Genomic DNA, 125496 nt, shown 5'->3' with positions numbered 1-125496 from the left:
AAACAATATATCGTGCACATGCAGACTACACTACAATACATGTAAAGGAATGTTGAAATGTGCCAAGAATTAAACCCTCAGAAGAGTTTCAGAAGTAGCAGAACAGACCAAGCAGCAGATGAATAATTATGATGTGGCAGTCCTCCAAAAATTCTATAGTAAATTCTAATTTTAAAAAATGACACAAGATGAGTACATTTGCATTGCCTGTGCGCAAGGTATAAATAATATATAAACAAAAGTGCAAAAATGTCTACTATCTTATATAGAATACACAAGCAGTCTATTTTCACACATAAATATCATTTGTTAAGACGACCAAACCAACCACTGCACTGCTGTGCCTTTCAGAGAACTGCAAGAAGATTTTATGTAATTGCTAAAGGGAAGTGTGATGCTTATAACATATGTTTAAAATGATTTTCCGGGTTAACAGACACAAAATCAGAGCAGTCAAGAGTTAGAGTAATTTTTTTAAAAAATATGAAACAGATTTTGGAGTGGTCTGTACTGTTACACTGCATGTCCATCAGAGTTGCAGAGTTGCAGGAAGAATTCACTCATAGCAGCTCAGCGTGGTAGAAAAGCAGACAGATTGGCTCCAATCCGGGGACAAGCAGTGAGCAGGTGGGTGTGGCGGCAAGGCACTCTCTTGATTGGCTGCTCTCAGAGCATCAGATGCCTGCGTTTTCTTGCAGAGGCTCACATGATCTCCAAGTACAGGCTTGCATGTGCGTTAGAGAAGTGCCTCGCCCAAATTTCAGCAAGGTTATTTGATCACGGATAGTGTGAGCCTTGACTTTTTCCATGATTGGCATTTCCGTTGTAACAGACTTAAAAAGCTTCAGGTTAAAAGATACTAAGCTTTGTATAAACGTTTAACAAACAAGTACTCTTATGGTAGGACATTTGCTCCTGTTATAAGCTTAAAACTGTAAGTAAAAAGTTAAATGGGCATACCTGAAGAAACGACCAGAAACTCCAGAACTCCACATGTAAGGAAGTTTCTTTCTTCCTTCCTTCCTTCCTTCCTTTCTTTCTTTCTTTCTTTTCTATCTTCTATCATTTAAATTGAGGGCCTGCTATTTGCACAGGCTGGGTGCTTTTCATCCCTTTTTGCATTTAATCATTTCAAAACTTAACGATATTCCCACTGTACAGATGAGGGAATATGAAACTCAAGGAAGATTAAACAACGGTAACTACAAATCATAAAGTATGGGTTTTTTTTTTTTTTTTTTTTGGAGATCCAAAGGAAGAACAAAAAATGTATTTGATGTGTGATATTTTAATGTTGCTGTAATTGCAAACCAGAAAAGGCTGGGAAGCAGATATTTTTTTCTACATGCATGGTTTAGTGCAGATTTTATTTTGTGGCTGTTTTGCTAAATTAGTATGATGAAATGTCTAAGTGGGCTCTAAAAGAGCATCAGTCCTGAAGTGAATATGGTCGCTATTGCAAAAATTATATTTAATGTAGAAAAAAGCATGGCTAATACAAATAAAATGTATAAATACAAAATCGTAATTATAAAAAATTTAAATCTATTGACCTTAATAAAAGCAACACCAAGATGTTTACTAAATATTGCCATAAAAGTCTTTTCTGCTGCTACCCACCTATATCCCAGCATTAAAAGGAGGGAGGAGCCCAATCTGAATCTGAGCAGAGATGATATGACAGAGGGTGAGGATGAGGTTGAGGCTGTAGCTCTGGAATCTGGGGACTGAGGCAGTTGATAAGGGGAGATGTTGGTCTTGCAGACCTCTTCTTTTACTCATTACCCAGCAAAGCTATGTTGAAGAAATTCCAAGTAGCAGTTCAAGGGAAGATTAAACTCAGACAGAATATAGTTCTCCACTGGTACATTTGGGTGTTACCTTCTACAGAAGTTAACGTACAAACAAATGTTATATTTTGCCAAATTGCTACTGTCTCCTTCCTCCACCAGGTCTAAATAAAGGGAGCAGGTTACTTTCTTTGCTTTGGTGGCAAAGAAATTGCGGGGTGTGGGGAGAACTGCTTCAGATGACAGAAGTATGGTGTGAAATAAGCCAGATACATTTTAAGGATGTTAGTTTTCTTGAGTTGGAGGTATTCGTCTCCTCCCCTCTTCCAAACACACAAGAAAACAAACCAAAAAAATGAAGAGAAAGAAAAACATCATGTGATAATATCAACATTAAAAGATTTGTCTAGGGACTTCCCTGGTGGCGCAGTGGTTAAGAATCCACCTGCCAATGCAGGGGACACGGGTTCGAACCCTGGTCCGGGAAGATCCCACATGCTGTGGAGCAACTAAGCCTGTGTGCCACAACTACTGAGCCTGTGCTCTAGATCCCACGAGCCACAACTAGTGAGCCTGTGTGCTACAACTACTGAAGCCCGATCGCCTAGAGCCCATGCTCCACAAGAGAAGCCACTGCAATGAGAAGCTTAGGCACCGCAACGAAGAGTAGCCCCTGCTCGCTGCAACTAGAGAAAGCCCATGCACAGCAAAGAAGACCCAATGCAGCCAAAAATAAATAAATAAATATAAATTTATTTTAAAAATAAATAAATAAAATAAGTTTTGTCTAAATAAAGTTAAGAAGAGAAATAAAAGATATGTAAGATAAATAAAAGATTGAATAATAAAGAAAATAAAGAGTACGTAAATTGTACATGAGGTGAAGGAAGGTACTACTCTTTTCACCTCTGTGGTCCTTTCCACAGCGTCAATTTTTTTAAAAAGAGAGACTAAATGAAAAAGAAAAAGACAATATATTGCAATGGCATGTCCTAGAGTAAGGCTTTACAGTGAGGGGGGCATATCAGAACATGCCAGAGAGACAAATTCTGTCACAGAGGAACTACAACAGGTCGGGGGAGTGCAGAGAAGGATATAGGCCTTTCCTAGAAGACAGCTCATGAAAACTAAAAAGAATCTCACATACGTAACCCACAGATTTATAATCCATATTTGTTTATAAGTAGTTTTTATTTTCCCTTTTCCGAAAAAAAAACAAAAAAAAACAAACTTAAAAACTTAAGTCCGTGTAGGAAATCAAAGGAGGCCTATGAGACTTGAATATGGAAGACCACAAATGTTTTATGCAGAAGACTTCACATTTACCTTCTGACAAAGCATCAAAGCCCTAGAAGGAAATGAGCTGAGCTTGACTTAGGGTAGACATGTTTGAAGTGCCCCCTGCTGACTTCCTGGTGATACTGTAATGTTTCAAAAAAGCCATTTTAAGAGGTTTGACTTGGAATTGACTTGAGTTAACTTTAAGCTCTTATATTGTTATTTGGGGTTTTCTTGTTTCTTTTGTTAAATTATATGTAAGGTGCAGGAAGTTATTGCTCTTTTCACCTCTGTGGTACTTGCCACAGCGTCACACTGTGCAGTGAAGTTAGGAAGTTCTTAGTCAATAGTTGTTGGGTGAATTAATAACACTGAGTAAAAGATTATCTAGTGCTAAATAGGGGAGAAAGCAGGATTTTTTTTATTTCAAATTTTCACTAGATTTAGTAAGTAGGAAACTTGACTGCGCACGTGCACACACACACATGCACACACACACATCCTCCTTGCTATAATCTGGTTAGGCCAAATCTATCTGGGTTAGAGAAATGGAGGATAACTTCATTTGACTGGAACTTTTTGCTGGCCTCACATATTTCTCTTCTTCCTTTTAATTAGCTCTTGAGTTAAAAATGTAATATACTCTTGATCAAAATAAAACCACAAAAGACAAAATTTCAAGCACTATGGAAGTGTGTGCAGTCAAACAAAAGTCTTTCTCTGACCTCAGACTTCCAAGCCTCTACTCTCTCTCCAAGAGCAACTAGTTTCCTTTTATGTGTATCTTTCTAGAAAAGGCTATGTATTTGCCTGCATAAATGTGTTTGTAAACCTGTGCACATGTATGTGTATATTCATCCACACATGCACAACTTGCCTTTTTGCAGTAATGTCAACACACTGTAAGCACTATTCTACAGTTTATTCTTTCACCTAATAATGTGACTTAGAGATGAAGGCCCCCCCTTTTTTTCTTTCTTTTTATGGCCGTGTAAGTTGTACCACCATTTATTAAACCAGACATCTATTAATAGTTATTTAGGTCTTTTGGTAATATAAACCAGGTTGTAATGAACAAAGACAAATTCTTTGAAAATATTGAGTCAAAAAGTATGGCTATTTATTATTTTAATAAGTAAAGATACTTGTTCTCTAATGAAATTGCACAAATTTACATTCCTACCTACAGTGTAGGAGAGTTGGGTGATTGTGGATATTCTGGCCGTTGCTGTGTATTACTGAACTATTTAATCTCTACCAACCACAAAGTGGAAAATGGTGTCTTATTTTAATTGTCATTTAAAATAATAATCGGGAATTCCCTGGCAGTCCAGTGATTAAGACTGCACTTCTACTGCAGGGGTCATGGGTTCCATCCCAGATCCCACAAGCCATGCTGCACGCCCAAAAATAAAAAATAAAATAATAATAATATCAGCTAACTCTCATATAGCACTTGCTGTGTGTAATAGTTAATATCGTATATTACAAATATAATATATTACAGTAGCTTTATTAAGATATGTCACATATCATATAATACATCCATTTAAGCTGTACAATTACATTGTGTTTAGTATGTTCAGAGTTGTGTAAACATAATCAATTTTAGAACATTTTAATCATGCTCAAAGAAGCTCTGTACCCATTAGCTGTCACTCCCCTCCCCACCCTCATGCAGAGCCAGCCCTAGATTACTTTCTGTCTCCATAGATTTACCTATTCTAAACATCTCATGTATATGGAATCATATAATATGTGGTTTTTGTGACCAGCTTTCTTCATTTAACATAATGTTTTCAAGGCTCAGCCATGTTGAAGCATGAATCAATATTTCATTCCTTTTTATTGCCAAATAATAAATGTATGTATGAATGTAATCCAGTTTATTTATCCATATATCAGTTGATGTATATTTGTGTTGTTCTCACTTTTTGCTTCTATGAATAATGCTGCTATGAACATTTGTGTACAAGTTTTTGTGTGAACAATATGTTTTTAATTCTCTTAGATATACCTGGAGGTGTAGGATTGCTGGGTCATATGGTAACTAACTCTGTGTTTAAGTCTCTGAGGAACTGCCAGATTATTATGTACCTCTTTCTTCATAGAGTTTCCAGATTTCTCTCTGAGGGTTTGTTGCCACTTCCTTGTGTTGCAAAATAGTGCTCATTTCTTGATTATTACATAATATATATATTTATATATATGTAATAGGATATTATTTACTGTCTGTCTATTGCATGAGATTGTGGTCTTGCATAGCTGGGGATGAAATCTTATTCATACCCTCTGTCTCCTAATACCAAGCATAGAACTGGGTACCAGAGTAGGTACTCAAACATTCATGTGAACAAATGATTGAATAGAAGAAGAAAGGAAAAGTTGAAAAGGTGAAAATTAGCATATACTGCAATGTGTTTACATTTATCTCAAAACTTATTTTCTATTTTCCTTGGCAAAATTGTTAAATAAAAGAGCCAGAATTAAAAGGATCAATTGAAACCTTAAGTCTTAAAGAAGTTTATGTATGAATTGAATATGGTGGTGTGGGATATTCACAAATGAAGTAAAGGTAAATGCAGGAAATCAGAACCAAATCAAGAGGATCCAGATCTCAGCTTGCATTGTCATAAACATTTGTGATTATATGGTCATGCTTTCTTACTATTATTATATGATTTAGATATGTCATAGAAACTTATATAATTTTATAGGTGATTTTTTTCTCCTACTTGAATGGATATTTTAGTGTAAAACTAATGGCCATTTTCATGAATATTTTGTCATCAATGATAAAGTTAGAGTACTATTTTATCAAAAAATATCTGTATGTTGTCCAATACCTTCCATTCAAGATATTTAAATAGGCTAATAATAATATAAAGTGTCACATATGAACAGTCTTCACAGTTGTAAAAGCTAAGGCATTATACTCAGAATTGAGAATTTGCCTGGATCTAGCCTGATTCTCAAAGAACCACCTGGGAAAACCAGCACACAAACTGATCTTCAAGATTATTTCTAAAAACTCTGCTCTCTGACTTCACACATCAATTACTATATTTCCTATCACTACACAGAAATTTGATTGAGCCTTGTGTAAATTTCTACACAGCCGTCTCAAGCCTACTGCACATACCCTACCCTAGATGCATTCTTTGGACCATTTCAGGCTATAGAAAGCCAACCCAGTTGACTTATTACCTAATAGTAATGCAATAAATCTGCCAAGACCTTGAGTCTACATTATTAACAGCTTTCTCTAGAGGTCTTGAAACCAATGTCTGCTTGACTGGCCAGGAAAAAATAAGCAGTCTCATCAGTTCAGTCTTGCCTGAATAAGGAAGGCTTTTCTACCTCAAACTTTAGCTCTGGCAGCTTCTCCAAGGAAAGTAAACCTCATTAGAATTTGATCCTAATCAAGATTAGAAGATTGAGAATAGGTGGCAAGATCCACACTGAAAGGGGAGGCGACCACAAAAGTTGGAGTTCTGGGCCTATTCCTGGTTGCTAGGACCCTGGCCCCAGGGATCTCATTGACATCAGCAGTTTCAGATACATAGAGATGGAATACTCTGTTCACTTAAGCACTATAAATCCTTATCTGTAACGTGCTAAAGCTGGCTTATATCAGCTCACTAAAGCTGATTATCTTTAGGAATTTTGCAAGCAGATTGATGACATTTGTAGCTTGAAATAAGCCGCTGAGGTAGTATTTACACCATGAAAATTGGCAAACAGTACAGACTAAGGCTTTTCCCTCAAGAGAGCTGGCTGTTAAATATTTACCAGTATACCATTTATCCCTACCCTATAACAAACTTCATATAAATCAGTGGTTCTCACCCGGGAGTGATTTTTGCCCACAGGTGACTTTGGCAATGTCTGGAGACAGTTTTGATTGTCATAAGTGGGAGCAGGGGAGAGTTGCTACTGTCATCTAGTGGGTAGAAGCCAGCAATGCAGCTAAACATCTTGATAGAACCCTACATAACAGAGAATTATCCAGCCCCAAATGTCAATAGTTTTGAGGCTGAGAAACCTTGGTGTAAACCTTGAGGAAGTAAAGCTTCCTGATAGCCAATATTCATTAAGACTAAAATGGATTTCTAGTAGCAGAACTGACCAGAATATCCCTATAAGTACTCTCTTTCCCCATTAAAATGCTCACGTGATCACCTTACAACCATTGCTAACGCTCATGTATTAAAAATTAATGTTACAGGCGCTTGACACCTGAACTGTTTTTGCCTCTATCTACTCATATTGGAGTCCTACACAGCTTCCAATGATTGCTCTTTCTACCTATCCCAGTGACATTCTGCTACATTCAACCAACCCCTACCCACCTATCCAACTACCTTCTTTTAAAAAAAAACTGCTTTATTGAGATATTATTCACATGTCATACAATTCGCCCATTTAAAGTGTACAATTGGCTTTTAGTATACTCACAGGGTTCTGCAACCATCACCACAATCAGTTTTAGAACATTTTCATTCCCTCAAAAACAAACCCTAAACCTATAACCAGTCGACCCCAATTTCCCCTAAGCTCCCCAGCCCTAGGCAGCCACTAATTTACTTTCTGTTTGTATAGATTTGCTGTTCTGAATATTTAATATAAATAGAATTATATAATATGTGGTCTTTTGTAATCATGTTGAATCATAGGTCAGTATTTCATTCCTTTTAATGACATAATATTCCATTGTGTGGATGTGCCACATTTTATTTATCTATTTATCAGTCGATGGACATTTGGGTTGTTCTCACTTTTGGGCTATTTTGGATAATTCTGCTATGAACATTCGTGGATACAGATTTTTGTGTGGGTATATGTTTTTACCTAGGAGTAGAATAACTGAGTCCTATGGTCGCCCTATGTCTAATCATTTGAGGAACTGCCAGGCTGTTTTCCAAGCTAGCTGCACAATTTTATATTCCAATCAATAATGTATGAGGATTCCAATTTCTCCACATACTCACAAACACTTTTTATTATCTCTTTTTCTGATTACAGGAATCCTATTTGGTGCAAAGTGATATCCCATTGTGCTTTTTTTGTTTTAACTTTTTTTTTTTTTTTTTGCTGTACGTGGGCCTCTCACCACCACGGCCTCTCCCGCTGCGGAGCGCAGGCTCCGGATGCGCAGGCTCAGCGGCCATGGCTCACGGGCCCAGCTGCTCTGCGGCATGTGGGATCTTCCCGGACCGGGACACGAACCCGTGTCCCCTGCGTCGGCAGGCGGCCTCTCAACCACTGCGCCACCACGGAAACCCCCCATTGTGCTTTTGATTTACATTTATAGCCTACTAGTCGATGATATTGAGCATCTTTTTGTGTGTGTGTATGGGCCATTTGTATATCTTCTTTGGAGAAATGTGTATTCAGATCTATTGTCCATTTTTTAGTTAGGTTATTTGTCTTTTATTATTGAGTTGTAAAAATTTTTTCTGTATTCTTTTACACACTTTTTTCCCAGTTCTATGGATTGTCTCCTCACATTCTTGATGGTGTTCTTTGATGCACAAAGCTTTTTAAAAATTTTTGTTGAAGTCCAATTTATGTATATTTTCTTTTATAATGTGTGCTTTTGGTAGCATATCTAAGACACCATTGCCTACTTCAAGGTCATTAAGCTTTACCCCTGTATCCTTTTAAGAGTTTTATAGTTTGTGTTTACATTTATTTTTTTTAATTTTTTTCTTAACATTCTTTTTTTTTTTTTTTTCCATTTTGGCTGCGCAGCATGACATGCAGGATCTTAGTTCCTCGACGAGAGATCGGACCCACGTCCCCTCAGTAGAAGCGTGGAGTCTTAACCACTGGACCACCAGGGAAGTACCAGAGCTTACATTTAGATCTGTAATCCATTTTGAATTTACTTTTAAGTATGCGGTGATACACAGGGGTCCAAGTTTATTCTTCTGCCCATGGATATCCAGTGTCCCAGCACCATTTGTTGAAAAGACTGGACTTTCCCCAACCTTGTCAAAAATCAATTGACCTTAATTGTGAAGATTTATTTCTGGATTATTGATTCTATTCCATCAATTATATCTCTATCCTTGTGCCTGTACCACATTGTCTTGATTACCATAATTTTGTAGTAAGTTTGAGATCAGGAAATGTGGGTTCTCTTTGTTCTTTTAACATTAGTTAAAAGAACATTCCAGTTCTTTTAACATTGGTTTGGTTATTCTGGATCCATTGAATCTCCATATGTTATTGATTTCTAATTTCATCCCATTGTGGTCAGAGTACATATTTTGTATACTTTAAATCCTTTTAAATTTACTGAGGCTTGTTTTATGGTCCAGCATATGGGCTACCTTGTAGTATCATCCATGTGCACTTAAGAAGAATGAATATTCTTATAATCATTGGGTGAAATGTTCAGGAGATGTCTGTATCATATATATTTTTAATTTTCTACATATTATGATATTTGACATCTGAAAAAACCTTTCTGGCTGGGAAGAGACTGAATAACTGCTTTTTGCAATGTTTTGTAGTGTATGTCTGCTAGCAACCAATTGTCTCTGTTCTTGTTTATCTTAAAAGGTCTTTATTTTGCCTTTATTTTAAAGGATATTTTTGTTGGATCCTAAGTTGATGATTTTCTTCCAAAATTTTCAAAATATTATTCCTCTTCCCCTCTCCTCATCTCCACTCTTTCTGATGAGAAACAAGCTGTCATTATTACGCTGTTCTTGCGCACATATCTTTTTTTTTTTTTTTAGTTTTCAGCAGTTTGAATATGATGTTCCAAGGTACAATTTCTTTGACAGTATTTATTCTTCTTGGGGTTTGTTGGAATTTCTGCATATGTGAGTTGCTCTATCAATCAAATTTAGAAAATTTTTGATTAATACTCAAATACATTTTTCTGTTCATTTTCACTCATGTTTCCTCTTTGACTCTATTTATACTTACTTTAGACTACTTGATACTATCCCCTGAGATATTTCAAATATTTTATTTATCTTTTTATTTTTTGGCTGCATGGCATGTGGGATCTTAGTTCCCTGACCAGGGGTTGAACCCTCACTCCCTGTGTTGGAAGCATGGAGCCTTAACCACTGGACCACCAAGGAAGTCCTCAAATAATGTAAATCACTTTTCTCCCTGTGCTTTATTTTGAATGATCTTGACTAATTCGTTTTCAAGTTCACTTATCCTTTCTTCTTTATGTAAAATATTTATTAATCTCATCCAATCAATTTTTTTATATAAGAGACTGGACTTTTCAGATCTAAAATTTTCATTTAGTTCTTTATTATAGTTATCCTGTCTCCCTGATACTCCTTACTCTTTTCTCATATATCCATCTTTCTCTGTAGATTCTTAAACATGTTTTTCATAGTTACTTGAAAGTCTTCATCGACTTATTCCAACATCTGGATTATCTGTGGGTCCATTTTTACATAGCTCTTTTATGCCTACCAGCTATTGTCTCTGGGTTGTTTAGAATCTTGGCTCATGCATGTGCAATTCAGAAATCAGCAAAGGATTCTGAAAGAGATTTATATATTTTATTGATCACATTTCATGAAAAATTTTCTGTGAAATACATATATTTTTTAAAATTAAGTTTTTCTTAACTTCTAGTGAAAATAAAACTCCACAGGATAAAGTTTTATTTTGAATTGAGGTATAATTATAATTACAGAGTTAAGCAAATATATTACAAATATTAATAAACAGTAAAATGTAAAAATAAAATTTCATTGGAAAAGCAGTTTTTAGTGGATGGATTGGTGTTTTAAAATTGAATCTACGTATGTATGTGTTAGTTATTGCTAGAGTGATTCAGGGTTCACCTTCAATTTTACTTTTATTTTTATTTTATATGTGTAAGCATTGGGAATCCTTTTTCATGTAAATAAATTGGTAGAAATGGAGAAAAATTTGTAATAATAATGTTACTCTGTTCTTAGAACTATTCTGTAGTTACATGCAAACATTATATACTGATCTACCATTAGAAATTTTTTTTTTTTTTTTTTTTTTTTTTTTTTTGTGGTACGCGGGCTTCTCACTGCTGTGGCCTCTCCCGTTGCAGAGCACAGGCTCCGGATGCGCAGGCTCAGCGGCCATGGTGCACGGACCCAGCCGCTCCACGGCATGTGGGATCTTCCCAAACCGGGGCACAAACCCGTGTCCCCTGCATCGGCAGGCGGACTCTCAACCACTGCGCCACCAGGGAAGCCCTAGAAATAATTTTTAAGAAACATTTGTTTACAACTGAATTTTGTCCTCCTACATTTTTTTTTTTTTTTAGAAAACAAAGAACTGTAATGATATTTTATGCAGAGTAGAGTCATTTGTTTTCTCAACAACAGATACCAATATTTTGAATTGTCCCATTGTTCATTGTTCCTCTCCCTCCCTCCCCTGTAAGATTTTATGTCCCAGGGAAAAGTTCTCAATAAATGGCACCTTTTATTTGCAATATCTATTGGTCCCAGATACCCCTCAAGGCACTGACTAAACCCCTATAACTGTTACATTCTTCATGTAACATTCCTTCACATTTCTAGCCCTCAATAAAACTCTTCAAGCATGACAAACTATTTAATATGACATTAGGGTAGACTACATACTATTCTATACCATATCATTTCTGTATATTAATCATGTGGCCAAAATCAGATTTTACCCTTTCTGAAGACAACAATTCTGATTTATAATTCTATTTACTTCACATCTACCTCACAGATGAACATTTAAATAGATTTTCAATAAAGTGTGGGAGAAAAAATATTTCCTCCACTCTTCTAGGGTCTTCTGGATGGTCTAAGAACTAAATTAATATGAGACACAGTAACAGGAAAAAATAAAATTTAATCATGTACATACAAAATCTCTATAACTATATGAGGTTTGATATAGACAAAGGACTGTTAAAAGTATTCAGACATAGGGTTTCCCTGGTGGCGCAGTGGTTGAGAGTCTGCCTGCCGATGCGGGGGACACAGGTTCATGCTCTGGTCCGGGAAGACCCCACATGCCACGAAGCGGCTAGGCCCGTGAGCCATGGCCACTGAGCCTGCACGTCTGGAGCCTGTGCTCCACAACGGGAGAGCCCACAACAGTGAGAGGCCTGCGTACCGCAAAAAAAAAAAAAAAAAAAAAAAAAAAAAGTATTCAGACATGTGTTAAAGAATGGTAAGATATACTTTATTCAGAGGGACTGTCATGATAGTGTGAATGAAAAATGTTTCCTGCCATATCAGTAAACAAAGGATGTTGCAACCATCAAGCCACTGCAGCCACCCCTGACAGTGAGCCCTGAGGGAACTAAGGATGGAGACAAAGGGCCTGCCCACTGCCAAGCCCTCAGCCACTATAGCCACCCCCACAGGGCATCCTGAGGGGACTAAGGATGGGAAGAACAGGATACTGGCCCTAGATAGCTGAGCTGTATATCAAAGGAATGATTTCAATGAGCCCAGACTCTTGCATCTTCCCATATATAGAAAAGTGCTAAATTTCTTAAGATATCTTGTTTTCTTTAATTAACAGTAATATTTTGATGTTCTGACTACCTGGTCTTTGTTGCAAAAACCCCTATATATCCTGGCTCCTCCCTTACTTCTTTGGAGCAGTCCCTCAGAGCTATCTGAGAAGCTGCCTCTGGGCTTAAGGTCCTCAGAAAGTCCACTGAATAAAACACAGTTCTCAACTTTTAGGTTGTGCACTTTTTAAAAAGTTGCCAATGGATATAGGGACTACTGTTGTGGAGTTTTGCATTAGGGAACAGAGATTGGGTTCAACTCAGAATATGACAAGGAACAGTGGGAATTTATAACCAAGAAGCAGAGTGCAGGGCCTCCCTGGTGGCGCAGTGGTTGAGAGTCCGCCTGCCGATGCAGGGGATACGGGTTCGTGCCCCGGTCTGGGAGGATCCCATATGCCGCGGAGCGGCTGGGCCCGTGAGCCATGGCCGCTGAGCCTGTGCGTCCGGAGCCTGTGCTCCGCAACGGGAGAGGCCACAACAGTGAGAGGCCCGCGTACAGCCAAAAAAAAAAAAAAAAAAGCAGAGTGCAAGTCAGTGGATGGAAAATTACTAAGAGGAAACATAAACTGACCTATTGAGATCTTTGCTGAAGGTAGGTCAGGGTAATCAAACATTACCTGAAGGATGGTAAGAGTGAAGAACCGGATTATATATTGAGCGTGATCAGATATTGAGGGTGATCAGATATTGAGGGTGGGGTATCCTGGATGAACTGACTTAGCAGGATTCTTGCTAAAATTGTGCTGTAGAGAACATGACCAATTGATAGGGACAGACTAGAATAATCAGATAGCTCAGAAATCCCATTAAGGAATTGTACATAGAGAGGGAATTTTAGGGGGTTTGGGGAGACCACAGTAAGTTAATAATCACTTAAGAAAGTAGGTTTGCTTAACCGCAAAAGCAAGCAGGCTTGCTTAGCAACAAAACCATGCAGAAGAAGCATGAGACATGCCTCAAAACAATCAAACAATGGTGACATGAGACCCACATCCTGCCCAGTGAGCTCAGTAAGTTAATGACCCCTAGTACATGCTCTCTGCACACATAAAAAACAATGATTTATGGAAAGGTGAATTTTCAAAGTGAAAGACCCTCATTGAACTGAGACCTGAAATAATTTTTCCATAGTGCCATGACAGTCCTGGCTTGACTAAGTAAGGACAAGAAAACTCCCCTGTCCAACCTGGAGGAGGAGTTGATGATGGAAGCATGATGTCTACTCAAGAATGAGGAAGAAGTTGATTTTTTCCCCTCCCCACTTTTCCTTTGATTATAAGCCTGTAGCTAAGTTCTCAGGGCATGGCATCTTCTCACCTGCCAGCTTGTAGGCCTCTCAAGCATCCTATTCTAATAAATCACTTCTTATCTATCACTTTGCCTCTCACTGAATTCTTTCTGCACTGAGACATAAAGGACCAGAGCTCCTCAGAGCCCTCCAAGACACCACCTAGTGCTTTCACAATGATGCTAAAAAAGAGCTCAGAGGAACCTGGCTAGAGTTTGGTCAAGGAGAAAATATTCATCAGGGTCTTTCTTGTGTGAAATAAAAGCCAAGAGAACTTTGGGTGGCTAGGGAGCTAGTGTGACAGACTAGAATCTCAAACTCAAGACCTCTTCTCCAAATGAGATATTTCATAAGAACTGGAGGGGTCAAGGAGGCTGAGGAGCTTGGGAAGCAAGCAGTATCTTCTGAAGTCTCATGGTGCTTAGGAGACAAATTCTTACTACAGAAAAACTTTCAACAGAACCCAAGAGGTCCTCACCTCAAGATATTTGCCATATTATGAATTTTTTGAGCTGAAAGACAAGAAAAGTAAGCACAAAACCCCTGATGAACAAAACTTAGGGAACTGAGGTTGTAAAAGATCTGTCAGATTCTCAGTCAAATGTGGAGGGGTGCCATGCTCTGGGAGAAGACTGAGGTGGAAAGGCAAGGTGAAATCCTCCATGGTCTACTAATATTTTGAAGACAATTTCTTGTCTTGTTCCAGTACTAGAGAGAAGGGTCTTGCATTACCCATGTGGCTACTCTCCCCCACGTGGCATCTGCTAGATTTTGAAGCTGCCTGGGTAGGATTTTAAAGAATTAAGCTTAAATCTCCAAAGGACAGAACAAGAATCACCTGCACTCTTCTGCAGAGACAGATATATGCCAGACTCTTAATTAAGAGCTTGAAAGAGCAATGTCTAAGGAGCATGCACAAAGTAGTGGACACTGCATCTAACATCTAAAAATGTACCCTATACCAACTCAACTCAATTCTTTATTAGGATCCATTTAACAGAGGAAAGGTAAACCCTCTCAGGGATGCTTAACATTATCTTCAGTTTCTATAGCTGTCTTGTAAGCATGTCCTGTACATAAAAACAATTTACGAGAATCCCAATGGCCAGCAAAATGTGACCAAGGAAGAAATAAAAACGTGCAATATAAGTACAGACTCAAAGATGATCCAGATGTTGGTGTTAGCAGATAAGGACTTTAACTTCCTTTATAAATAATGTTAAAGAGAACAGTGGGAAAAAATGGACATAATAAATGTAAAAAATGGAGAATTTTAACAGAGGACTGTAAACTATAAAAAAAGTCAAATGTACATTCTAGAACTTAAAATGTATGAAATTAAGTATTCATTGGATGGATTTAACAGCAGCTCAGATGAAGCAGATGACAGAATTAGTAAATTTGAAAAAAAAGAACAATAGAAAATATCAAAGCTGAAGCACACAGAGGAAAAAGAATAGGAACAACAGATCAGATTATAAAAGATAAGTTTTTGTATAGCCTGGTGAGTTAAGTATGATTTTTACATTAAAAAATACTAATGGCAAACTCATTATTATTTCCTTCCAGCTTTTTTAAGGTATAATTGACAAATAAAAATTATGTGTATTTAAGATATACAAAATGATGTTTTAATATATGTATACATTATGAAATGCTTACTACAATCAAACTAATTAAAATAACCATCCCTTTTAATAGTTACCATTGTGTGTGTGTGTGTGTGTGTGTGTGTGTTGAGAACATTTATGATCTATTCTCTGAGCAAACTCTAAGTATACAATGCAGTATTAACTATAGTTACCATGCTGTACATCAGATATCCAGAACTTATTTATCCTGAAACTTTGTCAGCTTTAAACTATAACTCCCCATTATCCCTACCCTCCAGCCCCTGGTAACCATCATTCTACTCTCTACTTTTATTTATGTGTTCAACTTTTTAAGATTCCATATGTAACTGAAGTCATACAGTATTTTTCTTTCTATGTTTAGCTTATTTCACTTAGCATAATATCTTATAAGTTTGTTCATGTTGCAAATGGCAAAATCTTCACTTTAAAGGCTGAATACTATTCCATTGTATATATAAACACCACATTTTCTTTACCTATTCATCCATCAATGGAACACTTAGGTTGTTTCCATATCTTGGCTATTATGAATAATGATGCAATAAACATAATAGTGCAGATACCTCTTTGAGGTAGAGCCCACTGAAATTATTTAAACCAGCTAGTCCTAATTCTTCTTACCCTACCTTGCCTATTCCTTCCTATGGAAATCACAATAAAAGCTCTTGTCCATATTTTTCCCTCATTTCATTTGCCTCCTGACCAACCCTGATGTTTTCCCATGTGACCCCTGCATGGCATGGCATGTCTCCTCCTCTTGGGAACTATGAGTAACAAACTGTCTTTTCAATGACAATCATTCCTTTATCTGTTGGGCTCAACATATCTGAATAATAAAATCTACATTTTAAAACACTACAGCTTCAAGAAGTTTGAGAATTCTGAGGTAGGTTAATATAAAGAAACTCACACGTAGCCATATCACAGTCCAATTGCTAAAAAATAACACAAAGAGGAAATCTTAAATGCAGCTAGAGGGGTAAGAAAAAGACACATTATCAGCAAAAAAAATCAACCATAGGACTAAAGGCTGAATTTTCAAAAGAAATTATGGAATACAGAAGAAAATTGAAAGATATATTTAAAGTGTTGAAAAACGAAGGAAGAAAGGAAAGAAGGAAGGAAGGAAGAAAGAGAAGAGGAAAGGCAAAACTGGAATACTGAGAAAAAAGAGCCTTTGAAAATGAGGATAAACTAAAGATATTTTCAAACTAACAAAAGTTGAGAGAATTTATATTAGTAGACCCATATTAACAAGAAATATTAAGGGAAATTCCTTAGGCTGAAAGAAATTGATCCTGGTTGGAACTACAGAACTGTAGGAAGAAAGGAAGGGCACAAGAAAAGGTAAATCTACGTGAGTAAATAGGAAAAAAAAATACTGACTGCTTAAAATAATAATAATAATAATATCTTTTAGAAATGACATATAATTTAATAGAAGTTTTTAAATGGCCAAAAACAGCATTAAAATTAGCACATTGTTCAAGAAGTTGTAAAAATACTAATTTAAGAGGGTGATAAAAAGTCAAGGATGCATACTGAAATTTATAAGAAAACCACTAAAAGAAAAACATTCAAATATATAGCTAAAAATATAAATAGAGGAGATAAAATAGAATGATAAAAAAAAATATTTGGGACTTCCCAAATGGTCCAGTGGCTAAGAGTCCACACTCCTGATGCAAGGGGCCCAAGTTCAGTCCCTGGTCAGGCAACTAGATCCCACATGCTGCAACTAAAAAGATGTGGCAATGAAGATCCCGTGTGCCACAGCTAAGACCTGAGGCAGTCAAATAAGTAAATAAATAAATATTTTTTTAAATATTCTATTAATGTAAAAGAAGTCAGGGAAGGAGGAATAAAGAAATAAAGAACAGATGAGTCAAATGGAAAATAAATATCAAACTAAAAGACTTAACCCTAATTATATTATATTAAATATTACTGGACTAAAAATTAGGGTTTGACAAACAATGTCCATTGGCCAAATGTGACCTGCAACCGATTATTGTACAACTTAGTGAGATAGAGGTTTTTTTATTTGTTTGTTTGTTTTTTACATTTTAAAGGGCTATAAGGAAACGCACCAATAAGAACATGTGATAGAGATTGTATGTGGTCTGAAAAGCCTAAAACATTTATTGTGTGCCCCTTTCAAAATGGGCTTGTCAATTTTGACCTGAAACCTCCACTTGTGGTACTTGATATGAAGGAAAAGTACAATGAATTATAAAAAAGGAGCTTTGAAGAACAAAATTCTTTAAGTTTTAGCTGATTTATTATATTCCATTTAATTATGGTGTTTTAAAATTTATCTCTTATCTTCTAATTCTACTCTGTATCTACTTGAATAATAGATTTCTGGAAGATAACAGCTCTCCTTCATCATTTTTCTAGTTAATTTCTTAGACTCTTCTTTATGTTTTACCATAAATATTTTTCTTAGTTGTAATAAATTTGATAGGACTCATTAATGTTCAGTCTTGGTAATAGTTTATTTTTTATTTTTTATTTTTTTGTGGTATGCGGGCCTCTCACTGTTGTGGCCTCTCCCGTTGCGGAGCACAGGCTTCGGACGCGCAGGCTCAGCAGCCATGGCTCACGGGCCCAGCCACTCCGTGGCATGTGGGATCTTCCCGGACTGGGGCACGAACCCATGTCCCCTGCATTAGCAGGCAGACTCTCAACCACTGCGCCACCAGGGAAGCCCTTGGTAATAGTTTAAACAGTCATTTCTTTCAAATAAACGCTGTGACAGTAGTCTTCACACAATTAGATAGTTTTGTCTTTTCTCTCACTCTTTCTTCCCCATTGAGCTTGTACACAGGATGAGTACAACAAAAGCCTATATAGTCACACGTTTTTGTAATCAATATGTGACTATGAAAATTAGTCACTATTTGTTGCCCATCTACTAGTGACTAGCAAGATACTTAAACTTTGAATAAACTTTTACACTTAGCAGAGTGTCATGTTGGAGGGGGCTGGGAGTGGGAACCACTGTAATCACTTATCACGCTGCTTACTGATTAAATGGAGATGTGAATAAATACTAGAAAGAAGGAGAAAGGAAGGGAGGTAGGGAGGAAGGGAGGAAGGAAGAAAGGGAGGAAGGAAGCAAGCAAGCAAGGAAGCAGGTATACATAGATGAATGAAAGAAAAAACAAAAGTAAGCTGGTTGACCCTTAGAGGATTGGGATGTACATTTTAAGTGTGGAAATATAGGTTAAATGTACTGAACCCAGCACATGTGCCACTCCAGATCCATTTTCTCAGGGTATATGCCCAGTCGTGGGATTGCTGGGTCATATGGTAGTTCTATTTCTAGTTTTTTTAAGGAACCTCCATACTGTTCACCATAGTGGTTGTATTGATTTACATCCCCACCAACAGTGCAGGAGGGTTCCCTTTTCACCACACCCTTTCCAACAATTATTTTTTCTAGATTTTTTGATAATTGGCATTCTGACTGGTGTGAGGTGGTATCTCATTGTACTTTTGATTTGCATTGCTCTAATAATTACTGATGTTGAGCATCTTTTCATGTGCCTCTTGGCCATCTGTATGTCTGCCTTAGTGAAATGTCTATTTGGGTCTTCTGCCCATTTTTTAACTGGATTGTTTGGGTTTTTTTGATATTGATCTCCCTGAGCTGTTTGTATATTTTGGAGATTAATTCTTTGTCTGTTGTTTCATTTGCAAATATTTTCTCCCATTCTGAGGGTTGTCTTTTCATCATGTTTATGGTTTCCTTTGCTGTGCAAAAGCTTTTAAGTTTTATTAAATCCCATTTGTTTATTTTTGTTTTTATTTCCATTACTCTAGGAGGTGGGTCTAAAAAGATCTTGCTGTGGTTTATGTCAAAGAGTATTTTTCCTATGTTTTTCTCTAAGAGTTTTATAGTGTTTGGTCTTACATTTAAGTCTTTAATCCATTTTGAGTTTATTTTTGTGTATGGTGTTAGGTAGTGATCTAATTTCATTCTTCTACATGTAGCTGTCCGGTTTTCCCAGCACCACTTATTGAAGAGGCTGTGTTTTCTCCATTGTATGTTCTTGCCTCCTTTGTCATAAATTAGGTGCCCATATGTGCGTGGGTTTATCTCTGGGTATTCTATACTATACCATTGATCTATATTACTGCTTTTGTGCCAGTACCATACTCTCTTGATTACTGTAGCTTTGTGGTATAGTTTGAGGTCGGGGAGCCTGATTCTACCAACTCCGTTTTTCTTTCTCAAGATTGCTTTAGCTATTTGGGGTCTTTTGTGTTTCCATATGAATTGTAATTTTTTTTGTTCTAATTCTGTAAAGAATGCCATTGGTAGTTTGATACAGTTTGCACTGAATCTGTAGATTGCTTTGGGTAGTATAGTTATTTTCACAATATTGATTCTTCCAATCCAAGAACATGGTATATTTCTCCATCTGTTTATGTCAACTTTGATTTCTTTCATCAGTGTTTTATAGTTTTCTGAGTACAAGTTTTCACCTCCTTAGGCAGGTTTATTCCTAGGTATTTTATTCTTTTTGTTCAGTGGTAAATGGGATTGTTTCATTAATTTTTATTTCTGATTTTTCATTGTTGGTGTATAGGAATGCCAGAGATTTCTGTGCATTAATTTTGTATCCTGAAACCTTACTAAATTCATTGATTAGTTCAAGTAATTTTGGGGTGGCATCTTTAGGATTTTCTATGTATAGTGTCATGTCATCTGCAAACGGTGACAGTTTTACTTCTTCTTTTCCAATTTGTATTCCTTTTATTTCTTTTTCCTCTCTTATTGCTATGGCTCGGACTTCCAAAACTATGTTGAACAAGAGTGGAGAGAATGGACGTCTTTGTCATGTTCCTGATCTTAATGGAAATGCTTTCAGGGTTTCAACATTGAGTATGATGCTTGCTGTGGGTTTGCCATATATGGCTTTTATTATGTTGAGGTATGTTCCCTCTATGCCCATTTTCTGGAGAGTTTTTATCATAAATCGGTGTTGAGTTTTGTCAAAAGCTTTTTCTGCATCTATTGAGAAGATCATATGCTTTTTATTCCTTAATTTGTTAATATGTATCACATTGATTTGTGTGTATTGAAGAATCCTTGCATCCCTGGGATAAATCCCACTTGATCATGGTGTAAGATCCTTTTAATGTGTTGATGGATTCTGTTTGCTAGTATTTTGCTTAGGATTTTTGCATCTATGTTCATCATGATATCAGTCTATAATTTTTTTATACGATATCTTTTTCTGGTTTGGGTATCAGGGTGATGGTGGCTTCGTAGAATTAATTTTGACGTGTTTCTCCCTCTGCAATTTTTGGAAGAGTTTGAGAAGGATTGGTGTTAGCTCTTCTCTAAATGTTTGATAGAATTTGCCTGTGAAGTCAGCTGGTCCTGGACTTTGGTTTGTTGGAAGATTTTTAATTACAGACTCAATTTCATTACTTGTGATAGGTCTGTTTGTATTTTCTAATTCTTCCTGGTTCAGTGTTGGAAAATTGGACCTTTCCAAGAATTTGTCCTTTTCTTCGTGGTTGTGCATTTTATTCACATATAGTTGCTTGTAGTAGTCTCTTATAATCCTTTCTTTTTCTGCAGTGTAAGTTGTGATTTCTCCTTTTTCATTTCTAATTTTATTGATTTGTGTCCTCTCCCTTTTTTTCTTGGTGAGTCTGGCTAATTGTTTATCAATTTTGTTTATCTTCTCAAAGAACCAGCTTTTACTTTTATTGACCTTTGCTATTGTTTTCTTCATTTCTATATCATTTATTTCTGCTCTGATCTTTATGATTTCTTTCCTCCTACTGACTGGGTTTTCTTTGTTCTTCTTTATCTAGTTGTTTTAAGTGTAGGGTTAGATTGTTTATTCGAGATTTTTCTTGTTTCTTGAGGTGAGATTGAAGTGTTATAAACTTCCCTCTTAGAACCTCCCATAGGTTTTGGGTCATCATGTTTTCATTGTCATTTTTTTCTATGTATTTTTTAATTTCTTCTTTGATTTCTTCAGTGATCTCTTGGTTATTTAGTAGTGCATTGTTTAGCCTCCATGTATTTGTGTTTTTTACCATTTTTTTCCTGTAATTGATTCCAATCTGATATGAATTCAGTTTTCTTAAGTTTTCTAAGGCTTGATTTGTGGCACAAGTTGCAACCTATCCTGGAGAATGTTCCATGTGCACTTGAGAAGAAACTGTATTCTGCCACTTTTGGGTGGAATGTTCCTTAAATATCAATTAGATCTATCTGGTCTATTGTGTCATTGAAAGCTTGTGTTTCCTTATTTTTTTTTCTGTTTGGATAATCTGTCCATTGGTGAAAGTGGGGTGTTAAAGTCCCCTACTATTATTGTGTTACTGACAATTTCTCCTTTCATGGTTGTTATTATTTGCCTTATGTAGTGAGGTGCTCCTATGTTGGGTGCACATACATTTATAATTGTTATATCTTCTTGGATTGATCCTTTGATCATTAGGTAGTGTCCCTCATTATCTCTTGTAACAGTCTTTATTTTAAAGTCTATTTTGTCTGATACAAGTATTGCTACTCCAGCTTTCTTTTGATGTCCATTTGCATGGAATATCTGTTTCCATCTTCTCACTTTCAATCTGTATGTGTCCGTAGGTCTGAAGTGGGTCTCTTGTAGACAGCATATAGATGGGTCTTGTTTTTGTATCCATTCAGCCAGTCTACGTCTTTTGGTTGGAGCATTTAATCTATTTACATTTAAGGTAATTATCAATATGTATGTTCGTATTACCATTTTCTTAATTGTTTTGGGTTTGTTTTTGTCGGTCATTTTCTTCTCTTGTGTTTCCCACTTAGAGAAGTTTCTTTAACATTTGTTGTAAAGCTGGTTTGGTGGTGCTGAATTCTCTTAGCTTTTGCCTGTCTGTAAAGGTTTTAATTTCTCTGTCGAATCTGAATGAGATCCTTGCTGGGTAGAGTAATCTTGGTTGTAGGTTTTTCTCTTTCATCACTTTAAGTGTATCCTGCCACTCCCTTCTGGCGTGTAGAGTGTCTGCTGAAAATCAGCTGATAACCTTATGGGAATTCCTATGTATATTGTTTTTTGTTTTTCCCTTACTGTTTTTAATATTTTTTCTTTGAATTTAATTTTCGTTAGTTTGATTAATATGTGTCTTTGTGTGTTTTTCCTAGGGTTGATCCTGTACAGGACTCTCTGTGCTTCCTGGACTTGGGTGACTATTTCCTTTCCATGTTAGGGAAGTTTTTGACTATAATTTCTTCAAATATTTTCTCAGACCCTTTCTTTTTCTCTTCTTCTTCTGGAACCCCTATAATTCAAATGTTGGTGAGTTCAGTTTTGTCCCAGAGGTCTCTGAGATTGCATTCAATTCTTTTCATTCTTTTTTCTTTATTCTGCTCTCTGGCACTTATTTCCACCATTTTGTCTTCCAGCTCACTTATTCATTCTTCTGCCTCAGTTACTGTGTTATTGATTCCTTCTAGTGTACTTTTCATGTCAGTTATTGTGTTGTTCATCTCTGTTTGTTTGTTCTTTAGTTCTCCTAGATCTTTGTTAAACACTTCTTGTATTTTCTCAATCCATGCATCCATTCTATTTCCGAGATTCTGGATCATCTTTACTATCATTACTTTGAATTATTTTTCAGGTAAATTGCCTATTTCCTCTTCATTTATTTGTTCTTGCAGGTTTTTACATTGCTCCTTCATCTGTGACATATTGTTTTGCTGTCTCTTTTTTTTTTTTTTTTTTTTATGAGTCAGATTGTGTTCCTGTCTTACTGGTTGTTTGACCTGAGGTTTCCAACACTGGAGTTTGTAGGGTATTTTGTAGAGCTGGGTCTTGGTGCTGAGATGAGGAACCCTGTGAGACCTCATTTCAATGAATATTCCCTGGGGTTTGAGGTTCTCTGTTAGTCCAGTGGTTCATATTTGAAGTTCCCACCGCAAGAGCTTCAGCCTGACCCAGGGCTCATGAACCAAGATCACGCAAGCCACATGGGTTGGCAATAAAAAAGAAAAAAAAAGATCAATAACAAATTAAAAACTAAAATTAGACTAGGAAACTAACAGATATGTTAGAAAGAATCTAAAAATAAAAATAAAGATGAATCAACAACTGTAAGGTACATCAGTACCACAATAGTAAAAAAGAGGAGGAGGGAAAAGAAAGAAAAAAAGTGTGGGGGGAAAGGCCTTGGCTGTGGAGGGCAGGGCCTACGCAAGGGTGAGGTTTGGGCAGTGGGTGGGGCCAATGCTCAGAACCCACAGGGCTGTCAAAGGCCCTGGGGACTGTGAGGGGTGGGGCTTAGGCTCAAGGAACAGAAGGGGCCCAGGCATGTGCCCCACCCCTGGTCTCAGAGGACAAGGGACCTCACTTGGGAGCCCAGCAGGTTTCCTGGGCTGAAGTGGGTAGGGCAAATGCCCTCCTCTTGTCTCCTGCTCCTCCTAGATGGCTCCTCCCACCAGCTGCTCCTGATCTCCCCTGCCTCCCTCCTATGCCCCCAAGGACCCATGCAGCCTCAAGACCCACTTAATATTATTTTTAAATTTTTCACTTGCAAATTTCCTCCATCTTCCAATTGACTTTTCACCATTAAAGCTTTCCTCATTTTAGTTTCTTTTTTTAAAGATCGTTGAGCCTATTTGTCCTTTGGATAAGAGCCCATATTTACTTTTACCAGGTTCAGAGGTTGAGGAACTAAATGAATCTCCTAAAAACATTTATTAGGGTGAATCTAATATAATTATATGTATCTCCTGCCTGGAAGTACAAAACTCTTTTTATTAAGCCAATGTTGCCCGTGGAAGAGTAGAGGATTCAGAGTAGCAGCTTTTTTCCTCCTAGTCTTTGATTTTTCTATGATAAAATGCCAAAATATTTAGATGAAAAGTGAAAAATGCAGTCATCAATGAATATAAATGTATATAAATGTATCAAACATATGCATATAAATGTATCAAACATTCTACACAGTTTGATATATATGAATATTCAGTGCTATGTAAGTAAAATTTAAATTTTCAGCTTATTGTCGTAAACACTGATGACATCACAAGCCTTCAATAAACATTTGTCGATAACATTTTTTCTGTGCGATATTAGAATAGAAATTAAAGAAAAATGTTATAATTTGCCTGTATGTAGATATACTTTGAAATTAGTTGTGGTTTGTGAGAACCAAAAGTCACCAGAGGTCAAGGATAGAAGTTTTGTTATTATTATTACTATTACTATTATTTTGTTAAGGAAGATGATATAGAGTGAACCATTACTATTCCATGCTGTTGTGCAGGTGAAGTTCAAGTCCTTGTTTTTCTATTTATAATGTGGGCTGGGGGTTGGCAATTTACCTAACCAGTCTGAGCTTCTTAGATACTTCACCTGTAAAAACGGGATAATAGTATTTGCCCTGGCTCCCTCATAGGAGGCATTTGAATTCAAATGAGGTCAATTTTCAAAGGACTTGGGAAAATGAAGAATGTTATACACATGCTGAGGTTTAGGGATTATTTGTAGCTTCTTGATATTGCTTCCTTCTAAGGTATGATATAGCAGCATTTTGAAATGTTATATTGCTCCCCAAAAGTAAACTTTCAAAGCTAATAATTAAAAATAACAACAAGAAATGTTTCACATTATGCTCACTCAACTTGATAGTGTTTCTGAAACTGTGCTGATGTCTGAGTGGAAAGTGAATTCCCCTTAGAATTGTTCTGGCTCGGTTTGTACCCTGGTAACAAGTAAAAGTTTTCCGTAATGCTTAGAATTTTACCCTTCAGAAGTCACAGTTCTAAGAAGTGTGCCAGGAAATGGCTTTGGAACCCAGAGTGCAGGGCCACTTCTCTGTATGGGGATTTACTAGTAAAAACATGGAAGACAATACTTCATGTGTGTTCAGCATCTATCACTCCATGGTCCTTGAATGGAGTGATTTCTGTGCTTGTGAATTTCCTGGAAACTGAAGGGGGTTTTTTTTGTTTTGTTTTTTTTAAAGAAGATGTTGGGGGTAGGAGTTTATTAATTAATTTATTTATTTATTTTTGCTGTGTTGGGTTTTTGTTTCTGTGCGAGGGCTATCTCTAGTTGTGGCAAGCGGGGGCCACTCTTCATCGCAGTGCGCGGGCCTCTCACTATCGCGGCCTCTCTTGTTGCGGAGCACAGGCTCCAGACGCGCAGGCTCAGCAGTTGTGGCTCACGGGCCTAGTTGCTCCGTGGCATGTGGGATCCTCCCAGACCAGGGCTTGAACCCGTGTCCCCTGCATTAGCAGGCAAATTCCCAACCACTGCACCACCAGGGAAGCCCTGGAACCTGAAGTTTTGTAGTGCTGTCTCTTATGCTCTGACACTGTGGTGTCATCTTAGAAGAGTTGATCAGGAGGCAAGCCCAACTGATGCCTTAGCTTCCCATTTATATTTTCTTTAAGTTGTTCTGAAGGCAGCTGCTTGGATGATATTTGAGAATGTGAAGACTTTGGAAGGATGTGGCAGCCAGTTGGTGACTACTCACCTTTGTCTCTTCACTTTTTCGGCAGCTCAACTTCCAATGCTCAGTGGTCTGGGTCTAAGTAAGACTGTCCTATACCAGGACACTGTAGGCATGAAGGCTGTGACTGGACATGTCCCAGAATTGCTCCTCCCTCCTCTTTTGCTTTCCCTTATAAACTAACTAGTGAATACAAATAATCCAAACCGTAAATTCCTAGAATTTGAATTCTCAACAAGGAGATCACAGCTGGGAGGTTTAGGTAGAGACCAGGACTATATTCTATTTCCAAATCTAATCTTTTATTTCTCAGTTTCATAGGTTCTTGTTGGGTGCTTGTTTATCTTCTAAAACTAAAAATCTCAGTCATCTTTTTTTGCTTTGTTTTGTTTTGTTTTTGGCCTCGCCATTCATCACACAGGATATTAGTTCCCAGACCAGGGATCAAACCTGTGCCCCCTGCAGTGGGAGCATCGACCCTTAACCACTGGACCACAAGGGAAGTTCCTCAGTTATCTTAAACAAGAGAGAGAACATGATTGGAGAGGAAGAATTTTTTTTCTATTTTAATGTTTTTCTCCATTATAAATATGGCTTTATCTTTAAGAAGTGAAAAATAACTGTATTAGATGGAAACAATGTATTTTCAAGTTTTTTTGTTTTGTTTTTATAAAACAGAGTTTGCACTGAATATAAATTTGTAGATTTGTTTAGAGAGGCAGTAAGAGTTTTTGGTTATTGTTTTGGGTTTTGGTTTTGATTTTCTGTTGTTTGAGTTTTTCAAAGAGCTCTATATTTGGTGCCTGTTTTTGCTATGCCTACAGAATCATTCTGTGTTTTGAAATATTTCATTGTAAAAATGTTTGCCCTTGGAGATTTAATCAAATAAGATTTATTTTCCTAAACGCTACAAGTTTGGGTTGATTTTTTTTAATGGTTGAAATTTTTCATCAAAAATCTGCTAGCAACATATCATGTGGTGACTTAAGATAGGGGATTGTATAAATGATCTTGTGTGGTCTCTATAATTTGCTACATCCCATTGAGGATCAGCCCCTGTTTTGCAAAGACGTGCTGTAGAAAGATGTAAAGAATACCTGCTCTTGTGTAATATATTTGACTGCTCAGTTATCAGTAAGTATAGATATTATTTTTGTGGTATTAGTTTGGTTTTGCAATTGGGATTAAAAGAATTCTGTAGTAGTGTAGCACTTTATGATTTCTAGTTTGTTTTTATTACATCAAGAGTATACAGAAGTTATTCAGATAGGTTGTTTATATGATAAGAAATATCTAGATATTTGAAAACCTACCAATAGCTTGGTAATTTTTTTCCAGTTTTCAGTGTAGACATGTAGTGCTGTGTATGAATCCAATATTAGAATCCTGCTGTATGATGTTGATTCATTGCATAACACAGACATGTCATCATACATCTTTAATTTTACATCACTTCAACCTTAGACACTATGTTTTCTTTATACACTTTGCCACTATTTGTATCATCATTACATAATTTCCACTGAAGTTTAAATATATGTATATGTATATATGAAGGAAATGTCAAAATAACCAGGAGGCAGTCAAGTAAATGCATCAATTCTGACTGAGCTCTAGGTTTATTTTTATGAGTAGTCAGTCCTCTTTATGCCATCCTAGAGATCCAATTACTTTACCAGGTGCTTATTTTACTGCCCTATTTGACTAAGAACATATGTGAGGAGACAGACACCATTTTTGAAGATTCAAAATCCTTTTGACCATTTGCTTATATTCCTGCTGCCTAACTGCAAATCTCCTTCATCCTGGTACCTAAAAGGAACAAAAAAGTTTGAACTAATGATGGAAAGTACACTTGATGGCTTCCTTTGCTCTTCTTTTTGTGATTTGTCATTTAAAAGGAGTAACTTTTTCCTAGGGTCATGCACGGAGAATATATTGGCACTTTGCTGAGAAGCCACGGAATTGAGACTGGTGAGGAAAATTAATAATGGATGGAATTAAGATGTGGAAATCATGAAGGGGCAGACTTGGGACTCCTTTCCACGTGTTTTCTTAGCACACACTTTTCACGTTGGAAGCACAGTTCGTGCTTCAGAAAAGAAAGGGAGCAGAGAAACAGAATAATGTAAAATAATCTTCTTTAGCCTTGATACTACAGTTATAAGTATGTACCCCTACTTTCTATAATGTACTAATTTAAAATTTCTGTGCAGAGGAACAGAGCCTGTTAAAGACATGATATAAAGGTGATCCATCATGCTTAACTCTCCTACTTGCCTGGGCAAAAGAGAGACGCATTGATGTAAATCATCCTAGAGTTAACACTATGAGAGACTGTCCCCTCTTAGAAGTCTCATGTGCTAAGCATTAAAGAATAAAGCTCATGGGCCTCCCTGGTGGCGCAGTGGTTGAGAGTCCGCCTGCCGATGCAGGGGATACGGGTTCGTGCCCCGGTCTGGGAGGATCCCATATGCCGCGGAGCGGCTGGGCCCGTGAGCCATGGCCGCTGGGCCTGTGCGTCCGGAGCCTGTGCTCCGCAACGGGAGAGGCCACAGCAGTGAGAGGCCCGCGTACAGCAAAAAAAAAAAAAAGAATAAAGCTCAGTATCCACATTCTTAAGTGGATTAGAGGATGCATGAGCCCTGACTTTTCCCTAACACCAGCTAGGGATAAATGATAATCTAGGAGAGCTGATAGCCACTGTCTAGGAGTGAGCAAGAGGCATTTGGTGGTGCAGATTCTTATCGCCTGCTCTCCTCTCACACTGACATTGGAATGGTGTTTCAGAGCCCATAAAACATTCCATATTTATCCTCTTTGATCTCACAATAGCCTCAAGAGGTAGGCAGCGCAAGTAGTCATACCTTCATCTTGCACAAGAGGAAAATGAAGCTCACTGATGCTCAGGGCCTGCTTGAGGGCTTGCTGGGCAGCAGGACTAGAACCCCATTCCTTCTTTCACTGTGGCTCCTTCTGTGCAATGCCCCCTATGGAAGTTCTGATAGGATTGAAGAGAAACTCTCATAGGGACACCCACCAAAGAACCCTAATGAGGGGAAGGGAACTATCCTCTTTTATGCTACTAAGGCTATGCTAGTGCGGTATATGCATTATCTCATTTAATCCTTCCAACACCCCGACAGGCACCATTAATCACAGTTTACTCTGAAGAAACTAGGGCTCAGAGAAGTTTAGTAACTTGTACAAAACCACACAACTAGGAAATGGTGGTTTATTCATGACAAAATGTCTCTGTTGATTGAAGTATACCATCCTGATGAAATCATAACTTATGTGGCCAGAGTGCCTCTTGAATACTGTCTGCTCCAAGTACCTCATTTTACACATCTGGAAATGGAGCCCCAGATATGATACACACTTGCCTAGGTAGTGACTGTATGGTGCTAGACATCGGGTCTTTTGACTCTCACTCTGCTACTCTTTTTGAGGCAGGAGATAGATGGGCCTCAGGCTGAGCAGCTGGAGTCTGTCGCTTGTGGGCAGATACTCCAAGATGAAGATAATAGCAGGAGGACAATAAGAGAGGCTGAGCCCTGAGATAGCGACCACATATTTCTCATTTTCAAGGTCAAGGAGACTTTCCCAACTATACATGCACAGAGAGGATTCTTGGAAGTCAAAAAGGGAGTGATGTCAACCTATCCATAGACCTCTTCACTAGACTCCACCTTGGCTGAGAGATGTGCACTCACACATGGGAGGACCAGGCAAAGCAAAATGATTGGCCAAAGGAAACCCAGAAGAGATTCCCCACATAAGTGATTCAAACTACCACAAGGGTGCGACTCTCTCTGAGCCCACCTGTGTGTCTATTCACAGGTACTATTTTTCCTTCTAATAAACACTCTACTTGTTTCACTACTTTCTGTCTCTTTGTGGAAATTTATTTCTACAAAGTTGATGGGCCAGGACCTTGTCACTGGCCACTGGTCCCTGGTGGTCTGGTGGCTAGAATTGAGTGTTTTCACTGCTGCAGCCTGACTTCAATCTCTGGCCGAGGAACCAAAATCCTCCTTCAAGTTGCTGCAGGCTGAGGTCACCTGAGATCATATCCACTATATCATAGCAGACTGTGGAGAAACTATAGAGGTACCTAATGCTATGACCAACTAAGTAAAGCAGCAGCTTCACAATCCAAGGTCTTGCCTGGAATCCAGAAATGCAGCAGTTACTCCTGTCATGGAAGGAAGCAGGCATTCCAGCTCTTTTATCTGGTTTAGCTCTTGTTTTACTGCTCCCACCTTTACAGCTAACTCTACATATCTTACCCCAACACCTTTCTCTTCTCTTCTTCCTTCCCCTTCACCCATTTCTACTTTCATGAATTTGTGAAGGTCTGATTGTGTATGATGAGTGTTGTGAAGACTTGACCTTCTGGAGGAAAATAAAGACCAGCTTTGTCTTCATTTCAGCATACCACATTTTCAACAAGTGTTTTGCTTCCCATGTTGTCATTTCAACTAAAGCCTGTGTGAAGAGCTGAGGAAATGGGGTTGTGGGTGGAGAGTAGCTGGCTTGGCTTCATTCCTTGGATCACAGAGAACCTTGCCCAAGCATTCACAGGACTGAAGTGTGAAAACACTTTGGCTGCACTTATATAAACGTCTCTCTTACATAACATGTTTGTAATCGTTAGTCCAATTCTGCAGACATTTTACACATAAAGTCCCACTTAGGACTCAAGGGGCCACTATATGCAGGAAGCTTAGCCAGGACCCCAAGATGGGAGCCTTTAGAAACCCACTTACTTTTTCATCACTTTTACGTTTGAATTAGGTCATCTTTCCCATCTCCTTTAAGTAAGTACAATTGTCCTTACAGTTCACAAAGCACTTTTCCTATTTTTCTTTCTGTTCTTCTAGACTACAAAGGTCTCTTCTTCTAGACTACAAACATATTCTTGTATTTACATTTAGTCCCAGGCCTATTTCTGCACACAGTAGGGTCTAAGTAAATTTGGTTTTTTAGTTTTTTTAAGACACATTTACTTTTATTATTTTTCAGTTTTATTGAGATATAATTGACATATACTATTATGTGAATTTAACATGTGCAGTGTGTTGACTTGATATACTTATATATTACAGAATGATTCCCAGCAGAGCCATAACTAATACCATTATCATGTCACATGATTATAATTTTTTTTTTGTGGTGAGAACATTTAAGATCTGCTCTCTTACCAACTTTCATATATATAATACACTATTATTAACTCTATTCACCAGAAGATTATACCTGGGGATATTTGATCCCCAGAATTTACTCATAACTGGAAGTTTACACACTTTGACAAATATTCTCCCATCCCCCAGCCCCTGGTAACCAACTTTATACTCTGTTTCTATGCTTTTGCTTTTGTAGATTCCACATATAAGTGATATAATACAATATTTGCCTTTTTGTTTGACTTATTTCACATAGCATAATGCCCTCAAGGTCAATCCATGTTGACCCAAATGACTGAATTTCCTTTTTGCTCACAGCTGAATAATTACATATATATATCTATAAAAAATATATATATATTTATGTATATTTATGTATTTGTATATTTTATATATATTTATATGTATAAAATATATATATGTATATTTACCACATCTCCTTTATCCCTTTATCCATCAATGGACACTTAGGTTGTTTCCAAATCTTGTCTATTGTGAATAGTGCTGCAATAAACATGGGAGTGCATATATCTCTCTGAACTCCTATTTGAAATTCCTTTGGGTATATACCCAGAAGAAGAATTACTGGATTGTACAGTAGTTCTATTTTTAATTTTTTAAGTAACCTCCATACTGTTTTCCATAGTGGCTGTACCAATTTATATTCCCACTAACAGTGTACAAGGGGTCTTTTTTTCACATCTTTACACTTGCTATCTCTTGTCTTCTTAATGATAGCCATTCTAACAGGTGTGAGGTGATATCCCATTGTGGTTTTATTTTTATTTCCCTAATGATTAGTGATGTAGAGCACTTTTTCATTGTACCGGTTGACCATTCAGATGTCTTCTTTGGAAAATTTGCTATTCAGTTTCTCTGCGCATTTTTTTCATTTTTTTTTTTTTTTTTGCTTTTTTGTTTGTTTGTTTGCAATTGAATTGTATGGGTTATCTACATATTTTGGGATATCAGCTCCTTAACAGATATATGATTTGAAAATATTTTCTTCCATTCCATAGGTTCCCTTTTCATTTTTGGAATGTTTCTTTTCCTGTGCAGAAGCTCTTTAGTTTGCTGTAGTCTCACTTGTTAATTTTTGTTTTTCTTGCTTGTACTTTTGATATCATATCCCTTCACCAAAAAAAATCATTGCCAAGACCAGTATTAGCAGCTTTTTCTCTATGTTTTCTTCTAGGAGTTTTGTGGTTTCAGGTCTTATGTTTAAGTCTTTAATCCAATTTGAGTTAGTTTTTGTGATTGGTGTATGATAAGGGTCCAATTTCTTTTCTTCTGCATGTGGCAATCTGGTTCTCTCAGCAACAGTAGTTTCAGAGACTGTCCTTTCCGTATTGTGTGCTCCTGTTCATAGTAGTCTCTCATTCTTTGTGTATCGGTGGTATTAGTTGTAATGTGTTCTCTTTCATTTACAATTTTATTTATTTTAGTCTTTGTGCTCACTACTTCTTTCTTCTGCTTAGTCAAGTCTGCTGTTGAAGTTTTCTACTGAATTCTTCAGTTCAGCCATTGTATTCTTCATTTCTAAAATTTGTTTGGTTCTTTTTTATGTTTTCTATCTCTTTTTTGAAATTCTTATATTGTTCTTATATTGCCTTCCTGATATTGTTAATTGTTTGTGTCCTCTTGTAGATCTCTGAGCATCTAGAGAATAATTATTTTGAATTGTTTGTCAGGTAATTCCTGTATCTCCATTTTTTGTGGCCAGTTACTGGAGGTTTACAGCATTCCTTTGGTGGAGTCAGTGTTTCCCTGATTTTCCCTGATCCCTGTAGTTTTGTGTAGGTGTCGGCACATTTAAAGAAGCAGTCACCTCTTTCAGACTTTATGAAATGATTTCAGTAAGAAAGATTTTCACCTGAAAGTGGGGGCACACTGGAGCATGCTGTGGCCCTGGGTCTAGTGTTGAAGGTGCCAAGTGAGAGGTGTGTGGTGGCACTGGGTCTCAGGAGGCATGATGTCTCTTAAACTCAGGCCATTGGGTCCATGGCATTGATAATTGTGTGGTTCTTGGTGAGTGTCACTGGGTGCCCATGGTGGCTGCAAAGGCTCTTGGGTTTCTCAGCTATGCTTCCAGTTCCAACAGTTAGGGACCACTGCAGACAATGGTGGTGACCAGAGCTGGTAGTAGTGTGCACACATTTGGCTCTGGAGGCCAACTGCAAGTGCCTATGTAGTGACAGGGGTCAGTTACAGGCACACATGTAGTTGTTGGGGTACGATAGGCAACTGCTGGTGCACTGATAGTTCAGAGGCCCTGGCTGTTGGCATGTACTACACTGGCTGCTGGGTCTTGCTCCAGGCACGTGACAGCACAGCATGGTGAAGTAGTTGGGCTGACAGCATGCAGGTGCTCAGCTATAGGGGCTGGCTGCAGGTGATCACAGTGGTGGAGGCCAGTGACAGAAGACAAGGTCTTGTCTGGGCCCATAAGCAGCTGTGGTGGCCATGGCTGCCAGATGTGTTTTCCTGATGGTCTTTCCTGGGTGTGCACACACAGTGGAGGTTGGTGATGGGTGTCAGGCAGCAGTGTGCAGGTGCACAACTAGAGGGGCTAGACACAAGCACATGCACAACTGATGGGGTGGGGAGCCACAGGGGTCTAGACTTGCATTTTACACCTGCAGAGGCCTGGGCTGGCTGCTGATGCAATTCCTGGACTCTGGGGGGTAAAGGAAGGGAAGAGGGAGGACTCAGGTGGCGGGAGTCAGTGAATGTAAAAACCTGTGGGAAAAGCTAGTGAAATCTGCCAGCTGTACTGGCCATTGTTTTTTGGTTCCCTCATTGTCAAAAGCTGCTGGTTTTGCCTGTAAAAGCAGGTTACTGTGAACATCAGTCACTTCCATGCATGGCTGCTATTAGTAGCCCCTGGTTTTCTTCATTGTTTCTAGCCAACTCTGTAAGTGTCAGCTTTGCTGGTCTGGGTAGGTGAAAATGAAGCTGGACCTTCATATGGTACCCAAAAGGCTGGGAAAGCTGGTCACTCATCTCACTCTTCCTTTCCTGTTGAGGGGAATGTTTTCTAGCTGTGGAGTTCCATTTTGGCAATGAGCAATGCCAGTTTGGGGGAGAGGGATGATTCAGGGAAAATTAAGCTGTCTTCTTTACTCTTCTTGTGCAGTTTCAGGTTTTTCTTTTTTATTCCACTGTGTTGCTAAAGTTTCTTAAATGGACACCAAGCTCTCCCAGAACTGTTTTTGTTCATGGATAGCTATCTAATTGTTGGTCTTTGTTGGGGGATAGAGGCTAGGGTCTCCTATGCTGCCATCTTGGTGATGTCACTCTGGCCTCAATAAATGTTGATTGAGTGAATAGATGCAGTTCTTACAACAACCCTTGGTGGTAGTATTATTACTACCAATATTTTACATAAGTGCATAGCCTCTAAATAGTAAGGATCTGCTATGTCCCAGGCTTAGAAGTGCAGCTTTCTGTTGATTGAGGCTTAGTTTTTGTATTTACCTGTAGTTATCTGCAAGTGACAGCTTTTGATTTGGAGACTGTGTGTTACTTCTTTCCAATCCAGGAATGCAAGTAAAAAATGTGGCCATCAGCATGTCTCACAATGTACATAAGGATACTTGAGCTCTAGGATCTGCTTTTTTTTTTTTTTTTTGCGGTATGCGGGCCTCCCACTGTTGTGGCCTCCCCCGTTGCGGAGCACAGGCTCCGGACGCGCAGGCCCAGCGGCCATGGCTCACGGGCCCAGCCGCTCCGCGGCATATGGGATCCTCCCAGACCGGGGCACGAACCCGTATCCCCTGCATCGGCAGGCGGACTCTCAACCACTGCGCCACCAGGGAGGCCCTAGGATCTGCTTTTTGATTTATGTAAGCCATTCCCTTTAGCACCTGGGCGGGAGGTAGGGACAGGTGTCGAAATGGGACTAGGCTACTCTATTTGCCTCAGAGTTTTGTTGAGTTTTGAATTAAGATAATGTGTGAAAACTATTTTTAAATTGAGATGATTATATGGTTTTTATTCTTCAATTTGTTAATATGGTGTATCACATAGATTGATTTGCCTATATTGAAGAATCCTTGCATCCCTGGAATAAACCCCACTTGATTGGGGTGTGTGATCGTTTTAATGTGTTGTTGGATTCAGTTTGCTAGTATTTTGTTGAGTATTTTATGTCTATGTTTATCAGTGATATTGACCTCTAATTTTCTTTTTATTGTGATATCTTTGTCTGGTTTTGGTATCAGGGTGATGGTGGCCTCATAGAATGAGCTTGGAAGTGTTCCTTCCTCTGCAATTTTTTGAAAGAGTTTCAGAAGTGTAGGTATTATCTCTTTTCTAAATGTTTGATAGAATTCACCTGTGATGCCATCTGGTCCTGGACCTTTGCATGTTGGAAGATTTTTAATCACAGCTTCAATTTCATTACTTGTGATTGGTCTGTTCATATTTTCTATTTCTTCCTGGTTCAGCCTTGGAAGGTTGTATCTCTCTAAGAATTTGTCCATTTCTTCTAGATTGTCCATCTTATTACTTACCCTAGAACTGTCTGACCTTTTTGGTAGGTGTTTATACTCCTTTCAGAAAACAGTCCATGTCATTATCATTATCATCATCATCAAAAGAGTGAATGTTTTTTAAGTACTTACTCTACATGTGTCACGCATGTTGCATAAAGTGTCTCACATATTCCTCCCAGCAGTCCATTTTACAGAATCGTTCACTGATCTTAGGTGAGAATCTTCTCCAAGGTCACAGAGTAAGTAAGTGGCAGAGCCAATGTCCAAACCCTTTAGACATGAAAAACCTTTCTTCAAACCACTCCACTCTACTTTCTCTCCAACCTCTTTTTCTTCAGTCCTGTGGGTCAATAACACCACATTTCTTAACCAGCTCATGCCTATGCTAGCACAGCTTTAAACTTTTTCATATGCTGCATAGACCTCTTCAGATTTCTGGTTGTCCTGAATGCCATCCCTAGAATGTGACTGTGAACTTTTAGTGGAATAAATTGCACTGTGAAGACATAAATAAATAAATAAATTGTAAAACATTATACAAAAAAAGCATATACATAAATATGCTAAATAAATTATTAGGTTAATTGATCCTTACGATCCCATGCTGTCACTATTCACATTGTGAATTAAGTATGTGCTATCAAACCTTGCTAACACTGGGTTACAAAAGTCTTTTATTTCCTTGTCTCCTATAGAATTTAATCTGCATATTTTCATGTTTTGTAGCATTTTTATTGCAGTAGACATTTACTTCTTTACTTTTCCATTTTAGGACTTCCTGGCTTTATATAGTTGCCTCATGTGGCTGCTAATTTTGTTTTATGGTTTGGAGAAAGAGTGCATATTGGGCAATTTGTCCCTTTTATATAACCTTTTCTAACACTGTTGAGCAACTACAAGAAATTGTTCTTCGATATTTCTCAGTGTTCATAGTGACACAAGTTCTATGGGGCAAGATTTTTCTATTCTAAAATAAATCTTCATCTTACTCAATTCACATGAGTTGTTGTTTGCCCTGATTGGCCAGACGTGGGAAAGTTGTAAAAGACATTTACACAATGGCTTGGCATTTCAAAATCCATACAAATATTGAAAACTAAGAATTTTCCAAGTGCTCCCAATGTCAGATAAGAATTTTATTTAAAATATTTACTACGTTAGCTATTGAGATGATAACAGTTTTGTCCTGAAATCTATGCAAACAATTGTGTACTCCTCATGTTGTAGGTGAAAAACAAAAGCCCAACATGTAGTGACTTGTTTAAGGTCATGCACTTAGGTAGGAGGAGAACACTGGGGCCCCGCTTGACCTTCCCTTTGTCATGTCAACTGCTTTGCACCCCTTTTGTTGCAGAGAGCTGCCAAGCTCATTTCCTATAGGACTCCATCCTCGAGTACGTATCTAATCAAGCTCTCTCTTAGGTGATTTAGTGCTGTGTGGATTTCAGCATCCTGCATTCATGGCCATGGTTAGTCTATTGTCATGTTGGTGTTACAAAATTTCAGAGACTAGTGTGGTGTTCACAGATCAGACATGGGTGTCTGAGATATATGTGAAGAAAACACAAATTATATTATTTGCTTTTCAAAAAAGTTTACAACTTAGGTGGATACAACAACTTATGAATTTTTCTTATTATTACTAAAAAAGGACACACATCACTTTAGATTATTTTGACTTGTAACAATTTTCAGTTACAATAAAATGAATGATCTGAAAAATACTTTTAGGCATAATAATTATAAAAATATTTTTCTTGACTCCCTCTTGTGAGAGCACCAGAATCACAACTAACCGCTGAACAATCATTGACAGGAAGACAATGGAACACACCAAAAAAGATACCCCACATCCAAAGACAAAGGAGAAGCCCCAATGAGATGGTAGGAGGGGCACAATCACAATAAAATCAAATTCTATAACCACTGGAAGGGTGACTCACAAACTGGAGAACAATTATACCACAGAAGCCCACGCACTGGAGTGAAGGTTCTGAGCCCTACGTCAGGCTTTCCAACCTGGGGGTCTGGAAATGGGAGGAGGAATTCCCAGAGAATCAGACTTTGAAGGCTAGTGGGATTTGATTGCAGAACTCTGACAGGACTGGGGGAAAGAGAGACTCCACTCTTGGAGGGCACACACAAAGCAGTGTGTGCACCAGGACCCAGGGAAGGAGCAGTGACCCCATAGGAGACTGAATCAGACCTGCCTGCTAGTGTTGAAGGGTCTCCTGCAGAGGCAGGGGGCTGTGGTTCACCATGCGGACAAAGACACTGGCAGCAGAAGTTCTGGGAAGTACTCCTTGGTGTGAGCCCTCCTGGAGTCCACCATTAACTGCATCAAAGAGCCTGTAGGCTCCAGTGCTGGGTCACTTCAGGCCAAACAATGAACAGGGAGGGAACGCAGCCCTACCCATCAGCAGACAACTGGATTGAAGTTTTACTTAGCTCTGCTCACCAGAGCAACACCCAGCTCTGCCCACCACCAGTCCCTATCATCAGGAAGCTTGCACAAGCCTCTTAGATAGCCTCACCCACCAGAGGGCAGACAGCAGAAGCAAGAAGAAATACAGTCCTGCAGCCTGTGGAACAAAAACCACATTCACAGAAAGATAGACAAAATGAAAAGGCAGAGGACTATGTGCCAGATGAAAGAACAAGATAAAACCCCAGAAAAACGACTAAATGAAGTGGAGATAGGTAACCTTCCAGAAAAAGAATCCAGAATAAAGATAGTGAAGATGATCCAGAGCCTCAGAAAAGGAATGGAGGCAAAGGTCGAGAAGATGCAAGAAATGTTTAACAAAGACCTAGAAGAATTAAAGAAGAAACACCTAAAAGAATTAAAGAACAAACAAACAGACATGAACAATACAATAACTGAAATGAAAAATACACTAGAAAGAATCAATAGCAGAATAACTGAGGCAGAAGAATGGATAAGTGATCTGGAAGACAGAATGGTGGAACTCATTATCACAGAACAGAATAAAGAAAAAAGTATGAAAAGAAATGAAAACAGCCTAAGAGACCTCTGAGACAACATTAAGCATTCGCATTATAGGGGTCCCAGAAGGAAAAGAGAGAAAGGACCCAAGAAAATATTTGAAGAAATTATAGTTGAAATCTTCCCTAATGTGGGAAAGGAAAGAGTCACCCAAGTCCAGGAAGTGCAGAGAGTCCCATAAGGATAAACCCAAGGAGAAACACATCAAGACACATAGTAATCAAATTGACAAAAATTAAAGACAAAGAAAAATTATTAAAAGCAACAAGGGAAAAATGACAAATAACATACAAGGGAACTCCCATAAGGTTAACAGCTGATTTCTCAGCAGAAACTCTACAAGCCAGAAGGGAGTGGCATGATATATTAAAAGGGATGAAAGGGAAAAACCTACAACCAAGATTACTCTACCCAGCAAGGATCTCATTCAGATTTGATGGAGAAATCAAAACTTTACAGAAAAGCAAAAGCTAAGAGAATTCAGCACCACCAAACCAGCTTTACAACAAATGCTAAAGGAACTTCTCTAAGTGGGAAACACAAGAGAAGGAAAGGACCTACGAAAACAAACGCCAAACAATTAAGAAAATGGTCATAGGAACATACATATCGATAATTACCTTAAATGTAAATAGGTTAAATGCTCCAACCAAAAGACATAGACTGGTTGAATGGATACAAAAACAAGACCCATACATATCATGTCTACAAGAGACCCACTTCAGGCCTAGGGACACATACAGACTGAAAGTGAGGGGATGGAAAAGGATATTCCATGTAAATGGAAATCAAAAGAAAGCTGCAGTAGCAATTCTCATATCAGAATAAATAGACTTTAAGACTATTGCAGGAGACAAGGACACTACATAATGATAAAGGGATCAAGCTAGGAAGAAGATATAACAGTTATAAATATATATGCACCCAACATAGGAGCACCTCAATACATAAGGCAAAAGCTAACAACTATAAAGGAGGAAATGGACAGTAACACAATAATAGTGAGGGACTTTAGCACCTCACTTACACCAGTGGACAGATCATCCAGTCAGAAAATTAATAACAAAACAACCTTTAAATGACCCAATAGACCAGATAGATTTAATTGATACTTATAGGATAGTCCATCTGAAAAGAGCAGATGACACTTTCTTCTCAAGTGCACACAGATCATTCTCCAGGACAGATCACATCTTGGGTCACAAATCAAGCCTTGGTAAATTTAAGAAAAGTGAAAGAGTATCAAGCATCTTTTCCAACCACAATGCTATGAGATTAGAAATAAAGTACAGGGGAAAAAAACCTTAAAAAACACAAACACATGGAGGCTAAACCATACGTTACTAAATAACCAAGAGATCACTGAAGAAATCAAGGAGGAAATAAAAAATACCTAGAGAAAAATGACAACGAAAACATGACGATCAAAAACCTATGGGATGCAGCAAAAGCAGCTCAAAGAGGGAAGTTTATAGCAATACAATCTCACCTAAAGAAACAAGAAAAATCTCAAATAAACATTCCAAACTTACACCTAAAGGAACTAGAGAAAGAAGAACAAACAAAACCCAGTGTTAGTAGAAGGAAAGAAATCATAAAGATCAGAGCAGAAATAAATGAAATAGAAACAAAGAAAACTATAGCAAAGATCAAAAAAACTAAAAGTTGGTTCTTTGAGAAGACAAACAAAAGATAAAACTGATCAACTTAAAGCCAGACTCATCTAGAGAGAGGACTCAAATCAATAAAATTAGAAACGAAAAAGGAGAAGTTACAACTGACATGGCAGAAATACAAAGGATCATGAGAGACTACTACAAGCAACTATATATCAATGAAATGGACAACCTGGAAGAAATGTACAAATTCTTAGAAAGATATAACCTTCCAAGACTGAATCAGGAAGAAATAGAAGACATGAACAGACCAATCACAAGTAATGAAATTGAAAATGTGAAAAAAAAATCTTCCAACAAACAAAAGTCCAGGACCAGCTGACTTCACAGGCAAATTCTATCAAACATTTAGAGAAGAGCTAACACCCATCCTTCTCAAACTCTTCCAAAAAATTGCAGAGGAAGGAACACTCCCAAACTGATTCTACGAGGCCACCATCACACTGATACCAAAACCAGACAAAGATACTACAAAAAAAAAGAATATTACTTACTGACCAATATCACTGATGAATTTACATGCAAAAATCCTCAACAAAATACTAGCAAACAGAATCCAGCAACAGATTAAAAGGATCAAACACCATAATCAAATGGGATGTATCCCGGATGCAAGGATTCTTCAATATATGCAATTGAATCAATGTGATACACCATATTAACAAATTGAAGAACAAAAACCATATAATCATCTCAATAGATGCAGAAAATCTTTTGACATAATTCAACACCTATTTATGATTAAAAACTCTCCAGAAAGTAGTCATAGAGGGAACTTACCTCAACATAATAAAGGCCATATATGACAAACCCACAGCCAACATCATTCTCAATGGTGAAAAACTGAAAACATTTCCTCTAAGATCAGGAACAAGACAAGGTTGCCCACTCTCACCACTATTATTCAACATAGTTTTGCAAGTCCTAGCCATGGCAATCGGAGAAGAAAAAGAAATAAAAGGAATTCAAATTGGAAAAGAAGAAGTAAAACTGTCACTGTTTGCAGATGACATGATACTATACATAGATAATCCTAAATATGTCACCAGAAAACTACTAGAGATAATCAATGAATTTGGTAAAGTTGCAGGATACAAAATTAATGCACAGAAATTTCTTGCATTCCTATACACTAACAATGAAAGATGAGAAAGAGAAATTAAGGAAACAATCCCATTCACCATTGCAACAAAAAGAATAAAACATCTCGAATAAACCTACCTAAGGAGGTAAAAGACCTGTGCTCAGAGAACTATAAGACACTGATGAAAGAAATCAAAGATGACACAGATGGAGAGATATTCCATGTTCTTGGATTGGAAGAATCAATACTGTGAAAATGACTACTACCCAAAGCAATCTACAGATTCAATGCAAACTCTATCAAATTGCCAATGGCATTTTTTATAGAACTAGAACAAAAAATCTTAAAATTTGTAGGGGGACAAAAAGACCCCAAATGGTGAAAGCAATCTTGAGGGAAAAAAAACAGAGCTGGAGGAATCAGAGTCCCTGACTTCAGACATTACTACAAATCTACAGTAATCAAGACAATATGGTACTGGCACAAAAACAGAAATATAGATTGATGGAAGAGGATAGGAAGCCCAGAGATAAACCCATGCACCTATGGTCAACTAATCTATGACAAAGGAGGCAAGGATATACAATGAAGAAAAGACAGCCTCTTCAATAAGTGGTGCTGGGAAAACTGGACAGCTACATGTAAAAGAATGAAATTAGAACACTCCCTAACACCATACACAAAAATAAACTCAAAATGGATTAGGGACCTAAATGTAAAACTGGACACTATAAAACTCTTAGAGGAAAACATAGGAAGAACCCTCTTTGACATAAATCACAGCAAGAGCTTTTTTGAGCCACCTCCTAGAGTAATGGAAATAAAAACAAAAATAAACAAAAGGGACCTAATGAAACTTAAAAGCTTTTGCAAAGCAAAAGAAACTACAAACAAGATGAAAAGACAACCTTCAAAATGGGAGAAAGTATTTGCAAGTGAATCAACGGACGAAGGATTAATCTCCAAAATATATAAACAGCTCATGCAGCTCCATATTAAAGAAACAAACAATGCAATCCAAAAATGGGCAAAAGACCTAAATAGACATTTCTCCAAAGAAGACATACAGATGGCCAAGTGGCACATGAAAAGCTGCTCAACATCATTAATTATTAGAGAAATGCAAATCAAAACTACAATGAAGTATCACCTCACACCAGTTAGATTGGGCATCATCAGAAAATCTACAAACAACAAATACTGGAGAGGGTGTGGAGGAAAGGGAACCCTCTTGCACTGTTGGTGGGAATGTAAATTGAGACAGCCACTATGGAGAACAGTATGGAGGTTCCTTAAAAAAGTAAAAATAGAATTACTATATGACCCAGCAATCCCGCTACTGGACATATACCCTGAGAAAACCATAATTCAAAAAGACACATGCACCCCAGTGTTCATTGCAGCACTATTTACAATAGCCAGATCATGGAAGCAACCTAAATGCCCACTGACAGACAAATGGATAAAGAAGATGTGGTACATATATAGAATGGAATGTTACTCAGCCATAAAAAAGACTGAAATTGGGTAATTTGTAGAGACATGGATGGACCTAGAGACTGTCCTACTGAGTGAAATGTCAGAAAGAGAAAAACGAATATCATATATTAACGCATATATGTGGACTCTAAAAAATGGTACAGATGAACCAGTTTGCAAGGCAGAAATAGAAATACAGATGTACAGAACAAACGTATGAACACCAAGGCGGGAAAGCAGAGAAGGGGTGGTGGTTATGGGATGAACTGGGAGATTTGGATAGACATATATACACTAATATGTATAAAATAAATAACTAATAAGAACCTGTTGTATAAATAAATAAAATTTTAAAAAACGTTTTTCTCTTATGAAATTGACTACTCATAGTGATTTCATTCATCAGTTGCCTCAAAATCTTGCCCTTAAGTTGCCCTCAGTAGGACACATGTTCTCAGACACAATCACACACACCCACACCCACACCCACACCCCCCCCCACACACACACACAAAGCAGGCACAGAAGGAAAGCTGAGCGGGAGTAGAACCAAAGCAAGGTTCTCCTCCTTTTATCTCTCATAATGTTCTGCACTTATAAATCTACAAAATCAATATTCCTCACGCCTTTAGAGAAATCACTGAGCATTTTTTATTTGTGAGCTTTGATAAATTCAGTTAAAGGTGATTTTAGAAATACTTTGTTCTCTGATGTAAGACACCCATGCCCTAGTGGGCACCTGGTCTGTCTCTGAGTAGCAGTGCCTATCTGAAATGTTTCCTCATGATGAACCCAAATTTCAGTATTCCCAGTGTTTTTTATTGGGGAAAATACTCTTTGTGTCTGAATACGGTACTGTGAAAGGTACTAGAATTTTAGAGACAATTATAGAGGTAAACAGACTGTCTCGTCTTTCAAGATAATCAGAATGTAGCACGTTTGGAAATCATGAATTGAGAAGTGAATTACAGAGGTGAATACAGTGACAAATATAGTTAAAAGGTGATAGAACTTACTAAGACATATGCATTCCCATAGGATACTATCCACATAGTCTTTGGGCCTAGCCCAAGCACCAAAGTTGCAAATGTGATGTGGCACCTTACCCAAATTAGAGACCTCAGCTGAGGAGCACAGAATAACCACAGAGTCCAAACTTATAACTACCCCAGCCCACAGAAGAGTACTAACCAACTGTACAATCAAAGGCAAGATTTTTAAAGTCAGGTTTATTAAGATATAGTTTATGTTGTAAAACTTACTCTCTTTCCTGTACAAGTCTATGAGTTTTGATGAATGCATTCAGCCATGTGATAACCACCATCATGATACAGAGCAATTCCACCACCTCCCCCAATTTTTTTGTGCTCTTTTGTAATCAACCTTTCCTCTCACTAATAGTCCTCAGCAACCACTGATATGTTCTCAGTCTCTATAGTTCAAAGACAGGATTCTCAATCTTTGTAAGCCTTGGTTTTCTCATTCATCAGAGGAAATATTAATAATATCACCTGTTTCCTGGGATTGTTAAAAGGATTAAATAAGATAATATGTATGAAATACTTGGCACAATGCCTGGTACATTCAGAGCACAAAATAAATGTTACTGATGACAATGATGATGGTGATGATGATTAAAATGTGGAGCATTAAGTTGTAATCCAGAAATCATAACAGTGTAGTAAGTAAAACTAAGTTAGAGTTTGTAAAACACAATGTTCCATGTAATATAGCAGGATTTTCTATAGTATCCTGATAATTGGTCATCAAGCCTCAATTAGAATGCTTCCACTAATGGGAAACTAAGGATTTCTCAAGGAGGTTCATCACATTGGTGGACAGTAATGACTGCATAAATGGTTTATGTTTTTGTTTTTGTTTTTGCCTTTTCATAACTTCTGCACATAGATCACCATGACCTTAAAATGTTAAGTCCAATTTCTCTTTCACATAATGGGTCTTTGAAGAGAACACCCTCACCTCTCTTTATTTTTATTCCCGAGTCTTTTCCCTGTGAACAAAGACCAAAACAGATTAAGCTAGATATTACTGGTAGAGACTACAAGGAGGTAGATTATGATTCAGTATAAAAAGGATTATGCTGAGGGAGTTACTTAAAGATAAAAGAAGTGGAAATAGAGGTAAGTATTCCTCTGTCTCTTAAGATGTTTAAATCCTGATTGAAGAATCACTTATCAGAGATGTTGTAGAAAGATCTTGAATATTATATGGATGGTTGGACCAAGTAATTACTAAACTTCTTCTAGCCAGAGAGATATGATTCTACACACATTTTTTTCCCATTTCTCTAAAACATTTTATCTGTAGTTTTAGAGAGAGTCATAGGAATCATTCTGCCTCCATAGAGACTTTGCCTTCTACTTTGTGTTTAAAAATACATTTATTTTCCTTTATTGGTTTACTTAAATGCATTTCAAGTTTTCATTAATCTCATTTGAATGAGAGCAAATAATGTATATGAGAACCTCTTGAAAACTTTAAGGATTATACAAAATAAAAGATGCTGTGAAGTTTTATCTAGTCATAACCCTTGAATAGCCTCACAAAATTTTATTTAAACTATTTTTAATGAAAAAATTGTCTAAATTCTATTTCTGCTATGGTTACAGTTTTTATAGTTAAACCATAACATATGCTTATGTGTCTTTTTATTTTTCAGTTTACTGGAGAATATTTTACATTTCAGCTCTGTTATTAAGAATATTAATTGGGGTGTTGAGTTGTAATACAATAAAGCTTTCAGGGCTAGAGGACAAGGGTAAGGATGGATCTTTGCCCCTACATAAAATAGTCTCATACTACTTTTGGGGTATGTGTGTGTGTGTGTGTTTGTGTGTGTGTGTGTGTGTGCAGGGTTTCTGCCTTTTACTACATCCTTAATCCCCCATAGCTGTAAGAACACACTTATCTAGAGCAATATTTATCTCTTTTCTAATTTATCATGGTCTAGAAATCAGATATATAATCTTATTAGAACAAAGTGTCAAGCAAGGGTACATAAATTCTGAGTGAGACACTAGGTATAAAATGCATCAACTCTCCCATGTATGGTACCTATATAATGTTTATTTTTGCAGCTCAGAGTACTTCTAAAAATTCTGTTTCTCTCTTTTATTGTGAAGAGAAGGGCTGAAGCTGTGAGTTACTTGAGATAATGTGAAATCTAGAATTTATTGCTCTATTATTAGCTAAATTCCATCTCTCACCTTCACGTTCGAGATTAGCAACGGCAGCTGCATCTACAGCAACGTATGCCATCTTTGAGGGGATCCCAGCAGGTAGGTGTAGAGCAGCATTCTTTTGGTCTCAAGAGAGGAGCCAGGCCAGAGTCTGATTCTAAGCCAGATATCTTGGCAACTTTTACTAGTGTTTGATAATTATCTTATTCAGTGAGTATTATTTCAAGGAAAAATGTTGAGTGCTAGATTCAAAGAAGTCAGAAAGGAAGCAGAGGAGAGAGCCTATCTGAACAACATCCCCACTTGGAAGTGGAGTAGAGAAATCAGAGGCCAGAGAAAGACAGAAGGATGTTTATAGGAGGATAAAATCTCCGAGAGTCAGGAAGAACTAGGTTGATTTTTCTTTGAGCTCATTTGTCACTGGTTTTCCCTTTCTTTTGGAGGCATAGCTTTGGGGGGGTCTTGGTTGCTGCTAAAAGACATGCTCCTGGGACTTCCCTAGTGGTCCAGTGGTTAAGACTTCGCCTTCCAATGCAGGGGGTGTGGGTTCGATCCCTGGTCGGGGAACTAAGATCCCACATATGCCTCACAGCCAAAAAAACCAAAATATATAACAGAAGCAATATTGTAACAAATTCAATAAGGACTTAAAAATTTTTTTTAATTAAAAAAAAATAAGACATGCTCCTGAATCTTGCACAGTGGCACCATTCCAAGTATAGCACCAGGAAGAAGCTCTGAGGTCACTGACGTCAATGAAAAAAACTCTAACCATAAAAAAATAAGCTTCCTTGTATCTCTGGACACCCTGCTCATGTGACCCAGCTGGACTTGTTCCCTCAGACTGACAGGAATTGTTGCTCCCAAACTCTGAACTCAATGCCTAAGTATATGTTTAGATAAGTACTGCTAAACTTCAATGTTCAATCAATCGTTGGGACCTCACTGAAATACAGATTCCCACTCAGCAGGTCTGAGGTGGGCCTGAGATTTTGAATAAGCTCCTTGATGATGCCCATACTGATTGCTTATGGGCAACTCTTTGAATAGCAATGTTTCAGATTATTTTGACTCTGGTTGAATCGATGGGAAATCTTGAGAGGAAAGGGAACAGATAGTTATAAAACTAACCAAATGCTTAACTCCACAATGTTCTTGCTAAAGGGGCATAGAGAACATCCAGAAAATGGAAGCATAGAGAACTATCTTTCCCCAAGGCCCATCCCTAGTGAGTAATGGCAGTGCTGAGACTCCAGAATCAAGCCCATGACTTTTCAGGTCACCGTGCTGCTTCTCATAAAAGATGTGTTTGGAAAACACTCAGAGGGAGATGGTACTGGAACTGAAGAGGGAGCTGGGTCATGAAACGCTTACAAGTAGGATAAAATTATGGAGTAGTCAACAGAGGGGAAAAAGCAACTAGGGAGAAAGGGAACAAGTGACAGGAGTAGAAGAAACCTGGCTACAGGGGTGAGGTTCAGTAGGAAGTCCTTGAGTGACCAAAATTAAGAATGTTGGGAAGATCCTGCCCTGAGACTTTCTTCCAACTGATGTCAAAAGATTGTGACCATAAAAAATGAGCTTCCTTGAATCTAATAGATACTCTCTCTTACGGTCATCCATTCCTAATTTCTCATTAGCAGTATATTCTTTCTCATTATGAGTGGCTTTCTTACTGAGGACTTCTTTTCAATCAGACACTCTTGTCTTAGTCCAGGATGCCATTACAGAATGCTATAGACTGGGTGGTTTAAACAACAAACACTTATTTCATACATTTCTGGAGCCTGGGGAAGTCCAAGATCAAGGTGCTGGCAGACTAGGTATCTAGTGAGGGCCTACTTTCTGGTTCATAGACTGCCACCTTCTCACTGCTTGTTCACGTGGCAGAAAGCTCTGGGAATCCCTGTGTAAGGACAATAATCACATTCATGAAGATACCACCCTCATGGCCTAATTATCTCCTAAGAGCCCGACCTTCTAATACCACCTTATTGGGGGTTAGGATTTCGACAAATGAATTGGGTGGGGACACAAACATGGAATCCATTGCAACTCCTGAGACATTTAATTTGCAAGTCTTTATTATTTTGGCAAGTATATTATATTTAAAACATGCTTACTTGGGAAAGATAGAGGCAGGTAGGCACACTGGCAGGGGTAGGGGTCAGGAAGGAAAGCTGATGTGAGGGAGAAGCAAAGACATTGAAAGCAGCGAGCACTAAAGATGGGCTACACCTGAGTCCATGCACAGTGGATTTGTATGGGTGTAAGGGACTCCAGAAGAAAGAAGATACTCAAAAACTGTCAGAGCTAAAGAAAAATTAGAGACATAGACTTGTGCTCCCCACGTCGGTCCCTGCTCTGCTCTTTGTGTGAACATGCCAGCTCCTGAGCCTCAAGACCCTGAAATGTTCACCAGGCAAATTACAGTCAAATCTAACCATAAGCTAGCACTGCATCGTTCACCTTCTGCTTCTCTGTGATAATACATCAAGGTGTTCCATTCTACCATAATATTTTGCATCTGAAAACACTGCATATGTTTATTGTCTTCCTGTATATGTACGTACCTATCCAAAAACAAAAATAATGACAAAATTAAAACCATCACAAATTTTAAAGTAAGTCATCCATCATTCTGCTTTATTTACAAACAAGAATTTCCTTCTTCCCTCCCACCTCTCTCTCTCTCTCTCTCTCTCTCTCTGACTTTTTAAGATTTAGAGAACAACCCACTCATCTCAAGGACAACCTTGATCCTTGATATGATAATAAGCCTCATATAGAAAATAAAAGTTTACTAAACAGAAACAGTTTACAAAGCAACAATTAATTTTCAATTTTCTGCTTTTTAGAGTTCTTTTTCACAAATAATACCCTCCTGGCTAAAGTCCTGATGCCATTATTTGAAGTCAGTAAAATTCCAAAAATTTTGGTTTGACTTTGGTGTAGTTAATACTTTCTAAATTTCCTTCATTAGGACTGGCATGTAAAGTTTTCTAGAAAGAGATATATTGGGAAAATGTTTGTTCATAAGTCCGAAGATGATAAGATAATAGATTGCTGTTTAATGAACAGTTTTGTTGAAATGCAACCATGGAAACAATTATAGGGCTATATTTGAGTGCTCTGAGGTTTGTTAAATTTTCTGGAAGGAGGAAATCTGTAAGAGAAAATCTGGACTATGATCTGGGATCAGTACTCTGCGCTATAATTTCTATAAAGCCAGTCTGTGTTGAACAAGGTTATTTTCTCCAACTCAGTGACTTAAAGTGTCTCTATATAGGGCTATGCAATACCTCCTTCTCCCAGATTACCTGCTTATTTGCTCAGTTTTGGAGGCTGGCAAGGTAAAATGGAAGGAGTGGGCACCTGGAATCAGAGCTGGATTTTTTTTCCATTTTTGCCATGACTAGCCATGCGGCCTTGAGAAAATTTCTGAAACTGAGCCCCAGTTTCTGTTTATAAAATTAGGGTCATAAAGGCTCTCAGCCTTCTTGTGCAGAGTAAATGAAATAAATTCAATAAATCTGCTAGATGAGAAGAGTACAAAAATATAAAGTGCGATGTACTGTAAAATTAGAAGATCAAAAGGCAAGGGGCTGCCAGCCTTAGTTAGGTTTAAATAGTTCAGACATTCTTAAGGAAGCTTGAGAAATTGTTTAATTTTTATACTTACTTCTCTTAGAAGTTTCCAGTCATGAAAATGACAACTAAATTAGAAAACTTCTCTAAAATCTTGATTTAGTTGGAACAATTGGAAAGCTCAATTAGAATTTGGAAAAGTAGCCATTTGTTATTTATGGGTTATCTTACTCTGGGTCCCCCTGAAAGCAGAGGCAAAGATTTGGGTACAACTAGTTTATTTGGAAAGTGTGGTACGCAGAATTCTAAAGATAGTCCTCCAAGATTTTCCATCCTAAATCCTGGGACTGTAAATATGATGAAATATCATGGACGGATTACATTAATGTGACACGGCAAAAGAGATTTTGCAGATTTAATTGAGTTACTAATTAGCTGTCTTTGAGTTCATCAAAAAGGAAATTATTCAGATAAGCCTAATCTAATAGCATTAGCCCTTTAAAGCAGAAAGTTTTCTCTGGCTGGTTGCAGAAGTGGAGGTCAAACGGGTTAAAAGCACAGAAGGAGTTGACATGCCACTATCATAGGCTGTGAAAATGGAAGGAGACAGCTGGAAAGGACTTGAGACTAGCCTCTAGGAGCTGAGAATGACCCCTGGCTCATAGGCAGGAAACAGGGACCTCAGCTCTACAACTGCAAGGAATTAAGCTTGGAAGCAGATTCTTTCCCAGATCTTCCAGATAAGTGCCCAGCCTGGCTAAGCCAACAGTTTGATTTCAGCCTTGTGAGACTGTATGCAGAAAATCCAGGCAATCCCACCCAGAGCTCTGACCTACACAATAGGTAATACACTTATTACAGGTAATTTGGTATGCAGCAATAGCACTCTAATACAAGACATGATTTAGGAAGTATGAGTAAGGGAGCAGAGAGGGAGGGGGGCAAGAGAGAAAGCCAATAGTAAGGGTACCTGATGAGAGGTTGTTTTGGGGAGTCGGGGAGAGGAGGGGGGTTTCAATACTCCTGAGATCTCCTTAGAAGTTGGCAGGATACCACCCAGAATTATCCATCAAAACTACCAGACAGGGCTTCCCTGGTGGCGCAGTGGTTGAGAGTCCACCTGCCGATGCAGGGAACATGGGTTCGTGCCCCAGTCCAGGAAGATCCCACATGCCGCGGAGCGGCTGGGCCCGTGAGCCGTGGTCACTGAGCCTGTGCATCCGGAGCCTGTGGTCCGCAACGGGAGAGGCCACAGCAGTGAGAGGCCCACGTACCGCAAATAAAAACAAAAAACAAAAAACTACCAGACAGTTCAGTTTAGCCTCTTCTTAGTTAAGTGAGGCTTAATGAGCCTGCATTTCCAGGCAGTGCTTCCAGCAGAGAGCCCAAGGTGGAGTAGGTAAAGCCCTACAGCAAAATGCAGAAAGACATAAGCTTCTTTAATTGGAAGGCTGCTCTGTAGAACGGGTCTAAACATACACAAAATCTCCTAGAAAGCTGTGGCTGAAAATAGAGATCAGCCAAGGTGATATGAGAGAAGCGTTTAAATAATAAAATAAAATAATATAATAAAATAATAAAAAATCCTAGAGTGTCGGATCTGAGGTTCAGAGAAGAAAGGGCTCTTGCTCAAAGGAGCCAAGTCTCTGCACGGCAAGGTCAGAAAGAGAACTCAAGTCCCATGATCTCCAGTGCAGCCTCTCTCCACTGTTCCTAGAGCTTCAACTCTGTAGGTGAAACAATGTTAAACCCATAAATTCAAGAATTCCTAAGCTGCTTATCAAATTCCTATGTATCTTGTGGGCCTCCTTCTTTTATGTTCCAAACTAGACTACAAGGTACTTCTAGCCTTTATGTAAATTTCACACTTAAATATGTAGTAGTAAGTATATTTTAGGGTTATAGTGCTTTAACAAAACAAAATCATACCCAGCTTAGTGTTGATGGCAAATAATTAAATGCCAGGTAACTGGTAAAAGTTGATATTGAGCTCATTACTATATTTTCAACTTTGTCAACTCTCTAAAATTCATCTAGAAACTACTTGGCTTTTCTCAATTTATGGCATATGTTTTTCTCTATGGCTTCTGGACTGGGAGTGTAAATGGAAAGAAATGGACAGAGAAGTAAGATCCCCAAATTTCTTACAAATTCTTGCTCCTTGTTCCAGATTAGTCATCCTAACTCACACCTATTTTTAAAGAAATAAGCCTATTACTTCTCTTAATATTGAGCATATAGATATCTTATTTTGAGCAAGAGCAAATTTAAATAGCTACTGAGTCATTAATAAGGAATTATTTTTGCACCCTAAAGTGAGCTTGGAAAGAAGCTTTTCTGAGCTTTTAATTTTATTTGATTTAAACTTCATTTTCAAAAAGTTAGACTTTGTCTTTTAGATGCTCTCATTACAATAATTTTAAAAGAGATTATTCACCAGACATTGCAAGCACTCTCCTTACATTTGAGTTTTATTCTAAATATCTGGATTTATAACAAAAAAAAACATGGAAGTGATCGTTCACTTCACAAAAACTTGAACAGTCTAAACTAGAGTTCCATAAAATGACTTAAAACATTCTATTTACATAGAACTTTCTGCAACACATTTAAAGTACTATATTTTATCGATTTGAGAGCACTTTAAAAAATGTTTTAATAACGCTAAAATTCGGACGTCTGTTACATTGCTGTGAACTGAGGAACACTTATGATCTACTTGTTTTTGTCTGCATGTGCACAGATATCCAAAATGCTAACTCGCACACAGCCTGGTTTCTACCTACTTCCCTGCCAATTCCTCCTGCCACTCTCACCGTCTGTGAGCCTCCTCCAGAGGCAGAGGCCTATCTGGGTTCCAGGCCCGGCTGTGCATTAGAGCATGTATACTATCAGTTCACTACGCCCAGAATGCAGTTTCCACCAATCTCATTATGCTTACCATTCGGTCCTTCAGATCTCAACGCAAAATGTCTACTTAATCACCTAAACTAAAGTAGCTGTGCCGTCCTTAGATATCTCCACTGTCTCACCACTATCTGAAAGTTTCTTATTACCTTATTTATGTATTAGTTGATTAATTAATTGCCTCCCATCATCAGAGCAGAAACTCCTGTTGAGTCATGCTGCCTGCCTACTTCACTGCTGCATCCCTGGCACACAGAACAATACCTCACACATAGTAGGTGCTCAATAAACATGTGTTGAAAGAAAGGATATCTGTCAACTTTATTTTAACTTTATAATACTGGTATTACCAAGACAAGTTCTGTTACTAATATTTAATTTTGTTGAGCAAAAGATACAAAAAGAAGGAAATACTAATTGAGCAGACCCGGCTAGTGTGACAAACTGTGCTTTATTAGATGTTTATGGTAGAAACCCCAGACTGTTCTCCTATCCCCATTGCTGGTTTTGAAGGCCCTTAATGCCACTTTCTAAAATCCCTTTCTGTTGTCCCTACTCCCATGGAAAGAGAATCCATACTCTCTCCCTTTTTCACGTCTCAAGAAACCACAAGTGAGTGAAGTATCTGCACATAGCAGAACTACAAGTATGTTTTTGAATGAATAAATGTATACATGTTAAGGAAGTGACTTAGAAATCCCACCCAATTACTGTGGAAGAAACTGAATGATTCGATGGACCAGACCCACTTTTGGAAGCAGGTAAGTTTTATGTGCAGATCTGAGACAATGACAGGATCATTGTCTAGAAAAGTACAAAGTTCTATTTCTTATCACCATGTCATGGAGCCAAATTCTCTCAGTTTCCTTTACTGGCACAAAGAATGCCTTTATATTTTCAGATAATCAGTCTTGAATCACTGGGTAAAGTTTTTATTAAGTCCCTTTCTTTCCAGAAGCTCTTCACTGTGTGCCAATTTAAGGCAATTGCGAAAGCTGTGTGTACACATCCTAAAAATGGACAGGAAATCAAGAATTCTCCAGGTCCAGGGGCTGTGGCCCCAGGCACGTATATTATCAATATTATTATGCCCTTTTTACAGATAAAGAAACAGTCCTGAGAAACTGAGGGTAAAGAGCCCTGTTTCAGCTTACTCATTTGCGAGGAGTAGAGATGGCAGTGAGGTTACCCGTCCCATACTTTTCTGTTCTTTGTCATTCTAATCACAGCTCATTCATTTTCAGCCTGGGTCTCATCATTTACAAGTCTCATTTTAAAGCTGAGGCAAAAATACTTCTGCCATTGAACCAATACCAAGTTATTCAATATCAGGGAAAAAAATACCGGTTTCAGGTTTCTGTTATAGACACCGTGGTAACAATTATTTTCACAGTACACCATACACGTTATCTATCTTTATGGCAGAGTTAAGATGTTGTTATTAAATTTGTGACAAAAGAGCTGGCTCAGAGGGACAGTAAAAGGAAAGAAATACGGAAGACCCTGACCCTAACCCTAATCTTGCCCTAACCTCAACCCATGGAGGAAGACCAAGGCACATAATTACCAATGGAGAGGGAAAACTGGACTAGAATAAAAAACAACAAGAGTCCCAGCAGAAATACAAAATGTTGGAAAAACACTGTTTGCTAGGTGGAAGAAAGAGTGGGTAAGGCAAAGAGAGTGATGTAAGTGGGTGCAAAGCAGACAATAAGACAAAGCCGTCAGATGGTGGGTGGATAGACAGGTTGACAGGTGAGAGGAGGAGAGATGAATGCCAGGGTTGGAGAGAAAGTGTGAGGAGAAGGCAGTGTGTACGAGTGAGAAATTTTAGGTGCCAGACAAGACAGGGCATTGATAGGAAGTTATAGGTGAGTAGAATTCAGGAACTACTGCTCAAAAAATAATCTTTTCTGTTGCTTCAAGATCTACGTTCTAGTGTCATATAGAGCTAGGAGGTGGAGTTAGGTAAAATCAATTTAATCTCTAATCTTACTCTTTGTAATCAGTATGTGTTTATATTCCAAATTATATTAACATAACCAGTAGCATTTGTATTTTCAAAATTTGATAGTTTATCGCGAACTTGCAGGTTAAGTACCTAAACAAATAAGCTGGTTCTGGGAAAATTTGCTGGTTTTCTTGGAAGGCAAAGATTTATGAAAAAGAGAAGAGTTTAGTTATTTCATATCTGTTTTACAAAAGAAAAATATAAAGATAATTGTATTGCATTAGAGAATTGATAATTTCTGTTCAGTGTAGTCACTATGGAAATACTTGTGATTGCCTAAAATCTAAGCAATATAGAAACAAACTATTTTCTCCATCAAGATCAACAAGTTTGGGTTTCTCAGTTCTTGTGAGGAAAAAGCTATACAATTTAATGTAATCAAATGAATGAGGAAAAAGCAGAGGAGGCAGGATTTAGGAAGAAAAGTCTCACACTGAGATAGAAAATAGTGCCACCTGCTGGTAATCATATAACCCTTTTGTTTTCATTTTCTTTCTTTAAAAAAGAGCACTATGATTTTTCTAAATAATTTTTTAACTTAAAATTTTAACTTTAAAATAACTTTTAAAATTTTAAATTAAGAAGCATCGAACACATTTTTAAAATCCAGTGTAATTAAATAACACAACAGAAAACACAGTCTACAGCCTTGCTCTTTCTCTCCCCTTCCCTCCCCCTGCTCCACAGAGATAACTAAGCACTTTCAATCTTTTTAGCTGTGTTTTCTTGTACTCATCTTTAAACAACATTTTTTTGGGGGAAGGGGCTGCACTGGGTCTTCCTTGCTGCACTCCGGCTTCCTCTAGTTGCGGTGAGAGGGGGCTACTCTTCGTTGCAGTGTGCGAGCTTCTCATTGCAGTGGCTTCTCTTGTTGCAGAGCATGGGCTCTAGGTGCACGGACTTCAGTAGTTGTGGCACGTGGGCTTAGTAGGTGTGGCGCACGGGCTCAGTAGTTGTGGCTCGCGGCCTTAGTTGCTCCATGGCATGTGGGATCTTCCCAGGCAAGGGATCGAACCCATGTCCCCTGCATTGACAGGCGGATTCTTAACCGCTGTGCCAGCGGGGAAGTCCCTTTACTTCATTTTGATAATAGTTTTAAACTGGTGCCTCTTGATTTCTTCATTTTAGATATTGTCTGTTGCTTTCATTTTATTATACATGACTATTTAGCTTTCCTTCTTCCCTACTCCCATCACACTAAATATTTACTTTGCAATTTTTGGTTACATAAGGTCAGGATTTACATTGTAAAATGATGATATTACAGTATTACATTACTGTTTCCTTATGAGGCTCCTGGTGTGATAGCACTTTATCACCTTTCTTATTCTCTTTGCTTTTCCTTGATTGCCCCTTTATTTTTATTTGTATAATTTTCTGTTAGCTTCGTTTCACTTTTTTCCCATTGGTTATGCCAACTCCTGTTAGTAGTTTATTTCTAAATGTTTACACAGATCAGATATTTTATCAATTCCATCTTTCCTGGACATGGCCCTTGGGGAATCCTCACTGCCTGCTCAAATTGGCATCTCTTTCTTTTGAGCCATGTTTTCCTTGTCTTTGGAGTGTACCATCTAACAGCTTTTTAAGAAAGGGGGCATGAGGTGTGAATTTTTTGAGTCCTCATAAGTATGTAGTTATTCCACCATCACAATTGATTGATATTTTGCTGGGCATATAATTATTTGTTTAAAAAAATTCCCCCCAGAATTTTAAGGGTTTAACTCATTCTCTTTCTCTGCCCCCACCCCGGCATTATTGAGATATAATTAACAAATAAAATTGTATATACTTAACATGTACAGAGGAGTGATGTCAGTATCATGGTGGAATAAGACATACCTTGTTTTTGTCCCTTCCCTCAGCAACAATAATTCGGCATCCAACCATGGATGATATGCCTTTGGGGAGCTGTGGGATCCAACATCATATACCAAGATACCTCCAAGGAGTCTCACCCTCCCATGCATCAGAACACAAAACTCAATCCTGGATGTGGACCTTACAGCAGTGTATGAATCAGCTTCAGCTCTTCTTGATCACAATCTAGGATCCCCTGGAAAACACTGTGTTAGACAATCATCCACAGGTGAAAAAGCCTTTGTGGAAGTTCAGGTGTCCAGAGGATGTTTCAGGACACTATTAGAGGAGGAAAAATACGAGTTTGGATGCATTTGAGAGGGTAAGAGGAGCAACATTACTTTATTCTCATCCCCTTTTCCCAAGGTGGCACAGCTTGGGACCAAGAGAAATCTTCTAGGCCCATGATTTCTCTTCTGAGGGAAAGTGAGATCATGTGAGTGAGCACCTGGTTTCTCCACAAGGCAGGACACAGCCAAAGAGGCTCATTTCTCTCTCACTCCATCCAGAGTAGTAATTTGTGAGCTGCATTATCGGGGGGCACAGGAACAGCCTAGAAGAAGAGCAGATAGGACTCTCAGAAGGTACAAACCCATTGTGGACTCCATCAAGAAGCCTTTCCTTGAACTGCTGAGAATGCCTCACACATGGATTTCCCAACTGACCCATGGGCACCCCCAGTGCTCAGTGTGCCTCACCTACACATACTCCCACTCTGTGGCTGGCTCCCTGTGTGTGTTCCCCATGGTGTTGGCAAGAGCAAGCTTTGGTAGATGGCTAGTGAACACGTGCAGAAAGCCTGCCTGAATCTGCAGCATGGCAGAGACCATGAACTTGAGTTCTAGTGCCACCATTAGGAAAGCAAAAATGTTGTCAACAATTTGCCTGGTGTATTGCAGGATCAAGAGAAGTCATGTGTGCTTAAACTCTATTACGAGAAATAGCAAGAAGTGTGGAGCAGGTATATTCATAGACAGTCTGAGAAAGTCTCAAAATACCTAGCAGGACAGCTAAAAGGTGTTACTCTCCCAAGGCACTTCATAAAGACTGGAAGAGAGCAATATAAAACTAAGAAACAAAAAATCAAGGAAACATGACACCACTGAAGGATAGTCATATCTTTACATAAGGCCAATACTCCAAGATTGGGAAACTTACCTATGTAATATATAGAAATAAACACAGAGAATTAGGCAAAATAAGGAGACAGAGAAATTTGTTTTGAATGAAGAAACAAGACAAAACCCCAGAAGATGAACTAAGTGAAACGGAGATAAGAGATCCACCCATAAAGAGTGTAAGGTAACAATAATAAAGATACTCAATGAACTCAGGAGAAGAATGATGAACCCAATGAGAAGTTTAACAAAGAGTTAGACAATGTAAAGAAAAAACAAACACAGCTGAAGAAAACAATAACTGAAATAAAATAATGATTATTATATAACAATAATATTATATATTATATATAATATAATAATTACTTATATAAAAATAATATTATATATTATATTGTTATATAATAATAATACACTAGAAGGAAGCAATAGTAGATTAGTTGGTACAGAGGAACAGATCAGCAAACTGCAAGGCAGAGTGGTGGAAATCACCCAAACTGAACAGAAAAAAAGAAGAAAATAAGTTAAAAAAATGAGGATAGTTTAGCAGTCCTCTGGGACAACATCAAGCTTATTAACATTTGCATTGTAGGGATCCCAGAAGGAGAAGAGAGAGAAAAAGGGGCAGATAAATTATTTAAAGAAATAACAGCTGAAAAGTTCCCTAGCCTGGAAAAGGTCACAAATATCCGGGTCCTAGAAGCACAGAGTGCACTACACAAGATAAAACCAAAGACGTCCACATCAAGACATCATATAGTTAAAATGGCAAAAATTAAAGATAAAGAGAGAATCTTAACTCATTATTGACCAGAGATATATTAATTGACTTTTGTTACCCAAACTTTATTGACCAGAGACGTTTCAATATTCATTGACATAACAAATCGCCAGCAACAGACATTAGTTTCTGCAAAAATCCCCCAGTCAACAATGTGTTAAAAGCAGCAAGAGAAAAGCAGCTAGTTATGTACAAGGAAACTGCCATAAGACCATCAACTGACTTTCAACAGTAACTTGGCAGGCCAGAAGGGAATGGCACAATAGTCAAAGCAAGGAAAGAAAAAATGCCTACCACCAAGAATTCTCTACCCAGCATGGCTATCATTCAGATTTGAAGGAGTGATAAAGAAATTCACAGACAAGCAAAAGCTAAAAGAGATCAGTACCACTAAACTGGCTTTACAAGAAATGTTAAAATAACTTTTCCAAGCAAAACTGTTAAAAGACAAAGGTAGTAAAATTGTCTGTATCCCCAAGAAGAAGTTAAGGGATGCACAAAACACAAAGATGTAAAATATGATGTCAGAAACATTAAACGTGTTGGAGAGGAGGTAGTAAAATGCAGGGATGTTAAAATGCACTTGAACTTAAGAGATTGTCAACATTAAATAATTTTATATATATAAAGCTATGTGTACATACATATATGGCTTGTTATATATGAACCTCATGGTAACTCCAACCCAAAAATCAGTAACATACACACACACATAAAAAGAAAGGAATCCAAACACAACACAAAAGATGGTTTCAAACTATACTACAAAGCTACAGCAATCAAAATGGTATGGTACAGGCACAAAAACAGACACAGAGATAAATGGAACAGAATAGAGAGCTCAGAAATGAACACACACTGATATAGTAAAGTAATCTATGACAAAGGAGGCAAAAATATATAATGGGGAAAAGACATCCTGTTCAGTAAATGGTTTTGGGAAACTGGACAGCCACACATAAAAGAAATCAAACTGGACTACTTCATCAAATTCCAATTCTGGGCATTTACCCAAAGAAAACAAAAGCTTTACTTTGAAAAAATATATATACACTCTTATGTTCATTGCAGCACTATTATAATAGCCAAGATATGGGAGCAAATGAAGTGTCCATTGACAGATGAATGGATAAATATAATATATATATATGCAATATTACTCAGTCATTAAAAACATGAAATTTTGGGACTTCCCTGGTGGCACAGTGGTTAAGAATCCACCTGCCAATGTAGGGGACACAGGTTCGAGCCCTGGCCTGGGAAGATCCCACATGTTGCGGAGCAACTAAGCCTGTGCACCACAACTACTGAGCCTGCGCTCTAGAGACCACAAGCCACAACTACTGAGCCTGCATGCCACAACTACTGAAGCCCGTGCACCTAAGATCCCATGCCCCACAACAAGAGAAGTCACCACAATGAGAAGCCCATGCACTGCATTGAAGAGTAGCCCCTGCTTGCCACAACTTAGAGAATGCCCATGTGCAGCAACGAAGACCCAATGCAGCCAAAAATAAATAAATAAAATAAATTAACAACAAAAAAAAAACATGAAATTTTGCCATTTGTGACAACATGGATGGATCTTGAGGGCATTATGCTAAGTGAAATAAGTCAGACAAAGACACATATCATATGATTTCACTTGGTTGAATTTATTCATAAGCATTTTATTCTTTTTGATGCTGTTATAAATGGAATGATTTTCTTAATTTCTCTTTCTGATAGTTTGTTGTTAGTGTATAGAAACACAACTATTTCTGTATGTTGATTTGTATCCTTCAAGTTTACTAAATTTATTTACTAGGTCTAACAGCTTTTCTATGAAGTCTTTATGGTTTTCTGCATATAAGATCATGTCATCTGCAAACAAAGACGATTTTACTTCTTCCTTTCTGATTTGGAGACTTTTATTTCTTTTTCTTGTCTCATTGCTCTGTCTAGGACTTTCAGTACTGTGCTGAATAGAAGTAGTGAAAGTGGGCACCACTCTCTTCTTCCAGAAATTAGTAGAAAATCTTTCAGCTTTTCACCACTGAGCATGATGTTAGATGTGACTTTTATAACATTGTACTATATTCCTTCTATATCAAATTTGTTGGCAGTTTTTTTTTTATCATGAAATCACGTTAAATTTTGTCAAATGCTTTTTCTGTACTTATAGAGATATCATATGATGTTTTTATCCTTCAATCTGTTCTTGTGGTTTATCATATTGATTAATTTGTGTCTTTAAATCATTTTTGCATTCCAGAGATAAATCCAGCTTGATCATGGTGTGTGAAACTTTTAAAGTGCATTTCAATTTGATTTGCTAGTATTTTGTGGAGGATTTTTGAAATGATGTCCATTAGAGATATTGGCCTGTAATTTATTTTCTTGTAGTGTCCTTATCTGGTTTTTATATCATGGTAATACTGGCCTCATAATATGAGTTTGAAAGGGCTCTCTCCTCTTTTTTGAAAGAGTTTGAGAAGGATTGGTATTAAGTCTTCTTTAAAGGTTTGGTCAAATTCATCAATAAAGCTATCTGGTAATGAGCATTTCTTTATGAGCAGTTTTTGATTACTGCTGAATCTTCTACTTGTTATTGGTCTGTTCAGATTTTCTGTTTCTTCATGATTCAGTATTAGTTTCAGTATTAGTACTCAGTTTCTACGTTTCTAAGAATTTATCCATTTCTTCTAGGTTATTCAATTTGTTGGCAGTTTGTTCATAGTAATCTTTTATGATCCCTTTTATTTCTTTGTATCATTTGTAACATCTCTTACATTTAAGATTTTATTTGAGTCTTCTCTCTTTTTCTCTTAGTTTAGTTGAAGGTTTGTTAATTTTGTACAGTTTGTTTAAAAGCTAGCTCTTAGTTTTGTTGATCTTTTCTTCTATTTCCTTTTTTATTTGGTGGGGGGGTCTCTCCATTACATTTATTTTTGTTCTCATCTTTGTTGTTTCCTTTCTTCTTCTAACTGTAGGCTTAATTTATTCTTCTTTTTCTGGTTCTTTGGGGTGTAAGGTTAGATTCTGTTTTGAGATATTTTTTCTTAATGTAGGTATTTATCACTGTAAACTTCCCTCTTAGAACTGCATTTTTGCTTGTCTCAAAATACTTTTAGGTTTCCCTTTTGATTTCTTCTTTGGGTCATTAGTTGTTCAGAAGAGTTTTGTTTATTGTTTTGGAAGAGATACTTGGTGTGATTTCAATCTTCTTAAATTTATTAAGACCTGCTTTTTGACTTACTATGTAATCTATACTGGAAAATGTTCTGTGTGTGCTTCAGAATATTGTGTACTCTAGTGTGTTGGATGAAATGTTCTGTATATGTTTTTTAGCTCTCTTTGGTCTAAAGTGTAGTTCAGATCCAATATTTCCTTATTGATCTTCTGTGTGAATGATCTATCTAATGTCAAAAGTGGGGTATTGGAGTTCCCTACTGTTATTGCATTGTTGTCTATTTTTCCCTTCAGATCTGTTAGCATTTGTTAAATATATTTAGGTGCTCTGATAATGGGTGCATATATATTTATAACTGATACATCCTTTTGGTGAATTGACCATCTTATTATTATAAAATAAATTTTATTCTCTTGTTACAACTTTTGACACAATCTATTTTGTCTGATATAAGAATAGCTATTCCTGCTCTATTGTGGTTTCCCTTTGCATGAAATACCTTTCTGCATCTTTTTTACTTTTAGCTCATTTGTGTCTTAAAGCTAAAATGAGCCTTTTGTTAGCAGCATATAGTTGGGGTATATTTTTTAATCCATTCAGTCACTCTATATCTTTTGATTAGAGAATGATACTCCTTTTAAATTTAAAATCATTCTTAATAGGTAAAGACTTATCATTGACATGTTATACATTGTTTTCTGGCTGTTTTGTAGTTCATTTGTTTTATTGCTTCCTCTTTGCTGTTTTCTTTTGTGATTTGATGATTTTCTGTAGTGGCATGCTTTGATTCTTTTCCTTCCATCATTTATGTATCTACTACAGGTTTTTCACTTGAGGTTAATGAGGCTTATATAAAATATCTTTTAGTTTAAATGGTCTATACTAAACTGATAACTTTGATCACATACAAAATTCTACAATTTTACTTTCTGTCACACATTTTATGTTTTTGATGTCACACTTTACATCTTTTATATTGTGTATCCATTAACAAATTATTGTAGCTATACTTATTTTTAAAATACTTTTGTTCTTTTGTTTTACTTTACAGTAAAGTGATTTACACATTGCCATTACAGTATTAGACTGTTCTGAATTTGACCATATAGTTACCTTTACCTGTGTATATTATACTTTCATGTTTTCAAATTACTAATTAGCATCCTTTCATTGACTCTTGAAGAACTCCTTTTAGCATGTCTTGTAAGACATTTCTAATGGTGATAAACTTTCTCAGCTAAAGGAAAAGTCCTTTATCTCTCCTTTATTTCTGAAGGGCAGCTTTGCTAGTAAAGAATTTGTGATTGACAGTTTTTTTTTTCTTTCAGCACTTTGAATATATCATCCTACTCTCCCATGGTCTGCAAGATTTCTGTTGAGAAACCCACTGAAAGCCTTACAGGGGTTTCTCTGTAAATGGTGAGTTTTTTTTATTTCTTGCTGCTATCAAAATTCTCATTTTCTTTAATTTTAAACATTATTATTATAATATGTCTTGGAGAAAATCTCTTTGAGTTGAATATGTTTGGGGACCTAAGAGCTTCATGGATTTGGATATGCATTTCTCTCCAAGATTTTGGAAATTCTCAGTCATTATTTCTTTAAATAAGCTTTCTGCTCTTTTTTTCTCTCTCTCTACCTCTTCTGGGACTCCATTAATGCATAAGTCATTTTACCCAATTGTATCCCATAATGCACATAGGCTTTCTTCACTTTTTTTCATTTTTTTTCTTTGTTCTCCTCTGATTTGATAATTTCAAATGACTTGTCTTTGAGTACACAAATTCTTTCTTCTGATTGATACAATTTGATCCTCTTTATTGTATTTTTCATTTTAGTCATTGTATTGTTCAACCCCAGAATTTCCGTTTGGTTCTTTTTTATAATTTCTACCTCTCTATTAAACTTCTAATTTTGTTCACGTATTGCTTTTTTTAAATTATCTCATTGTATAGCCTTTCTGCATTTTCCTGTGTTCACTGAAATTCTTTAAAACTATTATTTTGTATTTTTATCAGGCAAATCATAGATTTCCATTTTGGGGAGGTTAATTAATGGAAAATTATTGTGTTCCTTTGGTGGTGTCATGTTTCCTTGATTTTTCATGTTTCTTGAATTCTTGTGTGTTGTATTCTTATATTATTGAAGTAGCAGTCACCCTCCTAGACTTTATGACTGACATCAGGAGAGAAATCCCTCTTCTTGCAATCCCTAAAAGTTTGGAGGATTTCCTCAAATATTTTCTATGGATATGCCTGCTCCACACTTCTTGCTCCCTCTTGGGGTTGGGGGGATTATTAAGATTGCATGCCTTCTTTTGATCCTGCAAAGCCAGAATGCATGCAGACAGATTCCCATTTGCTTTACCTGGGGCAGTGCTGAATGCTAAAGCTTATGTGATTTCTCCCAATCTCACAGAGTTGGGTTGACTTTCTGTGTGCTAGCCATTTGCAATGTCTCATTCTCACCACCAGTGAGTTATGCACAGGGAGCTGGTCATGGGGTTGTGGTAGGTGAGGCACATGGTTTGTTGGCATGCCTGTGAGCTGGTTGAGGGGGGTGGGGTCCAGAGGCAAGCATCCCCAGTGGCTTGTGAGCAGACTTCCTGATGGAGTCTGTGAAGCACTTAGTAAGATCCATGCCCTTTTGATGCATTCAGAACCCTGACTGCTGTGCTCCCAGCCTCTCCCAACCTGTTAGCAATGAAGCTCACCTCAGTATTCTGGGTGAGGTAATAAAGAAGTGGACCCCTTTGGCAGCACTCTGCATAGCTGGAGAAACTGATTGCTCACTCACATGCTCTAAATTTGCCCAATGGGAGAAATCATGGGCTTCGGGGGTCTCTCTTATCACTGAGCTGTGCCACCTTGAGGGAGGGGTGATTTAAGTAAAGTCAAACTATTCCTTTACCTTCCTCAATGCATCTAGTCTCAGATATTTTTGCTCCAACTGTGTGTTGGAATGTCTCTGGCATGTGGCAGGCAGCTGTCATTCTTATATTGCAACAGGAAAAGAGGTTTGGAAAATCTCACTAGTACAATATGAAAACCTTCACTAACTCCTATTATTTTGAGCTCATTGCCTCATCTCTCCTCTCACTATATCTGCTTTTCTCCATTTAGGAGACTTTCTAGTGATTAGCCTGAATAGAAAGCTTAATTCTTCTCAGGGCCATGCATCTTATATAGATCTATGTGTGTGTGTTTTTTAATTCCCTGTATACACACATGTTTTAAATAACTTAATTTTTTGAAGGGTCTCACTCCAGCTTCTCCTTGGAGCTTTAGATGATTTATTATATGGGTCCTATAATCTATTGCTCTAGAGATTTCAAATCTTAGGATCTGCAGGTCTTAGGATCCCCAAAGCCTTCCCATGCAGTGCCCACTTATTCTTCCCATCTGAGGTCTGAGCTGGCAAGACAGAGACCAGTTCTTTAGGCAGCTCCAAGGCACGTCACAATGCTGTAAATAAGCTCTCCTTTTTTCCCTCCAGTTCAAGGAAAGAAATTGAGAACTGGATGCTACCTCTTCCATACCAAGTTGTGCCATGCAATAAAGGGGTTGGGACATGTATGAGCAAAAATGCCACAAAATTTCTTGTTGACTTGAATTTTTGCCATAGTTCGATGTTCATTTAGTTGGTGCACATCCTTTTGTCTGTTTTCCTGAGTCCCTATATAGTATATTTTTCCAGTTGTACTTTTTTATGCATTTGTTTCCCTGAGGAAGTGATGGCTTGGAGCTTCCACCATTTTGCTGACTTACTGCTTTTTATACTTATTCTTTTTGGTGTAGAGTTCTGTGTGTTTTGACAAGTGCACAATATCATGTACTCACTATTATAGTATAAAAATTGTTTTGCTATGATTAAAAAAAAAAACTTGTGCTTCACCTACTCAGCCGTCCCACATTCTTGTTAACCATCTGGCATCCACTGATTATTTTACCGTCTCTAAAGTTTTGCCTTTTCCACAATTACATATAATTGGAAAGATGCATTATGTTTGGTGGGGATATGGAGAAATTGGAACACTCGTACATTGCTGGTTTGAATTTAAAATAGTTCTGCTGCTATGGAAAACAAATAGATGGTTCCTCAAAAAGTTAAACATAGAATTAACTTATGACCCAACAATTCTACTTTCTGTTCTACCCCAAATAATTGAAAACAGTTTTTCAAGTAAACACTTTTTACACAAATGTTCACAGCAGCATTATCCACACTAGCTAAAAGATGGAGATGACCCAAATATCTTATCAACTAATGAATGCATAAAGAAACTGTGGCATTATATACAATGGAATATTATTCAGCCATAAAGGGAATAAAATACTGATACATGCTGCAAGATGGATAATCCTTGAAAACAGTATGAGTGAAAGAATCCAGATACAAAAGGCTACCTATTCTATTATTTCGTTTATGTGAATCATCCAAAATAGGCAAAAGCATAAAGACAGAAAGCAAATGGATGGTTGTAGGAGACTGGGGACCTAGGGATGAGAAGAAACTGCTTAATGGGTATAGTTTTTTGGAGGGGTAATGAGAAATTTGTGGTACTGTACAATGTTGACAGCTGCCAATCCTTGCAAATATACAAAATGCCACTGTATTGTACAATTTAAAATTATTAAATGTGTATTTTATCACAATCAATCCATAAATTATGTTACAAATGAGAAAGGAGAAATAACTGGAGTTGAAAGGAAATTGACATATTGCCAGAAATATTCCCAAGAAAGATTGTGTGAAGCTATTTTTTAAAAGTTTTATTATTACTTTTATTTGACAGGTAATGAGATATTTTATTTTGGGCACTCATTACCACATCCTAGGCATAACCCAAATTTTAATCAAGTTAGAAAGGTTAAACTGTTTGATATTTCCTAGAGGAGCCTTAGAAAATTATAAAGATTTGTTTTTTCACCTTGTTGGACTGCATCCCACAGGCCTGTCTGTACTTGCCCAGCTTTAAGACATAAGAAAGAGCCTGGAGTCAGCAACAGAGACATCAATGGTTTAATGAACGGGGAAGCTTACACATCTGAAGCAAGGTCCTGGAGGAACATCCCACCACGTGCAGTGGACAGCGGGCAGGACATGGTGGCAGTCTTCACTCCCAGGGGAAGGGGAGATTACCAGTTATAGGGGAATTGATGTCAGGTGGGCTCATTAGTTACCAGGAAACCAATAGTGGGGGGTTTCCCCTCACCACCCCTTTGATAAGCTATCCTTAGCTGGGGCCTGAGGCAAGTAGTCAGGAAGGTCAGTCCTGTGAGTAGGGTGTAGGTGAAGCAGGCCCTGGTCAGGAAGTAGCCTGACTATACACACCTTATGAAAAGTGAGAGAATAGAAACAATTAGATTTGATGTAGTACTATTAATGAGTTTCAAGGGAAGAGTTGTCAAATAAGAAGAGATGGCCAGTCTTTCTCAGGTTAAATTTGTATACATGAAAGTCTACATAATATAAATTTTTCTGAGACTATGTGCTATCTATATTGGAAGTCTCTGGTGATTTTTCCATGCCCTTGCTGTTCATAATATGTTTTAACATCAGGGTAAATACTAATCAAAATTCATAGTTGGGGAGGAGAGGAAGAGAAAAAGGTGAGGGAAACTAAGATGTACAAACTTGCAATAACAAAATAAATAACTCACAGGTATAAAAGGTACAGTGTGGGGAATATAGTCAATAATTATGTAATAACTTTATATGGTGACAGATGATAACTAGACTTATCATGGTGACATTTTGAAATGTATAGAAATATCAAAACACTACACTGGGTACCAGGAACTAACAGAGTGTTGTAGGTCAATCGTGCTTCAAAAACAAACATACAAACAAACAAAATCATTTAAAAAGAAATCAGATTTGTGGTTACCAGAGTTGGAAGGTGGGAAGAGGGAAAATTGGATGAAGGTGGACAAAAAGCACAAACTTCCAGTTATAAAATAAATAGTAGGGCTGTAATGTACAACATGATAAATACAATTAACACGGCCATACGTTATATATGAAAGTTGTTCAGAGAGTAAATCCTAAGAGTTCTCATCACAGGGAAGAATTTTTTTTCTATTTCTTTAATATATTTTTATGAGATGATGGATGTTCACTAAATTTCTTATGCTCATCATTTCATGATATATGTAAGGCAAGTCATTATGTTGTACACCTAAAACTTATACAGTGATGTTTCTCAATTATATTTCAACAAAACTGGAAAAAAAATCAGAAAATGTATTGCTTTCCTATATTTATTAGTCTTGGCAGTATTGAATTATATTAGGCAGAAAACAATGTAGTGTAAATCATTTTATTTTATTTATTCCTTAAATAACTAGATAAGGCCAGTCTCACTTAGGAACCTTATATATTCCATTAATTAATGAACTTTGTTAAATAATTAATCTTAATTCATTCCATTGATAGACTTGGGGCTAAACTCTCTGAATATTACTGTAAATGCTGAAAAATATATTGTAGCATTCAACACTTATTCCTGTTGAAAAATTTTAGCAAACCAGGAATAGCAGGAAATCTCCTTTCTTAGTGGGAATTCACCAGAAACTTATAGTATGAAACACTACCTTTGAAAAGAGGAAGTGCTTCCAAAACTCAAACCTGATTATGTCATTGCTGGCCTTCGCAGCGTTCCATGCTCATATTGCTTGCAGAATAAAGTCACTGCCCTTTGACCTTATAGGACAAAGGAAAGGACAGGAAAGGTAAAAATTAACCTTAGTAAAGCAGTTTGGCACCTGAATTCAGCTCTTTTCAGAAAGGATTAATTTTCCTCTAGCACCTCCTGGGTAATGATCAGGATAAAAAGGATAGGGGTTTATATGGAGCTATTTTGAAATTTAGGTTCTCTTCTGATAATTCTAGGTTAGGTTATCCCCTTGTTTTCCTTGACACCTCCCTGGGGGAACCCACTGTTATAGTCTTGAGTGGCTGTACACATATATGGAGGCTTAGGTGACTAATCCTATTTTAGTTTCCTTCCCTGAAGTTTGTCAGAATACTCAGATAAAAGGATTATTTTAATTGTTATTTTTTTACAGAGGGATGTCTAATCTGTGATTTGGTTTCACCCTACTTTCTAGCTAATAATTCTCAGGAAAAAGGACCGCTGAGAGTAGCTCTGATTAAATTACAAAGGCAAATACACATAAACATAAATTCTTTTAAAAATTCAAAAAAGGTTTTTTAAAAAATATTTTTAAAATAAATTTATTTATTTATTTTTGGCTGCAGCGGATGTTTGTTGCTGTGCACAGGCTTTCTCTGGTTGTGGCAAGCATGGGGCTACTCTTTAATGTGGTGCAAGTGTTTCTCACTGTAGTGGCTTCATTTTGTTGCGGAGCACGGGCTCTAGGCGCTCAGGCTTCAGTAGTTGTGGCACATGGGCCCAGCCCAGTAGTTGTGGCTTGGGGGCTCTAGAGCACAGACTCAGTAGTTGTGGCGCACCGGCTTAGTTGCTCCACAGCATGTGGGATCTTCCTGGGCCAGGGCTCAGACCCATGTCCCCTGCATTGGCAGGCGGATTCTTAACCACTGTGCCACCAGAGAAGTCCAAAAAAGCTATTTTTTTTAAACTCTATTTTGTGTTATATTGAAAAGATTTTCCTGTTTTTCCCCTCAGATTGACAGTTTTTTTTCTTCTGGACTTTTTCTTTTTCTTCTTCTTCTTCTTCTTCTTCTTTTTTTTTAATCTTGCATTGATTCTGACAAGAAATTTGTCGTCTTTCTCCTGGCTTCCTTGTACAAAATATATTTTTTCTCCAGCTGTTTTTAATATTTTATGTTTATCACTGGTTTTGAGCAATTTGATTGTGATGTGTCTTGGTGTACCTTTATGTTTCTTATGCTTGAGGTTCACTAAGTTTCATGGATGTATGTATTTACAGTTTGAAAATTTTTCAAGCATTATTTCTTTAAATTTTCTCTCCCACATCCCTCACACTCCTACAGGAACTCCAATTACATATGCATTTGGCTACTTGAAGTTGTTCTACCATTTACTGTTCATTGTTAGCTTTTTTCTGTCTGTTCTTTTTTTTTTTCCTCGTGTCTCCTCTCCTGAAATGCATCATGTGCTGTTAATCCCATCCATTGTATTTTTCATATCAAGAATTATAAGTTTCATCTACATCTAGAACTTCAGTTTGAATCTTCTGTTTCATTTCCCATGCCTCTACTTAACTTTTGGAAGGTATGGAATACAGTGATAATGACTGTTTTAATACCCTTCTCTTCTAATTCTAACACCTGTGTCAGGATAGCAACAATTTTAATTGATTTCCTTTACTCCTTGTGGGTCCCAGTTTTTTGAGTCTTTATATATCTGATCATTTTAAATTGGATTCCAGATTTGTTGGGTGGTGGATATTTTGTAGTCATATAAATATTCTCAAGCTTGGTTCTGAGATATATTTATGTTAGCTGTAAACCATTTGATCCTTTTATGTTTCACCATTAAGATTTGTTAAGTGACATGAAAGCAAGGCTCATCTTTGGTCTATCTTGCCCTGAACCAAGGGCCAGCCATGACCAAGCACCTCAACCTAAGGGAGCAGCACCAATTTGGTCAGGCCTTTCTGCCAGGTAGCAACATACTCCCCTTGCTCTCTTGCTGGGACTCTAATAGGCTTCCCACACCAATCCTGAGCACAAACCCAAGAAGAGAGTAGAGGGATTTTTATTTCTCTTTCTCTCCTGTCAATCCAGCATCTAGAAAAACAGGTGTCATACAACAGGTTATAATAGATACACAGAAAAGCTATTTTATATATTATATATAGAATTATATAATTGTATATACTTTATCTCTGTTAGTAATCTTTATGTTAAAGTCTATTATGACATTTAATACAGCTCCACCAGCCTTCCTGTGCTTATTCTTTTTAATTCATCAATGAAGCTGTGTTAGTTTGCTAGGTCTGCCACCACAAAATAGCACTGGGTTCTTAAGCAATAGAAATTTATTTTCTTATATAGTTTGAGAGTCTCAAAGTTCAAAATCAAGGTGTCAGTAAGTTTGATTTCTTCTGTGGCATCTCTCCTTGACTTGCAATTGTTGCCTCCATTTTAAATTTAAATATATTTGACATATAACATCAAGTAAATTCAAGGGGTACAACATGTTGATTTGACAGATTTATATATTGTAATATGATTGCCATTGTAGTGAAAATTACCACCACTATCACGTCAAACAATTATCATTTCTTTTTAGTGATTGGAATAATTCAGGTCTAATCTCTTAGCAAGTCTCTTAACAATATAATAAAATATTGTTATCTATATTCATTATACTGTGATCCCAGATCTCTGGGACTGGGACTTCCTTGCTGGTCCAGTGGTTGAGAATCTGCCTTCCAACGCAGGGGATGCAGGTTTGATCCCTGGTCGGGGAACTAAGATCCCACATGCTGCAGGGCAACTAAGCCCGTGTACCACAACTACTGAGCCCGAGCACTCTGGAGCCCGCACGCCACAACTAGAGAGAAGCCCACAAGCCACAACAAAAGATCCCAAGTGCTGCAACTAACACTCGATGCAGCCAAAATAAATAAATATTAAAAAAAAGAAAGTATGCAGGTTCAAAAATATACTTAAAAAAAAAGATCTCTGGGGGCTTCCCTGGTGGCACAGTGGTTGAGAGTCTGCCTGCCGATTCAGGGGACGCGGGTTCGTGCCCCGGTCCAGGAGGATCCCACATGCCATGGAGTGGCTGGGCCCGTGAGCCATGGTCGCTGAGCCTGCGTGTCCAGAGCCTCTGCTCCGCAACGGGAAAGGCCACAGCAGTTAGAGGCCCGCGTACGCAAAAAAAAAAAAAAAAAAATCTCTGGGACTTTTTTAGTGTTGCCTTCTTATTGTGTCTTCATATGGTCTTTCCTCTGTATGTATGCATCCCTTATATCTCCTTGTGTATAGAAATCTTCTTATAAGGACACCAGGTAGATTGGATTAGAGCTTACCTTCACAGTCTCATTTTAACTTAATTACTTCTTTAAGGGAATTTCCTGGTGGTCCAATGGTTAGGACTCTGAACTTTCACTGCCGAGGGCACGGGTTTGATCCTTGGCCAGCGAATTAGGATCCCACAAGTCACGTGACACAGACAAAAAGTCAAAAAATAGGGCCTCCCTGGTGGCGCAGTGGTTGAGAGTCCGCCTGCCGATGCAGGGGATACGGGTTCGTGCCCCGGTCTGGGAGGATCCCATATGCCGCGGAGCGGCTGGGCCCGTGAGCCATGGCCGCTGGGCCTGCGCATCCGGAGCCTGTGCTCCGCAACGGGAGAGGCCACAACAGTGAGAGGCCCGCATACCGCAAAATAAATAAATAAATAAATAAATAAATAAATAAATAAATAAATTTACTTTTTTGATGGTCCTAACCCTGAATATAGTTATATTCTAAGGTATTGAGGGTTAGGGCTTCAATATATTAACTTCAAGATTGGGGCACAATTCTGCCCATATTAGAAAGACAAATAATGATAATATTGAAAATGAGTAACATTATGTTCATGAAAATCAAGATCATTAACATTCAAATTAGTTTAAAAAATAAGAGAATGAAGGAAAAAATATTGTTAACATATCAAAACCAACAGCTCTCACATGTGCAAATAAATACTTGTTATACAGTATGTGAAGATGATTTATTTATAATAATAAGAATCAAACTGAAAGAACTTAATAAATGTTTACCTGTATGTTCATCTATATGTAGAAAACTATTAACCTGCATAAGGGATTTAAAGACTATACAGTGACCGGAAGTATATTATTGGAAGACTGGATAATGTCATTATTTTATTATTGTAAAAATACTATTTCTCACTTTAATTGATAAGTGTAATGCTAATCAGAACCTCAACATGATTATTTTAGAGATTTGGCCCTACAAACTTATGGTAATGTTTCTCTTAATGAATAGCTTGTGAGGATAGCTAGGGAAATTCTGAAAATTAAGAGTCAAGAGAAATGATTAGTACTACATGGTATTTATATCCATAAGAAAGCTAAAATAATTAACATTGTGCTTAAATGGTACATTGATAGGTAGATGAAGGGAAAAACAATAACGAAATGTCTATGAATAGATCCAAGTACATAATGGAATTTTATATGTAATAGATGTTGGTTTTCAGAATAATAAAGAGGACTCTAGTTTCAGAACCTATTTATAAAAAAATTAGAACTTGTAACTCACACATACAGTAAAAAAATGCCCCATGTAAATACATAGATGTGAGTGGTCAATTCAATTAGCCTCTGTAATAACTATTCATCAAAGAATAATAAAATCCAATGTTGGAATAGGGGTGGGAGAAATGGAACTTTCATGTGACCCAAACTCTCTTCTTGACCAAACTTTAGTCAGGCTCCTCTAAACCCTCTTTTTGACTAGGCCTTGACCTTGGCATTTCATATCCATCCCATCCTTGACAGGCATACATAGTTCAGTTTTAACAAGAATCCTGCTAATTCACTTTAGAATCCTCATCCTTGATCTTCATCCCTCACCGTTGACATCTAAGCCTTAGGCCCCTCTTTAGCAAGAATTTCAATAGGTCAGTTTAGTAAGAATCCTACCCTTGAAGTCTCCCTCTAGTCATTTTCTACCAGTGTATTCCCTCACTTTGCTCATCAGCTATAAATCCCCGGCTTTTTCTGATGTATTTGGAGTTGAGTCTGATCTCTCTACCCTATTGCAATTGTCTTGAATAAAGTCTTTCTTATCATTTTAGTAAGTGTCAGAATAGCTTTTTCTTTCACAAATCCTAGTGGGAACATAAACTAGCATAGCCTTTTTGATGGCTTGTTGTTAACATCTACCAACTTTTACACATCTATTTTAAATCAGCAAATCCATATTTTGGAATTTCTATTGCAAAAATAATGCAAATATGCAAAGAAGTATAAACACAAATATTTACTGCACATTTACAGTAATGAATATTGGAAACAAATTAAATACCCATCAAAGAGTGTTTTATTAAGTAAATGATATACCCCCCCAAAATAAAATATCATGCAGCCGGGCTTCCCTGGTGGCGCAGTGATTAAGAATCCACCTCCCAATGTAGGGGGCATGGGTTCGAGCTCTGGTCCAGGAAGATCCCACATGCCGCAGAGCAACTAAGCCCGTGTGTCACAACTACTGAGCCTGAGCTCTAGAGCCTGCGAGCCACAACTACTGAGCTCACGTGCCACAACTTCTGAAGCACGCATGCCTAGAGCCTATGCTCCGCAACAAGAGAAGCCACCGCAATGAGAAGCCTGCGCACCGCAACGAAGAGTAGTCCCCGCTCGCAGCAACTAGAGAAAGCCCGTACGCAGCAACAAATACCCAATGCAGTCAAAAATAAATAAATTAATTAATTTTTAAAAAATGCAACCAAGAAAAGGTATGGCGTAGCTGTAAAATGTTTGACCTGATAACATGATTATACCCTAAGTAAGAGTCAAAACAAATTGTAAATAAGTAGAAAAAAAGAATAGCTCCTTTTTGAAAAATGTATTCCTCTAGTGGTCTGCACCGAAATAAAGTCAGGGCAAAGCAGCAGTTAACATTGGTTAAGTTTGGGAAGGAGATAGAGAGTGGAAGGTTGCTATAATCGTAACCGGGAAGAGCCAATTATGACTCCATGTTGGATCTGTTTCCTTTGCTTTTAGTTGCTTTTGTTATTATAATCATACATAATGGCCTGCCTCAGGGAACCCTGCCCCTCTGCCTGAATGTTATGCTAAATTGGCTCTGTTCCGCTTACAGGGAAACAATCTGACCCCGCCCACCTGTGGATGGCTGCAAGAAGGAAGAAATTAACACATCCCCTCCCTGAGGCTGGCCATTCCAGGGGATAACTGCAAAACTTATGGCCCTTTTACTTTAGTTCCTCATCTCCTCCCCCTCTCTGTGCTATAGAAGAAACTGGCATCCAAACCCCAGTAAGATGGTTTATCGGACACTCTCGTGTGCTGGCTTTCTGAATAAAGTGCTATTCCTTGCCTCAACACCTCATCTCCGATTCATCAACCTGTCATGCAGCGAGCAGAGCAAGCTGGGACTCGGTAACAGTAACTGTTTGAATCTGCCCTTTGGAACTCAGGGAAGGTCTAGGAGGATGAAGCATTTTTCCTACAAAGAAGCGGGGGACAAAAAAAGGCTGTTGTACCTGGGAGGGCTCTGCAGGGTCCTCCTTGTTTCAAAATTGCAATAAATGAAAAAGAAGTGTGTCTGATTATGTCTAACCCTGTGAACTCACTCTTGAAGAAAAAATACGCTATTTGTCCTTCACAAAGGAAGCCCACAAGATGCCAAGTAGGTTCATTTATGGAAAGATGGAAAATTCTATTCTAACAGAAGGACACTTTCTCAAGACTATCATGATTTAACAATGTGAAGAATCTGATTTCAGCCATGAGCTTTCCGAGGTTTGCTCTTGTACCCACACGTGGGTGGGGTATGGAGATGTCTTAAGACCCACAGAGTGGAGACAAACCCCATCCGAGCTCTCGGAGACCCAGGCTTGTGGGACGCATTTCTTTTCTCCCACATATCCACTGGGCTGCGCTAAACTCTTTGCTCCTTTCAAAGTCACCGCAGGGCCCGCGCGGAGCGACGGGAAATGTAGTCTTTCTGCACCACACCGCCCCCACGCCGAGGGTCTCCCTCTGCGCATGTGCAACCTAGGTCCCGCCTCTTCCCTTCCGCCATCCCAGGCGAGGTGAAGAGATTATAGAGCCTGTACGTCTGCGCAGGTGCAGGAGCTGTGCCGGTGCAGGAGCTGCGCATCCCGGCAGGGACTTTACTGTTGCCAGGAGGTTTTTGAGAGCGGCGTTCTTGTGGCGGGGGCGGAAGCAGGATATCTCGGGCCGCCCCCCTCCCGTCCCTACATTGCCCGTGTCTGGCCTGGACCTCGGATCTGGGAAGGTGGGTGGGGCGATCCCGGTTCTGGCCTCGTAGTCTGGGGGCAGGTGGAGCTGAGACCCGTTAGGAGCGGCGACGGTGCGTGTGGGGACGGAATGCTGGGTCCCGCCTGCGTCTGACGGGGGGACGCCGGGGCGGACAGTGGGAGGGAAAGCGCGGTGGTCACGCTGGCCATGAGCGGACCAGAAAGCGCGGGCGGAGGGTGTGCTGGGCAGCCCTGCTCTGGAGCGGGAGAGACCCGGTCACGTACAGCCGTGTCACCTGTACTGTGGGCGGGAGAAGTAACCTGGGGAAGAGTCAGGCCACTCGTATGCAAAGGAGGCTATGAATAATGTCTGCTTCTTGGGTTGATCTGAGAATTCCATATGATGTCATTTGTTAAAGGAGTTAGCAAAGTGCCAACCGCGGAAGAGTGGTAACAGCTGTTGTATTTAGAAGACACTTTGTTCTTTTCATTGGGTGGTTTACACAAGTCTCCCAATTATCTTGTGATAGCGATATGACCAATCTGCGTTAAACACACATATAACAAAAAGCAAATCTGAGTCTCAGGTTGGTGAGGTGGTCCTGAAACTGTGCACCTCAGATGGAACTGGAGACCATGTACCGGGACTGGAACCCAGCCAGAAGCCATTGTCTTTTAATTGAGATCACACACCTGGTCTCAGGACTTAATGAAGCTCAGATTCTTTATGTCGCATCACAGAAAGACTTTAGTGAGAGACTAAGTGATAGGTAAGGAGTGGATTTATTTAGAGAGAATCACACTCCACAGAGTGTGGGCAATCTCAAAACTGGAGAGGCCCCGAAATATGGGGTGGTTTGTTTTTATGGGATGGGTAACTTCGTAGGCTAACGAGTGGGATATTCCAACTATTTTGGAGAAGGGGTGGAATTGGGCCAACACGCACTTCTTGGCCTTTTATGGTTGGCCTCATGTCTCGGCGCTGTTGGTTGTGTCATTTATCATGCTAATGCTGCAATTACAATGAGCGTATAATGAGGCGCAAGATCTACTGGAAATTGACTCTTCCACCATCTTGGATCTAGTTGGTTCTGACCAGTTCTTGTCATGTCCTGTGGCTAGGTCATTCTTTTAAAAGTTGTGCCCTGCCCCCTTCTCTCCTGTTTCTGTCTTGTGTTCGAGAGCGCCAGTGACTTCTCCAGGCTCACCCAGATTGTGACAGCCAGGAGTCGAACAGTCATTCATACTGTTCAGTTATCAAAAGAAACTTACCAAGAGTCCCGTTTGAGAAACTACAACCCACTTAAATAATTTTTTTAAATAAACTTATTTATTTATTTTTGGCTTTGTTGTGTCTTCATTGCCATACGCGGGCTTTCTCTAGTTGGCGGCGAGCCGGGGCTCTTCTTTGTTGCGGAGCGCGGGCTTCTCATTGTGGTGGCTTCCCTTGTTGCGGAGCACAGGCTCTAGGCGCTCGGGCTTCAGTAGTCGAGGCACGCGGGCTCAGTATAGTTGAGGCTCGCAGGCTCTAGAGCGCAGGCTTAGTAGTTGTCGCGCATGGGCTTAGTTGCTCCGCGGCATGTGCGATTTTCCTGGACCAGGGCTCGAACCCATGTTCACTTCATTGGCAGGCAGTTTCTTAACCACTGCGCCACCAGCGAAGTCCCTTAAATAATTTTTTAAAAATTATCTTGGGGCTTCCCTGGTGGCGCAGTGGTTGAGAGTCCGCCTGCCGATGCAGGGGACACGGGTTCGTGCCCTGGTCCGGGAGGATCCCACGTGCCGCGGAGCGGCTGGGCCCATGAGCCATGGCCGCTGGGCCTGCGCGTCCGGAGCCTGTGCTCCGCAACGGGAGAGGCCACAACAGTGAGAGGCCCGCGTACCGAAAAAAAAAAAAAAAAAAAAAAAATTATCTTGAAGCACACCATCCATTTTACCGGGCTTTCTGTAGATTCTCTAACTCAAGGGGTAAATAATTTTGCTAGGAAAACAAAATAAGTATTCAGCCTGTGTCTTTTTTATTTAAATCAGTTGAAAAAATTATTTTTACCAAATCGAGAAGGGGTAGGTCGGGATGCTGTCCCCCCAGCAGAATCTTCACCGTCCTGTACACTCTCCCAAGAGCTACAGAAGATGAACATATCTGAGGTGAGCTCTTTATTCATCAGCTACTTTGTGCTGTGATAGAGTTAACTTGATTTCAGATTGCTCTTAGCTTGTGTTACACATCCTTTAACAGTGTAAGTTATTTCCCTTTTATAATAGGTTTAAGATTGTACTTGAGTCATGAATGTACACTGAATCATATTGAGTACCTTTTTGTAAATTTGTAACTGACATTTTTTGTTAGTATTATCTTTGAATTTTTATTCCTGTATTCACAACTAGATTAGCTTATAATTTTGTTTTATACTGTCCATAACCAACTGTGTTATCATGGTTATACTGCTCTTACTGTGGCCCTTTCCTCCTGTTTTTTCTGCTCCCCTCCCCTCCGCCCTTCCTTTCTTTCTTTCTATCTGTCTATCTCTATATAATTCATATGAAAAAAACCCTGTTATAAATTTCATGAAACTCACCTCTAAAATTGGGCTTTGTGAGTACATCTCCTTTTTGTACATAGATGTAGATAATTGAATCACTTTATTTTAAACAACCATAGGTTTAGTCTGGTTTTTTTTTAAACTACATTTTCAGAGAGAACTGTACATTGTTATGTATTTCAAATGTATTTTTGTAAGTTTGTTGATAGTATTCTCTTATTATATCTGTTGTTATGTCAGTAATTCCTTTTGTCATATATTTAAATTTTTTACTTTAATAGAGGGAATGCTGATCAGAAAACAACCAAATGTGTTCATGATTGGCCCTGCCAGAAATCTAGAATTTCAGGGTCTGAGGATGGGCTTGGAAATTTGTACTGGTAGTATCTTCTAAATGTGAGAGTTGAGGGAGGATACGCTCATTCATTCTGCTGGTTTCCACTTCAGTACAGCAGCTGCCAGTTTCTTTTTTGGGTAGGTGATATGTTCCTCTGACTCTAAAATCTAAGCAGAAAACAGACTCATTGATGTCTGTGATCATTTTGAATTGATTATTTTTTGTGGTGCAAAGTGTGAATCAAGGTTATTGTTATTTTTTTAATGGAATTTTATTAGTCTAGCATGATTTTTATCAGAATATATTTTCTGCATTGAGTTGCCCAGACACCTCAAATAAGGAGATGTGTGTTTGCACATATGGGTGTATATATCATTTTTGAACTTTCTCTTTGATTTGTTTCTTTTATTTAATACTACACACAGTTAATATCACACACTGTTTTGATTAGTGGCTGTATGGTATGTCTCAAAATCAAGGTAATATCTGTCCTCCAACTTTGTATTTTTTCAAAATTGTTTTCATATTCTAGGTTGTTTCCTTTTCTACATAAATATTAGAATTAGCTTGTGATTCTAAAGCATGGTAAGCTTTTGATTGTGATTGCATTGAATCTATGGATCTCTTTGTGGAGAACTGACATCTCCACCATGTTGAATCTCCTAATCTATGAATTCAATATTTACCTCTGTTTACTAGGTTGTTTAGAGAATTTCAAGCTGAGAAAGGGCATAACCTGACTTATAATTTAAAATAGTAACTCTGAGAATGGACTCTAGTGGGACAGTGGTGGAAACAGAAGAGTTGGCAGGCTGTTTCAATAATCCTTTCAAGAAATGATGCTGTTAGCAGTTGTATCAATACTTTGAAATTTTTTGGATGGATTTTGAAAGCAGAGCCAAAAGTATGAACATGCCTGCTTCCCTAGGGCCTTGCAAATAAAGAATGTACTGTCAGACTTTGATAATGCAAAACCTTTTTTCAGTTTTTGTCTTAACCAGAAACATGATAGGAATTAGTTCCAAAGGTATTATCCATGTCACCTAATTTTGAAATCTTCAAATTGATGGGAAATGTGCTTGCACAGACATCAGTGTCATTCATGGACGTGACTGTGGAGTTTACCCAGGAGGAGTGGCAGCATATGAATCCTGCTCAGAGGACCCTGTACAGAGAAGTGATGCTGGAGAACTACAGCCGCCTTGTCTCATCTGGTGAGCCTACTTTATCATGCGACTCCGCCTAGAGTGTATTTGATTTTGTTTCTTCTTTTGTTTTTAAAAAAATCATCCATATTGAGGTACAATTAAAAGAAAATAAAATTCAGCAAGTTTCTATGTATAATTCAATGAATTTTGAAAAATGTGTACAGCTATACCAGCAAAATCATGATACAGGTTATTTCTATCACCTGAAAATTTTCCTTTTTTTTTTTTTTTTTTTTGGCCACTCTCTGCAGCTTGTGGGATCTTAGTTCCCTGACCAGGGAATGAACTTGGGCCATGGCAGTGAAAGTGCTGACTATTAACCGCTGGACCGCCAGGGAATTCCCAACCATGTGAAAATTTTCTTATGGCCTTTCTCAGTCAGTCCTTTCTTCCCACCCATTTTCTGATAATCACTGATCCCCTTTCTGCTTCAATACTTTTTCCCTTTTTTTGAAAATTCATATAAATGGAATCATACTTTAGGTACTAGTTTTTGTATGGCGTCCTTCCCTAAGCATAATTCTTTTGAGATTCATGGATGTTGTTGTATGTATCTGTGTTTATTCTTCTTATTGATGAGTAGTGTTCCATTCTGTGCTGTGCATTTCCAATTGTTGATAAGACATTTAGTTCGTTACCAAAGTGGTGCTATCATAAGTAAAGGTACTAGGAATATTTAAGTCCAAGTCTGTGTGTGGCCATGTTTTCATTCCCTTGTGTAAAGACCCTAGGGGTGGTTCCCTGGGACTCATGGCAAGTATTTATAACTACAGGAACACCTCTTTTTATCGTGCTTTACTTTATTGCAGTTCGCAGATATTACGTGTTCTACAGATTGAAGTTTTGTGGTAAACGCCTGTGTCAACCACGTCTATTGCTGCCAGTTTTCCAATAGCATTTGCTCACTTCATGTCTCATGTGTGAGACTTCATGTCTCAGAGTTACATTCTGATAATTCTGGCAGTGTTTCAGACTCTTTCATTATTGTATTTGTTTCAGTGCTCTGTGGTCTTTGATGTTGTATTGTAATTGTTTTGGGACATCATGAACTGAGCCCATATGAGATGGCAAGCTTAATTCATAAATGTGTGTGTTCTGACTGCTCAACTTACTGGCCATTCCCCCATCTCTCTGCTGCTCTTCAGGCCTCCCTATTCCCTGAGACACAACAATATTGAAATTAGGCCAATTAATAACCCTACAGTGGCCTGTAAGTCTTCAAATGAAAGGAAGAGTTGCATGTTTCTTAATTTATCTTATAAGCTAGAAATAATTAATAAGGAAGTTGTGTTGAAAGCCAAGATATACCAAAAGCTAGGCCTCTTGCACCAAACAGTCAGCCAAGTTGTGAATGCAATGGAAAAGTTCTTGAAAGAGAATAAAAGTGCTAACTGCAGTGAACACATGTATGATAAGAAAGTGAAACAGCCTGATTGCTGATATAGAGAAAGTTTCAGTGATTTGGATAGAAGGTCCACCAGCCACAACATTCCCTTAAGCCAAAGCCTAATCCAGGGCAAGACCCTAACTCTCTTCAATTCTGTGAAGCCTGAGAGCGGTGAGGAAGCTGCCGAAGAAGAGGTTGAATCTAGTATAATTTGGTTCATGAGGGTTATGGGAAGAAGCCGTCTCTGTAAGATCAGTGTGCACGGGGGATCAGCAAGTGCTGCTGGAAAAGATGCAGGAAGTTATCCAGAAGATCTAGCTAAGATAGTTAATGAAGGTGGCTACATGACACAACAGATTTTCACTGGAGATGAAATAGTCTTCTATAGGGATAAGGTGCCATCTGGGACTTTAATAGGTAGAGAAGAGAAGTCAGTGCCAGGCTTTAAAGCTTGAAAGGACAGATTGAATCTGTTGTTAGGGGCTAATGCAGCTGGTGACTTTAAGTTGAAGCCATTGCTCATTTACCATTCTGGAAATCCTAGGACCCTTTTGAATTATGCTGAATCTACTTTTCCTGTGGTTTATAAATGGAACCACAAAGCCTGGATGACAGCACATTTGTTGACAGCATGGTTTACTGAATATTTTAAGCCCATTGTTAGAACTACGGCTCAGAAAAAAAGATTCCTTTTAAACTATGCTCATTGACAATGCAGCTGGTCACTCAGGAGCTCTGACGGGGATGTACAGTGAGATTAGTGTTGTTTTTATGCTTGCTAACATAACATCCATTCTGCAGCCCATGCATCAAGTTTTGACTTTCAAGTCCTATTATTTAAGAAATACCTTTTGTAAGACTATGGCTGCCATAGATCGTGATTCCTCCATGGATCTGGGCAAAGTTAATTGAAACCCTTCTGGAAAGGATTGACCATTCTAGATGCCATTAAGAACAGTTGTGATTCATGGGAAGAGGTCATAATATCAACCTGAACAGGAGTTGGAAGAAGTTGATTCCAACCCTTATGGGTGACTTTGAGGGGTACAAAACTTCAGTGAAGGAAGTAACTGCAGATGTGGTGGAAGAAGCAGAAGAATCAGAATTAGAAGTGGATCCTGAAGATGTGACTGAACTGCTGCAATCCCATGATAAAAATTTAATGAATGAGGAGTTGCTTCTTAAAGGAGCAAAGAAGTGGTTTTTTGAGATGGAATCTACTCCTGGTCAAGATGCTGTGAAGATCCTTCAAATGAGCACAAAAGATTTTAGAATATTACACAGATTTAGTTAATAAAGTAGTGAGAGGGTTGGAGAGGATTGACTCTAGTTTTGAAGGAAGTTTTATGGTCGGTAAAATGCTGTCAATTACCTTTGCGTATTATGGAGAAATAATTCATGAAAGGAAGAGTCAACTGAAGTGACAAACTTCATTGTTGTCTTATTTTAAGAAACTGCCACAGCCACCCCACCCTTCAGTAACCATCACCATTAATAGTCAGCAGCATCAACACTGAGGCAAGACCCTCCACCAGCAAGAAGATTACCGTGCACGGAAGGCTCAATGACGGTTAGCATTTTTTAGCAATAAAGTTTTTTAAATTAAGATATGTACATTGTTTTTTAAGATATAATGCTGTTGCAAACTTATTAGGCTACTCTGTGTGTAAACACAACTTTTATATGTACTGGGAAACCAATTGTGACTCGCTTTATTGTGTTGTTCCCTTTTTGCAGTGATCTGGAACCACACCTGCAGTATCTCTGATGTATGCCTGTATACGAAGAAAAAAAAACCAACTGCCAAATGATTTTAAAGTGCAAGTGTCATTTACGTGGGCATTAGCAACTTACAGTAGTTCCAGTTGCTCCACATCCTCACCATCATTTTGTGTTGTAAACCTGATGACTTATGATCTTTGTAGTGGGAGTATGTTTTATCTACTTGAGTTTTAGTTAGCTTTTCCCTTTGACTAATGTTGCTAAACAACTTTTATATGCTGTTTGGCCATTCATGTATATTTTATAAAAAGTGTGTTCATATCCTCAACCTATTTGTGTTGTTGAGTTTTTTTGTCTTGTTATAATTCAATTGAAAGAGTTCTTTTTACAATCTGGGTAGAAGACTTTTTATAAGATAAACCTTTAGGAATTTTTTTCTCCTTATCTGTGATTGCCCTTTTTATTTGCTAAACAATAGGACAAAAGGTTTTCATGTTGATGAAGTCCAATTTATTATTTGCTTTATTTTCATATTCTATTTTTTCCCCTGTTTAAGAATATGACTAAGCAAAGATCATTCAGATTTCCTGTATTTTTCTTCTACAAATTTTATTGGTTTAGGTTATATTTAAGCCTTTGAGTTTTTTAGTTAATCTCTCTATATGGTGTGGAAATATGGATTGTTATTCTTTTTTTTTTTTTGTAGCTAAAGTTCTCATTGCTGCACTGGTTATATCCTTTCCTATTGAGTTGCCTTGGCACCTGTTGAAATAAACTGACTATATATGCTAGGCTTATTTCTGAATATTATTGTGATTTATTTATCTACATTTCTATCTTAATACTAATCGTGCACTATTTTGGTTAATCTGGCTGTGTAGTAAGTTTTCACATCAGGAAAGATAAACTTTTTAAGCTTTTCTTTTGGCTGTTACAGGTTCTTTTTCTTTCTCTATAAAGTTTAAAAGAATGTGTTTTTTCTTAAAACACTAGTGGTATTCTTATAAGGATTTTGTTGAACCTGTGTATCGTTGTGGGGAAAATTTACATCTAACAATATTGGATTTTTCAATTTGTGAAAAATCTTTTTCCTTTTCCTTAGCTTTTAATGTTCCTTTGCAGTGTTTTGTAGTTTTTAGTGTACTTGTCTCGATCTGTTTTATGAGATGTATCCTTCAATCTTTTGATGCTATCTTTAATGATATTTTACAAAACTTCAATTTCCAGTTGTTTTTTGGAATTTCGTAAAAATCTAATCTATATTGCTATTTTATCTATCTTGCTAAATTCACTTGTTACTTAAACTAGATGTCTTGAAGACTCCTTAGAATATTTTATATATTAATTAGTGTTGTTTGTAAATAAAGATATTTTTATATCTTTCTAATCTCTATGCATTTTTATTTCTTTTTTGAGCACACTAGGATTTAATGCAAAAGAATTTACCACTAAATACGTTAGTCATAGCCTTTAATTAGTTGCTTGTTGTTAGCTATTTCTTTTCTTTCTAATCCTAGTACTATAAAATTAATATTATTTTTTCCTTTAAAAGTTCAGAGTAGAATTCTCTACATAAGCAATCTAGACCTGGAGTTTTCTTTGTCAGAATTTTTTTTTTTTAAGTAACAAGTTTATTCATGTTTCAAAAATTCACCCTTTTAGTTTGTACAATTCAATGTTTTTTAGTATTTTCATAGAGATATGGAACTATCATCACTATTTAATTTTAAAGTATTTTCATCACCCCAAAATAGTACCCTTTAGTAGTCATTCCTCATTTCTGCTCCCTACCCCTGGCAACTACTAATCTACTCTATGTCTCTTGAGATTTGCCTATTGTGGAGGTTTCATATCAGTGGAATCCCCCAATATATAGCCTTTTGTGACTGACTTATTCCACCTAGCATCATCTTTTTAAGGTTCATCCATGTTGTAATATGTATCAGTAATCCACTTCAGTTTCTGGCCAAGTAATACTTGATTGTATGGGTATATCACATTTTGTTTATCCATTTTTCGATTGATGGGTTTTGGGTTGTTTCTCTTTTGACTGTTATGAATAATATGAATAATGCTGCTATGAGCAGTTGTATAAACATTCTTGTGTGAGGAGTTTTCAGTTCTCCTGGGTATATACTTTGAGTGGAATTACTAGGTGATATTGTAACTCTGTTAACAATTTTAGAAGCTACCAAAACAATTTCCCAAAGCAGTGGCACAATTTTACCAACCCACCAGCAATGATGAAGGTTCCAGTTTTGGCAACATCTACATTAATACTTGTTATTTTATGTCTTTTTTTTTTTTTTTAAAGCCGCCCTAGTGAGTGAAGTGGGATCTCATTATGGTTATGATTTGCATCTCCCTAATGTCAAGCATGTGCTAGTTGCTTCTTGGCTGGAATATATATATACACACACACACACATACATACAGACATTTCTCCAAGGAATATATTTCCTTGGAGAAATGTCTGTTCACATTCATTCTCCATTTATAAGTTGGGTTATTTGTCTTTTCATTATTGACTTTTAAGATTTCTTATACAATCTGGATATAAGTCTCTGTCTCAATTAAATTTTTGTAAATTTTTTCTCCCATTCTGTGGATTTCACTTTCTTCATGGAGTTCTTTGAAGTATAAAAGTTTTTTTATTTTGATACTCTCCAGTTGATCTTTTTTTTTTCTTTTTTTGGCTTGTTTTTGTCAAGTCTAAGAAAACTTTGCCTAACCTGAAGTCAAACAGATTTATCCTGTTTTTTCCTACATATTTAATAATTTTAGTCTCTACGGTCTGTTACTCACTTTGATTTAATTTTTATACATGGTGTGAGGTAGAGGCGCAGCTTCATTCTTTTGCATGTGAATATTCAAGTGTTCCACCACTATATGTTGAAAATACTATTTTTCTCATTGAATTATGGCACCCTTGTTGAAATTCAGTTGTCCATAGTTGTAGGGGTTTATTTCTGGCCTCTTAATTCTCTTCCATTGTTCTCTAAGTTTATTCTTAAAGCGTCTATTCTTAAACCAGTACTGTCTTAGCAGCATAGTGTGATATTCTGATTTATAGTAAGAGATATATTTGTTCATCACCCCTGTTCCTGGCACAGCGTCCCAATTTCCTAAGTGATAAGAGAGATCAAGGTGTCTTTTGTTATTCATAGCAAGTCCCTCTCAACCATGCTTGAGTTCCTGTTAATGAGGTGACTTGGAAACCCCCTAAGGATGTAGGCTTGTTGCCAAGGATGCCAATCAAGTGGTTACAGGGTTGGGACTTTGAAGCGTACCTGCTGACCTTCAGGGAGTGAGGGGGGGCTGGAGGTTGACTTAATTACTAATAGCAATTATGCTTACATAATAAATCCTCCACAAAAATCTCTGAACTGTAAGACTCGGAGACCTTTGGTGTTGGTGAACACATGAGGTGCGGTACTGGGAGGATGACGCCCCTGGAGAGGGCATGGAAGCTCTGCCCTATGCAGCTTTTCCATCTGGCTATTTCTTAGTTGTATACTTTGTAATAAAACTGGAAATCTGGTCAGTAAACTGGTTTCCTGAGTTCTGTGATCCATTCTAACAAATTAACTGAACCTGAGGAGGAGGATGTGGGGACAACCTATTAATAGCTAATTGGTCAGAAACACAGGTAGCAACCTGTATGTGCAGTTAGCATCTGTAGTGTGAGGGGAGGCAGTCTTGTGGGACTGAACCCCTAACCTGTTGTATCTGATACTAACTCTAGGTAGATAGTATCAGAACTGATTTGAATTGTAGGACACCCTGCTGGCGTTGCAGAGTTGCTTGGTAGTGGGAAAAACCTCTACACTTTCAGTAACCAGAAGTGAAGTATTGAGAATACAGAAGTGTATTCTGTGAGTAGAATGTTATAGTAATATAGATGAGAAACACAGTGTTTTTCCTAAACATAAAGTAATTGAAATTAAAAAGTGTGAGCCCTCCAAGATTTTTCTTTATCAAGATTGTTTTAGCTACTCTGGGTAACTTGCATTTCCACATGAATTTTAGGATTAGTTTGTCATTTTCTGTAAAAGAATAGAGCTTAGATTTCGTTAGGGGTTGGATTGAATCTGTTGCTCAATTTCTGGAGTATTGCCATCTTGACAATACTAACTTTTCTGATCCATGAATATGAGGTATGTGTCTTTCCATTTATTTAGGTCTTCTAAAATTTCTTTCAATATTTTTGTTTTAAATGGGAAAGTTTTATACTTTTGTTAAAGTTATTCTAAGTATTTTATTCTATTTAAAGTATTGTAAATAGAATTGTTTTCTTTCATTTTTGGCTTGTTCATTTCTAGTGTATAGAAATACAACTGATTTTTGCATACTTTCTATTCTGCAAGTTTGATGAACCTAGTTATTAGCTTTCAGAGGTTTATTTATTCTTTGGGTTCTTCAGGATTTTCTATATATAAGATAATGTCTTACGTAGATAGAAATAGTATTACTCTTTTCTTTCCAATCTGGACATCTTTTATTTATTTCTTCTTGCTTAATTGTTTTGGCTGGAATCTCCATTACAGTGTTGAATAAAGTGGCAAGAGCAGACATCCCTTGTCTTGTTTTTGATCTTAGTTGGAGAGAGCCTTTAGTCTTTCATTGGTGGGAATGATGTTAGCTGAATGTGTTTTGTAGGTAACATAAACATTATTCAAGTCAGGGAAATTCTCCATTTCTAGTTGTTTTTTTAGTCATTAATGGGTATTTGGTTTTGTCAAATGCTGTTTTTTGTATCCACTGAGAGGATCATGTGGCTTTTTTTTTTAACGATACATTACCTTGATTGATTTTTATATATTTAACTGTCTGAAAATTTTAATTTTGAACTCAATTTCTTTAAGATAAAGTGCTATTAATATCATAATTTTAATGATCTTTGTTAAGTTGTGTCTTTCCAGGAATTTATCCATTTCTTCTAAGTTATTAGTGTAATAGCTTCCATCTCCTGGCTGTTGTAAATAGAGCTGCAATGAACATTGTGGTACATGACTTTTATTGAATTATGGTTTTCTCAGGGTATATGCCCAGTAGTGGGATTGCTGGGTCGTATGGTAGTTCTATTTGTAGTTTTTTAAGGAACCTCCATACCGTTCTCCATAGTGGCTGTACCAATTCACATTCCCACCAGCAGTTCAAGAGTGTTCCCTTTTCTCCACACCCTCTCCAGCATTTATTGTTTACAGATTTTTTGATGATGGCCATTCTGACCGGTGTGAGATGATATCTCATTGTAGTTTTGATTTGCATTTCTCTAATGATTAATGATGTTGAGCATTCTTTCATGTGTTTGTTGGCCATCTGTATATCTTCTTTGGAGAAATGTCTATTTAGGTCTTCTGCCCATTTTTGGTTTGGGTTGTTTGTTTTTTTGTTATTGAGCTGCATGATCTGCTTGTAAATTTTGGAGATTAATCCTTTGTCAGTTGCTTCATTTGCAAATATTTTCTCCCATTCTGAGGGTTGTCTTTTGGTCTTGTTTATGGTTTCCTTTGCTGTGCAAAAGCTTTTAAGTTTCATTAGGTCCCATTTGTTTATTTTTGTTTTTATTTCCATTTGTCTAGGAGGTGGGTCAAAAAGGATCTTGCTGTGATTTATATCATTTTTACAATAGCCATTCTAACAGGTGTGAGGTGATATCTCTTTGAGGTTTTGATTTTCATTTCAATGATGATTACTAACACTGAGCAACTTCTCCTGTTTCTGTAGGCCATTTGTATGTTTTCTTTGTGGAAAAAAAAAGTCTATTGAGGTCCTTTGTCCATTTTTTAACCAGATTATTTATTTATTTATTATCATTATTATTATTATTATTATTTTATATTGAACTGTATGAGTTTCTTATGTATATTGGAATTAACCCCTTATCAAATGTGGTTTGCAAATATTTGCTCCCATTTTGTCAGTTGCCTTTCATTTTCTTGTTATTTCCTTTACTGTATTCAGAAGCTGTGCAGAAGTTTGATGTAGTTCCACTTGTTTATTTTGGCTATTGTTGTTTGTGCTTTGGTGTTGTACACATAAAATCATGGCCAAGACCAAAATCAAGAGGCTTTTCCCTACATTTTCTTTAAGGAGTATTATGATTTCAGGCTTTATATTTAAGTCTTAATACATTTCAAGTTAATTTTTGTGAGTGGTTTAAGAAAACGGTCCAGTGTCATTATTTTGCATGTGAATATCCACCTTTTCAAATACTATGTATTGAACAGACTATCTTTTCACTATTGTATATTCATAGTTCCCTTCTCAGATATTAGTTGGCCATACATACATGAGTTTTTTCCTGGACTCTCAATTCTGTTTCATTATCTGTATGTCCATTTTTGTGCCAGTACCATTCTATTTTGATTAGTATAGCGTTTTAGTATAGTTTGATATCAGAAAGTGTCATGTCTGCAACTTAAAAAAATTCTCTGGATTTATTTGGCTATTTGGGGTCTATTGTGGTTCCAGATTAATTTTAGCAATTTTATATTTCTGTGAAAAATGTCATTGACTCTTTGATAGGGTTGCATTGAATCTATAGATGGCTTTGTGTAGTATGGATATTATAACAATAACAATTCTTCCAATCCAGGAATATATCTTTATGTTTATTTATGACTTCTTCAATTTCTTTTGTCAAAGTCTGATAATTTTCAGTGTACAGAATTTCACCTCCTCGGTTAAATTCATTCCTAAGTATTATTATTTTTGGTGCTATTTTAATGGGATTTTTTTTTTTTTTTTTTGCCAGATAGTTTTTTCCTAGCATAATGAAACGATACTGCATTTCTTTGTATATTTATTCTGTATCTTGTTACTTCATTAAATTTGTTTATTAGTTCTAAACAGTTTTTGCATGGGAGTATTTAGGATTTTCTACATATAATATGTCATCTACAAAAGACAATTTTGCTTCTTCTCCTCCAATTTGGAGGCCTGTTGCTTCTTTTTCTCTCCTAATTGCTCTGGCCAGAACTACCAATACATTGTTGAAAGGATGGGTGAAAGTGGGCCCTTTGTCTTGTTTCTGATTCCAGAGGAAAAGGTTTAAAACTTTCTCTGTGGAGTATGAGGTTAGGTGTGGGTTTGTCATATATGACCTTTATTGTTTTGTGGCATATTCCTTTTATTCCCACTTGTTGAGAGTTTTTATCATGAAAGAATTTTGAATTTTGTACAGTTGTTTTTCTGCATCTACTGAGATGATAAGACTTTTAACTTTTGATTAATTAAAGTGGTATATCCCATTTATTAATTTGCATATTTTGTACCTTCCTTGCACCCCAGGGATAAATCCCACTTTATCAGGGTGTATGTTCCTTTTATTGTGTGACTGATTTTGGATTGCTAGTATTTTGTTGATTTATAGATTTTGTTGATTTATATTACTTTATAGATTTGCATCTGTATTCATCAGGAATATTGGTCTGTGGGTTTTGTTTCTAGTCATATCCTTATCAGGCTTTGGAAAGAGGATAATTCTGACCTCAAAAAAAAAAAAGAGTTTCCCCTGCATGTAATGCTTTTTTTTTTTTCTTATGGCTTTTAAAACTCTCTCTTTGTCTTTGATTTTAGGCAGTTTTATCACAATGCTCATTGAAGAAGATCTCTGTGGTTGAATCTGTTTGTGGACTTATGAGCTTCAACTTGGATGTCCAGATCTCTCTGCAGAGATGGAAAGTTCTCAGCCATTATTTCCTTAACTATACTTTCTATCCCTTTCTTTGTCTCATCCTTCTGGGACCACAATTATGTGTAGATTATTTCTCTTAATGGTATCCTGTAGTTCACATAGACTTTCTTCCCTTTTTTTCTGTTCTTTTTGTAAGGTAACATATGGTGTATTAAACAAAATGTTCAATGTACACTTGAAAAAAAGTGTGTGCTCTGCACTTTCAGGGTGGCGTGTTCTATATATGTCTTTTACTGTTCTATATATGTCTAATTGTGCGGTACGCGGGCCTCTCACTGTTGTGGCCTCTCCCGTTGCGGAGCACAGGCTCCGGACACGCAGGCTCAGCGGCCACGGCTCACAGGCCCAGCCGCTCCGCAGCATGTGGGATCTTCCCGGACTGGGGCACGAACCCGTGTCCCCTGCATCGGCAGGCGGACTCTTAACCACTGAGCCACCAGGGAAGCCCAGCACAGTTTTATAATGACATTTACACATTTTTCTTTTAAATCCTGTAGAAAATAAAGAGTAAACTTACAACCAAAATCATAATTTTTAAATATTTCCCCACGTGTGTACCTTTACTGGAGATCGTTATACTTTCATATGGCTTCAAACTAGTGTCCTTTCATTATAATCTGGAGGAGTCCCTGCAGCATTTTTTAGGATGGTCTAGTGATCATGAATTCCCTCAGGTTTTGTTTAACGGGGAATATGTTAATATCTTCTTATCTTCATTTATAAAGATATTTTTTCTGGGTATAAAATTCTCAGTTGGATATAAAATTCTCAGTTGATAAGGTTTTATTTTTCCTTCCTTTCAACACTTTCTGTATAACATCCACTGCCTTCTGGCCTCCAAGATTTCTGCTGAGAAACTGGTTGATAATCTTAATGAGGATGGATGCCTTGTACATTAGAAGTCACTTTTTCCTACTACTTTCAAGGTTCTCTCTTTGTCTTTGTCTTTCAGCAGTCTAATTTTAATGTATCTCAGTGTGGGCCTCTTTGGTTTTACCTTCTTTGTAGATGACTGAGTTTCTTGAATTTGTACATACTTACGTTTTCTCAAGTTTGGGAAACTTTTGGCCCTCATCCTTCAAATAATCTCTCTGCTCTTTTCTCTCTTCTTCATCTGGGACTCACATAATGCAAACATAGGGAAACTTGATGGTACTCCATTGTTCCCTTAATCCCTCTACTTTTTTTTTTTTTTTCTTTTTAGTTTCTACCGCTCAGGCAGGATAATATCAAATAACCTGTCTTCAAGTTCTCTGATTCTTCTGCTGGCTCAATTCTGCTATCATTCTTTTATGGTGGATTTTCAATTCAGCTATTGAATTCTTCAGTTCCAGAATTTCTGTTTGGTTCTTTGTGTTTTGTAATTTTCATCTCTTTCCAAATATTTTCATTTTGTTTATAGTTTTCTTGATTTTCTTTAGTTCTCTTTTGGGTTTCCCTTTAGCTCTTAGAGCATAGTAGAAACAGTTGTTTAAAGACTGCATACTAATTTTAATGCCTGTGTTTCTTCAGGGATCCTTTCTCCTGCCTTATTTTCTTCCTTTGAATGGCCTGTATTTCCTGTTTCTTTGTATTCCTTTTTATTTTAGTCTTTTTCCTTCTTTTTTCTTGTGTTGATTCTGACAAGAAATTTGTCATCTTTATCTTGCCTTCCTTGTAAAAATTGTTTTTCACCAGCTGCTTTTAATATTTTATATTTATCACTGATTTTGAGCAATTTGATTATGATATACCTTGGTGAAGCTTTATGTTTCTTATGCTGGAGACTCATTAAGCTTCATGGATGTATAGATTTACAGTTTGAAATTTTTTCATGCATTATTTCTGTAAATTTTCTCTCCCATGTCCCTCACACTCCTACAGGGACTCCAGTTACATATTTATCTGGTCACTTGAAGTCTTTACTAATCTGGTGTTTTTTTCAATATAAATTTTATTTTTTTATTTATTCATTTATTCTTGGCCGCATTGGGTCTTCATTTGCTGTTCATTGTTAATTTTTTCCTCTCTGTTTTATTCCCTTATGTCCTTTCTCTATAGAAATTCATAATGTGCTGTTAATCCCATTCATTATATATTTTACATCAAGCACTGTAGTTTTCATCTACATCTAGAAGTTCAATTTGAATCTTTTATGTTCCATGCCTGTACTTAACTTTGTGACTGTACAGAATACAGTGACAATAACTGTTTTAAAACTCTTCTCCTAATTCTAGCACCTGTGTATGATTAGCAACAATTTTAATTGATTTATCTTGCTCCTCATGGGTCCCATTTTCTTGAGTCTTTACTAATCTGGTGTTTTTTTCAATATAAATTTTATTTTTTTATTTATTCATTTATTCTTGGCCGCATTGGGTCTTCATTGCTGTGCATGGGCTTTCTGTAGTTGCAGCGAGCAGGGGCTACTTTTCGATGTGGTGCCCGGGATTCTCATTGTGGTGGCTTCTCTTGTGGAGCATGGGCTCTAGGTGCGTGGGCTTCAGCAGTTGTGGCACACGGACTCAGTAGTTCTGGCTCACAGGTTCTAGAGCACAGGCTCAGTAGTTGTGGCGCACAGGCTTAGTTGCTCTGCAGCATGTGGGGTCTTCCTGAACCAGGGCTCAAACCCATGTCCCCTGCATTGGCAGGCAGATTCTTAACCACTGCACCACCAGGGAAGCCCCAATCTGTTCATTTTTAATTAGATTTTGGACTCGTTCGGTGGTGGATATTTTGCAGTCATATAACTATTCTTCAGCTTGGTTCTGAGATGTATTTATGTTGTTTGTAAATGGTTTGATCTCTTTGTGTTTTGCCATTAAGATTTGTTAAGTGAGATGAGAGCACGACTCATCTTTGGACTGTCTCGTCCTGAATGAAGGGCCGGCTGTGACCAAGCACTTCAGCTTAAGGGAGCAGCACCAATTTGGTAGCCACTTCTGTCAGGTCATGGTCATACTCCCTTGCTCTCTTGCTGTGACTCCAACTAATAGGTTCCCCACACCAATCCTGAACACCCAAGAGCAGAGTAGAGGAATTTTTATTTCTTTTACCCTACTGCCAATCCAGCATCTAGAATAATAGGTGTCACACAGCGGGTTATCAATAGACATAAAAGATATTTTACGTATAATATGTATAATATAGGAAATATATATGTATGTGTGTATATATATATATATATACACACACACACACACACACATACACTTTATCTCTATTGGTAATCTTCACATTATGGTCTATTATGGCTTATTTAATATAGCTCCACCAGCATTTTTGTGCTAATTATTTTTAATTCATTAGAGAAATTGTATTAGTTTGCTATGTCTGCCATAACAAAATAGTGCAGACTGGATGTTTAAGCAGCAGAAATTTATTTTCTTACAGTCTGAGGGGCTAGAAGTTCATAATCATTGTGTCAGTAATTTTAGTTTCTTCTGTGGCTTCTCTCCTTGGCTTGCAAATGTTCGCCTCCTAATTTTAATTGAAATATATTTGACATATAACATAATGTAAATTTAAGATATAAAAGATGTTGATTTGATAGTTGTATGTATTGTAGTATGATTGCCATTGTAGTGACAATTAGCACCTTGATCATGTCACATAATTATTATTTCTTTTTGGTGGTAGGAATAATCAAGATCTAGTCTTTCAGCAAGTTTGATGACTGTAATACAGTACTGTTTATATTCACTATACTGTGCTTTAGATCTCCGGGACTTTTTTAGTGTTGGCTTCTTATTGTATCTTCATATGGTCTTTCGTCTGTATGTATGCATTCTTTGTGTCTCCTTGTGTATCCAAAGCTTCTTATAAGAACACCAGTTGGATTGGATTAGAGCTTACCTTAACAGCCTGGCTTTAACTTAATTACTTCTCTGAAGGCCCTAACTGAATATATTTGGTTGGCCAAAAAGTCTATTCGGGTTTTTCCATAAGGTCCTATGAAAAAACCCCAACAAACTTTTTGGCCAACCCAGTACTTATAATCTAAGGTACTCAGGGTTAGGGCTTCAATATATTAATTTGAAGGATGGGGCACAACTCAGCCCATAATAGAAGGACAAATAATGATAAATATTGAAAATGAGTAACTTGTCATTATGTCCATGAAAGTCCAAGATCATTAATATTAAAATTAGTTTAAAAATAAATTAGAGAATGAAGGAAAAACATTGTTAATATATCAAAACCAGCAGCTCTTCTATGTTCAAATAAATACTTGTTATACCATATGTGAGAGTGTTTTATTTACTGTTATAAGATTCAAATTGAAAGAACTTAATAAATGTTTACCTATATATACCTCCATGTATAGAAAACTATTAAGCTGCATAAGGGATTTAAAGAAGAGAGAGTATATATAGTGGCCAGAATTATATTATTGCAAACCGGATAATGTTATTATTTTACTATTGTAAAGATATCATTTCTCACTTAAATTCATAAGTATTAATATAATCCTAATCAGAACCTCAACATTATTATTTTAGGGATTTGGCCCTAGAAACTTATACTAATGTTTCTCTTGATGATAGCTTCTGAGAATGGCTACAGAAATTCTGAAAATTGAGCCAAAGATATGATTAGTACTACATGGTAGTTAAATCTATAAGAAAGCTAAAATAATTAACATATTGCGTAAATGGTGCATTAATATACAGACCAAGAGAACAACAGCAACAACAAAAAGTCTATCAATAGATCCACGTACCTAATGGAATTTTATATGTACTAGAAGTTGGTTTTCAGAATAAGAAAGAGGACAGTTGTTTCAGAACATATTTGTAAAAAAATCAGTACTTGTAACTCACACATACAGTAAGAAAATGTCCAGTGGAAATATGTAGATGTGAATGGTCAATTTGATTAGCCTCTGTAATAACTATTTATCAGTGAATGACAAAATCCAACATTGGAATAAGGATGGTGGAACTGGAACTCTCATGTAATGTGACCTAAACTCTCTTCTTGACCAAACGTTAGTCAGGCTCCTCTAAGGTCTCTTTTTCACTAGGCCTTGACCTTGGCATTCCGTATCTATCCCATCCTTAACAGGCGTACATAATCCAGTTTTAGCAAGAATCCTACTAAGTCAATTTAGAGAGACTCCTCATCCTTGATCTTCATCCCTCACCGTTGACATCTAAGCCCTTGGACTCTCTTTAGCAAGAATCCTGTTAGGGTTTAGTAAGAATCCCTCTACCTTTAAAATCTCCCTCTAGTCATTTTCTACCCATGTATTCCCTCACTTGGCACATCAGCTATAAATCCCCACCTTTCTTTGCTGTATTTGGAGTCTGATCTCTCTCCCCTACTGCAATCTTCTTGAATAAAGTCTTTCTTACTGTTTTACTAAGTGTCAGAACAGCTTTTTCTTTCACAAATCCTAGTGCGAGCATAAACTAGCATAGCCTCTTTTTTTTTTTTGGCGGTACGCGGGCCTCTCACTGTTGTGGTCTTTCCCGTTGCGGAGCACAGGCTCCGGACACGCAGGCTCAGCGGCCATGGCTCACGGGCCCAGCTGCTCCACAGCATGTGGGATCTTCCCTGACCGGGACACGAGCCCGTTTCCCCTGCATCGGCAGGCAGACTCTCAACCACTGTGCCACCAGGGAAGCCCAGCATAGCCTCTTTGATGGCTTGTTGTTAACATCTACCAACTTTTACACATCTATTTTAATTTAGCAATTCTATATTTTAGAATTTGTATTGCAGAAATAATGCAAACATGAAAAGAAGTATAGACACAAATATATAGTGCACATTTACAGTAATGAAAATTGGAACAAACTAAACATCCATGAAAAAGATTTTTATTTAAAAAAAAAGATATACTCGTCCAATACAATATCATGCAGCCAAGAAATAGCATGATGTCATTCTAAATAATTTGACCTGCTAACATGATTATACCCTAATTGAGGATCAAAACAAGTTGCAAATAATTCAGAGAAAAGAATAATTCCTTTTTGAAAAATGTATTCCTCTAGTGGGCTGCACTGAATAAAGTCAGAGCTAAGCACCAGTTAACACTGGTTACATTTGGGAAGGAGATGGAGAGTGGGAAGTTGGTCCAGTTATCCCATCAAGCACTACTCTTGATTAAATGGATCCTGTGTTTTTGTATAATTTAATACAAAATGTTGAAATACATTTATATATGATAAAGAAAATAGAAAATGTTCCATAAAGTGTGAAGGAATAATGTTGTTTTCAACAGCTTTGCTCAGCCCACAGTTTCAGGTGTATGAAAAGTTGCAAAGTATATTGAGTATTTTGCTAGTCCTATGTCATAAGGAGGGCCATCTAGTCTACATAAAACATACTTGGGGGCTTCCCTGGTGGCGCAGTGGTTGAGAGTCCGCCTGCCGATGCAGAGAACGCGGGTTCGTGCCCCGGTCCGGGAAGATCCCACATGCCGCGGAGCGGCTGGGCCCGTGAGCCATGGCCGCTGACCCTGCGCGTCCCGAGCCTGTGCTCCGCAACGGGAGAGGCCACAACAGTGAGAGGCCCACGTACCACAAAAAAAAAAAAAAAAAAACATACTTCGTTGGGTTATCAGTTTATTTTATAGTCATATTTAGCTTTAACACTTGGAGTTCAAGGATTTTTTTGTAGAAAATCACTGCCAAATGCAAGTTTGTGTACCTGATGCATGGTGAAACCAAACAAACCAAAAGGAAGTTTGGAGCAGATAACGTTTTATTGAAAAGGCTAAGGAAGGAGAAATGGTGGCTCATGCTTGAAAGACCCAAACTCCTGGATGATTCTGAGGTAAGAGTTTTTATAGGCAAAATTTCAGGCAAGAGCTACAGGGTGTGTTACTGTGGTTGGTGGTGAGCTAACACGGTGGTGTACAGGAATCTTGTGCTCCACCTGAAGCTACCATCCTCCAGCGGGGTTGCAGCCCTGGTTTGCGGCCTTAGTTCCTTCAGTAGAGCTGAAATATATGTTGTTATGTATATCCCTTGAGAAGGAACGAGGTCCCTGCTTTATATAGTTGCACTATTGGTTTTTGGACTGCTCCACCTTTCTTCTACAGTCCATTCTTTCCCCTATTAGTAACTGTCTGAATCTGCCCTTTGGAACTCAGGGATGGCCTGGGAGGCTGCAGCCTTTTGCCTGCAAAAAAGCAGGGGACAGGGAAAGCCTTTTGTTCCTAGCAGGGCCCTGCAGGGTCCTCCTTGGTTTCAAAATTGCAAAAAATGAAAAAAGGTATCTGTTCTATTATGAATAAGCTGGTGAACTCACTTTTGAAAAAGTACGCTATTTGTCCTTTACAAAGGAAGCCCACATGATGGCAAGTAGGTTAACTAATGCACAGACAGAAAATTCTATTCCATTAGGAGGACATTTTCTCAAGACTATAAGGAGTTAGCAATTTGGACAATCTGATTTCAGCCATGAGCTTTCCCAGTTTTGCCCTTGAACCTCCACATACGCCAGGTATGAAGATGGCCTAAGACCCACAGTGTGACACACCCGATCCAGGGTCTCTGGGCACCGTGGACCCTTGGACAAGCATTTCTCCCATATTTCTACCCTGCAGCAGGAAACCGATTGCTCTGTTCAAAGTCAGCTCAGGGAGCGCGCAGAGAGCGAAGGGAAATGTAGTCTCTCCCCTCCACCTTCCTCCTGGTCTCTAGGGGCTGCCTCTGCGCATGTGCAACTTAGGCCCCGCCTCTTCCCTTTTGAGTTCACAGGTCCGGAGAAGGGAAGATCGGGGAGCGTTTCTGTCGGGGTCGCAGGTTCGGGAACTGCGCAGCCGGGACGGGGACTTCGGGTGGCCTGGAGCTTTGCTGAGAGCCGCGTTCTCGTGGCGGGGGCGGAAGTGGTACGTCTCGGGCCGCCCTCCGGCCCTGGCGGGGCCGCAGTGCCCGGGTCTGGCCTGGATCTCGGCCTTGGCAAGGTGGGTGGGGCGATCCCGGTTCTGCCCTCGTGGTCTCGGGGGCAGGTGGAGCTGAGACCCGTTAGGAGCGGGGACGGTGCGTGTGGGGACGGAATGCCCGGCCCCGTCTGCATCTGACGGGGGGACGCCGGGGCGGACAGTGGGAGGGAAAGCGCAGTGGTCACGCTGTCCGTGAACGGGCCAGAAAGCGCGGGCGGAGGGTGTGCTGGGCAGCCCTGCTCTGGAGCGGGAGAGACCCGGTCAGTTACAGCCGTGTCACAGGTACTGTGGGCGGGAGAAGTAACCTGGGGACGAGTCAGGTCTGCAAAGGAGTCTATGAATAATGCCTGCTTCATGGCGTTGTTCTGAGAATTCGATGTGGTGTCGTTTGGAAAAAGCAAAGTGCCAGGTACTGACCGCCGAAAAAGTGATAGTAGATGTTGTTATTTAGAAGACACTTTGTTCTTTTCCTTGGGTGGTTTACATAAGCCTCCCAATTATCTCGTAATAGCGGTATGAGCATCTGCATTAAACACACGTTAAGCAGAAAGCAGATCTGAGTCTCAGGGTGGTGAGGTGGTCCTGAGTTTGAGAGCGCCGGTGACTTCTCCAGGCTCACCCGGATTGTGACGGAGCCAGGAGTCGAACAGTCGTTCATACAGTTCAGTCATAAGAAGAAACTTACCAGGAGTCCCTTTTGAGAAACTGCAGCCCACTAGAAAGTAGTGATTTTTAAAACTTTGCTATAAAGCACCGCATCCTTTTTATTGGCCATTCTGTGGATTTTCTAACTCAAGGGGTAAACAGTTTTGCTAGGAAAATAAAGGATGCAACCTGTGCCTTTTTTTATACTGTTAATTTTAATGAAGTAGTGTCATTCTTTTCTGTACTTAAACCATTTGTTGTTCACTTTTTGTGTGTATTTAATTAAATCAATTTAAATCAATAGACAAAATTATTTTTACCAAATGAGAGTGGTAGGTTTAAGTCCCGTGATGGTTTCAGACTGGTAGATGGACAGATGGTGTTTCCACAGGGTCTTTCCCTTGCCTTTTCAAGGGCTAAAGGGATGCTGTAGGGAGGCTGCTTCTCAGCTGGGCTGCTGATGTGATTGGGAGGTGAATGTAGGAACTGTGAGGCAGGCCAGGTGTCCTGACCCTTTCCTCTTTTTGTCCCTCCAGCTGAATCTTCACCGTCCTCTACACTCTCCCAAAACCTACCGAAAATGAACATATCTAAGGTGAGCTCTTTATTCATCAGCTACTTTGTGCTGTGATAGATTTAACTTGATTTCAGATGGCTCTCAGCTTGTGTTACACATCCTTTATCAGTGTAAGTTATTTCTCTTTTATAATCGGTTTAAGATTTTACTTGAGTCATGAATGTACACTGAATTATATTGAACGCCTTTTTGTATCTTTTGGAGTAAAGGTATAGCTTGTTTTCTTTAAGCTACAAATATTAGATGTAGCTTAAATGGATTTTAGAATGTTAACTTACTCTTGAATTCCTGTGTAGACCCTATTTGCTCGTGGGTGTGTTTTTGTTTTTAAATTTGTAACTGACATCTTTTTGCTAATATCATATTTGAATTTTTATTCCTGTATTGACAAACTAGATTAGCCTACAATTTTGTTTTCTTGTATACCTGACCAACTGTGGTATCTCGGTTAACTAGTCTTTTCAGGGCACTTTCCTGCTCTTTTCTCTTCTCCCCTCCCCTCCCTTCACTTTTCCTTTCTCTCTCTTTCTCTCTCTCTCTCTCTCTCTCTCTCTCTCTCTCTCTCTCTATTTCATATGAGAAAATCACCTGCTATATATTTCCTTAAACTTACCTCTAAAATTGGGCTTTGTGAGTACATCTGCTTTTTTGTGTAGATGTAAATTATTGAATCACTTTATTTAAACAATTATAGATCTAGTCTGGTTTTCTATTTTTTTAATTACTACATTTTCAGAGAAAATTGTACATTTTTATCTGTTTTTAAATGTATTTCATAACCTTGTTGATTGTATTCTCTTATATCTGTTTTGTTATATCTATAATTTCTGTTTTCATATATTTAAATTTTTTACTTAATACGGGGAATGCTGATCAGAAAGCAACCAAATGTGTTGCTGGTTGACCCTGTCATATATCTAGAATTTCAGAGTCTGAGGATGGGTTGGAAGTTTGTACAGGTAGTGTATTCTAAATACTGAGTTGAGGGAGCATACACTCAACCATTTTGCTGGTTCCCACTTCAGTACACCAGCTGTCAGTTTCTTTTTTTAGCTAGGTGATACGTTCCTCTGACTCTAAAATCTAAGCAGAAAGCAGACTCATTGAGGTCTGTGATCATTTTGAATTTTTTTTTGTGGTTCAAGGAATGAATCAAGGTTATTGTTATTATTTTTTTCTAATGGAGTTTTTTAGTCTTTCATGATTTTTTGTCAGAATATACTTTTTCCATTGAATTGCCCGGACACCTACATTAAAGAAATGTGTGTGTGCACATATGTTTGTATATATCATTTTTAGACTTCCTCTTCTTTTGATCTGTGTGTTTCACTTTTGTTAATATCACACACTATCTAGAGGTGGCTGTATGGTATGTCTTGAAATCAAGTAATATCAGCTCTCCAACTTTATTGTTTTTCAAAATGATTTGCATATTCTAGGATATTTGCCTTTTTACATAAATATTAGAATTAGGTTGTGAATCTAAAAAAACCTGGTAAGCTTTTAATTGTGATTTTATTGAATCTATAGATCCCTTTGTGGAGAACTGATACCTCCACCATGTTGAACCTCCTCATCTATGAATTCAATATTTATCTCTGTTTACTAGGTTTTTTAGAGAATTTTGAGGTGAGAAAGGGCATCACTTGACTTATAATTTAAAATATAACTCTGAGAATGGACTCTAGTGGGACAGTGGTGGAAACAGAAGAGTTAGCAGGCTCTTTCAGTAATCCTTTCAAGAAATGGTGATGTTAGTGGCTGTACTTTGAAGTGATCAAATTTTGAATGGATTTTGAGGGCAGAGCCAAATGTATGAAAATGCCTGCTTCCCTAGGACATTGCATATAAAGAGTATGCTGTCAGATATTTTTGATAATATGAAAAGATTTTCAGTTTTTATCTTACATTTTTAACCATGAACGTGATAGGAATTATTTCCAAAGGTATTTTCCATGTCACCTAATTTTGAATTCTTCAGATTGATGAGAAATGTGCTTTCACAGCCATCAGTGTCATTCAGGGACGTGACTGTGGAGTTTACCCTGGAGGAGTGGCAGTGTATGAGCTCTGCTCAGAAGACCCTGTACAGAGATGTGATGCTGGAGAACTACAGCCACCTTGTCTCATCGGGTGAGCCTACTTTATCAGGCGACTCTGCCTAGAGTGCATGTGATTTTCTGCTGCTTCTTTTTTTTTTTAAAAAGCACCTATATTGAGGTGTAATTAACAGACAAGAAAATTCAGCAAGTTTCTGTTTATAATTGAGTGAATTTTGAAAAATGTATACAGCTGTACCAGCAAAATCATGATACAGATTATTTCTATCACGTGAGAATTTTCCTTTCTCAGTCAGTCCTCTCCTCCCACCCATTTTCTGATAATTATTGACCCACTTTCTATTTCAATGCATTTGCCTTTTTTGAAATTTCACATACGAGGTTGTGTACTATTTTTTTGTATGGCGTCTTTCATTTAGCTTAATTCTTTTGAGATTCATGGATGTTTGTATCTATATTTATTCTTTATATTGACAAGTAGTGTTTTGTTCTATGCCGTGTATTTTCAGTTGTTCATAAGACATTGAGGTCCTTATCAGTTTGGTGCTATCATAGGTAAAGGTGTTATAAATATTTAAGTCCATGTTTTCATTCCCTTGTGTAAAGACTCTAGATGTGGTTTTCTGGGTCTCACGGCAAGTATTTGTACCTATAAGAATACCTGGTTTTATTGTGCTTCACTTTATTAGGCTTCCCAGATGTTAACGTTTTTTACAAATGGAAAGTCTGTGGCAACCCCTTGGGTCTAACCACATGTATTGCTCCCAGTTTTCAAAGAGCATTTGCTCACCTTTATCTCTGTGTCATGTTTTGGTAATTCTCATAACGTTTCAAACTTTCATTATTTTATCTGTTATGGTGATCTGTGATTTTTGATGTTATATTGTAATTGTTTTGGGGCATCATGAATTGCACCCATATGAGATGGCAAACTTAATTGATAAATATTGTGTGTGTTCACACTGCTCCACTAACTGGCCATTCCCCCATCTCTCTCCCTCTCTTCAGGCCTCCCTATTCCCTGAGACACAATAATATTGAAATTAGGCCAATTAATAACCCTACAGTGGCCTATAAGTGTTCAAGTGAAAGGAAGAGTTGCATGTCTCTTACTTAAAATTAAAAGCTAGAAATTATTGGTGAAGAAGGCACCTTGAAAGCCGAGATCAGCTGAAAGCTAGGCCCCTTGCACCAAACAGTCAGCTAAGTTGTGAATGCAATGGAAAAGTTCTTGAAGGAAAATAAAAGTGCTAACTCCAGTGAACACATGAATGATAAGAAAGAGAAACAGCTCAATTGCTGATATGGAGAACATTTTAGTGTCCTGGATAAAAGGTCAAACCAGCCACAACATTCCCTTAAGCCAAATACTAATCCAGGGCACAGCCCTAACTCTCTTCAATTCTGTGAAGGCTGAGGGAGGCAAGGAAGCTGCAGAAGAAGAGGTTGAATCTAGTATAGTTTGGTTCATGAGGGTTAAGGAAAGAAGCCATCTCTCTTAAGATGAATGTTCAAGGGGGATCAGCAAGTGCTGATGGAACAGATGCAGCAAGTTATCCAGAAGATCTAGTTAAGATGATTAATGAAAGTGGCTACACTATACAACAGAGTTTCAATGTAAATGAAATACTCTTCCATTGGAAGAAGATGCCATCTAGGACTTTCAAAGGTAGAGAGAAGTCAATGCCTAGCTTCAAAGCCCAGACTGACTCTTGTTAGGGACTAATGCAGCTGGTGACTTTAAGTTGAAGCCAATGCTCATTTACCATTCTGGAAATTCTAGGGCCTTTAGGAATTATGCTGAATCTCTTTTGCCTGTGCTCTGTAAGTGGAACAGCAAAGCCTGGATGACAGCACATATGTTGACAATATGATTGACTGAGTATTTTAAGCCTATTGTTAGACCTACTGCTCAGAAAAAAGATTCCTTTCAAAACATGCACATTGGTTATGCACCTGGTCACTCAAGAGCTCTGATGGAGATGTACAATGTGATTAGTATATTTATGCTTGCTAACACAACATCCACTCTGCAGCCCATGTGTTGAGTTGTTTTGACTTTCAAGTCTTATTTATTTATTTATTTATTTTCAAGTCTTATTATTTAAAAAATATATTTTGAAAACATAGCTGCCATAGATAGTGATTCCTCTATAGATCTGGGCAAAGTCAATTGAGAACATTCTGGAAAGGACTGACCATTCTAGATGCCATTAAGAACATTTGTGATTCGTAGGAAAAGGTCACAATATCAACCGGAACAGGAGTTTGGAAGAAGTCGATTCCAACCCTTATGGATGACTTTGACAGTTTCAAATTTTCAGTGAAGGAAGTAACTGCAGATGTGGTGGCAGAAACAATTAGAATTAGAAGTAAAATCTGAAGATATGTTTGAATTGCTTCAATCGCATGATAAAAATTTAATGGTTGAGGAGTTGCTTCTTGAAGAAGCAAAGAAAATGGTTTCTTGAGATGAAATCTACTCCTGGTGAAACCACTGTCCATAAATTTAAGGGTTTATTTCTGGCCTCTCAATTCTCCCTTGTTTTCTGTTTTTATTCTTAATATGTCTATTCTTACACCAGTACTACCTTAATAGTATAGTATGATATTGTGATTTATAATAAGGAAGATATATTTGGTCTTCATCCCTGTTCCTGGCACAGAGTTCTAAAACCCTGGCAATTTCATAAGTGATATGAGAGATCGAGCTGTCTTACTCATAACAAGACCCTTTCAACCATGCCTGAGTTCATGTTACTGAGGTGACTTTTGGAAACCCCCTGAGGATATAGGCTTGTTGCCAAGAATGCCAGTCAAGTGACTATAGGGGGTTGGGACTTTCAGGCCCACCCCCTGACCGGCAGGGAGGGAGGGGGCAGGGCTGGAGGTTGACTTAATTACTACTAATAATTATTCCTATATAATCAAGTCTCCATAAAAATTTCTGAACTGTGGGGTTTAGAGAGCTTTGTTGTTGGTGAACACTTATAGGTGGTGGGAGGTTGATGCTCCTGGACAGGGCATGGAAGCTTTGCCTTATGCAGCTTTTTTGTCTGGCTGTTTCTGAGTTGTATGCTTTGTAACAAACCTGGCAATCTATTAATAGTAAGCAAACTGTTTTCCTGAGTTCTGTGAGCCATTCTAGCAAATTAAACCTGAGGAGGAGGATGTGGGAACCTCCCATTTATAGCTAGTTGGTCAGTAGCACAGGTAGTAACCTGGGCTTGTAATTGACATCTGAAGTGTGAGGAGAGGCAGTGTTGCAGGACTCAACCCCTAGCCTGTGAGATCTGATGCAAACTCCAAGTGGATATGTCAGAACTGAATTGAATGTAGGACACCTTGCTGGTGTTGCAGAGTTGCTTGGTAATGGGAAAAACCTCTACACACTCAGTGACCAGCAGTGAAGTAGTATTGAGAATACAGAAGTATTCTGTGAGTAGAGACAATAATATAAATGAGAAACAGTAGTGTTTTCTGTAAACAGAGTAATTGAAAAGTGTGAGCCCTCCAGTTTTTTTCTTTGTCAATTTCTGTAAAAGAATGAAGCTGTGATTTTGTTAGTGGTTCCATTGAATCTGTAGCTCAATTTCTGGAGTATTGCCATCTTGACAACATTAACTCTTCTGATCCATGAACATTGAGATTATCTGTCTTTCTATTTATTTAGGACTTTTAAATTTTATTGTAATGATATTCTGTAGATTTAAGTGGTCAAATTTTATACTTTTGTTAAAGTTATTTTAAGTATTGTATTCTTTTTGATGCTCTTTTAAATGAAATTGTTTTTATTTTTCATTTTAGGCTTGTTCATTGCTAGTGCATGGAAATAAAACTGAGTTTTGCATATTTACCTTGTATTCTGTAACCTTGTTGAACCTGGTTATTAGCTTTCAGAGGTTTATTTATTTTTTGGAATCCTCAGGGTTTTCTGTACTGATTTGGTTTACCTTGCCCTCCCTTTCTTTGCTTTTTTATGATAAAATTTAAGCTCATGAATTGAAACTTGGTTTTACTTTTTTCTTTTTTCTTTTGCGGTACACGGGCCTCTCACTGTTGTGGCCTATCCCATTGCGGAGCACAGGCTCCGGACGCGCAGGCTCAGCGGCCATGGCTCACGGGCCCAGCCGCTCCGCAGCATGTGGGATCTTCCCGGACCGGGGCACAAACCCGTGTCCCCTGCATCGGCAGGTGGACTCTCAACCACTGTGCCACCAAGGAAGCCCCTTGGTTTTACTTTCTTAATGTAAGCATAAGGCGCTGTATTTTCCTTTGAAAACTGCTTTAGCTGCATCACACAAGTTTTGATGTTATGTTTTTATTTTCATTTAATCCAAGATATTTTTTTAAATGCCTGGTAATTTCCTGTTTGATCCATTGGTTTTGTAGAATTTGTTTACTTTCTAAATATTTGTTTCATAATTTCTTACTGTTACAATTTTTATATCCTTTTTTGTGTGTTACTCTGGATAATATTTCATGCATGATTCAGTCTTATTAAATGTATTGAAACTTGTCTTAGGTCCTAACATATGATCCTGGGGAATGTTCCATATGTGACTGAAAAGGGTATTTTTTCTAGATAGGGATTAGTTCCAGTGGGCTGATTGTATTGCTTAAAGCTTCTATATCCTTTTAATATCTTATCTATTTGTTCTATTAAATATTGAGAAAGGAATGTGAGTATCCAAGTCTAATTTATTTGTATCTTCTTTCCTTTTTAATAAGATTTGCTTCATGCATTTTGAAACTCTGTTTTTAAGTAGTAAACCACTTAGGGTTGTTACATCCTCTTGGTGAATTTTCCCTTTTAGCGTTTTGAAGTTTTTATTGATATCCCTGGTAATATTTCTTTTTCTGAATTTTGTTTGGTACTGTATAGTCAGTCAGACTTTCATTTGCTTCGTGTGCTTCGTATGATATATACTTTTCTCTGTCCTTTTATTTCTAACCTATCTTTGTCTTTATATTCACAGTTGGTTTCTAAGAGACAGCAAGGTTGTCTTGATTTTTATTTACTCTGACAATTTTTGTGTTGTAGGGAAATGTTCACATCACTTATATTTAATGTTATCTTTGTGGTTAATACCTTCTATTTTTTTCTGTCTTTATTTTTCTTTCCTTTTCCCTGGCTTCTTTGTGCTTTTTGTTTTTTAATTTTTGGCCACACCATGTGGCATACGGGATCTTAGTTCCCCTACCAGGGACCAAACCCACGTCCCCTGCAGTGGAAGCACAGAGTCTTAACCACTGGACTTCCAGGGAATTTCTTGTGCTTATTTTTAATGAATCTCTTTTACCCACTTTTGGCTTCTATGAAATGTACTTTTTGTTTTCTAGTGGTTTCTAAATACACATCTCTGAAGTATCAGTCTACCTTCAAGTAATACTTGTTACTTCAGCTATGTCACAAGAATATTACAACAGAATATTTTCACTTTCTTTCACCCTTTGTGTTATTTTTGTTATTGCTTTTATTTCTACATATCTTGTAATCCCCATAATGCATTGTTATCTTCTTATAGTGTTATTTTCACTTCAATATGTTTTTAAAATGAGAAAAATATTTTATTACATATCATCCATTTACAGTTCTCTTTATTTCTTTGTGTAGATTCAAATTTACACTTTGTATCATTTTTTTAAATCTAAATGACTTATTTTCACTTTTAGATCAGGTCAGCTGGCAGTGGGTTTATTTATTTATTTGTCTTAAAAAGTCATTATATTTTTTGATATATATTAGTGCTCTGAGTTCTGTTTGAGTTCGCTCAGAATTCCAGATAACTGGTTTGGGGAGAGAAGAGGAGCCTCATTTGATTTGGGGGCTGTTAACTTAATATTTAATTTTGGGTCCTTTTTTTAGCTGAGAAAGTTGGTAAGGTGAATGATACACTGAATGTGTAAGATAAGTATGAACAGTTTGAAAATCTTATGTTTGGGCATATTGACTTTATTTTTTAAGCTGCCATTTAGAATAAATCAAAGGGGAACGGAAATGTCTGCTATTCTAATATTAAAGACTTTTGAATCATCTTGAAATTGGTTAGAAGTGCGATCTCTCATATGTCATCCCAGAACAACAACTTAATAGAGTGCTCAGTTGGCCGGGTGCCCATTGAAATTTATGAGGAATTCTTGGAGGCACTGAATGTGGCAGGTCTATTAAGACCATATAATCCTTTGACCTAGGAGGCCGGTGACGTTTCAGAGTGCCTTTGAGGTCAGAAATTGTGATGATGACACTAAGATATTAGCCTTTTTCACCATTCACAAGTAAACAGTGGGGTTTTCAAGTAACTGTGTGGCCGGACATGATAGAACGAATAGAGCAGGAGCATGGGAGAACCTAGATGTCTTATTAAAGAGATCTTTGTCAGTTTTTATTTCTAATGTAAATATTGGTAATCCATATCACAAAATCTTCTGGAGTCTTTCAGTGTTTTTTCCCCCAGGTGATATATTTTCCTGCCTTTACTTCCAATTTGTGACTTTTTTTTATAACTTTGTTTTCTCTCCATGTTCCTGTTTTCTCTATCTTCATTAACATGTGGAGTGTATTAATAAGAGCAGTTTTAACGTCCTTGGAGGCTAATTTAATCTCAGGTTACATTTCTTCTTCTGTCCCATTGATTGACTTGTCTCCTTGTTGTGAATCATGTTTTCCTTCTTTTCATACTTGGTCTCTTTTGATAGTGTGCTGCATACTGTGAATTTTACACTGTTGGCTGCTAGATTGTCTTGTGTTTGTTTAAATACTTTGGGGCATTCCTGGGGGACAGTAGTAAATGACTTGGGAGTAACTTTAATCCATTAAGTGCTGGCTTGTAATTAAGCAAATTAACTAAATTAATTCAATGTTTGCTTGTTATTTCAGGTCTAGAGCATTCTTTAGTTTAGGACTAATTTGGTCACAGTAGTGGGACAATAATACTGTTTTGTGAACAGAGTGTCTAATACCTCATGTATTCCTCATGTATTAGAAGATCTTTCCACTCTTTCTAAACATCCTGTCTGTGTTTACACTTTGGGAATTTTTCCACCTATTGCATTTGGGTTCTTTTCCTCCACTGTTGGAAGTTTTCTTATATGAATATACAAATTTTACTCAAGGTGACCTTTCTGTTAGAGCTTCCTGCTTCTCTCTCAGTGTACCTCTTTCCTCTGAAATTTTTTACTCCAGAAATTCTAATTGTTTTGGCTTTCCTGAACTCCCAACGTTGCCTTCTGTAGTTACTGAGGTCAGCAGCCTGTGATTCGGTGTCTTCTTCCTGTACCATCACCTAGAAATTCTATTTCTTTCCCTTCTCTCAGAGATCCTTGTCTTCCAGTGCCATTGTCCAGTGTGTAATGCCTAAAGGTCATTATTTCATTGATTTTGTATGGTTCCCAGTTGTTTGGCCTGTACCATTATTCCTCTTACACCATCATGGCCATGGCTGGAAGTTCCTGTGCAGAGCCTTACCTTACGTACATGTAGACTCAATGTTATGTATCCTTATGATTCAGGGGTTTAAGGAGATCAATTTCTTTTTAGATTCAGAAGAAACAACATTGTAGTTTCCTCTCCAAAGGAAAGGTCAGATGAGCACCATAACTATGCTACTCCCTAGAACTATTCCTTCCTTCACATTCATATGCATTAAAGCCAATGCAGCTGATCCAAATCCTAAATTATTTCCCATTTGCAGGGTATTGTTTAACAAAACCAGATGTAATCGTCAAGTTGGAGCAAGATGATCCATTGTTGTTAGAGGAAGAGATTCTAAGCAAGAGCCATGCAGGTGAGTTATTGAGTACAGTAGACAGGTCTCCAGGGGAAATAGGATCCAAAGTGGTCACTTAGAGGTGGACACCAGGAAATTGTTTAAATGCTTCCCCTTTTGAGGACTTATATCTTGAAGTTTAGAAAGAGTAGACCTAATATGATGTAGTAAGGGAGTGTGTAAGATAAGGGATAAAATATAAGCACATTGAAGTTCTCACTTTGCAGACAGTAAAATGGAAGATAGAAATCCACCTACATAGATGGTAACTTTAAATATGAATGATATAAGCATTTCCATTCAAACATAAAATTTACTGATCTTTCATGTGGGTAATTTTCTTCAGTTTTATGCACTGCTACCTTAGATAGAAATCAAGAGTCTGTAAATTATGTGTTTGCTCCTGGTTTCTCTATTGTTTCTCTAACCTGTTTAATTATCTCTACCCTAGTACCATTTCATATTGATTATAGCACCTTTATGACATGTTTTAATAATAAGCTGATCAAATTTCAAAATAATACTCATGAGATTTTGTTTGGCATTATGCTAAACCTTGAATTTAACTTTGAAAAATTGAATTTAACCTTAACAAAGATCAGTGAGTCCTGAATTATTTTTAAATGTTTACTTAATTTACAATTTTTTATTTCTAATTTTCCAAATTAATTTTAGGTATGTCTCTGATACAGTCTAATAGCATTTTCTTTTAATAGTTGACCGTAGCCCATTCATATTGATTGACTGTCCATTATTTCTATAATGCAAACTTATGTATAATGTTACAGAAACTCTTTTCAGTAATAGGCCTGTTTCCTTTGCTTTTTAAAATAAGTATTTTTCTCCCGGTAATTTAGTTAAGTTGTACTTTGGCTTAAATAGTGACCTTAAAAATTGTAATCTCAGGACTTCCCTAGCAGTATAGACTCCATGCTTCCACTGTAGGGGGCATGGGTTCGGTCCCTCATCAGGGAACAAAGGTCCCACATGCCATGTGGTGTGGCCACAAAAAAAAATTATAATCTCATGTAATGGCTTAATCATCTATTTATTTAGACAGTATTTAATAATCACCTGATATGAAACCAGTTATGAAACTAAAATGCTTATTTTCTCTTTTGTCCCATATTTTAACACCCAACTTTAGTTTCTGTTATAATCTCTTAATTTTTAGCTTTTGAATATCAAATATGACTATTACTTGATTTTAAAAGTATATATTTTGGTTCCTAGTTTTTCACGATGAGAAAAACATCAGGATTATATCTCATCACTTCTGTTACATCTTTCTCCTCCACATATTGGATATATATTTTCTAAACGTCCAAATTCTTAAGGCTTCTAAAAGCGAGTTGTAAAGCAGTACAGAAATGAGAGCAAATAATTACTCTAAGTTTCATGAGTGATATGACCTGTAATGATGCAGAAACTTGTGCTTAAGAAAGTCCTGAAGTTTCCCTGATCCAGTCATATTCTATTTCTTGATGAGGATGATAGTTCCGTGGGTGGTCACTCTGTGGTATTGTTATAATGGACAGAATAGTTGTATTTATATTTATGCTAAATTTCATATTTTTATAAATGTGAGGAGACAAATCAGACAGTGAGAGATGATAGTTGTTACAAATATACTTCAGAAAGGATTTATTTCTATAATAGATAAAGAATTCAGATCTCAAGACAAGTATCTTCTTAGTATGGCCTTCTGTGACTATTATATTTAAAATGTCACCCCTGTCCTTTCTTCTGTTTTATTTTTCTCCCAACCACTCATCACCTAATATACAATTGTCAGGTATTTTGTTTTCTGTCTGTCTCTTTCCACTGGAATATAAGCTCTCTGAGAGCAGATATTTAAAATATTTTATTCACTGATTCAGCACCTGAGACAAAAACTTGGGACTCAAATGTATGTTAAGTATTAAACTACTGACATTGTGAGTAAAAAGTCAAGCAACCATTAAAAAAAAAGTCAAAGTCCATAAACAGGTATTTCTCAAAGAAGGGGATAAATGGAATTTATGAGAAAAAGTGCTCAATTTTGGTAATGTGGGAAGTACAAATTCAGATTGGATCTCATATAGTATGATTTTATACCCACTCAATTCTCAAACATGAAGCGGTCTTATGATTCCAAGAGTATGAGGATATCATGCAGGGAAGCATCTACAAGGCAGGCAGCAGAATTAGTTGATGTAAGTATTTGGGAAAACAGATTAGCATTTTCTTTAAAGTTTAACATGCCTGGGACTTCCCTGGTGGTCTAGTGGCTAAGACTCCGTGTTCCCAATGCAGGGGACCTGGGTTCAATCCCTGATCAGGGAACTAGGTCCCACATGCCACAACTAAGAGTTCACATGCCACAACTAAAAATCCCGCATGCCACAACTGAAGATCCCACACGCCGCAACAAAGATCTCGCATGCCGCAACTAAGACCTGGCACAGCCAAATAAATAAATATTAAAAAAAAAAAAATGTTTAACATACCTTTTCCCCATGACTCAGCAGTTTCACTCCCAGGTTTATCTTCTAGAGTTTCCTACACTTTTTCACTGGGAGACAAAAATAAGACTTTCTTCATACAACATTTATGAAAAGCCCAAATCTGCAAAGGACCTCAGTACTTACTCACAAGTGAACTTAAAACTAAATCATGATGTAGTAATAAAATGGAACATTGTACATTGTAGGGCAATCATGGTCTATGAATCTAAACTGAAAATTGTGCATATGAAATCAAGCAGAAAATGTTTATAGGTAGAAAAATGCCATACAAATAATGGACGGAAACATAATAAACTGAATAGTGCCTCATTATTTGGAATAAGAATGTTAAAACATACACACATACACAAATTAAGATATACGTAAAACTAATGTGTGTGTATAAATAATTTGGTGTATTGTAATGCACCAAAAAAGAATATTCCCTATTCCTCCCTCATCTAGGATGTAATATATAATTAATATTGTACAGTTACATTAGGGTTGACAATAGAGCCAGGTAGGTGAGAGGTATTTCATGTTTATTGATGCACCAGTCAAATTTCTTTGACTTCTGAATCATCCTGTATATTGGCATTGAACCTGAGCCAGTGTAACCAAGAGTGGTCTGGGTAACTCTGAAGCATACTGCATTTTTAAAGACTACTGATTTATTTTATATCACAGAGGGGTGCAAAAATAATCACAGAATGAGAGTTCTGTTCCAGATTTAGGAGCACAGAGCTGCATGAAATATATTTTATAGGATCTAAAATGGTATCAGTTGAGAGACAAACCATTATTTTAGGGAGAGCTAAAAATCTGTGGACATGCCATAAATTTTAAGATGCATCCTGATTGAGTGATGGTAATTTGCTTAAAAATGTGTGCCTCAACGTGCATGTGTGCTCCCCAGGTATTCATTGTTAAGATAAATGGTATAGGCAGCACGTATTGTGAGAGTGTAAATTACTGGTGGGAACCTCTTAGAAGGTATTTTCTTGGTCAAGTTTAGAGAATAGCATTGCCTCAAAAAATATCTAGATTAATCGTTAGTCCTTAAGTTGGGATGTAGGGTTATGTAGAGAAAGGATGTGGATAGAAGATACTTGTTGAAAATGAAAAATATTATTGTTGTTAAGGAACCACTGATGGGAGACAAATAGCCTGGCCAGGTTAGATTGGAAAATATCGTGGAGTTGTGGAATGATAGCTAGAATATCTCATGTGCCTGAAGTTGGTAAAAAAAAAGGTTGTTTTCCAAAATGATGCCACTTAACTCTTTTTATCTGTGGTATTTAGAGCAGTGTGTTCAGTGCCATCTTAGGTTTTAGCATAGGGCTGGCATTTTATGTAGAAAGTGAAAATAACCTAGGTAAGAGCAGTCAAATATATGAAAAGCTTTTATGAGAAATGAATAAACTGTACATTTGTAAATAGGCTTTTGGAAACAGGTTGAAACGTGATATTAAAGGATCTCAGTTAATAGAAACTCTATGTTCAGAAGTAGGTGGAATGCTTACAGAGAGATTAGTCCTGGTTAAGACTAGTTTTAGGGGGAATTCCCTGGTGGTCCAGTGGTTAAGATTGCAGGGGGCACAGATTTGATCCCTGGTCAGGGAACTAAGATCCTGCATGTAGTGCATTGTGGCAAAAAACAAAAACAAAACAAAATAACTAGTTTCAGGAGAGTGATGCTCATAATGAAAGGGGAAACTTGTGATTTGATATTCAAGAGAAGTTTGTTGTTGACCAACACTGATACAATAAACTAAGGCATCAGAGCCAGCATATAGAAGTGAACTCATTCCAGGTCAATATATGGTTTTACCTCTCATCAGTTTTACACTTCTTGTACATTTGTAATTCTGTGAATAACTCCAGGAGGATTTGAGCTTGAGCTATAGAATTGTTTCTTTAATCAGAAGAAAATCAGTGCAATTATGAATTTATTTCAGTGTTGATGTGTAGAATAGAAAAGTAATAAGTAAAAGTAATAAGTTCCTACCGTCGTAATCTTTAGTTGGAAGTATAAAGACCTAGACATTGATATTCTTCCTCAATCCAATCCCTTCTCTGATATATTGTTTGAAAACCCTTACTGACTGATTTTTCTTGTAGTTCTACTTACTGCTAATAATCAGTCATCCCAGTATCTCATTTTCCAGTTGCCTGAATCACTCTTGAGAGTCCTCTATTAGCTATTTACTGTTCATTTCCTTATTTTTAAAATGCCAGCTATATAGAGATAATCATCATAATTTTGGTGTCCTTTTTTCTCAAGGAGTATAGGAAACATACATTTGGAATTTATTTATTTTGGGAAGATGTGGTGGCTAGAAACCAAAGAGTCAAATACAATATAGGGCATATATATAAAAGCTGCATCCTATAAGAAATGTGTTTTAAGGCTTATAAGGCATTTTTATTTTCTTTATTTTATAAGACTGCAAACTTGATAACCTCTTAGAGAAAAGCCTGGCAAATCAAGGAAAACATTTGCAGCAAGACTTTTTTACTCAACTTCAGAATACAGACACAGGTGAGAAAACTTTCAGCCAGAAGTCACACTGCAGAGAACATCAGAGCACTCACTCAGAAATAAAGCCCTTTGAAATTGGAAGTAACTTAAGCCCTAATGCAGCCCTTACCATATCGCAGAAACTTGACACAAAGAGGAGCTTCTGTGATGATACCATATTTTGGCAAACCTTACACCCTCAGACTACCTTTACTATACATCAGAGAACTCAAATGAGTGTGAAACCCTATGAAGAATATGGAAAATCCTTCTCTAGGAAGTCATACCTCATTGGGCATCAGAGAACTCATAGTGGGGAGAGACCTTATGCATGCAATGAATGTGAGAAAACTTTTACCCACATGTCGTACCTCAGAGAACATCAGAGAAGTTGCAAAGGGGAGAAACCCTATGAATGTATTGAATGTGGGAAAGCTTATGGCCATAAATCAACCCTAAAAAGACATCAGAGAACTCACACAGGGGAGAAACCCTATGAGTGTAGTAAATGTGGAAAAGCCTTCTATAGAAATTCTCACCTCACTGAGCATCAGAAAAGTCACACAGGGGAGAAACGCCATGAATGTACTGAATGTGGGAAAGCTTTTACCCACATATCATACCTCAGAAAACATCAGAGACGTCACACAGGGGCGAAACGCTATGAATGTGGTGAGTGTGGAAAATCTGTCTGTAGGAAGTCATACCTCATTGTGCATCAGAGAATTCACACAGGGGAGAAAGCCTATGACTGTAATAAATGTGGGAAAACTTTCAGACATAAGTCATCCCTAAAAATACATCAGCGTACTCACACGGGAGAGAAACCCTACGAGTGTAATAAATGTGGAAAATCCTTCAATAGAAAAAGTTACCTCAGTGATCATCAGAGAAGTCACACAGGGGAGAAACCCTATGATTGTAATAAATGTGGGAAATCCTTCCATAGAAAGAGTTACCTCACTGAGCATCACAGAATTCACACTGGGGAGAAACCCTATGAGTGTAACAGATGTGGGAAATCCTTCTATAGAAAGTCTTACCTCATTCTGCATCAGAAAAGTCACACAGGGGAGAAACCCTATGAGTGTAACAAATGTGGAAAATCCTTCTATACAAAGTCTTACCTCACTGAGCATCAGAGAAGTCACACAGGGGAGAAACCCTATGAGTGTAACGAATGTGGAAAGTCCTTCTATAGAAAGACTAACCTCACTGAGCATCAGAGAAGTCATACAGGGGAGAAACCCTATGAGTGTAACAAATGTGGAAGGTCCTTCTATAGAAAGTCTAACCTCATTGAGCATCAGAGAAATCATACAGGGGAGAAACCCTATGAATGTATTCAATGTGGGAAGGCTTTTAACTGGAAGTCATTACTAAATAGACATCAGAGAATTCACACTGGGGAGAAACCCTATGGATGTAATGAATGTCAGAAAGTTTTCACCTATAAAGTCAACCTCAGGTTACATCAGAGGGTCCACACGTGAGAAACCCTATGAATGTAATACGTGTGAAATATCTCTCTCTAGGAAGTTTCACTTCACTCGGCATCAGAGAATTCACACAGGACAGAAACCTTAGGAGTGTCACAAGGGTGGAAAATCCTTCAAGAGAAATTCTCATCTACCTCTGCATCATAGAATTCACACGGGAGAAACCCTGTGAATGGGTTGAATGTGAGAAAGCTTTTAGCCAAATGCCAGTCCTGAACACTTCAGAGAACTCACACTGGGGAGAAATCCTATTATTAATGAATGTGGGAACATTTTCATCTACAAACAACCTCAGAGTACGTCAGACAGTCCCACGTGGGAGAAACCCTATGAATGTAATGGATATGGGGAAACTGACTGGAAGTGCAGCATCAGAGAACTCAGGGGAAGATCAATGAATATAATAAACCTGGAAATTTTCCCTTTGAGAAATCAACCATCAATCAACAAAACACAGAGAAATTCCTTGTGTATTGTGTATGGATAGTGTTTCAACCAGATTTCAGCCCTCATTGGACATTAGAGGACTCACACAAGTGGTAAATCCTTGAAATTAATCTCTTATGAACAGTCTTTCCACCAGACTACTCAATGGATGTTAGAAATTTACACAGGAAAAAATTCCTGTGAAGGTAACGGATGAGGAAAACTTTTCTCCCCAAAGACCACCTTCAATTTAATTGTACTGGAATCCAACATGAGGGTTGCGGGAATTATGCACTTTTTATGCAAAAACCATCATCATGTAAATATGTTAGAGGATACATTTGGTTAATTAAAATACATATGTTCCTATTTTTTCTTACTGTCTTCTGGTCAGTGTATATAAGGAAGACCATTGTTACTGAATTGCCTCTTCAAGAAAGAAGCCAAACAGTGTTTTCTGCAAGACTTATTGTCTCAAGGTCAGCAGTACATTTAGTGTGAACATTAGATTCATTATGCAAAAGTCATAAGCACAGTTGTTTGAAGAACAAATCTGATGCAGTCGAGGAGTTGCTGTGAACAGTGGTACTCAATATTTACACTGTAAACAGAAAAAAAAGTTGTATTTTCCTTCTCCTTTAGTTCAAAATATTTTTAAATTATGTGGGGGTTTTTTGACCCACACGTTATTTAGAAATGTGTTGTTCAATCTGCAAATATTTTGATATTTATAGCCACGATTTATTAATGACTAGCTTCACTGTCTTGTCATATGAAAAAATGTTTTGTATGATTTCTGCTCTTAAATTTGTTGAATTGTGCTTTCTGACCCAAACTGTTTCCTATCTCAATCAAAGTGCCATCTGAGCTTAAAAATGTGTATTCTGCTGTTGTAGAATAAAGTATTCTATAAATGTTGATTAGATCCCATTGACTGATGGTGCTGCTCAGTTCTGCTATGTCCTTGTTTGGACTGATGAATCCATAAAGTAGAAATGGAAGTTTGTTGAAATCTCAGACTATAATTGTTATCAGTTCTTGCCTCACCAACTTGGATGATCTGTTTTTAGGCACACACTCTTAAGGACTGTTATATCTCTTTCTTGTCTGTACCCCTTTATCATTATGTAATGCTCCTCGTTATTCCTGATAACTTTCCTTTCTTGAAGTCGGCTTTGTCTGAAAGTAATAAAGCTACTCTAGTTTTCTTTTGGTTTGTGTTAGTATGACATTTTTTTCTTCATCCCTTTACTTTTAATATATTTCTTTTTATGTTCACAGGGGTTTTGTACAGGTAGCATATTTGGGTCTTTTTTTAATCCACTCTGAGATTGTTTTTTCATTGGTACATTTAGATAATTCACATATATCTGCCATGTTTTAAAATATTATCTATTCATTGTACTTTTTCATTCTTCTCTTTTTCTTCCTTGCATAATTTTAACTGTGTATTTTATTTTATTTTTTATTTTCTATTTTTTTGCTACATGGGCCATTCACTGTTGTGGCCTCTCCCGTTGTGGAGCTCAGGCTCCAGACGCACAGGCTCTGCGGCCATGGCTCACGGGCCCAGCCGCTCCACGGCATGTGGGATCTTCCCGGACCGGGGCACGAACCCGTGTCCCCTGCATCGGCAGGCGGACTCTCAACCACTGCGCCACCAGGGAAGCCCTAACTGTGTATTTTATATGATTGCATTTTCTTTCTTCTTGGCATATCAGTTATAATTTTTAAAGCTTTAGTGGTTGCCCCAGAGTACAGTATACACTTAAAAGTAATTCAAGTAGCCTTCAAATAATACTCTGTATGCTGGAGGCTTGAACAGGATATATCTAGATATTTTTATTTATATGTGGCCTGGTATTCTCTGGCTTCCTGGATCTGTGGTGGGAGTGTGTCACTAATTTTGAAAAACTCAACCATTATTTTTTGTTGTTTATTTTTTGTTAAGATCCATGTGGCTTGCGGGATCTTAGTTCCCTGACCAGGGGTTGAACCCAGGCCATGGCAAAAAGTGCTGAGTCCTAATACTGGACCGCCAGGGAACTCCCCTAATTTGTTTCTTTTTTCTTCCTCCGGAATCCTAATTATATGTACGTTCCTTCCTTTGTAATTGTTCTCACATTGCCTAGGTGTTTAGTCCTTTTTTTTTTCTTCCATTTTTTCCTCTTACATTTCAATTTCTGATGTTTCCATCTTGAAGTTCATTCATTGTTCCTCTACTGTGTCCAGGCTACTTGGGAGCCCGTCAAAGGTATTTTCATTTCTGCTGCACTGTTTTTAATTACTAGTTTCTCCCTTAGGTTCTTTCCTAGAATTTTAATCTCTGTTCTTCTAATGACCATTTGTTCTTGCATGTTGTCCATTTTTGCAATAGAGGTTTTAGCATATTAATCATATTTTTAAATTCCAGTCTGATAATTCCAAAATCTGTCATATCTAAGTCTCGTTCTCTTGCTTGCTTTGCCTCTTCATACTGTGTTTTTTTCTTCTCTTATAATACATTGTAATTTTTTGTTGAAAGGCAGACATGATTTATTGGGTACAGAAACTAAGATAAATAGGACTTCAGTGGGAGGGTTAATGTTTATCTTGGTAGGATTTATGCTAGCCTGTTCACTGCACACTGTTTGCTATACCTGTAGGTGTCTAAATCAATTTCCTCTAATATGCTTGTTTTCTGTTCTTGATTGTCTTTGAGTTTCCCTAGAATTTCCTCCTCAGAGTCTAAATCTTGCAATTCTTTCAGCTGTAATCTTTTATGCAAGAATCCTGTTGATGAGTTGATAGGTGTGACTGTAGGGGAAGCATTCTATAATTCTGTGATTATTTATCAGTCTTTTACTTGACCTGTGCCCCTGGGATGTATCCTTCTCAAGTGCTTCTCAGCTTTTTGTTTCCTGTAGGTGTGAGAAACAGGGAGGCTTGGAGTTGAGTGTTTTCCTTCCCCTACATGAGTTAGATTAACTCAAAGTTGTTTTCCTTAAGAACAGGCACAGGACAGTATGCTCTGGATATATTAAAAATGGCTCCTGAATTTCCCCCTCCCTGCTGGAAACACGAGGGGATTTTTCTCTGACCGTCATCAGGAGAACTTGGTGGGGCTCCTTGAGGTAAAACTCATGAATGTGTGGCATTTCCCCTAAGAATAGGCTCAAGGGAGTTTCTAAATCTCAAGCTAGTCCATAGTCAAGCTCCAGCAGTTTGATTATATTTACCTACCAGTTTCTGGCTCTAGCAGTTTCTTCCCTTGGCAAGCTGTGTTTCTCTGTATTCACCTTTCTTGGGGCATTTGTTTTCCCAGTGACCTCTGTTGTCTTAGAAGTGTTGTTCACTTTGTTAGATTTTCTTCATTGTTGTATAGATGGGACTGACAGTTTCCGACTTTTTTACATGTTGGAGTAGAAACCAGAGCAGCCTTCACAGTTTTTGATAATACTGCTAGGCTTGGACTCGAATAATCTTGACATAATGTACCAGGAGTACAGTTTTCATCCTACGTGTACTGTCTGGGTGGGGATATTCACTGCCATGTCTGTAAGAAGTAGCTTCTGCATCCCCGGGCAGGCAGAAATGAGAAATTTCAGTGTCCTGCCCCTCCTGAGGTAAAAACGCAGAATTCTGAAATGGGGGAATGGAGCCCATTTGCTGGTTCGAATTTGCTCAGATTACCATGCCCACAGCAAAGATCTGTGTGGTGAGGGAAGGGGAAAGTAGTGCATTCATATTTCAGATTCTGGCTGTTCTTAGTTTAGATTTTCTTGAATGTATGTTTTTCACTTTGTGATATGCCCTTCAGGCAATATCCAGAAACTTAATAATATTTTAAAGACAACTTTATCCAGTTAAATCAGTTATCTTGCTGCTGTTTTGTTTTCTCTTTTTTAATATGAGTAGGTGATCCACCACACCTCGGTGGTTAGCCTCAGAAAACCCTCTGGCTGCTTTAAGTTTTTTCTCTTTATGTTTAGGTTTTGAAGTTTTTCTGTTGTGTACCTACATATTTTCTTCACATTTATGTTGCTTTGATTTTCAGATTCTTGGATACAAAATGTGATTTCTTCAAATTTTGGAAAATTTCAATAATTATTTCTTCAAATATTTTATCATTTTTCTGTGTCTTAACCACACACATTTGATCACTAGTATTTACTCACAGATCCCTGATTCAGTGTTCACTTGTTTCTCAGCCTATTTCTCTCTCTGATCTTTAGTTTAGGTAATTTCTGTGGATCAAGAATGTGCCCCCTTGGGGCTTCCCTGGTGGCGCAGTGGGAGTCCGCCTGCCGATGCGGGGGACGCGGGTTTGTGCCCTGGTCCGGGAGGATCCCACGTGCCACGGAGTGGCTGGGCCTGTGAGCCATGGCCGCTGAGCCTGCGCGTCCGGAGCCTGTGCTCCGCAGCGGGAGGGGCTGCAGTGGTGAGAGGCCCGCATACCGCAAAAAAAAAAAAGAATGTGCCCCCATAACAAAAAGCAATTGCCTAGTTGTGCATGACTGAAAATACTTGTGTGACATATTTTGTTCATTTATACAGTTATTTTTGGCTGAATTAGTACCAGTTGGGTACTAAGTACTCTGTCACTAGCAGCCCAGAAGTCTGAAGACACTGCGTTTTTTAAAAGGTCATTGTGACTGTTCTGCAGAAAATGGATTAAAGATGCTAAGGTTAGAGGTGAGTGGACCATCTGGAGGTGGCTGGAGTAAACCCAGGAGAGAAACTATGGTGCCCACAGGCTTGATGTGTATTCCCAGGTTAATCCAGCTAATAGGCCTTAACTCTATATCTTCTGGGGCAGATGTTTGTCTGCCCCCCCCCCCCCCGCCAGGAGTAAGCAGGGATTGGATCCTGGACAGCCAATGAGCTGAATCTGTTAAAACTTCCTATCTTATCTTCCATGTAAATTTGATGATGGTAACACCACCATCACCACCTAACACTTACAATGGTGTATTTCCACTCCCTTTATATATTGGGTTGGCCAAAAAGTGCCTTCGGTTTTAAGTAAAAGACACATTTTTCATTTTCTCCAAGAACTTTATTGAACAACATATTCACCCTTTTGTTCCACAACCTTTTGCCATTTTTCAGGCAACTTCATAATTTCATCTTCTCAAAGCTTTTTATCCTTTTGAGCAAAGAACTGTTACAGGTGCCTTTTACAGTCTTCCAGGGAATTGAAATTTTTCCATTAAGAGAATTTTGTAAAGACTAAAATAAATGGAAATCCAAAGGTGCAATGTCTGGTGAATATGGAAGATGAATCTGAACTTCCCAGCCAAGCTGTAACAGTTTTTGCCTGGTCATCAAAGAAACATGTGGTCTTGCATTATCCTGATGGAAGATTATGTGTTTTCTGTTGGCTAATTCTGGATGCTTTTCGTTGAGTGCTGCTTTCAGTTGGTCTAATTGGGAGCAGTACTTGTTGGAATTAATCATTTGGTTTTCCAGATGGAGCTCATAATAGAGGACTCCCTTCCAATCCCACCATATACACATCAACTTCTTTGGATGAAGACTGGCCTTTGATGTGGTTGTTGGTTGGTGGTTCATTTCTCTTGCCCCACGATCTCTTCCGTTCCACATTATTGTACAGTATCCACTTTTCATCGCCCGTCACAATTTGTTTTAAAAACAGAACGTTTTCATTACGTTTAAGTAGAGAATCGCATGCGGAAATATGGTCAAGAAGGTTTTTCTCGCTTAAATTATGTGGAACCCAAACATCAAAGCAATGAACATACTAAGCTGGTACAAATGATTTTCAATGCTTGATTTGGATATTTTGAGTATGTCAGCTATCTCCCGTGTGGTATAATGTTGATTGTTCTCAGTTCATGTCTCGATTTGATCGCTGTCAACTTCAATTGGTCTACCCAACCATGGAGCATCCTCCTGCAAGAAATCTCCAGCACAAAACTTCGCAAACCACTTTTGATATGGTCGATCAGTCATAGCACCTTCTCCATACAGTGCACAAATCATTTTTGCATTTCAGTTGCATTTTTACCTTTCTCAAAATAATAAAGCACAACATGCTGAAAATGTTGCTTTTTAAAAATCCATCTTCAGTATTAAAATGGGTGCACAAAAATTCACCAACTTTGATAAGTCTTTTTTAAAATACAAGATGATATAACAGCTGTCACATACAGTCTAACAAAATTGTTTCAAATGAAGTTAAAGACTGCTAAGTTCTACTAGAGCCATCTTACAGGAAAAGCTGAAAGAACCTGTTGGCCAATCCAATTGATTAACATCTTCATACTTCATAATAGCCCTATGAGGTTGATAATATGTTATACACATTTTTCAGATAAACATACAGTGGTACAGAGTTTGTGTCCTACCCACTGTCCCACAGGAGACCTGAGACATCTGCACATGCAGTCTGGTAACAAGTCCATGTTTTCAAACGTTGTGTCATTTACCAAACCTGGAAAAGTCAGAGTACACTATGTGGGACTCCATCATACTAATTACAAAGTCAGACAATATATGGATTACAGAGTTAAGATTTGCACAGTCAGTTCTAGGTAGGCATTTCATTGAAAACACATCAGGAGTATGAAAAATAGGTATGTGTTTTCACCTTATGAAACTAGACCTAGAACAACAATTCAGACCTAAATCAAGCTGGATAAAAGAAAGAAAAAATAGAGCAGATATCAATTCAATTGAGTAGAGAACGACTGTAGAGAAAAATCAACAAAACCAAAAGCTGGTGGTTTGAAGAGATCAAGACAATCAATAAACCTTGAGCCAGGCTAAGCAAGGAAAGAGAGAAAACACAAATTACTAGTACCAGAAGTCAAAGAGGGACCATCACTACTAAATCCATAGATATTAAAAGGAAAATGAAGGAATATTACGAACAACTATATGCCCCCAATTTGTATACCTTAGGTGAAATGAACCAGTTTCATGAAATATAACTTCATAAAAGTCTACCAAAACTCACACAAGGATGTGATTATGCCCATATATTATAAAGAAATCGGATCAAAATTAATAAACTTGTAGAACAGAGTGGAAAGACCTTTTGATTGGTGAGGAATCCATTCAGAGACATCCATTTCAAATAAACATATTGCCAGCTGTGTAACACAGATATTAGCAAATTAAGTAAGTAGAGGAGGGACCAGGCAACCTCAACCCATGAAGTTCCCCTTTTAGAAAGCCCTGTGTAACCTAGGTAACTATCCTTTTGAATGACCCTGTTTCTCCCTTTCTGCACCCTAATTCCTGCTCTTATACTTTAAATTTGCCAAGAAAAAGTGAACCCACGAAAGCCTAGACATGCAGCCAACCCCAGACCCTAATAAAGGCAGATAAATAAAGCATGTCCATGCTCCCTGCCTGTATATCTGACTCACTCTGTGGCCCTCAGTTGTGCCCTGTACCCTCCAGGACCTCTTGTTCTTCTGAACTTCCTGATGATTTCTTGCTCAGGTGCATCCTGTGATCATAATAACCACAAGCATTGGTCTAGCCATAGCATTGGCTCTGGTAGGAGAAGTGTCTGTGGTACCAATAGTACATCCTAGGTGAGTGCCTCAGGGATTCCTACTCAGTAACCTCACTATCAGTAGAATGAGACCAATACATCTTGCTGTTGTAGCCAGCAGGATTGCATGATTGCACTTGCAGTTAACCGAGGGGAATGCCCTTTAGCTGTGGCTGGCTTAGTGATTGGCTAACCTAGCTGGGTAACACCCTTTGGAAAGGAAGCAGCCACTTGCTGGAGGTCCATGACACTGCTCTCTGTTTTTGTGTATTATCTGTACCCTGTGTTGCCAGCAGTACCCATCCCCAAGTATCACAACTGCCATAATAATTCAACAATTTTCCCAGAGCTGTATGATCTAATAAAACAATTAGACCAGTAATTATAAAGGCCTAGTTAACTGTTCATATACTCAAGAGCCCTCCACACCTCACGCCAAGGAGAGCTGAGGAAGGTGGGTTGAATCATAAGGCTGTTATCACTGCACAAGGTGGAGCTTCTGGTCAGAGGCACAAGGAAAGGATATTCCCATAGGTAAGGTGGAGGGAAACTTGTCCCTGCATCCACTGAGGCAGTAGGTGGTGCCAGGACTATTGTGTCCTAACCTAGATGAATGAAATATTCTTGCAACAGAAACTAACAGCACCAAGAAAAGGGAAATTCGACCAAGACTCACTTTCTCTCAGTGGCTGCCTCACCCCCTGCCATCACTCTTTGTCCCCCAACCTGGTGGGATATCATGTGTTATGATTTGATTTCTTTTGTATCAGGATCCATCTTGTGTGAAATTATAGGACTTAAGCTACGTGAAATAATTTTAAATGGAGTCACAGTGGCTAACGTGAACTTATATATTAGTTGTTTTGAAATGTTTGGTATGTGACTGTAGATGTCTTGGCATGATAAATTGAGTGTTACTTTAGGCACAGAAACAGACGTGGATCAATAGAACAGAAAAGAGAGCCTAGAAATAAACCCACACATATATGGTCAATTAATCTTCAACAACAGAGGCAAGAATATACAGTGGAGGAAAGACAGTCTCTTTAGCAAGTCGTGCTGGGAAAGCTGGCCAGCTGCATGTAAATCAGTGAAGTTAGAACACATCCTTACACCATACACAAAAATAAACTCCAAATGGCTTAAAGACTTAACTGTAAGATTTGACACTATAAAACTCCCGGAAGAGAACATAAGCAAAAGGTTCTCTGACGTAAATCATGACAATGTTTTCCTAGGTCAGTCTACCAAGGCAAGAAATAAAAGGAAAAATAAACAAATGGGACCTAATCAAACTTACAAGCTTTTGCACAACAAAGGAAACCATAAACAAAACAAAAAGACAACCTATGGACTGGGAGGAAATATTTGCAAATGATGCAACTGACAGGGGTTTAATTTCCAAAATATACAAACAGCTGATACAACTCAATAACAACAACAAAAAACCCAATTGAAAAGTGGACGGAAGACCTAAACAGACATTTCTCCAAAGAAGACATACAGATGCCCAAAAGGCACATGAAAAGATGCTCATCATCCCTAATTATCAGAGAAATGCAAATCAAAAGTAAAATGAGATACCACCTCACACCACTCAGAATGGTCATCATTTAAAAAGTCTGCAAGTAACAGATGCTGGAGGGAGTGTGGAGAAAGTGCAACCCTCCTACACAGTGGGTGAAAATTGGTGCAGCCACTGTGGAAAACAGTACAGAGGTTCCTCAGAAAACTAAATACAGATTTGCCA

At 37.8% G+C, this 125496-nt stretch overlaps 2 protein-coding genes across 3 annotated transcripts; both read left to right on the top strand.

Moving 5' to 3' along the window:
- Positions 1–53355: 53355 nt before the first annotated feature.
- LOC309807278 (uncharacterized protein) lies at positions 53356–120229 on the top strand (the record flags this gene model as incomplete). Its single annotated transcript, XM_082626648.1, has 6 exons — positions 53356–53382; positions 75277–75516; positions 77510–77626; positions 101485–101611; positions 109233–109325; positions 114240–120229. 6 exons carry the CDS (start codon positions 53356–53358, stop codon positions 115805–115807), a joined length of 2172 nt encoding a protein of 723 aa, XP_082482774.1. The 3' UTR covers positions 115808–120229.
- LOC309802612 (uncharacterized protein) lies at positions 77636–90596 on the top strand. Of its 2 annotated transcripts, XM_082618304.1 has the most exons (3): positions 77636–79572; positions 82691–82722; positions 90260–90596. In XM_082618304.1, the coding sequence occupies exons 1-3, from the start codon at positions 79395–79397 to the stop codon at positions 90455–90457; spliced, it is 408 nt and encodes a 135-aa protein (XP_082474430.1). In that variant the 5' UTR covers positions 77636–79394; the 3' UTR covers positions 90458–90596. The 2 variants fall into 2 exon arrangements, 1 of the variants encoding a protein (XP_082474430.1); XR_014293841.1 differs by lacking the exons at positions 77636–79572; positions 90260–90596 and adding an exon at positions 80464–82523 and having other exon boundaries at positions 82691–83936.
- Positions 120230–125496: the final 5267 nt, after the last annotated feature.

This window comes from Mesoplodon mirus (genome assembly GCF_964341445.2).
Source record: "Mesoplodon mirus genome assembly, chromosome: 1".
NCBI lineage: Eukaryota > Metazoa > Chordata > Mammalia > Artiodactyla > Ziphiidae > Mesoplodon > Mesoplodon mirus.
Note: the sequence above shows the minus strand (reverse complement) of the source record. Positions and strands in the feature narration are given on the sequence as shown.

Coding starts and splice junctions, on each gene's coding strand:
- LOC309802612 (XM_082618304.1), top strand. CDS start 79,395: ATGTCACCTAATTTTGAAATCTTCAAATTGATGGGAAATGTGCTTGCA. Junction 79,573..82,690: donor CAGCCGCCTTGTCTCATCTG/GTGAGCCTACTT, acceptor CCCTTTTTGCAG/TGATCTGGAACCACACCTGC. Junction 82,723..90,259: donor ACACCTGCAGTATCTCTGAT/GTATGCCTGTAT, acceptor CTTTGATTTTAG/GCAGTTTTATCACAATGCTC.